The sequence below is a fragment of the Alligator mississippiensis genome, chromosome 6, assembly GCF_030867095.1.
Source record: "Alligator mississippiensis isolate rAllMis1 chromosome 6, rAllMis1, whole genome shotgun sequence".
In the NCBI taxonomy this organism is placed as follows: domain Eukaryota; kingdom Metazoa; phylum Chordata; order Crocodylia; family Alligatoridae; genus Alligator; species Alligator mississippiensis.
Genome location: NC_081829.1, coordinates 65,349,830 through 65,471,148, shown reverse-complemented (window position 1 = coordinate 65,471,148; position 121,319 = coordinate 65,349,830). Strand labels below are relative to the sequence as shown.

General features: G+C 42.4%; 1 protein-coding gene across 3 annotated transcripts; it reads right to left on the bottom strand.

The window, feature by feature from the left end:
• Positions 1-27,907: 27,907 nt before the first annotated feature.
• A1CF (APOBEC1 complementation factor) lies at positions 27,908-106,111 on the bottom strand. Of its 3 annotated transcripts, none has more exons than XM_006275910.4 (12): positions 106,040-106,111; positions 86,569-86,712; positions 77,680-77,814; positions 74,808-74,938; positions 65,955-66,193; positions 56,190-56,354; positions 52,081-52,178; positions 50,879-51,152; positions 47,720-47,928; positions 42,562-42,698; positions 38,162-38,295; positions 27,908-34,040 (listed from the first exon to the last, which is right to left on the bottom strand). In XM_006275910.4, exons 2-12 carry the CDS (start codon positions 86,665-86,667, stop codon positions 33,889-33,891), a joined length of 1,773 nt encoding a protein of 590 aa, XP_006275972.3. In that variant the 5' UTR covers positions 86,668-86,712; positions 106,040-106,111; the 3' UTR covers positions 27,908-33,888. The 3 variants fall into 3 exon arrangements, with proteins under 3 accessions (XP_006275972.3, XP_006275973.3, XP_014463332.2); XM_006275911.4 differs by having other exon boundaries at positions 47,720-47,904; XM_014607846.2 differs by lacking the exon at positions 86,569-86,712 and adding an exon at positions 105,523-105,613 and having other exon boundaries at positions 106,040-106,086.
• Positions 106,112-121,319: the final 15,208 nt, after the last annotated feature.

Below are 121,319 nucleotides of genomic sequence, written 5' to 3'. Positions count from 1 at the left end.
TCCCTCTGCACCCCACCATTACTTCCCTAGAGTGGTGGGGGGTAGGAAAGGACTGTGCTGTAGAAAGGCCAGTGTAGAATAAGTTTTGGTTTGGAACCCTCCCTTGATGAAGCTTGTGCTTGCACAGCTATGTATTCTTCAGAAAATTTGTTGGAGCTTACTGGAACCACTGAACTTTCAATCTGCTGACCTGATTGGAGTGAGTGAGCATACAAGGTAGCAAATGTCAGAGTGGCGGGAAGTTCAGGTACCTCTCCTGAGGTTAAATGACACACGTGCTTTGACAGGCAGCTGTGTGACAACATGTGTGGTAAAGATGATTGGTGGAAGGAATGATTGGCAGATGGCAACCTTGTATGATTGGAGAGATGAATGTGGGGTGACAGCATGAATTAAGGTATTTAAGGTGTCTGTGAACTCCTCAGTGTGTTTGAGTGGATTTGTGTGTGGCATGCATGAGAGAGAGTGAGGACATGTATGCATGTGGGTCCATGTTTGAGTGGGTTTAGAGTAGTTGATCTAATAGGTGTGTGAGAGGAGGGTGAAGTGAAAGTGTGGAAGGCTCCTTGGTGAAAGAGTGAAACCACTGCCACATCCTGTTGACACTTTTGAGTCCTCAGGGCTACGTACAGACAATCAAAAGCCCAAGCCTGAATCAAGTCAGTCTTCGCAGCTTAGTCTAAGCTGCTTAGATTGAACAGATAAGCAAGTGAACAGACATTCCCTTTTGATTCCTGAAATGCAGTCACATGCCTGCAATGGCCCAGGCCAGGAGCACTAGAGTTTTGGTACTGGATTAATGACCCAGATACCTTGTTCCGGGTGGACTCAAGCCCTCAGACCAACCATGACCTCTCCATTCAATAATAGGCAAATGTTATTGATACACAGTGACAGCAGATAAGAATAATGCAAACAATTCTATATCTACCAGTCCTAGAGCTGTCACAGAGAGAAGGTACATTTGGCCAGTACGTGAGCTTCACCCTGAGGTTCTTTCTTGAATGTCAGATGTCAGCCCCCCATGCCCATGGGGTGGGTGAGATGGGCTGGTGGTGTGCCCTCTGTCCATGGTGGCCTCAGGTTCTCTTCTTGGGGCCCCTTTGCTGCTCTGAAATCCCTCCTTTTGTATTCTTTCTCCCCCTCTGATGACCCTTCATCTCCAGGCATCATTGTCTGGTCTCTCTGTGATCATCATACTGTCTGCATTCTGTCCTATCAGCATATTCTTTTGTTTCAATAAACCCATTACATGCATACATCTTAATCTGGTTATTTACCAGGCCTCCTAATTTGATCTGCCTACCAAAACCGGAAATCCTAAGTGCAGTTGGGTACTCTGACCTGGTGCCAGTGCTGCAGAGTCCCTTATCTCTGTTATGGAACAGTGTGGTACCTGTCTGCAATTTCCAAGCCTGTGTATCTGCTGGCTTCAGACACAGTGGGCCTTGAGAGAAACTTTGTCTCACACAGGCTTTTAGAAATTAATTAACCCTTACGGCCCTAATGTCTATGAAATCTATGAACTCCTTGCCATTGCTCTGGACCATTGTTCTAATGCAATATCTACTTCACCTACAAGCCAATTCCCAAAAGCAAACCTCTAAATATAATTTTCTAGCCATCATAGAGCACACGTCCATGCTTCGCTAGAGCAGACAGCTTGGGCCAAGGCTAACCTGCCTACCCTGAGAGGGGGAGGGGTTGTGGGGGAGGTGCAAAGCATCCTGGGATGTTGGGGGACTGCGAGAAATTGAATCAGGAGGGGATCTGGGACAGGAGTTCAATAAACCAGTTTAACCTCAATCAGTTAAGTCTGATAATACATCCATCCAGGTTTATTTTAAACTAGTTTCAGGCATTTTGAAAATGGCTGGTGTGTGCTGAACTTCTGTTGTGTTACAGAAACAGCACCATTTCATTTCAACTTCCATTTCAAGGTTTCGATGGGACAGTGTTTTGTTTAGAGTTTCATTTCATTTCGAAAGTGCTGTTCTGTTCCGTTTTGTCGAAACTTTTGCTGTTTTGACGCTGTTTCAACGTTTTCCCCATAGACTATAATGGAGAACCACAAAACTCCCTATAACTTTGTCAGTTCCTGCCTGATCTGGATAAAGCTTGCATACATGGTAGCCTCTTAGACCATGAAGCCTGCCAAGTTTCAAGGAGATAGGTACAGGTGTTCTGGGAAACTGCACCTCAGATCTTGAAAGCAAAACTCATGTCACGTGTGTGTATTAAGCTACAGCGGCGTGAAAACTGCAGGCATGGTAGCCCCTGCTGAGGCCATGGAGCCTGCCAGGTTTCAAGGATATAGGTGCCAGGGTTTCTGGGAAGCTACACCTCAGGTTGCTGACAAGCAAAGATCATGACATGGGTGACAGAAAGCAGGCCAGTTCAAACAATGCTGTCTTTTATGCTGTTTTTGCATCCCTCCCCCAGAGCACTGGAATTGGAAGGGACCTCAGGGAAGGATGACAGTCACTGGCCAGCTACACACAGTTAATCTCAGAGTAGTCCTTCCCCCCCTCTTTCCCCCTCTTCCCCCTCCCTATCCTGACTTTCTGTTTCCCTGTAGGCAAGCCCAGCTTGAGTTTTGAAGCTCGAAATGTTTCAAAACTTTTGAAATGTTTTGACTGCCCTTGTTTCATTTCAAGGCTGTTTTTAAGCCCTTCATTTTGTTTCAGTTTCTCTGTTTTGAGCTTGAAATGAGTCGAAACAGCATTGAAATGAAACAGCTGGTAAAATTTCACACAGCCCTACAGATTTGAACTGGTTTATGATCACTTATATGTAGTTTCTGTGTAGTTTCTGTCCCTAGCCCAGGGAGGTCCAAAGTGCAGTGTGCTTAGGCCTGAGTGAGCCAGCCTGTATTTAGGACACAGAAGCATCACAGCTGCCCTCTGGCTGGGATGCTGGCTAGAGAGCAGGCCTTGTGGAGTGCTAGCGTCTTGCTCAGGTCACCATTTGGATTGGATTGGACTCATCTTGACTGAATTATTTCCAGTCTTTGTTTTGTTGTTCCTCCCATTGGATTCTGGTTCTTGGTAAACTGTTACCAAGTATCCACTGTGGGGAGCAGCAGGAATTGGGTGAGGCTCTGTTCCCCTGGGCACAACTGGGGGTTACTGGGAATAACAGCCACAAATTGTTAGAGAGAAGGTTCAGGCTGGACATCAGGAGATATTACTTTACAGTTAAGGCTGCCAGGCTCTAGTTAGGGCTGCATGGACCTCCCAAGGGAGGTGGTGCTCTCTCCTACCTTGGGAGTCTTTAAGAGGAGGCTGGACAGATAGTAGGCTGGGGTGTTCATGACCCTGCACTCATTTCTGCCTGGGGCAGGGGGTCAGACCTGATGATCTGTTTAGGTCCCTCTGACCCTAAGCACTATGAAACTATTGTTATAAACCTATTGCTTATTCTTAGTTTTGCAATCCCAGTTCTGTACTATCATGATCCTGTGTGATTTTCTATTATTATAGTTCTTCTTTTCCTTTGTTTGTTATTTTATAAATCCTTGTTCTGTTTATCTTTTATCTTTTCTCCTGACTAATCTTAATCTAGCAAATAAAACTGAGGTGGACACATACTCTAGCGCTGCTGAATGCCACATCGTTGGTCACCTCAACTAGCCTTGCTAGCCCATTGTCTACCCCTTTCCAGACCTGATATTGGGCTTCCAGCCTCTCCCCAAACACAGGTTCAACACTGGAAGCTGGAGCATGGAGCCCCTGGGGTTCAGTACAGCAGGAGCATGGAGCATGGAAAAGTTCATCAAGGAGTCTATCTGCGATAAGCTTGCAGAAGGTAAGATTCTGAATGACAGCCAGCATGGCTTCATTGCAGGCAGGTCTTGCCTTACCAGCCTCATCTCCTTCTACGACCAGGTAATTTGCCACTTGGGTATGAGAGAGCAGGTTGACATTGTATACCTTGACTTCTAAAAGGCCTTTGATCTAGAACCCCACAATGTCTTCATGAGAAAATTGGAGGATTTGGGGCTTAACTCTAAGACAGTCAGGTGGGTGAGAAACTGGCTGCAGGATAGAACCCAGAGTCATAGTGAATGGATCTGTGTCCTGGCAAGAAATGGGCAGTGGTGTCCCACAGGGGTCGGTGCCCGGTCCAGTACTTTTCAACATCTTTATTAATGATTTGCATGTGGGGATGAAGAGCTCACTGGCCAAGTTCACAGATGACACCAAGTTATGGGGGAGCATGGTCACACTTGAAGATAGGCTACAGATACAGGCAGACCTAGACAGTAGACCTGTGAGAATATGGAACTGTCCAATTTGGATTCGGATTTGGCTGATTCGGAGGTCAGCGATTCAATTCAGAGATTTGGATCACTTTTCCAAATTGATTTGGCTGAATCGGCTTCAGAAGATTGGGCACTGATTCAGAGAGATTCGGAGATTCAGCCATAAAGGGGAATCAATTAAATATCTATGACTAATTTTTTGGCTGATTTGGATGAAAATTGCAAGGATGGCAGCCCCTTCTGAGGCCATAAAGCCTGCTAAGTTTTAAGGAGATAGGTGCAGGGGGTTCTGACTTCTGGGGCCCTACACCTCTGGCTGCAGATAGGCAAAACTTGTGACACGGGTGCTTGTGTGACTGACTGTGTCTGTATTAGTGCACAGTGGGGTGAAAACTACTGGAGGCCTGCTCTTAGGCTCTGCTGCAGCCACAAAGCCTGCCAGCTTTCAAGGAGATAGATGCAGAGGGTTCTGGCTTCTGGGGTCCTGCACTTCTGGCTGCTGACAGGCAAAAATTGTGACATGGGCGGGTGACACTGTGCGTGTGTTAAGGTGAGCCCTCGCTGGTGCTGGGGCCTTTACACAACATGGTAGGATGCCCCAGTGAAGTCTCCTCCTCCCCTACAGCCTCAGTCTGGTCCATAACTTTAAACAGCAACAGGTAAAATAACTTAGTGACTGACTGAGCACTAGCACAGTAGCACTAGCAGCATCTCAGGTAGCCAAACTGTTACAGAGCACTTCTTTCCTCACAAATAGGAGCTACTTCTTCTCTAATGTGCCTGTTAAGGTGTGCCCTCACTGTGTGACTCTGTGTGTGTGTGTGTGTGTGTGTGTTAAGGTGCACCCTCATTGGCACTGGGGCCTCTACACAACATGGTAGTGTGCCCCAATGAGGCCTCCTCCTCCCCTACAGCGTCATCTCAGTCCACCACTTTAAATGGCAACAGGTAAGACAATCTGTGTCTTTTTAGTAGGGTGACTGTATAGTTAGAGAAATGTATTTTAGCAAGCTTTTGGTTTGAAAAACCCATTGTCAGGCTGAGGAAACGCCTGCAGTTTGCGTGTCTGCTGGTCCTAGATGGAAGGAATAGTAAAGAAGCCAGAGGCTGGCCTGGCATGGAATGCAAGCAAGAAAGCTAGTTGGTGAAAATGGAAATGGAGGCACCAGGGGGTGACAGGCTGGGGGAAGAGGATGTAGCGGCGCAGGTAAAAGTGCAGAGGTGCCTGGGGAGTCAGATGTCCGGTAGGTTGCAGTGTATCAGAATTCCACTGTCTATATTGAGTCGGTAAGTTTCTATACTGACTACCTAGAAGACTGATGAAGTGCAGTTCATAGGCTCGGCTCTGAAAAGTGGTTTGAAAATTCATACAAGCACCTAATCTCATCACCAGAACTGAAGCCAACTTCCAACAGCTCAAAACACAAAACCTGCCAACAATCTGATACCCCCACAAACTGCACATTAGAATCTATCAAAGCAGTACCCAACTACCTGTGGGGGCACACTCCTCACCAAAAAAAAACACTTTGTCTCCAGTCTCTCAGGCCTGATCCTGAGAGGGAACAATTTACAAACCACTTTTCACAGCTGGGCCTATGAACTGCACTTCATCAGCCTCCTAGGTACAGAAACTCATGGACTCAATATAGATTAGACAGTGGAATTCTGACACGCTGCAACCTGCTGGACATCTCGACTCCCCAGGCGACTCTGCAATTTTACCTGCGCTGCTACATCCCCCTTCCACCCACTGCACCCCAGTCTGTCCCTCATCCCCTGATGCCTCCACTTCCATTTTCACCAACTGGCTTTCTTGCCTACATTGCATGCCAGACTCTGGCTTCTTTACTATTCCTTCCATCCAGGACCAGCAAACACACCATTTGCAGGTGCTTCCTCAGCCTGACAAAGGGTTTTTCAACCTGAAAGCTGGCATCCCAGGGAGCTAAGCTGAGCTCACCTGGAGCCTCACAACTCCACTGCAACCAGCAAGCCTCAGGCCTATCAAAGACGTGACAGGTCTGGGTTTTCCCCAGCTAGAACTGTGTGCGCGTGTATGTTAGCTGGAGGTTATGGCGCCTCCTACCCACCTTTCACCAGGGGAATCCTCAGTCCTGGCATTTATGGTGCTGCCATGCCACCTGCAGTGCCATCAGGCCTCCCTACCCTGGCAGGGTGCAGTTGTATTGGCCATGCCTAGGACCCAGGGCCTCCTCCTTCCCCATAGCCCCTGCTCAGACCTCCAAGTTCATCCTGGCATGGGAGCTCAGCAGGGACATGTTCTTCCCCTGCTGGCTGGTAATGGAGTAAGTGCCCCCTCCAGCTGAGAGCAGGGCATTAACTGTTTTTTAAAAAAGTGAAAAAAGGAAATAGGTGCAGACGGAGTGAGGAGGGTGGCACTCAGTCCATCTGCACATGAAGCTTGGGGAACCCCAGCAACAGGAGGTTCACTTTCAAGAACACCAGAGGCTCCACCAAACCATGATCCAAGCAGGTGTGGTGGGGTGTCACAACATCCCCAGCAATGCTGAACACCCTCTCACTTTGTTGGTGGACAGGACAGGAGTTGCCAGGCAATCATGGCCAGATCCTGCCACATCTGGCTGAGGCTTGCCCGGTAGGCAAAGGGGTCACAGTTCAGCAGCTCCACATTCTCGGCAAGATAGGTAGCCACCAAAGCCTCAGTGCTACCTGGCCGAGGCTAGGGTCTGGTGTGTTTGGACCCCAGCATTGAAGCCATGCCCTTGGTCCACATTGGCAACAGCTGGCATGGAGGAGACTGGCTGGTGCCAGTGCTGGTGCTGGGAGTGCTGTCATGGGAAAATGTATCCCCCTCTTCCATGTCCCCTCACCTTCCCCCCTTCTGCCTCCCTGACTCTGTTGACCAGTACCTGCGTCCAGCGTTTGAGGGTTTTGGTGTTGCCAGTGCACATGCTTCCCTTCACCCTTGGATCACACATGTCTGCCAGCATGTGGACTGTACTGGATTGCAAGGGTTCCAGCCATCTCCTGATGTCCTCCTTCAGCTTGACCTAGCCAGGAACATTGATCCTCTGGAACTTCAACATTTGGTTCTCAAGTTCCCTCACTATGCGGATCACCTGGCTAAAGAGGGCATCGGCAGCACTGAGGGTCTCAGTGGCCTTGAGGAAAGGCTTGAGGACCAACAAGATCTGGGAGATGGTACCCCACTCAGCTTTGTTAAGGGGACCACTGATCCTGATTGCCCCGAGCAAGGCCATCTCATGGATGGTCTTGTATTGCTCCTCCAGCCTTTCCAGCATCAGGTATGTGGATTTCCACCGAGTCTCCACATCCTGCATAATTTTGTGCTGCAGGATGCTCAGCTCTGCCTGTTTGTCCTGCAGCATCTTGCCCTACTTGATGCTGAGGTGGAAGTAGCCCGCTACCCTCCTGCATTTTGAAATGAGCTGGCTTGTAGTGGTGGTAGTGGTGCCATCACTGGCAGCCCTGTCCCCTCCAAGGCATCCCTGACTATGAGGTGTAGTCTGTGTGCCACACAGCGGATGCCAAGAAAGTGGCATCATGGACAACCTTGACCATATTGCCCCCGTTGTAGGTGACCATGAACCTGTGGGTGAGCTCAGCCTGCCCAATGAGTCACCCGTGCACCATGTGGTTCATGGCTATCCTGATCTCCCTGGCCGTCTGGGACTCACCTAGCACCTCGGCTTGGAGGAGAGCCCACCAATGGCCTGACTGATCACACCAGTGCTCTGTGAGGGAGAGGTGCGTGTGATCACCACCCCAGCTGCTCTAGATGTTGGAGGTGAAGTTCAAGGCTACCTGCAGCCCTGCCTTGCGCAGCTCCTCCCTCAAGTACTTCCTGCATGCCTCATACAGGGAGGGCACCACCATCCTGCTAAAGATGGTGCATATGGGCACTTGGTAAGATGGGGCCATTAGCACCATGAGCTGCCTGATCCCTGGCTGCTCAACTAAGGAGAAGGGCTGGCTATCCAGAGCAAGCATCTCCCCAATGCTCTGGGTAATTCCACTTGTCTTGGGAATGCACCCCCCCCCCCCCGTCTGCAGCTTTCCCTCACCACTCCAAGGTGGCCTGCCTCTGCTTTGGGGGAATGGGGGCTTTGGAGTGAGTGAGGCACATCCCTTTAGCTATGCTTGCACTGGTGCCAGGATGAGCAGGAAGAAGGGCAAGGGGATGCTGCCTCCTGAGATGCAGCAGCATCGCCGTGGTGGTGAAGTGTTTCACCTCCTTGCCCTGGATCATCTGCCTTCAGCAGTGCTGGCAGATAGCAAACCGGGGTCATCTGCCACCTCAGAATGATCCCATACTACACTATTCCCCCACTTCTGGGTTGGGGGTGGGGATTCTGCCTTATCCCCCTTCTCAGCAGGCTGAAGCACAACAGCAGGAGGAGCTGACTCAGCTGAGCCACTTGCCTGAGCCTCCACAATCTCAACCTCAACCTCCTTCAAGGTGCTTTCCTGGATCTAGGGGAATCTTGAAGGGTGTGGAGCACAAACTCAGATTCCTCCTCGGTCCCCAGAATTTTGAACCTGATGAAGTTCAATGTTGAGAAATGTAAAGTGCTCCACCTCAGTATGAGCAACCCCCTACACACCTGCAAACTTGGTGGCACCAAACTAACTAGCACCACAAATGAAAGGGAACTGGGGGTAATAATAGACCACAGTATGACTATGAGCCAGCAATGCAATGCTGTAGCCAGTAGGGCAAATAATGCTCTGGCATGCATCAATCAATGCATCTCCAGCAAAACCAAGGAGGTCATTCTTCCACACTACTCAGCAGTGGTGAGACTGCAGCTGGAGTACTGCATCCAGTTCTGGGCATGACACTTTAACAATGACATGGACAAGCTTTAGAGAGTCCAAAGAAGAGTCTTACATGGCAAGCCATACAGGAAAGGCTGAGGGATCTGGGACTCTTCAGCCTGAGGAAAAGAAGGCTGAGAGGGGACCTGGTAGCAGTTTACCACTGCATTAGGGGAGTACATCAAGGGTGAACAACTATTCACCAGGGCTCCCAAGGGGAAAACCAGGATTAATGGCCACAAACTCCTGGAAGATTGATTCAGGGTCAACATTAGGAAAAACTTCTTCACAGTCAGGGTATCCAGATTGTGGAATAAGCTCCCTCCAGAGGTGGTGCAATTGCCTACCCTGGAAATCTTCAAGAGGAGACTATAGAGTGACCTTGCTGGGATCACCTGACCACCAGTTATCTTTTCTGCTTGGGGCAGGGGGCTGGACCCAATGATCTTCCCAGGTCCCTTCCAGCCTTACAATCTATGAATCTATGAGAAGTGGGGAAACATGCTTCCCTGCAGCTTTGCACTCCTTCCCTGCTAAACTCTGGTGACTTTGCACTCTGGCTTCTCCTTCCAGCATGGCGCTGCTGTGTTTTAGCTTGAAAGGAGCATCAAATCATAGGGAGGCTTGTGTGGATTATTCTACTTGACAGCTTTCACATTGGTAATGTAAAAGGATCCTGGGAACATGGCCAGGGAGATGTGAAGTGAGCTGGTTAGTCTCACTGGCCTAAGACTCTGTGCATGTTGGACTGAGAAATATTGCACAACTGCAATGAGTAAATATTTTCAATCAATTATTGAATATAAGATACCTGCTAAAAAAAGAAGCTGCATACATGTGTTGGACAATAGGCTTAATAGACACAGTGATACTGATTTTGGTAAAAGTGCAATTGAAATGTGCTTATTACCTGTAAAACAGGCAAATCTATTGCCTGTTTTGTATAAATGATACTGAAATAGGAAGCAGCCTATCTTTTGTTTTGTAAAATATCCAGTCTTTCTTCCTATGGAATTGCACAAAAATTCTCATTATGCATGAGGAATACTTATCATCTTAAGGATAGCAATAACCAGTTGCTTATTCTGAATCAGCAGGAAGTCAACTTGAAGTAGACTGAAAACAATTGGTTGAATTTCAGTAAGGGCAAATGTAAATTCTGCACTTGAGATGGAGCAGTCAGATGCACAAATACAGATTGGGGAATGACTGGCTAAACAGCAATACTGCAAAAAAGCATTGGCGGGAAGGGGGAGGTGGGCATTGTGGTAGGCCAACAGTGTGCTCTTGTTGCAAAAAAGCCCAATAGCACACTGGCTGTATTAATAGGAGGATCCCTTGCAAATCAAAGGAAACAAGTCTTCTGCTCTGCTCTGTTTGGCACTGTTGAGAGCTCACTTGGAGTCCTGTGTTGAGTTGTGGGCTCTGAACTCAAGGAAGATTTGGGCAAATTAGAAAGAATCTAACAGAAAGTGACCAGCATAATTGGCAGTTTGGGAATAATGAATTACAAGTAACAAGTAAAAGAACTAGGATTGTTTAGAGAAGAGAAGACTGAGGGGGGATTTGATAACAGACTTCAAACACCATTCTCTGTGGTCCCAGGGCACAAGCTCCGGAAGGCGAGGCAGGGGCACCTTTAATTAGAGCGGCTTGGAGAGCTATTTGAAAGTGCCCGGAGTGTCACGTGTATCAGCTTCCCACACTGAAAAAATAGTGGTCAGGGCACTTTAACTGAGCAACCCCGCCACCATTTTTCTGCTCAGGGACACTGATGCATGTGATGCTGGAGTTTGTTGGAGCGTGATAATTACCAGGCTCCAGCAGACTCACTTAATCGAGTCTGCTCCAACGCACTGTAATTACAGCACATCGGAGCAGCTTCAGTGTATGTGTATAGGCTCCCAGTGTTCTTTAGTTGCAGCAAGGGAAATTTAGGTTGCGCATTTGAAAGAGCTGTGGTTTGGATTAGATGACCTTCTAAGATCCTTTCCAAACCTACTTTTCAATGAGTCTGTGATTCTAAATTATTTACTATGCAAAAACAAGTCTTGCAAACCAGCTATAATGTGTCAAGGCATATGATTGGTAACTGGAGAGTATATTTGTTTATTTAGAAATGTATTGGCATCTATGTGTCTTATCTATCAAAGCAGTTGATTACAACTTGGCAGAAATTAAGATATTTTTAAAATACATTTCTATGTTCTAGACATTGCCACAGTTCCTTCTGATATTTAAGTTTTCTTTATAGGCTAATTCAATTTTATTTAATGGGGGTACTGGGAAGTGTTTATTTAAAATGCAGGAAAATAAATAGTAACAGGCAGAAGTTATACACTGAAAACTAGGAATTTTATTTGTGCCTTGCTAAAATGCAGAACACTAGGATTTGAAGCTTGAAATTGCCCCTCAAAAAAATATAATGTGATTTTTTTCCCCCCCAAATCACATCTGTAGCAACATCTAGTGGTGAAGAAAGAAAACAAACTAAGCATTGTTTTCTCACTGTACATTATATTTGCATTAATTAGATGTGCCAAATATGGACAAAATATTTGTTATCCCTCAAATTAGCTTGAATTTTTCCTAGCTGTTAGGAAATTTTAGCTATATTATTCCTATAGCTATTAAACAAACCCAACATTTGAAGTTTTTATTTAATCCAATTATTAAAAACCCTATTGATGTAACACTGGAACAGCACGAGGGAGGGGAACATGCGTATCTATAAGGTGATTGCTTTATTTGATCTTGAAAGAGTTTTTAATAATTTAAAATAAAGATGAAAAATATTCATGAAAGACTTGCTGCTTAAAGTAGATATAGTGCTGAGTGAAGGCAGCAGTTTGCCCTCACTAAAATCGAAACTGCCAGCACTAAAGCACATTATTTATCCATCCAGAGTGGAAACTGGCAGAGCAGGCTGCACAGAGCAGTGGGAGTTTCCTCTACAATTCTTTGACATTTTTTTCTAGCCAGGTACAGACCTTACATTTTTACCAGTATAAGTGATTGGAAACTGTTACTCCTAACGGAACAGAAGTTTAGCACGTAAAACCAGTCTACATCTGTAACAGAAAAGAAGTTCAGCGCACAGACTGATTTCAAAGTGGCAGAACCCAGTATAAGATTCCTCCCCCTCTCCCTGCCCAAGGGCAAATGTGTGTTCTGTTTGTTTCCAGCATAAACTACCCTGATTACAGAAACCCATGTAATTTAGATCAATACTGCCTTGGGCTTCTTAAATGTCTGTACCTAGCTGCTTTGTCCTGACAGAGAAGTTGTCTCTCTAAAAAGGCCTGATTGAAAACACTGAAATTCATGCGTGTTTTTTTACTGAACTATAGTGAAGTGAGACTCTTTGCTTTCTATCACAGACATAGCAATAACAGTATTTGTTTACCTGCTGTTTTGGTATAGACACCTGACCCCTATGCATGACACTACCCCTGAAAAATCCTTTCATGCTGAACAACTGCTAGATAGCTGGCTTCAGTCCTAATCAATCAGTGTCACATTCACACCAGTAGTGGTAATAATAATACTGCTGGTTATTCATCCATATGCAGCAATGCTTTACAATGGAAGGGAAGTATCATTAATCCCATTTTACGTATGAGGAACCTGAAGCACAAAGATGCAATATGACTTGTCCTGGATCACACAGCAGGTGAATGAGAGTCAGGAAGAAATAACAAGGCACTGCATCTCCCATGCTAGGTTCCAGTTTCTTTAAACTATTGTTAAAGCTGGTTGCAATGAATGCTGTCTCCCTTGTACCATGCAATTGGAAATGACAGGCCCTCTTCACGCTGGAGAAGATATCAGTCATTTAGAGTTTGAGTACATTTTTCATAATACTTACTTACCCAACATTCTATGCACCAATACTTTAACAGAGATGGTCATAAATATTGGGCTAGTATAAGCTGCAGAGTTAGTAGATTTAAAGGGATGGAACTCTCTAGTTCCTCCACAGAGAGGTGAGAGGAATGTTATATTGTAACTTCACTCCAGGGTATTTCTAGCTAGTGCTTTATGTTCTATGGCTTGGAGTTAGACTGTGTTCCTTTTTTTAGGAAACCATATTAAATGCTGCATATACGTATTTCCTGGAACTAACACAGAAGATTCCAGATGCAGAGCCTAAAACTCAGAGGCACAGAGAGTTTATGATGGATTCTGTCTGAAAAGCCTGTTGTTCCAGAGGTAGGCCTCTGTCTGGGTTTCTGCCATATTCTGAGATTTCCACCTGGAGACTTGGAACCCTGTGAGAAGCAGACATTGCAAGATGGATGGTTAGATTTTGACTTAGTCTCTGTGGGTGCCTATAGATGTGCAGGGATGCTGCCCCAACACACTGTAATTATAGTGCATCAGACCCACTTGATTAATTGAGTCTTCTGGAGCATGCTAATTAGTGCGGTCCAGCAAACTGCGTCTCATGTATTCAGCATCCTCACATTTCAAAATGGTGAGGGGGCGGGGGGCGTGCTTTAAAGCTCATTGAACGAGCTTTAGTTACAGTGCTCCTGCCATCATTTTTGAAGCACGGGGCACTGAATACGAGAGATGCTGCAGGTGCTTTAATTAGAGAGGCTCTCACTGGTTCATACCATACTATGACTGGCTTTAGAAATGAAAGGTCAGCAAGACGAGCAGTGGGAATAGTGTATTCATAGTTTACAAGAAACTGAGCAGAAAGCCCACTCTGGTTAGACTGGAAAATCTTGATAAGCACTTGTAAAAGATGCTATTGTAATATAGCTAAAGGTCTTTGAAATCAGGATGAAATTCTATAACCTATGTTATACAGGAAATCAGACTAGATGAATATAATGATCCCTTCCGGGCTTAACATCTACAAAGTCAATGAAATGGATTTTCCAATTAGATGCTTTGTCGTGCTTGGGGTTTGAAATGTGAAGATATCCTGGGGGTTGCCTTATCTGCGCGTATGTTGAATTTGAAATAAATCTTTGTTGGATTTATATTTAATGAGGCCCTAGAGTTACCTATTCTTTGTATACATCACTTGCTTTGCTATCACTTGCTTAGGGTAAAGCCCCATTGGCTTTTCCTTTTTTATTTCTGTGGTTTCGTATGGCCAACAACACAGCAAAAGTGATTTGACTTCCAGTGTCTGATGTAACTGCCCAGAGCAGTGCAGAGAATTAGATTTACTTTTAACCATTACTATTAATGCTTTGTACTTATTTACAGTAGCAGTTTTGTATAAATACCTCAAAGTGCTTTACAAAGGTGGTAGTAATTATCTAATTATTTGCAGTACACAAATAAATATTGGAACTCTGGATACCAACATTTGTACTGTAGCTAACTGGGAACCAGAATTGCTTTTCAGTGGGTGTGTTTACATATTCACTTATTCCAGCCTAGATTTACTGTGCAGTAAGATACTGCACAATAAAGGTTTTTGGGTAGGTGTCTACACATACAAGGGTTAGGGGAACCGATTTGCACCCAGTTCCCTGCAGTCCTGCAATGAATCCACCACCTCCACCACAATGTCCTCCTGCCCCAGCAGCTGGGAGCTCTTGGCCCTGGCTCCCGAATCAGGGGCACAGGACTTGAGTTTCAGGGGAGGGGCAGGTCCCAGCCCCCTGCCCCTATCCACTGGTGGGGCAGCTGGCAGCAAGCTAGCTGCCAGCTGCCCCACCAGTAGATTGGGACAGGGGGCTGGGACCTACCCCACCCCTGCAGCTCTTTCCAAGCCTGATGCTTCCATCACCCTATCAGGGCACAGGGCTGGGACCTGTCTCTGACCAGGACAGTTTCCAGCCAGCCCTGGGCTGCATGTAGAAGTCTGCATGTGCAGCCAAAGATGGCTGGGGATTGCTCAAAACAGGACAGTCCCCAGCTACCTCCAGGTTGCATGTACTTACCTGTGTAGCCTGGGGCTGGCTGGGAGGGAAACTGCCCCGATGCAAAGAGCTCCCAACCCCTGCTCTGTAATCACCATTGCAATCATGGAGCAGGGGCTGGGGAGCTTGTTTCCAGCCCTCACTCTGCAATTGCATGTAGGACAGGGGGAGCTTGTTCCCTGCCCAGCTCCATGAGCACAGAGCTGGGGGGAGGAACAAGTTGGGAGTTAACAGGGTCTTCCAGCCTGAACCCCCAACTGCAGAGCTCAGGCTGGGAGATGAGGGTCTCTCAGCACTGGCACTGTGACTGCAGAGCAGTGGCTGGGAGATAAGGGTCTTCCAGTGCTGGCCTCTGGTTTGGAGCTGGTGCTGGGAGCTCCCTGCTGGTGGGGGCTGGGGAGCCTGCTCCTCACACAGCTCCATGCTTGTGAAGCTGAGCAGGAGCAGGTTCCCCAGCCTTCGCCCTGCATGTGGGGCAGGCCAGGGAATTGTTCTGATTGGGGCAGGTCCCAGCCCCATGTCTCGATTGGGTGATCGAAGCAAAGGAAAGAGCTGCAAGGATGGGGTGGATCCCAGCCCCTTACCCTGATCTGTCAGTGGGACAGCTAGTCACCGAGTTGCTGCTGGGAGATAAAGGTCTCTCAGTCCCCTACTCCCTGATCACAATGGCGGAGAAGGGGCTGGGAGATGAGGATCTCCCAGCCCCTGTCCCCTGATCTTGATCTCAAAGTTGGGAGGGTGCTTGGAGCTCCCTGCTGCTGGGGCAGGTGGACATAGCCTTCACCTGGGCTCCTGTGGCAGAGGCTGCCCTGGCAGCAATCTTTTGTCCCCTGGTGGACAGCTGACCAGGATCAGATTTTAATCCTGGTCAGGTGTCTACACAAGCGCTACAGCACCATTACTAATGCTGAGTAAATTTGCTACTTGTATTTGCCGGTAGCAAATTTACTTGGTATTAGGGAGGTTTACTGAAAAGTAACCATGTGCTTACTTCTCAGTAAACTATGCTAATGCCAAGTTAAGCATCTTGTGTAGATGAGCCCAGTGAGAGTTTTAAGTATTTAAAAATGTGTTCTGAATTAAAATAAAAAAATATTTTTTAAGTTGTTGAAAAATTCCATTTCTATAGTGCAATTTAGGTGAATTTTGCTATGTGCATACATAGCACATACACAGCAATAACTGAAAAATCATTTATTTTCTAGCCACTAGGTGGCACTGTTATTCTGCACAAAAACAAGGCTGTGACTAAATAAATAAATGTGGGTAAAATTCAAGGAAACTGGTAGCTAATGTTAGATTGCTTGATTTGAATTAATAGTTATGGCTACTTCTCTTACTGTAAATCAGCTGCCCTTTTACCTCCAACGCATGTATAGACAGCAATCTAGAGCTCCATTTTTCATATGTATGTATCTATGTATATGGTGTGTGCGTGTGTATTTATGTGTATGTGTGTGTATCTGTATATGTACACCCACAAACACACATGGTATATGAATTGACCGAGATATTTATATTGCATTACATTTCTTCTGATAATGTTTTTGCAATTCAGCACTTATGTAGTGTTATTATTTTTTTAATCTGGTACAGGAAGTTGTTTCTTCAAGATTATCATTAATCTTTGCTATTTACAGAAGTGTTGCTAAATCAGGGCCTGATCCTAGCTGTTGGAAGAAGATGGAAAGACTTTAATAGACTTGTCTTTAATAGACGTTGGATCAGATTTGTAGTTGCTGTTCAAGGAACTCATAGAGAACTCTGCCCTGTGATGTTCTGAATTGTACTTGAATGCATTCACATCATAGGTCAGTTGTGTGATGGAACTTTGCACCTTACACAGACACATTATAACTAATTTGACCCAAATTACTATATTATTGTTCTATCTTGTCAAGCACATACCCATGATTCAACATGCTGTGTATCTCTGTGCAAGTTGCTGCTTCTTGTCCATTTGTATACTACCACTTTCCTGAGCATCAGATTATATGCAGAATAGATATCTGGGTAAATATACACAGGTCAGATCATAAAGTGATGGTGGGTCATGTCCACCACTGCTTTTGTTTCCTTGAAAAAAACTTTTCCAATTTTCTTCTTGATACCTTAACTTGCAGCATAGCTCAGGCTCGGGCTGAAGAAAGAGGAATAGGTGGAAGAATGGTAGGGTAGGGTCTGTGCTAGTCCTTTCCATGCAATCTAAAAGAAAGGAGCTGGCAATGTCTAGTAAAACAAATACAGCTACAACACCATGGAGTTCAGTCCAGGAAAGGAGACAACAGTGATTTCCAGCTTACCAGCTCCTGAAAAAATGAAGCCTTTCCTAGGTTGTTCTGCTAGTTGAAATGGAGGTGGTCTGTAGATCTGAAGGTAGTTTGTTTAAACGACAGCTGGTCAAAATATAGCCTGTGGAGGCCATATCCAGCCTGCTAATTGACTCTATCTGGCGTATGGGTGGGTGGCACCTCCGCCTCTAGCTCCAGCCTCTACTGGCACCACAGGTGATGCTGGGCAAAAGCAGCCCCATGCACCCACCTGGTACTGCGTGGTAGGCCCTGGGTGAGCTGTGCTCAGGCCCCAGCACCCCAGTTTGGACTGGGCTGATGGTGCCTGGCCTGTCTGTGACTCGGAGCTGGTGGGAGTGGCTTTGGGCACTAGGACCATGTTGTGGGCACTTCACACTTGTGCCCAGAGGTGGGTGCCTCCTGGCAGGTGAAGCCCCAGTCCTGCCTCTCATCTTGACCTGTGCAGTGCCATGACCTGGCCCAGCCACCTGCTGCCTCCTGGTGGCAGCCAGCATGGCTCCAATCCTGTCCACTCAGGTGAGGCTGCCCTGAGTGCCCTGGGGCTGGGCCTCCTCCTGAGGGAAGTGGGACCCTTCGGCTGTGAGTGGGTATAGCCCTGGCGGGGTATTGGGGCAGGCTTGAGGGAGCTGCTGGGTTTCCCCACACTTTGTAGGTCCAGTGTGGAGAGGAATGGATGGGAGCAGGTGGGGTTGGAGTGCAAGTGACTCCTAAGGGGCATGTCAGGGTGCAGGCTGAGGCAGGAGCACCCTTCTAATTTGGGGGCTGGCTGGCTGGTATCAGGGCTCTGCTGGGGGGTGAGGGCATCCTCCCTTGGCCAAGTATCCTGCTGGCTGGTTTTGGTTCCCTCGGGAGAGAGATTTTATTTTGAGCTATTAGGCAATTGCTTCTATATACGCTACTCATAAAACATAAATCAGTACAAAAATATTTTTTTAATAAAATTAAAATATTTTATAGTAGATATTTTAATTTTAGCATATTATTTGTTTTTTATCTATAGTTTGTTAAAATTATATCTTTACCATTAATTTTGTGTGCAGCCCTCAACAGCTCACTAAAACTCATTAAGTGGTCCCTCAACCAAAATAACTGCCCACCCCTACTTTAAACCATGATGATTACTCTTGGGAATGAAGAAATACATATGCATTTGCAAATTAGCGTAAGGATGCTGGAGCAATAGTTGGAGCAATTTTATGTTACAAAACATATATAGAAGTGACTTTAGCTATTGTGCTAAAATGGATTCTATTGTTGCATTTTGCAATCTTTGCTGGGTTAACAGAAATTGTCCCTTTCAGAGCAGGGTAAGACAAATGGAGTAAGCTTTTGTTTGTGCTTCCAGTGTGTGGGAGACGCTGCCTTTGTAAATTCCAAAATGGTCGGGAACTGGTTTAATAAACTTCTCTCTCCAGATAGCTGGCCTCCTTTTTCAAGGATGGAGCTTATGAACTATGGGTATTTTCTGCTTTTGGTCACCAGTTCAAACTTATTTAATGCCCCTCAGCAGATAAAAAATTGTTCCCATCTAATGAGCATCTGGAGCCTAGTGAGTTCCAGTGCAAATTCTGATGTCAAAAATTCATCATTAATTGTGAGCCTTTCAAGTAGGGAACAAGATGGCACTTCAAGAGGGATGTGGATAACCTGGAGAGGGTCCAGAGAAGGGCCACTCATATGGTTAAGGGCTTGCAGGCCAAGCCCTATGAAGAGAGACTGGGGCACCTGGACCTCTTCAGCCTCCACAAGAGAAGGTTGAGAGGCGACCTTGTGGCTGCCTATAAATTCATCACGGGGGCACAGAAGGGAATTGGTGAGGTTTTACTCACCAAGGCACCCCTGGGTGTTACAAGAAATAATGGCCATAAGCTAGCCGAGAGCAGATTTAGACTGGACATTAGGAAGAAATTCTTCACAGTTCGAGTGGCCAAGGTCTGGAACGGGCTCCCAAGGGAGGTGGTGCTCTCCCCTACCTTGGGGGTCTTCAAGAGGAGGTTGGATATGCATCTAGCTGGGGTCACCTAAACCCAGCACTCTTTCCTGCCTATGCAGGGGGTCGGACTCGATGATCTATTGAAGTCCCTTCCGACCCTAACATCTATGAATCTATGGCATTTGTACAGTGCCAATGAGGACCTTGCCGTTGGTTGGGCTCTTTAGCTGCAGGTCCTGTAGTGACAGCTTCAATGACTGCCTTGCCATACTGTTGACAATACTATAATCTCATACCTAGACTGCAGATGTTCAAAGTCAGAAGACAGAACAAGCAACATGATTTAGTCTCTTTGGAAAAAAAGTAAAACTTGCCTGTAGATGTGCAGGACTCCTGCTGTAATTATAGCATGTCAGAGCAGACTTGATTAATCTAAACCAATTAGCACGGTCTAGCAGCCACGGCATCTTGTGTATTCAGCATCTCCATGCTTTAAAATGGTGGTCGGGGAACTTTAATTAACCTTATTGAACAAGCTTTCATTAAAGTGCCCCCGCCACCGTTTTGAAGCATGAGACACTGAATACATAAGACGCTGCAGACACTTTAATTAGAGTGGCTCCTGAGAGCCGCTCTAATTAAAATGCCTTTCCCTCCCACCCCCAGAGTACGTGTAAAGACACCATTTGGGGCCAAATCATGACTGTTAAACTTTTGGAGTTAGGAATATTGGGACTGTGAAGTTTAGGGGTGGGAGGGCCTGCCTCGGGGGAGGTCTGATGGAAACATTACAGATTAGATCCTATTCCACCTACTAGACACTTAAGTGTATTTAGGCAGACACCCAAGTCAGTGCCAATGTACCTATTTTTGTAATGTGCCTATGCTTATGTGCCTATTTATGTAACCTATATAACATTGTAATAACGTGCTTATTCTAGGCTGCCATCTTTGCCTGAAGACTAAGTCACAGAAATCACTGAGGAGATGGATGCATCTACTTTATACTACTCATCTTTTTCATTAACTGCTTTTCAGGGACTTGAGCATAGGAATAGGATTTTGCTATTTATTTGATTAGTTGTACTGCTATGAACATCTGCCTAGCTTCCAACATAGGAATAATCTATGACCCACAGGCAAATGTTATCTTTGTTTAACAATCACCGAGGTGAGACATTTGCCCTGGATACTTAAGAGGGCATCAGACGGTGAGCGCAGTATCAGAGGGTGAGGGCAGCCCCAACATAGTGGAAACTTTTTGGCACAAGAATAGTAGGTGGCTACCTAGAAATTTTCCATGTTATCAATTGTATTATCATGAATGACCTTGAATACTCCTTTGAGTATCAGCTTCATTCTTGTTGCCCAGTGCAGGCCTATCATCTTAAATAATTTCTTAGGTTTGAGTTTGGTTTTTAGATTTCATCCCCTGGAATTTATGAATAAAATCTCATTGGTGTCTGATGTTATCATCTAGTCATTTGTGAGAAAAACTGAACCTCAGCATCTTGGTTTTCCAAGAAATCTTAAGGGTCATTTTTAAGGAAAAAGAAACATTGAAGTTTGTGCTTCTCTTGATTTAAAAAGAAATAAAAGCAGGAAGTAAGGTTAAATGAGGTAGATTTAAATCAATGCATTTAAATTAAGTAGAATAGATCTGGCAGAATTTTTTTTTTTCTGATGGAGAAAAGTTTAGAATATCCTTAATTCTTCAAGAATTCTTTCAGGGTATTTTAGCGTATTCTTCAATTTTTCCTCCATGTAAGTAAGTCTTTCCTGGTATTAGAAATCTGTAATGTCAATAGAATACTGAAATCTTCCTTACCTTTAAATTTCATTAGTTCATTGATAGACTGAGGAATGCAGAAACAGAGCTAATCATAATGCTGTCTATTACAAACAGTGAAAGCCAGCATTACTATAGTTTATTCATTGGAGTGGGTAGAACACAGAATTTATAGTAAAATAGAAGAAAAAATAATGTTTGCTTATTTTAAAGAATAAGTTCCCTAACCTTCTGTCTACTCTTAGGCAAGATCAATGGTAACAAGATATAGCTCCTGATCAGACCTGTCCCAGGGCTGGCAGTTCTAGCAAGCTACTAATAATAGCATAATTAAATGTCACCTTCTCTGAACATCTTCCACACTGCTCCAAAGTGAACCTACTAGTATAGTACATATAACTAAGGGCCTTGGGTAGAATTTTGTTTGAAGACTTGATTAGATTAAACTTAGTTATTGTAATTTAATTGTGTAGTCAGCAACTTTTCCCTTCCAAATACATATTTTGGCTATGGAAATATGCCACATTCTTCTAAGTAAATATTTAACATGTGTTCTCCTTTAGCTTGTTAATGCCACTCGTCCTTGTCCCCTTGAAAAGAACTGAAACTTCCAAAAGGATGTTCTCAGAATATTTTTCATTGAATAGGAGCTGATTTAGATTGTCATTACTCAGCTAGCTGGTGATGGGACCTTTTCCTCCTGACCTGTAGGTACCCTGTATCCCATATTGCTATCTTCTAGCTGATCATTTTGCTTGTTACCTTGAATTTTCTTATTTTGCTGGATGCATGCCCTGTGCAGCCCCTCCCTTTTCCAACACTTCTGATTGAAATTATGTAAGAGAAAAAATTTCTCCTTTGTTTTATACTCCACAGACCATTTTTGTCAGGCAATGGATTCTGCACTTGACTGGGAACTTGAGCTTCAGCCCAGATGGGGCTGTGTATACAACCCAAAAACCCAAATTCTGAGTCCCTTTTTGGCTTGAATCAGCTTTCCCTTTAAGTCATGAGTTGTCTCTCTGTGTTGCATGTATCTCCATATCACAGCGTAATACATTAATGTAACAAGGACACAGGGATATGGTGTTTTTTTAATAGAAGGCTAACGGATGGCTGGTTTGGGATAGGATGAAGTTCTTTTCAATTGTTTTGTAACTTGGTAACTTTCTGACATGCTGGCTTTCTCTTTCTCTTTGTTGATATTGTCATCAATGTATTTCCATTCCACTTTCTGGCAGTACATGAATAAAAATATTCATATATATAGTAATATATCATCCAAATGTTTTCCTTTGTCACATTCAACAAATGCTTATCTACATAAGTCCCTTACTGAGCATAATGTCCATCTGAGTCTTCAGTTTGCTGGTCTGCTAGCACTTTTCCATTGTTGCTTCCTCCTGGAAAGGGCTAGGTCTAAACCTATGGTAAATATGTTGAGTGTACCTGTCATGTCTGTGCCTGTAGTTGGTGCCTGAGGCAATTCAGGAAATTCTCCAATATGCTGGTGCCCTGATAGTAAATTACTGAGCACATCAAGACACTTTAAGAATGAGGTCTGGGATGTTTCACTACTACCCCAAATGTTGAGGTTTCTGGGCTCCTGCATTAGGGGAGCCTTGATTGTCCACTGCAGCCAGCTGGGCACTGTCTGATTAATAATGATGGGTAGGGACTGAAGGAACCTTTTCCAACTGGTAACTTGGGATGATGGTAAAATTCCCAGCCCTCTCTCTCTCAGGTACTGTGACTAAGGGCCTTGTTACACTTTATGCTGAAAGCCTCACAAACATTAATTGGCTTAGTGTTGTTTGCCTCAGTGGTGCAGGTGCACTTTAAGGTGAAAAACCACCTCTGACTCTCCCACATCTGCACAGCTGTGCCTTCTCACTAGAGGCCTGGTGAGTAGGGGCAGGACAAGGAGCTAGGGGCAGGACTGACTTGCTGCTCTCGCTGGGGAGAGTGGTCTGAGTGGCAAGAGGCACTAAAGCTGCCAGGTGCTTTGGGGCTGCAGCACTTGCTCTGCCCAATGTGCCTGGAGGGGTGGGGCCGCATCCTGGCATCTCCACTTGCCCTGACTCAGGAGGGGCCACTGCATCCTGGGATGCTGTAGGACTTCAATCTGGGCAAAATAACTGTGGAAAGTGGCCACACCTTAAGGGAAGAGGATCAAAATTAGGTGGATTAGAGATAATCCTGCCCTGGAACAGATTAATTTTAAGACTAATAATGAGTGCTTAAAGCCACTTAAAATATATTAATGTGTAGCCAATCTGGGGGTTACAACCTCCAGAAGCTGCCTAAAATTACCATGTAACAAGGCCCTAAGAATGTCATACCTAAGTATCTGGCACCTCCTGACTGTGATGCAACTTCCAGTACATCAGGAACTGTGATCAGTTTACATCTTGCCAATATTTGCCTAGCAATTTAGGCAGAGATCCAGGGAAGGAGACACTGGGATGTTGCTGCACTGATGCCAGGGGGTGAGGAGGTAGGGGGAGGACTGACAAATGTTGTCCTCTCTGAAGGCACCATATCTACTATATTAGGAGGGGAGGGAGAGGGTTGTTTTGCATTGTTTTTCTTAAGACCTATATAAAAACACCAATCCATTATTGGGCCTGAATCCTTACATCCCTTCTGCAATCAGTCCTATTATCTGATTCTCACTGTAACTAATGATAAGCAGCACCACCCATTCTATCCAGTTGAAACAGCTGCTGGTGAAAAGCTTTTTAACATGTTGCATCAAATACATTAACATCCTGATGTTACCTTTAGCCAGCAATATTTTTACTGTGTGTCAGCAATGACATTTCCATTTGGTGTAATGTTACTTAAGACAGTCAACACATCAGTAGAAAGATGTACAGAAATCTGAACTTTTGTAAATACATTTTCAGTAAACAGCAGCTTTTCAGTTGTTAGCGAACAAGTTTGTACTTAGAGAACCAAGCTTTGTCCTGGTCTAAAGGAATGCAGCTCCACTGGCTTCCAGGAGGTTTCACTTATTTTTACCATCTGAGAGTTTGGCCCTTTAACTTTTCCATAAGTGCAATTTCAATTGTCCTCTGTGCTAGCTGTTCCAGCCAAGTGTTTGTATTTACCTCATCTGGCCTCTTTCTGATGTGTTGCTTGCCAGCAACTGACATGTTAAACTTATTTTCTTTTTTTAGACAGTGCCTGAAGAGTATTTTGCCAAACAAATAAAATGCATGGTTCTCGCAACGAGGAGTTTATTATCCAATTGAAGAAATCATTCAACTGTGGTTAAAATACAAGGAAAGAAGAGAAATGCCTGAGATTACAAATTATGGTTTTACTTAGATTCATTATGTGAATGCCTTAGTGGTGTTGCAATATGTTCCTTTAAAAATACTCACATGGAATGTTATTAAACCTAACCCCATAATCTCATCCAGACCTACATTAACATTCTAAAAGGAGCGGTGCACCTGCCAGCACCTGGAATACCACATGAAAATCACTTTTTGCAATCAGTTTTTTAGTGGAGTTTTGCAGAGCTAAAAAATTCAGGTGGCGCATCCACACATGCAAGCATATGCGCTTGCAGCAACTCAAATAGGAGCAGCACAAATTTGAACCAGGGATTTTTGCCTCAGCACATATGCCCATACATGCACTTTGGTGTGGGGCAAGTTGTGCCACTTGGGGTAAAATAACCCTGGCCAGCTCCTCCTGAATCTACAGCCAGGGGGAGCTAGAGCCTGGGGCCAGCAACTGTGCTGGCCTTAGCAGTATAAAAAGCAGCCTTGACCAGCAGCTCAGGTCTACTTGCTCTCAGGAGCTTCTGGGTCCCAGCCAATTGGTACTTGGGGACACTACCCCTTATGCCAGCTGTACTGCTGAAGCAGCCCTGAGAGTTCCCTGTACTCATTGCAGCTGTCTGGCAGTGGGGGCTGCTGCCTGGCTATGACCTGCTGCCACCTGCAAAAGCATGTGGCCCCAAGGCTGTGTGCCTGCCAGACCTGGATGGGGACTGCATGGCTGCAGCAGAGGCATCTGCACCTCTGGGTCAGCTGCCAGCAGGCTGTGGCTGCACAGTTTGCCTTGTGTGGCACTACTGCCATGTATGCTGCCACCCTGCCACCTGGGCAATTATTGCCCAACAGATGTTCCCAGTATGTTGGCCTGCTTTGAACTGTCAAAGCATATCCTCCTGGCCACCTCCAGCTGGATCCTGGCTGCCAGCCCTGAGCAGGTTCCTCTGCCTCAGTCCTGCCACCTGTCCTATTAGCCAGAATCCTGGTGTTCCCTATTTAAAAACTGTAAAATCTCTGATAAAAATTCCCAAATTCAGTCTTTAAAGTACCCCAAAAATCCATGTTCTTCCACAATTAAAACAACGGACGGAGACAGAGACAGAGATGGAGACCAGTTGGGCAATGTTTTATTGATATGTTTACAAGTTAAAGCAATTTGGAAGCCTACCAGTGTCTCTATCATCATAATAAAATAAATTATAAATATCTATATGTTTTGATGTTTGCTTTTGGTTTTGTTATCATAAAACAGTTAGAGCTCCCCCTGACCCGTTCACTAACTAGGATGTGGGGACAGCTGCCCCAGCAGGCGCAGTTCCTGCCAGCAGGTCTCATCCTGTCTGGCAACTAGGCATGCGGGGTTTGTGATGGAGAGATGTAGGGTTTGCAGGAGGGGGGTGGGAAGGAGTGTGGTGGGTGGGATGTGGGTGGGTGTGGAGGGATGTGGGGGGCATGGGGTGTGTGGGTAAGTTTTGGGGATTGTGGGGGTAATTGTGGGTGTGGGAGGCTGCTCAGGAGAGGTCTCCTGCCCCCCCACAGGACACAGCCCCCACACAGCTCATGGACTGCCCCCCCTATAGAGCCACTGCCCTACCTGCAGGGCTCTAGCCCCCCTACAAGGTCCACATGCCCCCACACAGGGCCCCAGCCCCTCTGCATGGACCACATCCCCCCACAGTCCTAGCCCATCACCTCCACATGGCCCACATGCCCCCCCCGCACAGCCCCAGCCCCCCCTGCATGGCCCACAGCTCATCTGCAGCAGCAGTGGCCATTGGGGCATTTGGGGCCTCCTAGCACAGCCCCCCCATGTGGTGCAGGGAAGCGTGGCTTGGCCTCAGCTGCCTGGCACCCAGTGCTGCCTCTGCCATATCACGTGGGCCCTGCCCAGTTTGGCATGGCATTGTGCACTTTTGGGCAGCTCCAGGCCACTTGGGCTGTTACCCAGGGCCTGGTGCCATTTGCGGAGACCACTTGTCATGCCGGGTTGGGTCTTGTATGCACGGGCTCCATGCACTGTTGAGCTGGGCCGCTTCCATGCACACAGGACCTGGCCCAGCACAACAGGTGGTCCCCGTGAGTGGTGCCGGGCCCTGGGTGACAGCTTGAATTGCCCAGGGCAGCCCGAAAGCACACGGTGCTGTGCTGAACTGGGCTGGGCCTGTATGATATGATAGAGGCTGCGCTGCCCTGTGCCATGTGGAGGGGCTGTGCCAGGAGGCCCTGAGTGCCCGGATGGCTGCTGTTGCTGTGGGTGAGCTGTGGGCTGTGCGGGGGGGTTGGGGCCATGTGGGTGGGCGCATGTGGGCCCTGCGGGGGGTGGGTGGGGGACCCACCCTTCCTGAGCTTCCCCCCTACGGTCCCCTGCATCCTTACAGCCCCTCCCCAGCCTCTTCCACCTTCTAGTTACCTGGAATGGAGTCCTGGTCCAGGTCACTGCAGCCTGCACTGCTGTTTGCCTTGCATGGGTAGACAGCATGCTGAAGCATTGGCGCAAGGGGCAGGCAGGTACCTGGTATCAGGTATCAAACCTCCCCTTCCCCACTTTTTTCTGGGTTTGTTTGTTTGTTTTTGTTACCTGGATATCCAGATATCAAATGTTAAGCCCACACTGCCAATATGCAGTGTGGGGAACATTTTTTTTGCTCCGCTTTGAGATGCGGCAAAAGGCACATGCAGGCTCAGCTGGACGTGCCCAGGGAGTCTGGTATCCCAAATTCTATATGCTTCTTGACTAAAACATCCTTCCCTATTCCTATTATGATTCAGGTGCATTATTTTCCATAAAAATCACAACTTCCTACTTTTAATGTCATTTATAACTTTTTCTTTACATATTTTACTAACAGAAGTTAGTAATGTTAGTAACAGTAGTTAGCATTCTCAAACCAGATCTTTATTTGAAGCTTGAATTTGGATCTTTGTGACATTCCATGAAGAAAAAATGCAGTGAGCTATTGAGAAATTGTTGTTTTAGTAATCATTCAGGGCTGGCCAGCTTTCAAACAAATGCTGTTATCTGAACCACTAGATTGACCTTGCCTGTACAAAGCAATTTAGTACTCTCTGCTCTGATGAACTGCAGCTGCGCAGAAGACACAAGATTGCTCTGAAAATGCTTCAGTTCTCTAACTGTAGGTTGCCTATGCCATGTCCATTGTAGCTCAGTCTAAAGAAGAAAATCCAGACAAATATTTTTGAGATTTGCAAGCTGCATTTGGCTTGCGCTTAGTATGAACTCTAGGCTTGGTTTCCACACATGGACCTACCTTGGTTTCAATCATCTTGTACCTGTTTTATTTGTGGTTAGAAGTTGGATGATTACAAGAGTTTGGTCCTTAATACTGCCTTTTTCTGAGTCTTAAGGGATACAGAATTGTTAAATACAACTATTCCTACTGTAAAAAATAGTAAACTTTTTCTTTCTTCCAGTAGGTGGCAGAGATAATGTTTAGTTTAATTTTAGTGAATCCTTATGTGAGACAAAAATAAAGTCCTCTTGATCTTTAGGTTAAAGATACAACTCAGTTCTATTTTTTTTACATAGTTATTGTATGCAGCATGACTCAGTACACAGCAGAAAGAGAATACTATCAGACACTTTCAGTGTATCAAAGCAATGTGCATTTATTAAATCTTGGCATATATAAAACGCTTTCTGACTGTTTGAGAAATGAATTCTATAATGATCTCAACAGAACCTGAACTGTATTCTTACCACCAATACAGAGGATGCCCTTTCTAGATAAAACTCAGGGCAACTAACAAAAAAGACTGAAACTTTCATATTAGTTTGAAAGGTTTAATAGTACTTCAAAATATACTTAATGCCATTTGATTAACCAAGAATTATAAGCTTGCTGTACAATATTTAATCCAATTCAAAATTTCCCTGAATTAATGATTGAGATGCCAATTTTACTTCATTTTTTCAAAACAAATTATTTCTTTTCCAGTAAATGGATCATGTGATTTTACTACACTTCACAGTGTTAGAACTCTATACAAATATTGTACTAAAAGTACAAAAATAAGTGCTTTATGCACACAAGTTTTAATACTGTTCCTGTCTCTCTGCCTTGGCACCTTTTCTAACTTACCTTATATAAATAGCTGGAAAAAAGCCATATATAGTTACTTAAACAAAAGTGGGAAACATTTTCTACCAACAACAGTCTCTTTCACAATAGGTGTGGATACATTATTCATTGGCAGCCTTCACTAGGATATCATTACCAAAAATGACTTAAAATGGATATGTATAAGAGAAAATTGAGCTAAAGCACCAATAATACTATTAATTATTTAAAGCTCTGAATACAATGGCTTTGGTTTAAATGGTTTCCTGTCATGCTCTGCTAGCATAAGAGTGCAGTGTAGCATTTGCAGAGGAAAATACATTTTCTTTCTTCCTTTTTTTAAACATCTTAACAAGACAGTGTATAGATAGAAGTAAACCTCATAAGTTGTAGCAGTTACAGAAGTACAGAACTTTATCAAATATGACCAGAACATTTACTCTTTCTCCAGAAAAACACCTCGTGAGATCAGTGAGATGTTTGGTTGATTAGGAAGAGAAAGAAATATAGTTACTTCATTTCAGTGGTCCTGACATATTAATAAGCTTTTGACAATACAACAACTGTATTACTGTTACATTCTTAGGAACAGGGAACACCAAAGACTTGGTGTTTAGTGTGATTTCTTTACTATTATTTAGTTTTGCAAAGTCCAAAGAGGACACTGTCAAATCAGGTAATCCCAAATGATTCCCTTTTACATTACTTTTGTACATCAGCAATACTCTCCATGAAGGCACTAAGAATCTATACAAATATTAATAAAGTTAACTCCTGAAGGAAGAGAAAGTGCAAGGCATCTATTACAGAAAAAGAAACTAAAGCATTAGCATACTAAGGCATCTCTTTTTGTAGATCTGGACCTAAGTGACTTGTCAAAGGAAGTTTGTGTCAGGACAGGGTTTCTGTCTCTGAATCCTATGCTATAGCTGTAACACTATTATTATTCCTACAAATTTGCAAAGCCTGTGGACCTAGCTGTCCTTTCATGCTTGTCTATATCAAGAGTAAAACTAATGAACTGACTGGATTTATTTGGTGTAAAGATGATGCAAGTGAAAATAGAATCTGGCCTTTTAACTTTTCAAAAGCAAATGCTTAAAAGAACCTAACAAAATCCAAAGCTGGAGAATGAGCAAGCATAAGCAATCTTATGATGTGAAATCAGGGCATGAATTTGATAGGAGGAAAGCAAGTGAGCCTCTTCTTATACTCATGAGCACTAAATATCTATTGAAACTGTAGCAGGCCCCGTATTAAACAAAGTGTTCACTCCAAAGCTTCCAATGGAGAACAGGAAACTATGAACACAGAAGAAAAAGTGAGGATTTTAAAAACAATTAGAAAGGCCTGGAGAGTATCTAAGTAAGCTTTGTATATAAATTTAAGATAGTACATAGATCTATTCCAGAATATTAAGAATCAGCCCTGTCTCTCTCTACCAAAACTGCAAAACTTTAAGAATAATGGTAGTCTAACAATACCAGAAACTGTGGTATACAACTTATACATTTGTTTCGTGACTACTAACATCAAGTTAACTAGAATATTAAAAGAAAACAACACTAGTGTTACTAGTAAACAGTATTTCAGAGACTAACGTGCTTTGCATTTTTAAAAGACCTACTTAAAACAGGAAAACAACTGACATGGTCTCTTATTATTTCACAGAGAATCCTTTAAACATTTTGGGCCTGATCTGTTTCTCACTAAAGTTAAAGAGTGTAGGGAGAACCAGGTAATTTCTTAGCATTGAGCTTATGTTTTATGTGACCTGTGAGTCAGGAGGAGGAGAGCAAGGAATGTGCTTATTTTGCCTTTGATGCAGAAGATGAGGATCTAAAATTTTAAAGGATTTGAGATCTTTAAGAAATGATTGGTGAATATAATATGAAAACATGATGGTCTAAGAACCTCCTTGTAATAATTGCTTATATTCATGGATACAAATAAAAAAAATATTACCTTGTATGTTTTGTACTATTATATTATCTAGGAGAAACCTTAACTATATTTATCCAATATTCACAACATATTGGCACTAATAAGAGAGAGTGAGGAATTAGCTAAACAGAAACTTTTTGCACTTACGCTCTCTTTTTGACAGTACTAGTTCTTAGTTGCTTGTTAGTTTTAATTGTGCAAGAAAATATATGTATGTATACTTTTGATTTCATATAGAAAATTTAGGAAGCCAGAAGCTTAGGTTAGGATTTTTTTATTTTGCTTTCTGGATATATGATCTACAGAAAATTGCAGCACTATTTAAGAGAATGCTGTTAAGATGAGATCAGTTTTCATCAAAGAGCCTTTCATAGGCATTACATGATGTCTCTCAAACTCAAAAAACAAGTTTGTATTGCACTGTATGATTGCCACTGTCAGCACTTTCATAACTATGTCATTTCTGGTGCTTGGTTGTTCATTGTATGAACAATCTACAGTACTGATTTTTCCAGTTTATTTTGAGTATTGCAAACTGCTAATCTTGATTAGGTGAAACTTCTGTAATTTTGCATATGCCACTGTTAGCTCGTGTATTATTTATCAGAGCTGTATCTAAATCAAAACTTCGAATCCAAATATCTCTGAATTTTGGGAAGTTAAGATTTAGATCTGGTGCCTCAGGCTTATTTCAAGGTGACAGATTACAGAACTGAAGATCAATATGTTTACATTATAAAAGTATTATAAAAGTGCAAAGTCTGGCAGTCAATGGACTCCACTGAACTTCTCTCTGAAGAAATTTGACAATTTTCCCATTGTACCGAGTGCACAATTAGATAACTAGCATGGTTTTGCATATTATAGAGGTACAATGGGATACAAGCTGGAGGTCTGTTCACTTCAAAGTGCAAGCCTCCTGGGATGTCTTTTTAAAGAAACCAGCCAGTCATGTGGGTCTTTTCAGAGGTGTGACTTAGGTTTTTAGTCCACATTCTGGTATGAACAGATACTTGTCTAAAGTGTGCATTGCCCAGAATGCCAGGATCATTGGATAAGAAGTAAAATAAGTTATTTTGTTTAGGTTTTTGCATATTTCTGTGGATACTATATGGGGAAAGATAAAATATCAATAACTGCCTATGTACCCACTACTATAAAAATTAGCTCTGAAGCATGCACACACTTGAACACTGGCTTGTAAGCTAATTTATGAAAACTGTCTTTTGCTGTCAGTATTTACTAGCTTTTGATAGGGGCAGAATTTTAAAAGAAATACGTGATAAAAGCTTATTTAGACTACTTAATCTAATACTTATTTTGTAAGATGGCCTCATATGCAATTTTCAAAGCAGGGGAGGTTATAGATATGTGAAGGATCTCTATGCAAAAATGGGTGACTTAACATTCTACATGTTGTTGGTTTGGCCAAAGATATAGTAGTATTTTCCAATTTGGTGGACTTCATCAAGGCACATATAACTGATTAGGTTCAGAGCAATGAACAGGCAGAAAATCAGTGCTCTGTTGGTTGAAGAATGTGAATTGCAGGTACGGACAAGACAAAAATCACTTGCTCTAAATGCACAGAAGAAGAAGGAAGGCAGAAAGAAACTCCAACAGCAGGTGGCTAGTATAATGAGAACTGAACAGCTATACACTGGGGATACAAAGAGGATGCCAAACCTGGGTATAGGGGTATTGTAGGGTACTTTGTTATAGGGAGGAAGGAAACTTTTGTTGTGGAGGAGTAAGGGGTCTCCGGTAGGGCTGTGAGAAGTTTTGATCTCTGATTTGATTCAGAGGAGATTTAGCCCAATTCGACAGCCAAATCTCTTAATCTGAATCAAATCAGGAGACCCATTAATCTCTCTGAATTGAATCGGAAGCCTCTGATTTGATTCGGAGAAATTTAATGATTTGGACATAGACACAGCTTTATACACTTTTTCTACATACCTCAAGGTACCAGGTGGATCATGAATGCTGAGATGGTGGGGCAGATGGAGTGTCCCACGGGAGCACAGGGGGGTTCCCAGCACGCTCGGCAGCGGACCCGGAACTGGACCAGGAGCACTTCTGGTCCACTTTTGGGTTTGCCACAGCATATGCAATGGACCCACCCTGCCCCCCAACTCAGCGACTGGTGCCTCCTGGGTCTGGGGGGGTCACCTGGGGCCCCCCACAGCCAATCACTGAGCCAGGAGGGTGCGGGGGTGGGTCCCCTGCACGCTCAGTGGTGTACCCCCCACAACCCTGTAGGATGCTCCATCTGCCCCACCATCTCAACATTCACAAGCCATGCCTGGTACCTCAAGTTATGTAGAAAAAACATATAAAGCTGTATCTATGGCTGAATTGCTGATTCTCTGAATCAGAATCGAATCTTCATTTTCAGATTCAGCTGAATCAAATTGGGACAGTGATCCAAATCAGAGAATTGAATCACCATCCCCTGAATCGAGCCAAATCCAATTCAAATACAGCCTGCTTTGCACACCCCTAGTCTCCTGAGCTTTCTGAGGGTAAGAGGAGAAGTACCCAACAATTTCTTACATTACTGTCATGGAGTTGCTGGGTGGTAAAGTACAGCCCGTGGAGAAAATCCACTACCATTTAGCATCTCGGAGAGAGGTTTCTATTCCCTTTCATTCACTTTAAGTCCTGCTCACACATTTTTTTTCCCTGCTCAGTCCATTTGCATGATGCACTGATATTCTAGTGAGAGATATTCAGCATCATGGGAAGTGGCAGATGAGCATGCACGTGTTTCCCCAGGAACAAATAGCAGTGGCACATAGTTGTGTCTGGGTGGCCCCAGCAGCCTTACCTGGGGTCCTGGGGGCCTTCTGGGGCTCCAGCAGTGGCATTCCAATGCGCAGAACCTAGCTGGCAGCTGGAATATGGTTCTAGACAGCCAGACTCTGGTTTTGGGTGGCACATGCTGCCACCACATGCACCACCCTGCTTTTTTCAGTACCTCCCAATGTCAAAAAACCCCACTCCACTGCAAATTAGCAGCACAGCTTATGCCTGCATGTGCAGTGCAAGTGGTTTGCAACAGGTGCACACTTGTCTGGATGTGCCCTATGTGTCTTAGAACTGTGCACTAATTGTGCAGTATGAACATGAGTTTGATCATACAGTTAGCCAATCACAAGTCTGATTAAAATCACACGCTTTAAACATGCAGCTCATTGGGAATGTTTCTGTTTTCAGCATGGATGATTACATGTAAACATATGCACAGTGATGTATACTTATAGATCCTTATAGATTTTAAGGATTATTTTCTGGGCAAAAGTGGGTTTTTGTTTCTGTTTTGTTTTCTTCCGTTTTTGCTTGTTTTATTTAAGTGTGAAAATTGATTTAACTGATTTATAATGAAACATATACCAACAATTTAAAAAAACTCTCAGCCTAGAAGTATAAAACTATCACTAAACTAATCCATCTTCTAAAATTAGATTTAAAATTTTGAGATCATAATAATCAACAGACTGAAGTAGTTCCCCCCACTTGATTAACAGAAAGTATTGATTTAAATACAAGTAGACTAAATCTTTTAAAAAGTTCCATAACCATCACTACGAGTGGCCACAGCAAAGGCAGGGTATGCTTCATATGTTGCATAAGTTGCTAGATCTTGTCCCAGTGTCACTGCTTGTTTCAGCTGTGTAGCTGCTACAGTTGCAGCTGCATTGGTGATGGTGTATCCTGTAGTGAAAAACAGACATAAATAAAACATATCTTTTAAGTACACCCACAGAGCGTGATACAGCTGTGATAACCATCCATTTGCATATGAAATAAACATATGGAGACTTCACTGTTAATATAATAGCCTATTTGTGTTAGATTAAACTTATTTACGTCTTCTGACAACATCAATGGGCATGTCTACATGTGCCCCTGACTGCACAGCTGGTACTGTGCAGTCATTTATGACTTCCCTTAGCAAATACTAAATTACTGTGCAGTACCTGCCATTACTGCACAGTCCCAGTGGTGCACAGGTTCCTTTTGATTCTACTGCACAGTAGCTCTTTGCTATTGCACGGTAGCAGCGGCATCACACTTAGTGCCCACCAATGCTGCATTGCCATAGTGTCTTGTGTAGATGCGCCCGGTGTTAAGCAGCTGTTAACCTTCATGACAATCTTCCTCTTCATTATGATCATACCCATAGTAACAATATGTGATTAGCAAAGTTACTTACCTGTTATTTGTTAAACCCATGATTGTCCAAAATGTCCCTATTTTTATAGCATGATGTGTTCCCAGTATTTAGCTGTCTCTGAACTAATAATGGAAGTTACCATAGGCCCATAAGATCCACTTCACATATGGGGAGGGCAGGACAAGAAGGAGATATGTAATAAAAGATATTGACCATGCATCATGGAGGAGATGTCTGCATAAATTATGAAAATTATGTGCCACCAGTCACTACCACACTTCCTACTACAAATATGTCCAGAAGGAATATTACATATTAAGGAGATGAGGAGAGAGGTTTCTCATTTGTAATGCTGGTGAAAGAACATGTTAAGGACTACTTAGAAAAGTTGCACATGTACAAGTCCATAGGGCTAGATGGGATGCACCCAAGGGTGCTAAGGGAGTTGGCTGATGTGATTGCACAGCCATTGGCCATCATCTTTGAAAACTCATGGCAATAAGGAGAGGTCCTGGATGATTGGAAAAGGGCAGACATAGTGCCCATATTTAAGAAAGGGAAGAAGGTGGATCCAGGTAACTATACTCTGGTCAGCCTCTGGAAAACTCATGGAGCAGTTCCTCAAGAAATTAATTTCTAATCATTTAGAGGAGAAAAAGGTGATTAGGAACAGTCAGCATGGATTCACTGGGGGCAAGTTATGCCTGACTGACTTGATTGCCTTCTATGATGAGGTGACTGGCTCTGTGGATGCGGGGAGACGATGGATGTGGTATACCTTGATTTTAGCAAGGCTTTTGATATGGTCTCCCACAGCATTCTCACAGGCAAGCTAAGGAAGTATGGGCTGGATGAATGGACTGTAAGATGGATAGAAAACTGGCTGGAGCATTGGGCTCAGAGAGTAGTAATCAATAGCTCAATGTCTAGTTGGCAGCCGGTATCAAGTGGAGTGCCCCAGGGGTTGGTCCTGGGGCTGGTTTTGTTTAATGTCTTCATCAACAACCTGGAAGATGGCATGGAGTGCACCCTCAGCAAGTTTACAGATGACACAAAGCTACAGGGAGTAGCAGATATGAAGGAGGATAGGGCTAGGGTTCAGAGTGACCTAGACAAATTGGAGAATTGGTCCAAAAGAAATCTTATGAGGTTCAACAAGGAAAAGTGCAAAGTCCTGCACTTAGGATGGAAAAATCCCATGCACCAGTACAGGCTGGGGGCTGACTGGCTGGGCAACAGCTCTGCAGAAAAGGACCTGGGGGTTACAGTGGACAATAAGCTGAATATGAGCCAGCAGTGTGCCCTTGTTGCCAAGAAGGCTAACAGCATACTGGGCTGCATTGATAGGTGTGTTGCCAGTAGGTCAAGGGAAATGATTATTCCCTTTTATTCAGTACTGGTGAGGACTCATCTGGAGTACTGTGTTCAGTTTTGAGCCCCCCACTACAGAAGGGATGTGGACAAATTGCAGAGAGTCCAGCAGAAGATGCCAAAAAATAGTGAGGGGGCTGGGGGACATGACTTATGAGGAAAGACTGTGGGAATTAGGTTTATTTAGTCTAGAGAAGAGAAGACTGAGACCGGACTTAATAGCAGCCTTCAACTACCTGAAGTGGAGGGGGGGCGGGTTCAAAAGAGGATGATGCTAGACTTTTCTCAGTGGTGACAGATGACAAAACAAGGCACAACAGTCTCAGGTTGCAGCAAGGCAGGTTTATGTTAGATATTAGGAAGAATTTTCTCACTAGGAGGGTAGTAAAACACTGGAACAGGTTACTCAGAGAGGTGGTGGAAGCTCCATCCTTGGATGTTTTCAAAACTCAGCTAGATAAAGCTTTGGCTGGGATGATCTAGTTGGGGATAGTCCTGCTTTGAGCAGGGGGTTAGACTAGGTGACCTCCTGAGGTCCCTTCCAACCCTAATTTTCTATGAAAGTTCCACCATATATGACTACGTAGTAGAAGTATTTGGGAATTTCCCATCAAGATATTTTTTGCTTGAAAATGTTATTTCCAAACAAAATGAATTTCCATTGAAAATGTTCAGTTTTGCTGACATTAATTGATCGTTATTTATTGAAAAAAACAAAACTAAATATTTTGCTTTGGGTTGACTTGGCCTAGATCAAAATATTTCTGTTTGTTGAATCAGCCCTAGTTTGTTTTGAAACAAATCAGCATAAACTGCATGGTCTATTGGCCTCTGTTCTGTCCTATAGGCCAAACTACTAAAGTGGCCGACACCTCCCACAACACTTCCCATACAAAATGGTCTATTCTCTGACCAACAATGTGGTGCATTATGGAAGTTGCATGACTTCTGGGGAATAAAGGGAGATGTGGTATAATCAAGGAGTTTGGCCGGTAGATGTGGACATTAGGGAACCCAGACTAGAACTCCCATGATGGATGTGTCATTAAATGCAGTTTAATGTTAATCATACTTGAGGTAGGCATCTCAGGTCAGTTCAACAAATCAAAACAAAGTGCTTTGCCATGATGATGTTTTAACTTTTTTATTCAATTCAGGATGAAAAAAGTTGAAGTATCAGAATTTCCCCTGAGGGAGAGGTTCCTGTTTTTGCTCAGCTTTATTCTGTAGGCCTCTATTCAATATGTTAATATCAGTTTCCACTCCATCCACTGTGAAAATCATTGAATGGGTCAAAATTGAAGAAGCCATCAAGGGCAACAGGGACAGGGAAATCTATAGGCATGCCTAGAGCAGAGCATATAGATATGGCCAGGGATATGCAGAGTTGCAGCCATCATTGACCAAGGATTTCTGCCACTGGCAGTGTGTGTTGTAGGCAGAAACTTTAATGTACATCTATTTGTCAAACTTCCAAGACAAATAAATAAGGGAGGGTGAAAGAATAGGAGAGATTATAATTAAGCAGTAAATGGGGATTAGATTCAATAAAAAGTCCATTTGGCTAACATACTACGGAAGCCTTCACCAACCCAGACAAATTGATTTTTCTGTGGCTTTTGCGGACTTCTGTGGCAGGAAGCTGAATAGATTTTTTTTATTGAATTCATCCTTGAGATGCTCCATACAGTTCAGTAGTTCTGATTAATGCATGCCTTGTGTGCAGTTAGGCACAAGGGGTTCCCAGTACATCAGAAGCACATCCACAGTACATAATATTGTAAATGCAATGCCTGTAAATTGGGTTTATGTTTCTGGCTTGTTCTCTATAATTTTCCCAGGCATTCTGGTTAATTTTAAAACCTGTTTACTAGGGATCTTTACTCAAAATGGAACAATAAATCCTTAGCCTTCTAAATCTGAATAAGTATGAAACAACTTAAATTTTGAGTCTGCCGCCCTTTGTCTAATGGACCAACACAACTGTAGAACTGGACAACCCTCAACCTTGTGAAAGTTCTGAAGTAGATCTAGCCTCTTCTTCAGTTTTCTTTCTATTTTTTTAGGACAAATTTTCTCCTCCAATACCTCTGGCCATAATACGATGTTTCAAAATCCCTATCCTCATCCCAGCAAGCTGTCATTACATAGGCCATTATATCATCTCATATTCGAAGAATATGGACAAGGAAGAATGGAAACATAGGCTTGAGTCAAAAGATCACTGTAATCCTACTATATAGAATCAGTAGTTAACAAGACAGTGTCAGTACAGACCTTCACATACCTGGAAAAGCAGGTGCTGCGGCAGGTGCCTCTGTGCCTTCGATGGGAATGCCTAAGGTCTGAAGGGTATATTCTGCTGCATATGTCTTTGCTTCATCAATATATGCACTGAGCTTGGGAGGTGTGAAAGGATGTCTGTGAATCAGATACAAAACATTAGTTGCTTTTACTGTTGTATGCTTAACTGCTTGACAGTCCATATCTCTTGATCCAGTAGGAACGCATGGTGCATTAAGAATTCAAACAAACAAAACATTTGGAAAAAAATCATAAAAAGCAAAACAATTAGTTAAATGTATAGACTTTTACATATGGGCTATCGGCTTGAGGTTTACTATTCATGCTGAAAAGGTTTCCTGCTTATTTTTTATTAACTCACCCTAACTGAGAGATCAGCTTTAAATAGATAATGGACGTTTGCTAAATATCTCTCATTAATACTTCTGGATTACTTGATATGGTGTAATCCTGTGAAGCAGACCTAAACTAGCATTAATTTCTATTGCTATTATCATTAGCAATAGGAATGTACAGTACTTGATTCCTAATTGGTATCACTATGAAGGGTGGGGTGGTAACACAACCCCCTATTTTGAACTTTGGCTGATATCTCTCATAATAAGTCTCGTTTTAGTTCTTTACAACTTTGCCAAAATGTAATGATTTGCATCCTAATTTTCCTTGAGGAGTGTCTGCCTCTGACTGATTTTTATTTATTCTATTTTTATTTCAACCAAAACTATTCAGTTTCTAATAATGGTGTAAGAGAAAATAGATTAAAAGATGCAGGGGTGTAGGTTTTAGCTGTGTTGGTCTAAGGACATAGGCAGACAAGGTTCCTTGGGTGAATTTGATATCTTATTAGACCAATTAGATTAAAAGATGTCCCTTTTAAAAATAGGAATGACCATTTTGAGGCATTCTAGTCTCTGTGTACAGAGGGGTTGCTTTTTATCATTTGGTTACAATCCATTGACACTTTTAAGTCGCTGAAAAATCAACTTTGCACATACTCAAGTTCATGTTCCAACCAAAGCCTGAGCAGGATTTTCCTTGCAATTGCAGTTCTGGGTTTCTGTGGGCTGTGTTGGTTCTAGACACCAGAAGTAGGAGCAGGGAGGCTATCTTTCAAGTGCTCTCAATATTTTCTCTGGGCTTTTAGGCAGTGCAACCAATCTGATTCAAACACAGAGGGAACAAATGACAAGCAGGGGGAACTGACTTGAATAAAAAAAATACTAATTACAGAAAAATAGTCTATGTTAAAAGAGCACTAAAGCAAACAAAGTCGAGTGCTCAGAGTTAGGAAATGTCAGAGTTACAGCTGCTCAAGTTTAATGCAGTCTTCTTGTGTGTATGCATTATGATTCAACTATTAATTGTACAATGTCATAGCCTGCCTTCTCTCTGGCATGCACCCTCCTTAGTACCAGTGCTTTCAGTGTTCCCATTGTAAGCTTCATCCCAGGATACTTTGCAGATTTTTCAGATTAATTAGATTATTATTCTTGTTCTATTTTATGGCTTCTGCAAAATCACTTAAAAACTCGCACATATTTACTAAGCATCTAACTCCAGGATTGATATTCGAAAAGACCATTAAAATTTTCTTTTAATCAGAGAAAACATGGTGCTAAGCATTGATCACCCATCTTTTTCCCTCTATCTCCTCTTGCTTTTTTCCTTTCAGGACCAATCAACATTTTTACTCTCAACCTCCAGTGTTCCGAATGAGTAGTTTTGGGGAGGAAGGACCAGGATCTATCCAGGGCTAAGGACAGACATTACACATAAACCAGTTTAAATAATCAGAAACTGGTTTAAACCTGTAACAGAACAGATGTTCAGTGCACATAAACCAGTTTGAGATAAACCTGGTTGAATGTAGTGTCAGACTTAACTGATTTGGCTCAAACCGGTTTATGCAATGTCTGTCCCAGACCCTTTGCTGGTTTAAGCTAAACCAGACACCCCCAGCACCCCAGCACGCTCTCTGAGCTGGGCGGGGCTCTCTGCTCCACAGCAGGGCTGATCCCTCCCCTCTGCTCCTTGGTGGGAGCTCGGCAGAGACTTACAGGCACAGCAGGGTCTGCTGGCTTCCCCGTGCCCCGCATCCCACCTCTCACCACTCGCTGCTTAAGCAGAGATCCCTTCCTCGTCTCTCTCACAGGACGGCAGCTAGCTAGCATGTGGTATGCTAGCTAATACTGTGTAAGACAGATAGGACAGTATCCACTTAGGGCTTTTTGGAGGTAATCAACAGCTAAGATGGTAATGTCCCTGCATTCCTTCCTTCGGAAAAAAGCTGTTTAAGAAGAGCTTGTAATGAGCGAGACTTTATTTTCTGATGGGCTGTTAAATGCTGATGGGGGAGGGGTCCCTAATCATAGTGTCCTGCCTGGGCCTGGCCATGCACCCTTCAGCTCATTCCTGTGGAAGGGAAGGGAGGGCTCTTCTAGATCCCCCCAGCTTTTAGCCTGAGCTACTGAAGGCATGAGCCTGCATTTCTGGAATGACAAGGGAATGTCTATCCACCTCCAAATCAGTTCAAGCTTTGCTGGTTAGACTAACCTTCAAAGATTGAATCAATTCAGGCTCAGGCTTTTTGAATGTCTGTCCCTAGCCCAGAAAAATAAGCCTCTGATTTCCTGTCTACTTAGCAGCAAATGATCATGTCTCATTCAATAATGTTCTCCAACATACAATTCACCTAACTACTTTTAAAAATTTCAAAATCTCATAACATCCATTACAAATTAGTGTAGCATGTTCTTCACACATGATCACCTACTATATGTTCAGAAGACTGTAGACTCATTTAGTGCATAGGATGAATGGTGCTCCCTACAGTAGCAGCTATTAAATATTTTATTTTATCCTTATTGTTTGATGTGTGCCTATGCTTTATTCAATGAATACTATTTAAACCCTATTCTGAAGACAAAGTGATTAATTTTCTATAGTCTTCACTAATATGTTTGTTGGGTATGTCACAAATATAAATGATCTCCACAACAATATGGTAAAGTAATGGGGTGTTACTGTCCCTATTTTACAGATGGGAATTGAGTCACACACAATTAAGATCAAAAGCGCTAGCTAATTTTGAGGCTCTTTGCACCTCACATTGTTCCAGTTTGTTTGTTCCTTTTATCAGAATCAAACCATGTTTTTAATACAACATTCTTTCAAATCTTTCAATCATAGATTATCATACCCAAAATTGCATTTTTAGGCCAAGGGGAAACATATCAGAGTTTGGATTATTCAGTGAGGTGCTTAGACAATAATATTCTTGAATGATAAAGATGGTGCATTATAATGAGTAGTATCCAAGTGCGGATGAGGGGGTGTGCACTGGTGCAGTCAGACTCCCCTTTGATTCCTGGTTCCCTCAGAGTTCAAAACCAACTGCCTGGCAGGATTCAGGAAACAATGAGAGAGTCAACTGACTTCATGACTGATTATAATCTACTTAATTCCTTTTAAATTATTCATTCCACAGATGTTAATTACCCTTTCTTTTTGAATGGTCCTGATATTTCATTAATCCAAGCTATCCTTTCTTCTGCAGTTCTACTGTCCGTTAGCTGCTCCTGGTAATGTAGTTTCTATTTCACAGCCCTGCAGACTATTTTCAACTTCAGCTAAAAACATTAACTCAAGCGTGGAAATATTAACTCAAGTGAACATTAACTCAGATATGGAAAGAACTTGCAGTGAAACAATGGATGCACTGTCAAGATGCTGAAGAAGACCAGATTTTGTTCTATGAACCTGGAAAGGAGATCAACATTTAAGTCTAATGACTACAGAATCAAAAACTTTTGATTATTTTTGCCTAGTTTGCTGTGTTTTATGCAAAATATAGCAGATTAATGCACATGCCAATAAAGTTATAATTATTTTTGCTTCGAATTTAAACTGAGTAATTGAGCCCTTGGCTCCTAACATATTAGTGAAACTTCCAGTTTCTTTTTAACTGGAGAAAAATATGTTGTGTTATGTAAGATTATGCTGTCCAGTATTTGCATCCCTCCTTTTCAAAATCTTAAATCTGCCTATGGTAGGATCTATCTTCATATTTTGATCCAAAATCTGGTGACATTCCAACAAATTGTTTTTTTCTTCCTAAAGTTTCTGAAGGAATTGTTATGAGCATATAAGAGATTTAAGGAAAGCCTATGTGGGCTTCATGCAGTTTTTACTTGAGAACAGAGACAGTATAGGTAAAGGCTGGTATTTGTATTTATCCCTTTTAGTCTGTAGGATTTTATTCTGCTTTCCAAAATTTGAAATGACTATAAAAACCAACCTGTATAGTTGCTTTTGAGTAATGATGCTAAATACATTGATTTAAAAATCCCATTAAAAAGCACAGAAGATGATATAGTTACATACATAGTAGGTTGCTGGCTGGCAAGGGCAGGTATAGTGACTTTATACAAGAACAGTTGTCTTTGATCTTGGCCAATTGCGGAATGAAGCTGGTAAACAGGCTGTCCCCAGTTATTTTTCTGGCAGATTTCTTCTAAGATCTATAAAAGAAAAAATGATTTACTACAGTTAGAGCCACACTTTAATGGTCTGGCCCATCTCCAGGCTCATCCACTACAAAGGTCCATTACTTTCCATGAGTTTTCATCTGTAGATGACATGCTTCTTCTTGAATATAATGTAAGAAGAAATAGAAGCTCTGGTGGTTTAATAGGTTGTGAACTCTAAAATTAATAGAAACATCTGAAATTTTCAAACACCAATTAATTCATAAAGATAATTGTCACATGTCTACATCTGATTCATTTCAATTTAGTCCATTAGCTGTTTTATTTTGATGTAGCACTAGATAATTTCCTTTGAATTCTAATTCAGTAATTCTACTTGTGCATTCCTGAGTTCTGCACTTTTAACTCCTGTTAAAGCATTGCAACTTGATTAATCCCCCATTGGATGAAATGGATAAAAAGCAGTGGGATAGTTTCTGTCCAACCAGGACTAGAACATAGAGCCCTTTTCCTTCCAGGCTAGCATCCAGCTACACAACCTACCCTCCCTCTAGCTTGTTCTCTTTTTCCTGCCCTAGAGTCATTTACATTTTGAAAGGTTTGGCCTGTACCAGACTATTGTCCCTTAGAGTAATTTATGCTCACCCCTAAATTTGTCCCTGTACTTTCCTATTGAAGCAACTTTATCAGAAAAAAGTTTAATTTTAAATAAATGTCAATATCAGTTACATTTAAAGTTGTCCCTTGTGAGTTCTCACAATCTTTAAAGGTCCTTTGGCTTTAACTACCAATATTCAGACTTCGGCACAGGAATACTTGCATCCCAGGAGAATTGCAATTTCATGTCAACGGCCTGAGAGACAGAGAAGCTTTCTGTTGTGTTTTAGATGTTGTATACATTGCACTATACCAGGATTTGGCTAAATCTGGCCTGCAGAAATAGAAGGCTTTGCCTCTGTCTTTCTGGGGCTCGGCAGCTGGCAGCTGTGTTTGCATTGCTGCCATTTTTCCTCACTCCTCGCTCCCCAGCTGCAACATGGGAATGACCTCCAACCAGTGGGGAACTGAGTTGGGATGGGGTAGCTTCCAGCTGTGTCTGTGCTGCAGCCAGGTGGGTTGTTGGGGGAGAGGCAGCTGCAGTGCAGACACAACTTCCAGATGCCCAGCCTTGGTGCAGCTCCCCACTGGCTGGAAGCTACTCCCATGCTGTAGTTGGGGGGGAGGAGAAGGAGGGACTGGGGAGAAGCAGTGTAAGCAGTGTTGGGGCAGTTCCCAGTTGCCCAGCTCTGGTGCAGCTCTCCTCCTGCTGCAATCTGTGCTGGTGCCCCCGCTGGGAAAAGGTGGTGCCAGCACTGGTACAGCTCCCAACTGCCTGGCCCCAGCAAGCGTGCAGGGAAACACCTTCACTGGTGACACACTGCTGAAGTCATCCAGCCCACACCATAACGGAGCTGGATTGTTTTGCTCTGCAACTTAAAAAGACTGCCAGCCCCTGTACTATACAATTATTGTGCTAACTCACCGTCTTCTTTTACAATGAGAAATAGCACGTTGAAACCTCACAAGCAACATTTGTGAGAACACCTACAGTACCCAGGAGGTGCTGGTACACTGCTTGCTGTACACTGCTTTTTCTTTCTGTGGTATGGGAGAGACTACCTCTGGACTCAGCGATAGAGTGAATAAGGGTGATGTACTCTAACCAGACACTATAGTTCATAAAGGAGAGTGGGAACAAAAGAAAGCCGGCAGCGCACAGTTATTTTTAGCAGCTACATCGCTGTAGCAACACACTACTGTGTGTCACAGTTTGTGCCCTCCAATGCTATGTTGCCATAATGCGTTGCTATGGTGATGTAGCATTTTGTGTAGATGTGCCCACAGACAAGTATTAATTTAAACTGGATCAGGTACAAAGCAGGGTAATTTATGATTAGGAGAACAGAGAACCTATTTTATAAGAGAAGATTAAAAGAGTTTTTTGCAAAACAAATGTTGAGAGTGGTTTTACTTTGTATAAACCTCTTTGGTAAGTGAATATCAGGGAGGGAGGAAGTTATTTAAATTAAAGAACAATATCAGCATAAATAGGATGCCCACTTGAGACAATGCGAAATCTGGGACACTGCCTGCACCCTCCAATGGCTTCAGGAAGTTAATGGCCTATTAATGACCCATTGTTCTTTCTTTTACCAGGTGTTAACAATCACCTATGAAGTAACAATTAATGTTACTGAGCAATTTTGCTGTCTGCTGGGCTTCCTATTTCATAGCTGCTGCCGCTCTGCTTCTGAGCCTCAAGCCTTGTGCCCTGGATGCTCGTTTTCATTTTCACTGGCTGGCTGGGGCCAAAATCCGGGACTGTCCCAGCCAATCTAGGACATATGGTCACCTTAGACATAAGATCAAATGGCTAAAGACTGACCATGAACAAATTTAGATGGAAATTAGGAGGAGGAATGAAGGTCTGGAATGGTCTTTCAAGCAAACTTGTAAGAGCAAGGAACCTGAATTGTTTTAAGATGGAGCTTGATAACTCTATGGAAGCACTAGTATGATGGGATAGGGTGTTCATGGAGCAATAAATAGTGCATATATGGATATAAACATAACTCATGATCTTCATTTTTGTGTGTCAGATGCCTTTTAATCCTAGGGGTTGGGGCTTCTCTTTGTCACCTGAAGGTGTCAGGAAGAATTTTATTTATTCAAAAATGCTTTATTTGCTTTCCAGTTTGTTTGTTTTTGGGGGGTGGGGGGTTTGCTTTGTTCTGAAACACTTCTTACCCCATCTCAGAGCATTGGGAGCATTCCTGGAAAGCGCTCACCCCCCTGCTAGTCCTTAGAAATCTCTCGGGTACCTGACTGGAGGGTATTACTCATGCGGTCCAAATCAAATATATTGCCAATATTGAGGTCAAGAAGGATTTTTTTCTCCAAGTCAAATTGGCAAGGACTGTGGCATTTTTGCTGTCCTCTGTAGTACATGACATGGTCTTCTCCCCGAGATTGTTCAAGCACGTAGCAGTAAAATAATTCCTGGCTCTTACAGTGGCAGTTCATTGACTGTAACCTTTCCCCCCAGCATATTAAAGGATTTTTTTCTTTAATTTTTTTGGGTGCTTTGAGATTGTAATTTGTGAGATTAATGTGGATCCATTGGACAAGTGAGTGCTTGCAAATACAGGAAAGTGAATTTGGTTGCTTTAGAGATGCCTTGCAGTCCTATGTTTGAATTCAGACTTTTGCTTTACTTAGTTAAAGGAAAAGAGAGGGGAACTACTTGTCATTAAGATCAGAGTCTTAAAATTTCAGGCAATTTTGATCTGAGTTGAGACTTAGGTTGTTATCTGTCTAAACCTCAATCCTGAATACTTTGCACATAAATAACTTTATATGATTTCAGTGTTTCTACATGTAGCAAAGAGTTCATGATTGGTTTAATAGCCCACGTTTCTCTTTCCTAATTTTAAGAGAGGATTGCTGATAACATTTTCAGGTTCTTAGCATTTATCTTTCATGGAAGGTTACACAGCCAAGTTCTTCCCTCAGCTGTCAATCATTCAAATTACAAAAGTCAGAGACCACTGATTTACTGAGCCATAGTAGAACATGTTTAAATTTTGAGGCAGCAAGCTTTGTAAAATGTTATTATGGTACATTACAACAGGCTGTCCAATTGGTGGCCTGTGGTCTGCATGCAGCCCATGAGGGGTTAAGTTGTGGCCCCTGGGCTCCTGCCCAGCCACTGCTCTCCCCATCACTCTGGCTACAACAGCAGCTGGAATCTTTGGGATCCTCCTGCCTGCTCCAGCTTTCAACGTCTGCTCCCACCCCAGGAGAAAGGGCAGTGCAGTACAACATGGCCAGGGGAGCTGAGGGTGAGCCAAAGGCCATTGGGTGCAGCCATAGGGGGCAGAGTGCCCGCAATGGTGTGCAGTAAAGCAGTGGAGAGTGCACAGGTGTGAGTGCAGAGGGAGTCATCTGTGCAGCCCAGTGGGCCCAAGGCTTGCCCTGGTGCAGCCCACTGGCCTGTTGCCCTTCCTGGTGTGACCTGTGGGACATTCAGCCTGTCTGCTTAGAAGTTGGACAGCTCTGCATTACTGACTCATAAAAAATAGGGCTGGAAAGAACCTTGATGTGCCATCTTGTCCAGTTTGCCGCACAAGGTAGTATCATCCTGGTTTAAACCATCACAGGCATATGTTAATGTAATCTGCACTTAAAAACTTCTGAAGACAGAGTGCCCACAATCTCTCTTGCTAATGTGCTCCAGTGTTTAACAATCCACACTGTTAGAAATGTCATCCAAATCTGATTTAAATTTCCCTTGTTGCAATTTATGCCCTATCCTGTGTCCATAGAACAATTGATCACCATCCTCTTTATAACTAACTTTTTCGTATTTTAATTAAATCATCCTTAAGTCTTTTAATCTGTAAACTAAATAATCCCAGTTCTTCAAGCTTTTCATTATATGTCATGTTTTCTAGATATCTACTTTTTTGGGGGGGGGGGGAAGGGAGGGGGGGGCTCTTCAGGAATCTCTCCAATTTGTCCACATCTTTCTTATGCTTTGAAAAGCAGAAACTCTTTTTTAGCACAATGCCATTCTTATTTTTCTCAGTTTAAATATTCTTTATTGTCTCCCAAAATTAATTATTTTTCTTTTAAAAAAGAAAACTAGTATCAATAATTTATTATTCCTAAGATTCTTAGACTCTTTTTTATTCATGTACCACCTCAAAGTATGTTGAGGGAGAAATAAAAGTAAAAGTAACCAGAGGACACTGTCCAACTTTGCATCGTCTTACATGTAGGTGGAGTATCCCCTAAAACAGCCTTTAGAATGACTAGTATTAATAAAAGTAACTTTTAGTAGTTTTCTATATATCAACATCACAGGTGAGGAGATGAGTAACAATTCAGAGACTATTCTATTATTTCCTTCTGTTCTTCTGTTTTTCCAAAAACTTAGGGAAAATGTAAAAGACTAATATTGATCTGGCTAGAGCTGTCCACCCTTGCCCCTCCCCATTTTTCACTGTACATACCTGAGGAGCAAGTTTAATTCCTTGGGGTTTTAATGTGACATGATTCATTGGGGTCAGCTCCATCCCAGGCAAGAGATCGTAGAGTTTGTCTTCTCCTCTCTTTTCTCCTTTGACCTGGAATCCACGACCCAGACCAGTGTATGCCAAGTAGCCACGTCCTCCTAGTCCTCTAACTCCCGCAGCCCCTACAGGTACATTCATGTAAATTTCTAGGAATGTAAGAAGGCATTGAACTGAATCAAATCACCGGAAAATTACCCTGATTCTTACTGCATTGGAAAAGTTAGCCTCACTCACTGGTCCTACTAAGATGATGGGTATGACTGCAGTCTTGCTAAGAGCTGATGCAAGTTCACACCGTACTTTTACCATGAAGTAGAACTCACAATAGGAATTCTCTTTATTACTGTACTTTTGTTAAAAAGGACAATAGTGCTATAGAGATATAACTATTATCTAAAGGACAATTTTATTTTTATTTTTATAAGACTTTGTAGGTTTCTTTTAATTTATATTTACTGTTTGCAATTTCAGCCAGAAAGATTTGAGCCGGCCAGTTTCCTTGGAAAACTCACCACAGATTAGAAGATGGTGAACAAGGGAATATCAACATATTACAGTGTACATCTGTAAGATTATCTTTACCTCTGCAGTATCCCTTCTGCATTAAATTCTAGTAGTAATGTCATCATTATACCCTTGATTTTTAGCCCATCTTGTCTTATTTTTTTTTCTTAAAAGTCTTGAGACATTTTATTTGGAAGGAAAAATCTAGTTACTTATGCCTAAATTCCCATCTTCTCTGTTTTGTTCAGTCACCGTGAGGCTTAATTTTCCATTGAATTCATGCACAGATTACATTTGATTTTTTTTTGCAGCTTTTCTAACCTAATTTGCAGTTGCACAGTAACAAGGACAGCTAAGTTTTAAACTGATTACTATCCATCAGCACCCATCAGTATAATTTAAGCATTTTAATGAATTTAGAATATAAAGATCCTCTCCTCTTTGAACTAGGGAGTCTTTTTCACATTACACCTGATTCCTTTCAGAATGATTGGTGATTAGGGAATTGAGAAGTGAGAGCACATTAAGGAAGAGGTAGCAGGGATTTGGAAGTTTTGATATTTTATAAAGAAATTTCAGTGCCTGCTAGATGTATGTATCCACAGAAAACATAAAGCAATGCAGATTTTCCATATCATAATCCTAATTTTTCTTAATCCTTTTGTAGAGGGATCAGTTCTAAAGGTGAAAGGGTATTCTGAAAAGGTATTTAGGTGCCTAATTTACAATCTTACTGATCACAACAGAAGTTTAGGCCTTTTTGGATCTGGTCCTTAGTGAATTCAATCCTCCTCAACTCTCCTGAGGTTCCAAACAAGTTCTGACATTATTCTGGAACATCTTTCCATTTGGAAATAGGCTGTGAACTCCAATTGATTTCAAGTTCGTTACTACTAGAAATTAACTTCAGACAATGTCTGGACATGGATTTTGAAAAGCCCATAATTCATTTCAGTCTATTATAAATATATTAGCATTTGTAAATGTAAACATATTAGGGGATATCTGAGCCTGAAGGTTCAATTTGGGACCTGTGTTGGCAAGCTATGGAACCACTGGATCTGTCAGTATGGGGCTTCACAGGCACTCAGTAGTGGGGGGTTCAGCTGCTGGCATTCTCCCCAAGCTGCCATGGGGACAAGTGGAAGCAGTGGCTGAGTCGTAGCTTCTGCAGACCTGCTTCTGACTTGGGATGGGTAATTCCAGCCTGCAGCTGGCACCCTGCTCTATTTATCCTCCTCTATTGTTTTTGTTTGATGTATTGAAGGACACCAACATGGAAACAAAGAAACTATGCAAAGGAGCTTTCATTTTAAATCATTAAAGTTTTGTTTACCTTGAAGGGGGCCAAAATCAAACTTGTGTATCCATATTTGTGGAGACAAGAGGATACCACAAATACCAGCCATAACAAAACACACACACACCAAGGTATTGCTAAAACTACCCAATTTTCATTCTTTCTTGTCTAAATAACTCAAAGGATCCATAATTTCATCAGCAGCCCCTGGCCATCTTCTGAAGTACTTTCCTGTTTTTCTCTCTGTTTGGAGGTTGATTTGTCACTTCTTGTGATGGGATCTAGTGCTGCTCAGGTCCTGGGATAGCTAAGAAAACTCAGGGCACCAGCCTTTGGAGGTAGGAGTCCACAAACAGAGCTCAGAAGCTTACTGGGGACTGGCTGTGCTGAAACCCATCCTGAGGCCATGAAAAGGAGGAGGAAATCAATTGCTTGGGCTGCTGGGACTGAATCCACTACCAACTAAGAGCAGTAAATTCTGGTGTGAGTGGAAAAAATCTTGTTCTGTTTGTTTTCCCTCATGGGACAAAAATGGTGGATTTCTGGTTTGTTTATTTTGGAGGAAGATTAATTCAAAAGCCACTCAAGCCTTTGCTTTTGCTTGCTCCTCAGGGTATGAGAGTTTATTTTTTTGCTTGCTGTGTCTGCCTAAGGGTTCTCATCATTTTTACAAGGCAGGTTCTCAAGGCTGTGGGGTTTTTTCCAGCCTGGGAAAGCTTTTGTTGCATCTCTTAGAAACAGATCCAGGAACTCAGGCTGTGTTGAATGGTAGAAAGCTGATGATCTGTTGATATTTTCTAAATTGAGCAGAGATCATATAGTGAGGGGGGAAAGGAAATGGCGCATAAGAGCAGGAAGTTTGGGAAGACAGTCAGGACTATTCTGTGCTAGAAATTAGGACTCCAAGGCACAGTTTCAGGTGGTGTTCCTTGGTAGTGAGGAACAATTAAATGATAAACTCAGGATATTCCCAAATCATTAGGGACACAGAAGGAGCCCCAACTTTCAGACACTCTGAAGTGAGTGCTACATGAGGGTGTCATCTGAGATACTTCATACTAGTTTCTTCCTTTTGGTTAAACCTGATACATGCCTTGTATTTTTTTTTTTAATTTTTTAGTGGTAGTAGATTTCATGTGATGCATAGATAAAGTGATAAATATGATGGATATTAGATTTCATAAATGTGGTCCATAATCTAGCTATGAAGCTGTTTCAAGGAAAATCTCCTACAGGCATTTTATCTTGATAGATTTCAATGATAGACATAGTCATAGCTAGCTGAAATTTACCTCTTATTGATGGAGGTCGGATAATGCCTTTGCTGCTGAGATGCCCTTTGGTGGCAGGGAAATGCAGGTTAGGAATAGCTGCATAGGCCTGAGGTGCATAGAAGACTGGAGCTCCAAGGTAAGCTGTGGCAGGGTCATATACATGTCCAAATGTGTATGTGTATTCTCCTTGCAACATGGTACCTCTTCCCCCTGTGCCTCTGGTATACCTAATGTAACTGTCTTTGTCTACTGGCTTGGCTAATGTCACTTCGATAGGAGACCCATCCAACACCTTTAAAAAAGAGGGATACTTTAAAAAATGCAGCAGAAACATACACAGCACAATATACCAAATTATTGGAGATAATTCTACACAAAAGCATTCAGATTCTATGCTTTGCTAACACAGATGACAAGATAGGGGTAGCTGGAAAAGAAAAAGAGCCTTCTGGAATGAAGCCAAATCTCTGTGGTAGCAGAAAGGAAGAGAAACAGTGTGTAGATTTCTGCAGCAGAGATTTGGAGCATTGATACCTTTAAGGAAGGCCAGAATCAACCACTCTTTGTACCCAGACCCATGGCATGCAGGGGCTGCGAGACCTATACTTGCTGGTGTTGGAAAATATGAAATACACTCTTTTATTTTCTCTCTAGAATGCTGTAAAGTCAGGAGATTTTATATAAGCTCAGAATTGTTCACCCTTCGCCTGCTTATTTTAAAATTACAGTGTTAGGGTTAAATTTTAGGTAAAACCTGTATGTCTACTACCTAATCCAAATGATAAAATAACAACAAGCACACAAATTGGAACCCAGTTCTCATTGTGAGGCTAATGGTAAGTACCACATCTTCAAGGCTAATTCCAAAATGGAATAAATCATGCAAAATCTGTATCACTAGGCTTGGTACAATTTATCAGTGAAATACAGTGCATCATCTCTCCAAGAAAAGATAACTGTCTTATCCAAATTCCTAAGGATGAATGATATAGTGTTATGGTGAGGTGCCTCTATTCATATAGAGTTTGGCTGTATAAAATGTTTGCAAATAAATCCTAAAAGCAAATAATCTTGTTGAAATCTGAAAGTTACAAACAACTTTTGAATAGAAAGTAGGGATAGTTTCACTAGATTTATTAGCTATTAATAATCTGATCAATGTTGCTAATTACTACGCTACTAATCATAAACCTAGCCAGTGACCTCTACACAAATTTTACCTTTCCATTTAAGGCTTTCATAGCTTCAATAGCATCTTCTCTGTTATTAAAGTGCACAAATGCATAATCTCTTATTTTCTTTACTCTTTCAACTGCACCTACAGAAAAAAGTTGAAATATCAGTTATGCAATTGCCTTTTCAAAGGAATTCAGATTCAAATTAACTTTCTGGATTATGCTTTTAGCATTTAGTTTTACAAACCAAATCCTGATAACATAGATATTTATGTAACGCATATGAGTGTCTCTTTAATCTAATAATTATTTATGTGTAAAGCTGTGTTTGTGCTTAAATAAAGTAAAATCAGGATAAAATGTATGATTACTGTACATGCCATGCTGCATTTCTTAAACTTTTGTTTGATTACCAACTCATAGTATGACACATCTTGATTTATACATCTGAATGGGCATTCTGGAGACCTAGTATTATCCAGTTACTTTTTTTTATACCTTGCATGAATGTTACAGGGTTGTTTTCTTTTTTACTTAGTTTTTATATATGATTTCATATATGGTTACAGATGCATATAAAGATTTCAACAATATTATAGTTACAGATGCTATATATGATTATAGCTACAAGAACCATCTTGCACTGTTGTTTTCAGATATGAAACAAATGTAGCTACATCAAACTGTCAGAGTCAGGATTGAGGAGGAAAGCATATGAAGTCATCAGAACAAGAACAACAACAACTTTTAGAGACTATGATAGAGCCATGACCTTGGTTTCTGAGTGATCTTGTATTCCAGAATTCCAGAACTACATACATGTAAAATACAATTTTTGATTGTAACTTTAAAAAAAAAAGCTTCAAGTTCAACTTGGAAGAATTTAAGTTTTATATGTTAGTCTTCACTGTGAAGGGTGAGTGCTACTGTCAGTTGGTTATGTTACTTTAGAGTCAGTGTCAACAGAATGCTCACATTCAGTTTGCTTAAAAATCCCTTGGGGTTGTACGTTTGCACAATGGATTCAGAGTTCTTCATGCGACATCTGATTCACTTCTACTTTGGCTTTTTTTACATCTTGCAGATTGTCTGGACTTTTACATTCGTGTTGCCTCAGCACATCCAGCAGCCTTAAAAGCAGTAGTTTCCTTTTATGCACATTTGATTTTGCCTATGATGAATCAGTGCTTTTTTTGCTTTGTCTCTCACCGGTGGCTATATAAGCCATGAGGTGTGCATCAGGACCTGCATCCAAGTAGTTTATAATTGATAATGCATAAGAATATGCACAAATTGATAGTGAAAATGTAGGATTTTTGTGATAAATATAGAAGGCCTTGTTGAGTCTGCTGTAAGGTGCACTAAGGAAAAAGACTAATTGGCACGACTGCCTATGAGGTTCTCTCAAGAAAATGACAACTTTCTTGAGAGAACCTTCATTGTGATTCTGTCCCAGAACAAAGCAGGTTGGGTTTGTAAAGTATATGTAACAGGCATAAGCATGTGGTGGGAATGGGAGCTAAAAGACGATGCACAGAAGGAAAGATGCTGGTGGGCACACAAGCACGACCAGTACTGATGAGGATCTGGTCCCTATTGTATCATGTTGTGTTGCCAACAGCATACAGCAAAACTGGAGAAAAGTATTAGAATTCCCAAATATGTGCTGAGTTCTGCTTTCCTCCTTAAAGTGTATGTGCATGTCTATGCACATGAATGCTCATTCCCTCCCTTCAGTTGGAAAGGAACATTTCTCCCATTTCTGCCCATCTGATTTACCTGCTGCCATAGGGAACCTGTCTTCTGAAGGCTTGTGGTCAACCTCTACTTCTAGGATTTTAGATACTATAACAGGTCTGTCCAACTGGTGGCTCACATGAAGACCCTGAGGGGTTAGTTTGTGACCCTTGAGCATGGGCGACTGGTGCCTCCCGAATCTGGGGGGGGGAGGGGCACCAGTTTGCCGACAAGGGGGGAGGGTCCCCCAGAGGCTGATTGCTGATTGCGCCGGGGGGGGGGCAGCAGCCAATCACCAACCCCAGAAGCACCAGTGGCGAAACTGGTGAAGCCAGAAATGCACTTCCGCTGCCACTTCCAGTTTCACGGTGCTTCCAGGGGGTGCCTGGCCAATCTCAGGGGGTTTACTTGCACCCACATGCACCCCCTACGCATCGCCTGTGCCCTTGAGATTCTGGTCTGTGTGCTGCTAGAGTCTCTGCATTCCTCCTTCCTTCTCCAGTTTCCGCTTCCTGCCCCTGCCTCAGGGGGTCAGGCAGGGCAGGATAGCACAGACCACAAGGCTGAGGGAAGCCCACAGCCAGGCTGCTCAGGGGGACCTGAAGGGGACACGGAGACCCTAAATGGCATGGCATGGCATGGCATGGCACAGTGTGGGGTAAACTGTCATGGTACTGTGGAAGGATGTTGGCTATGTGGCGTAGCAGAGGCACCTGCCATGCAGCACAGCATGGCAAGCAGCCCAGGAGGTATGTGCCCCATCCAGCATGTGGCTAGGGAACCTGCAGCCCCTGGCCACTCAGAACTTGGACTGGCCTGCACTACAAGAAAACAGTGTAAAAAACCTCTTTGCTGTAATGTTTCAGTCTGAACCCATGGTAAAAAAAAATTGTTTTGGGGCCACTTGCCAGCCAATTTCTGTGAACTCAGTATGTTTTTTCCCCCCTCCCAAAGGCCCTCTGCTTTTGGAAGGGCTCTATCTACCTTTAATGATACAATTATTATTTGAGGTCTCATTACACAGTGATATATTTAGGAACCATGCCAGAAATATCATACAGAGCTTGTTATTTTTCTTTAGTCTGTGGATACATGAAGTCAAGTAATTACTAGCTTAGTGCTAAATACCACAAATAATGTTGTAAAAATGACTTATCACCATTTTTGAAAATTGGGGCTATTATATTTCATTGCAATGCTTTGGATAAATGCCTTCTAAAATGATTATATTAAAAATTTTGGTCAAATTGGACACCACCAGTGAATGAATCCTTGAAGATTTCTGGGTGAGGAAAAACAAGGGCTCTACATTTCTCAGTGAAGATGTTTATGATTTTACTTGAGATTCAGATGTGAGATCATGATCTACTTGTAGCTTAATAAGTTAAATTTATTTCAGCACGAAGCCTTTTCCTATACCATCCATGAGTAAGTTGTTAAACTTGTTTTTAAAAAACAGGACCTGTGTATCTTCAAGAATTTATGTATCAGGAATTAGACTAATTTTTTTGGCCTATTAGTTATAATTTTCCCCAAAAGTCAATAAATGTTATTTTCTCCTGTGGCCACCATTTCTTCCGATAGCCTCATTTGATATTGTTTCTTCTTTCTATTCTTTTTTTATAGTCTAGATATATCTAGATATATCTAGACTATTAGATATAGATATATCTATCTATCTACGTATGGGATTTAGTTTACAGGATTTCAAGCCTTTTTTGTATGTGAATTCTACAGTGTAGCACACCACTGAACTGAATAAAATTTAAATATGTGTTTAAAATGCAAATAGAAGTCTTGTGATTCTTTGGCCTACAGGTTTTATAGTAAGTGTTATTAGAAAGAATCACTTTTGAAAATCAAACAGTTCCTATGGGCAACCAGGGAGAGAACCACTGTTTAAAATTATCCTTTTCCATAGATGAAGAATACAGAAAACAAGCATCAGTCTTATTAGTATATTCTTATTCCTTTTGTAACTAAAACTAAACAATGCCTAAAACATATATAAAAAAAGGCCAAAATAAAAATATCTTTGCAAAAATAAGTCATGTAGAACTTATATGCAAAATATCTCATACTAGAAATCATTTTTACTAAAATAGAATACTTTCTAGGCATTGTTTTGAATAGCAACTGGATGGTTTGATTTACTACCTTGCTTTAAAAATGTTAATAATCATGTCAGTTAAAAAATTAACAGTTTATTAATGATCTAATCTCAGCAGGACATGTCTAAGACCTTTATTGGGTAAACATTGTTTCAACATTTCCAGACCTTATTTTTATTCATGTTCCACAAATTAAGAAATATTTTGATGAAATGGACCAACCACATTAAGATAACTGTAAAGGTCTTCCAGTTTAATGGTTTTAAAACCTTAATGGTTGAAAATCTGCTTTATGGCATTTCTTACCTGGTTTAATATTGTTGAATTCTTTTTCAATTGTCTCTTCTGTAGTTGATAGCATCAAATTTCGCACATAAAGGATTTTAACTGATGACATTGTATCTTCATCAACTTCAACTTCTGGTTCTGCCCAGTCTACAGCAATATTATGTCCCCATAATTGTATCCTTCCTGTAAGAGGGAAATAATTAAAAAAAACCCTGAAATTACCAGCATTCACTTCTAGCCATGTGACATTTTGTAACAGTTATATTGTGGTATTGCAAGAAGTAGAATGCATTGATTATACATAAGGATCTAAAACTTTTCAAACTCACAGCAGTAGTATAAGGAACATCTGTATCCAGAGATGAATAGACAGATTGTTCAGACTTTATTACACTACAACCTAGAAATTCTGCATTTGTGTGACATCCAACAGTGAAGGAGAGAAAACCTGGTACAGCCCATCATATATTTATTTAGTGAAGTATTTTATAAAGACAGTACTTCCAGTGAACCCACTTCTAATTCTGAAAATTCCTGTTGCTTGCAAAATGTTGCCTTCTACTTCTGACTGGAAAAGGCTCCAGGGACCATAATGTGACAGGGGCTGTGGTACAATAAATTTAAATAAGATGTTTTGGATTTGTGTACAGTTGTTTGGCTCCCATAGCACAGTTACAAGAGGCAAAATGATTGTTAATAATTTAATATAAGTAGACCCTTATGTGAAGGAAATAATTATACTGGTTTCAATATGTATTAGATCAGGTGTCTGAGGGATAATTATAACTGGTGTGGGCAACTATAAAGGGAAACAAAGAGTTAAATAAAAACAAAGCTAAAAATCAGTGCAATGGTAGCATTATGAATCTTATGTCTATGGTAATAATTAAAATGTGTTTAATTAATCTGTTATTTTAAATATAGCCAGAGCTGGGGCAGGATGGGCAAGTGCTGGCAGCTCTGCAGGCAAAGGTGAGGGTGAAGTAGCATGGTGCAGCTCTGGGATTACTGTTTAGGCAGCTAAGGGATCTAAGGGAGATGATAGTTAACACCTGTGAAGTAAATAACAATGGGTCATTAACAGGCCATTAACTCCCTTAACTGCCTGAATAGTAATATATATCAGAGCTGTACTACCCAGGGGAGGGGGGCGCCTACTTATTGGTGGCAGCAGCAAGAGTGGGGACACTTGTTTTAGTTTTCACCAGTCATGACCTGACCTTTGTAGGTGTGTGCCAGGGTGGTGTGCAAACATATGCCAGGGTGTGCAAGTGTGTGGCAGGGTATGCTGGGATGCTTTGTTTTAATTTTTACTGGCCATGAAACTTGGAAGCAAACAAAATGTTGCAAGTACCTAAGAAGAGGATGTCAGGGGCACAGAACAGGAAATGAAAAGCGCAATTAATCATTGTAATGAAAAAAGATGCAGACGTGATGAAAAAAATACTTGAAATCTGTTAATGACAACCCAGTAGTAGTAGTAGTGAGTGAGCTGTAGTGAGCGAGTAGTAGAGCAGTAGTAGTGAGTCACAGTCGAGACAAAATTTGAGATCTGCTAGTGAACAATGGTCCACCAAAAGTAAGGATGTGGGTTTTCCTCTGGATGAGCAGAATCACCATTTTTCTATGATGTTTTTATACAGAAATCTTGAAAAAAGCGAAGATCTGAAGTAGTGCTGTCTGCTTTTCTTGGAGCCCACTCATGAGATTTTCTGTTTCTGCTGCAGGCCCTTTGACTTGAATCCAAAATCATTCTTAGCATTTGAGGGGTTGAATGATTGGAAGCACACATCTCAGATTCTCGTGCATCATGAAAAGTTGCCTAGTCATTTCGATTCCTTCCAAACATGAGTCGAAGCAGAGCAAAGGATAAAACAGGATAATTGCATTGACGTGGAGCTTCAATGTGTGAATAAACAAGAGAAAAAACTCTGGGAGAACGTTCTAGAGAGGCGCATGACAATAATACTGTATCTTTCTAAACATAACATGGCTTTCTGAAACTCCTTTGACAGGTTCTTCACAGTGAACAATCGGAACTTCTTGGGTTTGGTGGAGTTACTAGGAAAGTCCAATGAAATAATGAAGGAACATTTGTGATGCATACTTTCCAGGAAGGTGACAGATCACTGCTGTGGAAAAACAATCCAAAATGAGATAACTGAATTATTAGCAAAGAAAGTGCAGCAAGATATTCTTAAAAGGTAGAGGAATGACAAATACTACTCCATGATATTGGACTGCACTCCAGATGTAAGTAATTCTGAAAAGTTGACTTTCACTGTTAGGTTCCTTGACACTTTGGATTGCAAACTGACCATTCAGGAGCACTTTATTTGTTTTAAAACAATGATGAATCCACAGGGGAAGGACTAACTGATACTATACTTACTACTCTGAAGGAATATGATATAAATATCTGCGACTGCTGGGACCAGGGTTATGACAATGGTACAAATATGAAGGGGAAAAATAAGGGTGTACAGATAAGAATCCTTAATCAAAACCAAGATCATTTTTTGTTCCATGTGAACGCCATTTGCTTAGTCTCATCATATGGAGGTGGATGCTGCAACATCTTCAACAGAGTCTAAGTCCCTCTTCAGCATTCTGCAAAGGATCTACATTCTGTTGTCTGCCTCTGCTTATTGTTGGAAAATTATCACAGATCATGTCAATGTTACTGCTAAGCCAGTATGTGAAACATGCAGGGAGTGCAGAATTCAAAGCATTAAAGTTGGTTTGATACCAAACAGCCAAAGTCCAAGATGCCCTCATTTCACTGGCTAAATCAAAGTAAGCAGATGCTGGTACCCATCATGAAGCACTCACCCTGGCATATCAACTGTCCAAATTCAAGTTTCTTGTCTCCATTGTGGCGTGGCGCAATATCCTTTTTCAAGTCATTGTGGTGAGCAAAAATATGCAAAACAAGAAAAACTTTGACTTGTTGCAGCCACAAACTTGATAAATGCTTGCACCTCTTAGCCTGACGAAGGGTTTTTGAACTCGGAAGCTTGCTTAATAACTATTCTCCAACCATTTGGGTTGGTCTAATAAAAGATATCAAATTTGCCCAAGGAACCTGTCACAACCCAAAGTTGTGATTTGTTGTGTGTGTGTGCTTCGGCATTGCTAAATTATATTCCCGTTAAAATTACAGTTTCCTTGCACGGTAGAGTTCTCTGCTGTGGGAGAGAACTCCGGTGCAACGGGGGATTTCCCGCCAATTTGCAGCTTCTTTGCATGGTGCATGTCTTTTGCATCTCAGAGATGCACGGTGCAAAGGAGTTCCCGCCATTTGTATTTGGATTCGTGCCACATTATTGGCCGGTTCTAAATGTAGGCATATGTGGCGGCTAGCTGTTGGCTTGCTAGCCGTACAAAAGGCTTGGGTAGTTTCCGCCCAAGTTGGAGAGAGAGGAAAACTGGAGAGAAACAGAACTCGCCAGGAGGAGGAGACTTCGCGCTGTGTGAAGATCTCTAAGCGATGTGGACCCTTGCGGACCCAACGTGCCTTTCTTAAGCAGGCAACAGAGGTCTAAACAGCCTCTAGCCTCTCCCCGTCGCCAAGCGCAATCCTAGACGTATCCCTATCCTATATGCCCAATTTTCGAGCCCACGGAGTCTTAACAGCTCCGGGGGACCTGGGAATCGAACAAAGCCCACAGAGATTCAGCTACTCTGTGAGGAAAGAATTGCCGAACCTGCAGAGCCTAAACCACTCTGGGGACAAAGAATCGAGTTTGTCAGAGTCCTCCAACGAGGTCTCAAGCGGAGCTGCACCTGGAAGACTGTCCAGCCTACACCGCGACCATCTTGGGTGTAAGTAAATAATCTTTTCAATCAACCACTACGCCTCCGTGCCTAATTCTAGCTCGTGCGTACCTAACTGCCCCGCGGTTTTCTCCAACCCCGTGTGCCCGGGCTGCTGGCCACAGCCCGCATGCACAAAGATGGGCCCGGCTCGCCCCCGGCCCGCACAGAACCTTGTCTGCCTATGCACCTCTATGAAGTATTTTTCCCATCTGGCAGATAGGAAAAGTTGAAGCAGTGGGATTTAGACGAAATCACAGAGTAAGTTTGTTGGTTAGCCTTAGTCCGTGCTTTTGACATCATTTTACATTTGTATCCCACATGTAAAGTTCAATAGATGCGCTAAAGAGTGTTAGTCCTGAGATCTACTTGTCTTTTCTGGTATTCATGACACATATTTGAAGATCTAATATACATTTTCAGTAACACTTTGTAACCTTTGCATGATATTTATATAATGACAACTATTCTTCTTGGCTATGGACAGACATTACACATAAACTGGTTTAAGTGATCAGAAACTGGTTTAAACTGTAACAGAACAGATGTTCAGTGTACATAAACCAGTTTGAAAATGGCTGAAATAGGTTTGAGATAAAACATGTGAATGTAGTATCAGACTTAACTGATTTGGCTCAAACTGGTTTATGCCAAATAAACAGACTGGGTCTGTCCTGGACCCTTTCCTGGCTTAAGTTAAACCAGAGTCCCCCAGCATCCTGGCAGGGCTCTCTGCTCCACAGCAGAGCTGGCCTCTCCCCTCTGCTCATTGGCTACAGCTCTGGCAGAGACTGCAGGTGTTTGCCTGGCTTCCCCCTGCTCCTGCTCTCCCCTCCCCACTTCCTGCTAAGCAGGGATTCCCCATCCCCTCTGCCTTACAAAGATACCTCTCCACATTAGCTAGCAGACTACATGCTGGCTACAGTCCATGCCGTGGCATACAGGACAAAGGCAGAATCAACAGGTAGCTGGTAATGTCCTGCTGTTGTTTTCTTAATGGGGTGATAAACACTGTGTTATCAATTCCCTACTTGGCTCATCAGAAGTGGGGGGAAATCTCTCCCTAATCAGAGCATCCTGCTGGGGCCTGGCCATGCCCCTCTCAGTTCAGAACTGCCCTCTGGCTTCTAGCTTGAGCCACTGCAGGCATGTGTCTGCATGTCTGGGATGTCTGTGCAGTTACAAATGGATTCTGCCTAGCCAGGTGAGACTAACCTGCAAAGATTGAATCAATTCAGGCTCAGACTTTTTGAATGTCTGTCCCTAGCCCTCATGGACAGTCTTCTACCCTTACACTCTGACAATCAAGTTGGATTTGTTTTACAAAAATGTTTATAAAAGTGCAAAGCAAATCTACGAATAGAAGATGGCATAGACATTGATGTAGTGCATAGATGTTAGCAGTAGAAAGTCCAGTCACAATTTCCCCTTTCAAGGAGCCTTATTCATGAGTGGGTGTGATAGTGCTGGGAACTGTCAGACCATAGCAACACCCCTGTCAATAGAGTTCCTTAAAAGATTAATGCATTATAAGTTCCTCTTGTAATGATTGCCACTATCAGAAATTGCCTTGGGATGAAAAAGGAAAGGGCCTCATTGTGGTGGCCCTGTACAAGCACACAACAGTAGACGGTTCCCAGCTGTGAAGAATTTATGATCCAAGTAGACAGGACAGACACAGCATAGATGCAACAGGTTTGGAATACTAGCATAATTAATAGTGTTACAATGGCAAATGTCATAAAAAGTTTTGCATTTCAGAGTGGTTTGGATTAAATAGTGATTTTAAGTTGTGGGGGGGTTGGTATCTGTTGAAGAAGGAAACAACGAGCTTATAAAATATAGGAGTGATGTCGTAGCTGTGATGGTCCAGGAAATATGCAAGAGGGAAGGATATTTTAGGGGTGATTTCTTTTATTGGGCCAACAGCATGGTTGGGGGAGATTTTAGAGAAGGTTTTGGGCAGAAAGTACCCTTCTTTAGGTTATTTGTGGAATACAGGCACGTGTGAGGTACTTCATGTAACGGTGGTGAGAAAAGCACGAGACTTCCTTTAACTTCTGATTCCAGTATTTTATGGTTTGGGTGAGTGAAATGTATGTCACCTTCACTGCCAAGAAATGTAGTTTTAGTGTCCATTCCCTAACTTTTTTCTAGAGAACTGGAGTGCCCTAGCAAACTTCTAGATTTGGGAAGGAGTGAGAGGAAGCAGACTCAGAGTGGGGAACTACATTATCAAAGCCAGACTGTATTTAACCCTCTGACAAACATAAAAAAGCTGTTATTTCCCTGTAATGGGGCCCCCTACCCCATTATAAGAGAGGGAAAGGGTCTAGGGATGCCTGGGCCTCTCTCTATCAGTTTGTCACTTTTCTTTGTGGTTTTCTTTTTTATCTTTCTCTCCCCTTCTGCCTCCCACTTTTTCTTCCATTTTACTTGCTCTTCCTTTGGGTAGCTGGAACCAAACTAGCAGGTAGGAAAGCCTGAGACAAGAACACTGTGAGCCCAAGTGTAGGCAGTGTCTGATGGCCCAGGGGTAGAAGTGGAGGGCCAGATGACCCACAAGAGACTATATAGGCCCAAGCCTCAGGCCAGAAAGGCAGACTGGCTATAGGAGCTACAGGGAGCCAGGCTCCAGATGGAAGATCCCAGGGCTGAACCAAGTCTATGAAGGAAGGACTCAGAAGGACAGCCAGGGTCAGTGGTGATGCATAGGGGGTGCATGGAGGTGCATGTGCACCCCCTGAGAGTGCTGGTGCACCCCCTGACAGCCAGCGTTCCCCACTTAGGTTGGGCAGGCAGGAGCACTGGTGCCCCCCCTGAGAGCCCAGGCTGGGGAGTGGGAGCACCAGGAGAAGTGCCACTGGCACTTCCGGGTGCGCCTCTGGCCCTTCTGGGCACACCGCTGGCACTTCTGGGTCAGCACGATCAGCCATGGGGAGATCCTTCCCCCCAGTCGTTGACTGGCTACTAACTCAGGAAGTACCAGTCACCCATGGCCAGGGTGAAAGGAGCCTAAGAACCCTTGTAACAACTGCTGCTGGACTTGCAGCAGGGCTAAAGATCCCTGCAAAGGCAGAGCAGGAAAGTTTGCAGCCACAGCTGTTTTGTAAAAATATATGCATGTAACAGCCAGGCTCAGAGAGGGGTCTGAAGAAGAGGGGTCCTGGGGCCAGGGAGTTCAGGCAAGAACCACGCTGCAGCCTGCGGTTGCTGTGGCAGTGAATAAAAGCTGCGATCGGTGATGGGGAGAAGACAGATTTGGTATCCTTGTCTCTCTGTGAGGCAGAGAGAGACTCACAGAGAGGGAAAGAGTTGTAAGGGAGACTTGCCTAGAAGGGCAGGATGTCAGTCTGGAAAGGCTCTGGAGACAGAGTTAACTGAGAAAACAGCCTAGGGCTGGGTGGGTAATAAATCAAGGGTTGTTTCAGTTATCAGCACAAGGGGCTGTGTCTGGGAATTGGAGAAAGGTGTTTGGGGGGCGGGGGGAGGGAACAGTGTGTGTTTCTTTTGCAGGTACAACAAACAGCTGGACCAGAGGAAAGCTCCTCTGCAGGCTCTAACAGAGAGCAGAAAGGCACCTTCTCTCTGTAGCAAGTAGTGCTGCATCATCCAATGCTATTGTGTTGCTAATGTTAAGGAGAGCTGATGTTTTGTTAACCCTCTGTGCTCTTGCTGAAATTCACTTGAGTCTCAAGGTTCAAACTGAGGAGTTGTACTGAGGGTGTTTTTAATTCAATTGGCATAAAGTGTTCTTAGTTCATTGATACCCTGGCTTTGACAATTAGATTATTGATATCATGTTTTGATATTAACCTCATTCATATGTTGACTGTTTTGTAATAAACTGTAAATAGTTAGACTCTATGTACTCCAGTGAGTGGGGAAACCACAAGAAAGCACTCCACGGAGAGGTTACCCCAGTCTTAGGGGCAGGGAGGTTGACTGAGACTATTTGACACCCTAGGACCCTGAATCTGGATGTGGCCACAGGTAGCACTATGGCTAGGGTTACACCTTATTGGGTGTGAGAAAAGTACTCTGAGTCTTTTTCTGTTTTGCTTTGCAAGCACTGCTGAAGGGTGAGGTTAACCCAGGAACGGCAGTTGTTTGAGCCAGGGCAGGCACCCATGTTTTGTGGTTTTTGTTTCTTCCAGTGCACTGGATTGTGGCTGTAGGGGAGGTAGAGGCCACTGAAAGGGATGCCAGGGACACTCCGGATCTTACACTTGGTGTTAAGGGCTAGGGACAGAAGTTGCATATAAACTGGTTTAAGTGATTAGAAACTGGTTTAAATCTGTAACAGAACAGAAGTTCAGTGCACAAAAAAGTTTCAAAATGGCTGAAACTGGTTTAATGTGGTATCAGACTTAAATGATTTGGGTCAAACCTGTTTATGAAACTTCTGTCCCAGACCCCTTCCTGGTTCAAGTTAAATCACAGTCCCCCAGCATGCTTTGCAGCCCCGGCTGTGCTGTGCTGTCTGTTCCAGACAGCAGGGCTGGCCCTGCCCCTCTGCTTCCTAGCTGGAGCAGTGAGGGCTGGCTGATGGGAGTGGGGTGGGGGAGAGGAGGAAGGCAAGCCTGGCTGGGATGCAGCCCAATCTACAAGCGGGGGGGGGAGGGGGCTTCCCCTTCCCCTTCCCCAGGCAAACCCCAGATGGGGTCTGGGACCAGGAAGTGCGTGTGTGTGTGTGTGGGGGGGGGTGTTAAACAGCCCTTCCCCCACTCAAACTTAATACTGGCTGCAACTGTGGACTACAAATCTCAGAGGCACCTGGAAGTAGGAAGAAGTGATGAGCAATCCTGAAGAGTCCTGCTGCTTTATTCCTGGACTGCAAATCCCAGAAACCTCAGGGACAGCAGGAAGAGGAAGTGAACACAGCCAGAGAACTGTGCTGTGCTCTAGCACTCCCTAGCTTTTGGCCTGAACCACTGCACGCATGTGACTGCATTTCCTGAATCAAAGGTAAATGTCTGTTCACTTTTGTTTCAATTTAATCTGTGCATCTTAGACTAATCTGCAAAGACTGAATCAATTCAGCCTTGGGCTTTTTGACTGTCTGTACTGAGCCAAGAGGACAGAAGATAGAGACTGGGGATAAGGACTGAGCCTCTGAAGGGCAAATCCTGCCAGAGCCTGAAAGGCAGGGTTGGAATAACCTATGGGACCTGTGGCCCTGGGGCCTGTGTAAGGGCCTCACAGGCCCTAGAACTCGAAATCATGAGTGCGTGAGTCAAGCGGAGCCAGAAGCTGTGGCCCTGGGTGGTCGGCTCCAAGCTAGAGGGTGCAACCAGAGTAAAAGTGGGATGAGGCCAGAGGAGCCATGGTCTAGACAAGGGACCACTACCCAAAGCTCTCATCACCTTTAAGGCCAATTTGTCAATTTGTTATATCAAGGCATGGCAGATAAGAATACAAAGGGGCGGGAAGAGAACCTGAGGAAATTAGGGACGCTAGCAGGGAGAGGCCTCTAAAAGTGGTTGCACCCTGCTGACACCAGTAGTTACACTGTAGTCCCTCATGAATTGTGTCCCTTTGTCAATATGACATTGTTACTAGTAAGTTAGCAAATGATACTAGGTTCTCCAGTGTACTCTTGGACAGAAATCATACAGCAGAATTGAAATCTATACATTCAAATTTAAGTAGTAGAGCTAAGAATTAGGTTTAAAACCTCTGAAAGATGAGAATTAAGGAAAGCGGTTGGTTGGTGAAAAAATGTGGGCTTGGGCTATCCTGTCAGCCTACTGAGGCTTCTATTTTAGAACAAGGGGAGATTCACGGATGCAGCTGGGTGCAGCCAGGTTCCTAGAATTTAAAACGATGCTAAAGCATGTAAGTAGAAATGCTTGTGCTGGCATGCCAAACATAATGAAAATGAAGTTTGCTTTGGTTTATTTAATACTAAATAGTGTAGTGAAGTGTTGCAGCAAAGCAGCCATGAACCCTTTTCTGTGTACAAACCTGGTAGCAGTTTTCTTCTTGCCATTGCTGCTGCTCGATGACTTTCATATTCCACAAAAGCAAAGCCCCGGTTTTTTGTCTTGTCTGCTGCACTGGGATACACAATGACATCAACAACTCCATCTGTGACTTTCCTCATCTCTGCTAAAATTTCTTCTCTTTTCTTAGTTTTTGGGATTCCTCCTACAAATAAACGGCAGTTGTCTACACTGGCACAAACACCTAGGAGTCGTCCATTCCTGCACACAAACAACAGTTTCAGTTCATTATAAAGCAGACTCATTTCTTTGTGCACTCACAAAATAATTTCTCTAGACACAAGATTCAAATTCTGAATTCATTTTGAACATTTCTCTGCACAATAGCTTGAAGGGGAAGCTAGTGGCAAAACAGTGCAAATGGTTTTGAGAAGATATTGTTTTAAAGGTTTTAAGATTTGGGAGAAATAAGCTGCAAACTTTACTTCATACTTCTATGTTTTTATTTTCTCAGGCTGCCAGTTAGAACTCATATTAACACATAATTTTACCTCTGATGAACTCAAGTATGAAGACTTGCAGACTGACAGGCTGACTGTGATGTCACAAGTTGCTGACATACTGCTGAACAAGATTTATTCTGGGCAATATTAAACTGCAAGGTCATAGCCAGTAGGCCTGTGTAAAGTGGCTAGTATTCACCCTGGATTTGGATCTGGCCGATCTGGGGGACAGTGATTGCATTCGGTGATTCAAATCCTTGTCTCAAATTGATTCAGCCAAATCTGATTCAGAGATTTGGCTGAATCTCTGAATCAAACAGGCCCCATCTCCTGCCTGCTCTCCCAGTCCCATCAATGGCTGCCCTGCCTGGATCCAGGATCCCAGCAATTAAAAAAAAAAAAAAAAAAGCCTTGCACTCATTGGCTCCTGCCAGGTGTGGGGGAGATCCCTGCTCCCCCTCACTGCCCCGCGCTGCATGGGGGGGCTCTACCATGAGCCCCTGGAAATCCCAATGGCCATTGCAGAAGCCAGTGAGTGCAGGGCTTTTTTTTTTTTTAAAGTGCTGGGACACTGGGGCTAGGTGGGGCAGATATTGATGGGGCTGGGAGAGTGGGCAGGGATCAGGAGGCACTCAGGGGGGCTGGGGGAGCAGGTAGGGGATGGGGCCTGGTGGGGGTCCCCCCATTGCCCCTCCCAGCACCATACTTACCGGCATGGAGCCTGGGTCCAGTTCCCTGTGGTGGTGAGTGGGGACTGCTCGAATCTCCAAATCTTTTCCGAATATTTTCTGAATCAATTCACAGGTTTCAAATTGATTCAGATCTTTTAACTGGTCTCCCGATTCGATTCAGATTCGGAGATTTGGCCACCAAATCAGGCCAAATCTCCTCCAAATCAAATCGGCAACCAAAGCTTTGTACAGTCCTAATAGTCAGTCCACAAGTTTGAGGGTACATGGAAACAATGTTCTTTTAACTCTTACTGTTCCTTAGCTTCCTGCTGGTGATGGCAGGGTGGGCTTATCTCTGCTGTCTTCCTGGTTATCAACTCTCATTGTGTGTCTCCTCCACAGAGTCCCAAGGACCAAAGACACCCTCATCCAGTTCCACACTTGCATCCTGTTTCAAAGCCCCCCTAAAGTGGTCTAGATGATTTCAGCCTTCTTTTAAAAGGAGGAGTTTGGGAACAGGAGGAGCATATGGGAGAGTGAATTGAGGTAATTTTGTTAAGAGGTACTGACTTCATGCATTAGAACACTGTTTCTTGGCAGGCTTGTCGTATGGCCTGCTCATCCTCTGAGAGCTTTACAAAGGCCTCCCTACTATCCAACTCCCGCAAAGCCTAGAAGAGAATGCTCAACGATTCCTTCAGTTTCCACATAGCCAAATAGGCACGTCAGTAAAACTGGTTTGGAATTTTTTGACACAAATTTTTCCAGAAAGGGCAAGTTTGGAGTTGACTTGAAACACATTTTGAAATTGCCAATGTTTTGTATTCATGTTTGTTTAAGTCAGAAATCTGATTCTTTTTTAAACTGCTTTTACTGTATTTGCTTGTGCACCACATACTCCCAAATATCTTGTTTTGGGAAGGCAGGATGAAGAAAAAAAGATTATTTTAGAGCCATGATTGAATTTTGACTGCAAGGGATCCTGACTACATAGCTGAATCCAAACTAGTGTTGCTTAGGCAAAAGCTAAAGTGTTAACACTCTTACAGCCAGCAGCGAGCTGGCAGCAGGGATTTGCTATGTAGACAAAAACTTTGCCAATTTAGCAGAAGATGTGAAAGGGTTAACACTAGCTCTGATGCTAAAGGGTGCAATCTTCCCCCTCCCTCCCTCTCTGAGGCTGAGAAGTAAGGCAACCATTTTACAGTATCCCCATGGTTTCATTTTCCATTTCAGCATAGAAAATCAGCTTTCCAACTTAAGACATACATCTCAATTTTGAAAAGCTAGTTTGGCTGGAGGAGGCATGTGTGGTGTAAAAGTAACTATGGCAATTTGAAATTTAAACAAAGAAATAGTAAAAGAATAATTTTAAATGAGCAAAGCGAAATATGTTGAAATGATCTAAATGGAGCATTTTTGCTTGACAACTCTATGTTATTTTTACGCACATTTTTGTTCATAAAATTGTCATCCCAATTTGAGACAAGAAAACCCAAATCAATGTAGTTGTCAGCCTCTGAACCAGACTGGGTATTTAAAGCTACTTAGCAAGTCTTTGGAGAGTGGAGGATTATAGAGGGTTGGTCTCCAGTAAACATTTTAAGGCTCATGAGAGGGACTAACAAGTTTCCACCGGCTTCTGCCTCTACTGCATGTACAGTTTATAGGAAGAAGCACGATCCCCACGATATTATACCAGCCAATTCTCCTTCCGTCTGATAGTTGCAAAACTGTGGCCCACATTGTCTTAGTTCTATGTATGAATATAGGCCTTCAGGCTACAGTGCTGTCTATGCAACCTTCAACACTAAATTAATGTTCAATGCTATAACCTTGACTCACTTGTAACTGCCTATTTGTGATAGAACACACGATAAACCATGTCATACAGTGCTTTTCCTTTAAAGAAGCTTATGAAAGTTTTCCTGCACTGCTGATGTTATTTATCAGAGTTGGTAGAAAATCAGAATTTATCACTTGGAACATTTTAATATTTTGCATGGTATTTTCAATCTGAATCAGATTTTGGCTTTGCTTGCAGTTAACCTGTGACCACCCTGAGATGCTATGCATCTCATCAAGTTGTGTTTTTGAGTGCCACATACTCTCATTCAATTAGATTTCTTGCTCAGACTACATCTCCCATGATGCAGAATGTTGATTTTATTTGACGAAAGATTGTAGAACATCAAGAGGCTGACAGCCACTGGACTCTTCAGCCTGGAGAAGTGCAGGCTCAGGGGGGGACCTGGTGGCTGCCTATAAGTACATTAGGGGTATATATCAGGATCTGGGGGAATGTCACCAGAGTGCCCCGAGGGATAACAAGGACTAATGGTCATAAACTCCTCCAAGACCATTTTAGGTTGGACATCAGGAAAAATTTCTTTACTGTCCTAGCCCCCAAGGCCTGGAGTAGACTCCCTCCAAAAGTGATGCAGGCACCTATTCTGGACTCATTCAAGGTAAATTTAGATGCTTATCTAGCTGGGTTCCTTTGACCCTAGCTGACTTCCTGCCCCTGGGGCAGAGGGCTGGACTTGATCTTTGAGGTCCCTTCCAGCGCTAATGTCTATGACTGGGAAGGAGGCTCTTCTAAGCCAGACTGGCTGACCTGCTCCACTGGGCTTTAAACTAAGCCCACCAGGGAACCAGGGGAATACCGCCACCACTGGCTCACTAAGCAACCCTTGCAAAGCCAGGAGGCCGAGGCACTTAAGGGAGCCCACGCCTGCCCCAGCCCTGAAACAACCGGTAGGCAAGGCAAGGGCCCCTAAGGGGGCCCTTGCCTGCCTATACAGAAATGCTAGGAGCTTGGGGAATAAACAAGAGGAACTTGTCCTTCTGCTTAACGCAAATAATTATGATGTCATAGGGATAACGGAGACCTGGTGGGACTCCACCCATGACTGGACCATGGGTATAAATGGCTATAACCTATACAGGAGGGATTGAGTAGACAAAATGGGTGGGGGCATAGCTCTCTATGTCAAGGAGAGCTATGCGTCCCTGCTAGCTGACATTGGCGACCATGGTGGATGGCTGGAGACCCTCTGGGTTAAAATCTGTGGAGAACACGGCACAGGGAACATAATAGTGGGAGTCTATTACAGACCTCCCACCCAAAGTCAAGAGCTTGACCAGGAGTTCGCCAGGGAATTGGCTGAATCCGCATGCTCCAGGTCCATGGTTGTCATGGGAGACTTCAACTACCCAGACATCTCGTGGGAAGAGAGCTCAGTTAAATCTGAGTGGTTACAAAGCTTCCTCTCATGCATGGATGACCTCTTCTGACATGAGGTCTATGGGCCAATGAGAGATAAAGCACTGCTTGAACTGGTACTGGCAACCAGGGACAACCTAATCAGTGACCTAATAATCAATGGGAAGCTGGGTGACAGTGACCACGAGCTGATCACCTTCACCATCTGCCATAAAGCTGGCAGGACAGTCAGCAGTACAGAAGTCCTTGACTTCAGGAAAGCTGACTTTGACAAGCTCAGGAGGCTTGTTGGTGAGGCCCTAAGGGACCATGACCCAAAGGGGAGAGGAGTTCAGGAACAGTGGTTGCTCCTCAAGGGGGTGATCCTTGTTGCACAAGCTAATGCCATTCTGTTTCAGAGGGAAGGCAGCAAAAGGGTACAGCAGCCCCGGTGGCTCTCCAGGGAACTAGAGGACCTCCTGCAGCAAAAAAGTAAGACCTACAAAGAATGGAGGATGGGATCCACCTCCAAGGAGGAATATTCCACAATGGTCCGGACCTGCAGGGAGCGAACAAGAAAAGCCAAAGCTGTGACTGAACTCCAACTAGTTACAAGTATCAAGGATAATAAAAAGTCCTTTTTTAGATACATGGGGAACCAGAGGAAAAGCAAGGGCAACATTGGACCCCTGCTAAACCAGAAGGGACAACTGACACCCAGGAAAAAGCCAACCTACTAAATGGGTACTTTGTGTTAGTTTTCCATCAGTCCCACGAGTTGCCCCTGCCCATTATGGGACAGTGAGGCCCAGGTGATGGAGATCCCTTGCCCTCCATCAATGCTGACCTTGCGAAGGAAAACCTTGAGAGGCTGGACACCTTCAAGTCAGCCGGCCCTGACAGTTTACACCACGTAGTACTCAAGGAGCTGGCTAGCATCATAGCTCAGCTCCTGGCATGGATTTTGAAGAGTTCGTGGCGCTCTGGTGAAGTGCCCAAAGATTGGAAGAAGGCCAATGTGGTACCTATCTTCCAGAAAGGGAGGAAAGTGGATCCGGCAAACTACAGGCCCAGCAGCCTGACCTCTATCCTGGGAAAGATCTTAGAAAAAATCATCAAAGAGGCCACCCTCAATGGACTGGCCAATGGCAACATCCTGAGGGATAGCCAGCATGGATTTGTTGCAGGTAGGTCTTGCTTGACCAATCTCATTTCCTTCTACGACCAGGTGACCTATCACCTGGACAAGGGAGAGGAGATTGATGTTGTATATCTTGACTTCAAAAAAGCCTTTGATCTGGTATCCCATGAGCACCTCTTGGCAAAACTGGCCAACTGCGGCCTCGGGTCCACCACAATCTGCTGACTGAGGAATTGGCTTGTGCTTGGACCCAGAGGGTGGTGGTTGATGGAAGTCAATTGTCGTGGTGCCCTGTGACCAGTGGGGTCCCTCAAGGCTCTATCCTTGGGCCTATATTGTTCAACCTCTTCATTAATGCTGTGGACATTGGAGTCAGAAGTGGACTGGCCAAGTTCGCCGATGATACTAAACTCTGGGGTAAAGCATCCACACCTGAGGACAGGAGGGCGATCCAGGCTGACCTTGACAGGCTCAGGAAATGGGTGGATGACAACCTGATGGTGTTTAACACTGAAAAATGCAAGGTTCTCCACCTTGGGAAGAAAAACCTGCAGCATCTGTATAGACTCGGCAGTGCTACGCTGGCTAGCACTACGGATCATAGAATCATAGAAGTAGGGTTGGGAGGGACCTCGTAGATCTTCAAGTCCAACCCCCCTGCCTGGGCAGGAGGAAAACTGGGCTCAAATGACCCCAGCCAGGTAGGCATCAAGCCGCTTCTTAAAGACCCCCAGGGTAGGAGCCAGCACCACTTTCCTTGGAAGTTGGCTCCAGATCCTAGCCGCCCTAACTGTGAAGTAGTTCTTACGGATGTCTAATCTAAACCTACTCTCCAACAACTTGTGGCCGTTATTCCTTGTTATCCCGGGGGGCGCTAGGGGAAACAAGGTCTCCCCCAAACCCTTCTGGTCCCCCCTAGTGAGTTTATAGACGGTCACTAGGTCCCCCCTCAGCCTTCTCTTGTGAAGGCTGAACAGGTTCAGGTCCTGTAGCCTCTCATTGTAGGGTCTGCCCTGCTGTCCCCGGGTCATGCAGGTGGCCCTCCTCTGGACCCTCTCAATGTTGTCCACATCCCTCTTGAAGTGGGGTGCCCAGAACTGGACACAGTACTCCAGCTGCGGCCTGACCAGTGTCATGTAGAGGAGGAGGATCACCTCCTTGGCCCTACTTGAGATGCACCTGTGGATGCACGGTTAGCCCTGCCGACCGTGACCTTGCATTGTTGGCCCATGTTCATCTTGGAGTCAATAATGACTCCAAGATCCCTTTCTGCCCCCGTGCTCTCAAGAAGGGAGTTTCCCATCTTATAAGTGTGCTGCCGGTTACTACTGCCCAAGTGCAGCACCCTGCATTTGTCCGAATTGAAACACATCCTGTTTTTGTTAGCCCACCCCTGCAACCTATCCAGGTCTTGCTGCAGTCTTTCCCTCCCTGCTAACGTGCCCACCTCACCCCAAATTTTGGTATCATCAGCAAATTTGAACAGGTTGCTTTTCACCCCATCGTCCAAATCGCTGATAAAGAAATTGAAAAGTATGGGCCCAAGGACCAAGCCCTGGGGGACTCAGCTGCCCACTTCCCCCCAGGTCGAATATGACCCGTCCACCACCACCCTCTGAGTATGACCCTTCAGGCAATTTGCAATCCTTCTGACTGTGTAGGCATCAATGCCACAGTTGCCTAGTTTTTTTAATGAGGATGGGGTGGTCGACAGTGTCAAAGGCCTTGCTGAAATCCAGAAAGACTACATCCACAGCGACACCTGCATCCAATGCTTTTGTGACCTGATCATAAAAGGCAATCAGGTTGGTTTGACATGACCTGCCCCTAATGAGACCATGCTGGTTGCCCTTAAGCATCATCCCCGATGCCGGCCCATCACAGATGTGCTCCTTGATCTTCTCAAAGAGTTTCCCCAGGATTGAGGTAAGACTGACAGGCCTATAGTTGCCTGGGTCCTCCCTCCTCCCTTTTTTAAAGATGGGGACCACATTGGCTATCTTCTAATCATCTGGCACCTGGCCCGAGCACCATGAGCGCTTGTAAAGCCATGCCAAGGGCCCTGCAATAACCCCTGCTAGCTCCCTCAACACCCTGGGGTGGAGAGCATCTGGACCTGCTGATTTGAACACGTCCAGCCCCTCCAGAAGCACTCTAACCCGGTCCTCCTCAACCTTAGGATGAAAGGGACTTGGAGGTCATGACTGACCACAAGATGACCGTGAGCCTTTAATGTGATGCTGTGGCTAGTAAAGCGAGCAAAACGCTGGCTTGCATCCATAGATGCTTCTTAAGCAAATCCCAGGACATCATTCTCCCGTTGTACTCAGCCTTAGTGAGGCCACGTGGAGCTGGAGTACTGCACCCAGTTTTAGGCTCCCCAATTCAAAAAGGATGTGGAGAATCTTGAGAGAGTCCAGAGAAGAGCCACGCGCACGATCAGAGTCAGGAAAACAGACCTTATGATGACAGGCTGAGAGCTATGGGACTCTTCAGCCTGGAAAAGTGCAGGCTCAGGGGCAACCTGATGGCCACCTATAAGTTTATCAGGGGTGTACACCAGGATCCGGGGGAACAATTGTTCACCACAGCACCCCAAGGGATGACAAGGTCAAACAGTTATAAACTCCTGCAAGCCCATTTCAGGCTGGACATAAGGAAGAATTTCTTTACTGTCTGAGCCCCAAAGGTCTGGAATAGCCTGCCATCGGAGGTGGTTTAAGCACCTACTCTGAACGCCTTCAAGAAAAAAATTGGATGTTTATCTTGCTGGGATCCTGTAATCCCAGCTGACTTCCTGCCCCTGGGGCAGGGGGCTGGACTCGATGATCTTCCGAGGTCCCTTTCAGCCCTAATGCCTGTGAAATCTGTGAAATCTATGAAGAGAAATGTAGTTCAGCCTGGCCCATAAAATAGGGCATGGGGTGTTAGAACTTCAGCTCATGTCAGGCACCAAGACAACTCAGGCAAAAATAGATTAAAGGGAAACTGACCTGAAATACCATTTCAGGTTTTTTGTTTAACAAACCAAAAGAGGTTCATTAGCTCATATTTAAACATTTATTTTCAATTTTTCCAATGGAAAAACTCTTGGCAGAATTTCCTGTAGAAAATTTTGATTTGGGGGAAGCTGTAGTTCCTGCTTAGCATGTATAAAGTAAATATCTAAATTTATGTACTAATTAGGTCTTTTCAGCAAGTGGAAAAGTGAGTGACCGTATAAAGGAACAATGAATAGTATTCTTTTTCAGGTTTAGATAATTATATAAATCTTTTGCAGCTCATAGGAACAAATATACAGTGAATAATAAAATATTTAATATCAGATTTGTGTAAACTTACTAGTTTTGCTTACCTAATTTCATAATTATTAAGTTGCTTGATTGCATTCTTAGCCTCCTGTTTATTAGAGAATGTTACAAAGGCATATCCTCTATTGTTTCCATTAAAGTCCATCATCATTCTCATTTCATAGATTTTGCCAATCTGTAAATGAAAATGAAAACTGATAAAATTTCTAAAAGGGTACTTTGGTAATAGCACAATGCTGATTATTTCCCTCACTTGCTCATCTCAAAGCTGTTTGGATATTTCCATTTATGATCATCAACCAGAGTCTATTTTACTTTAGGACTGTTTTCTGACCCGTGAACAAAGTCAAAATAAATAAAAGGAACATATGTTTAAGTGACAAGCCAGGCTGAGTTATCACTACAGATCTCTTTAGCAAGGTTAATGACCTCTATTAACACCCTCTGATAATGTGTTGCCAGAACTCAACATGTGTCTCAGAAACCTTAAAGTGGATTTACCACTGTAAGCAATGATTTTCTTGCATTGATTTGACCTTTCTTTTTAAATATTTAATTTGTCTGTGTTAGAAAAAGAGAACAGGAGGCTCCAAAGTCTAATAGAATCAGCCTGTTCTCATGTGAAAGAAAAAGGAAACCAAGTCAATATGTGCATGTCATTTGACTGAAATTACTTCTGTGTCACTGTTAGTGGAGTTTTACTCTATTTCTAGATAGAATTGAGGCTGGTAGTAAAGACTATTGAGAAGGCAGGAATACTGTCTGAGAAAACCAAGAGATTTTGGCAAGGTTTCCACATTTGGAAACTTGATTACCATTAGCAGTAGGAGGGTAGCTATACCTGTGATTCTCAACCAGGGTGCAGTGGTGCCTTGAGAATCCTTTCCAAAGGCGCCATGGGGTGCCTTACAATGTTAGCATTGTTAGGTGTGTAGCCATAATTTACAAGGTAAATCCAGGCATTTCAATATGATTTCATAGTGTTAAAAACACTCTGACCTATTGTATTATGAGTTCTTGGCAACAGAAGAATTGCTTTATTGTTTTTCTGCAGTCAAAAAACAAGTGAAAACTCAGAGCTAGCATTTTTGAGGGGTGACTTGAATCAAAGGAGGAATGCTTTGAATCTGAAAAGGCTGCAAACCTTTGAACTATACAAATCCATAGTACAGCTATGATATGCTACTTAACTAATATCCAAAGAAGGCTTAACATTTCATGTAAGAGTGGTAGAGAAATCATGGCTCTATTGACGCTAGTAGGAGTCTGACCATTGGCTTCCATGGAGCCAGGATTTTCACCCATGTATCACTGCCTCAAAGAGCTCACAACTTTGGAGATGATGTTACAAACACAGGGGCAGACCCAGGATCGGGAGGAGCAGTGGTGCAGTTACATCCAGCTTTGATTCCTGCTCCACCCAAACTTTAAAACCAATTGCCATAGAGAGACAGCAGAATTTCTATCAGGCACGGCCAAAGGACTCAATTTACTTCATGACCCACTAAAACATATCTGATTCTTGCTAATATCCCTTCACTCCTTTCCTTAGTGGTCTTGATGTTCAATTAATTAAGCTATACTTTCTTCTGCAATTCTGCTTCCTGTTAGCTATTTCTTGTAATATCTCTCTTCCATTTCACAACCCTGCTGACTGCTTTTAGTTCTAGCTAAGAAAAATTAACTCAGGTATGGTAATAGTAATTTAGGTGAACATTAACTCAGATGCACAACTGACTGACAGTGAAGTATTGGATGCACTGTCAGGATACTCAAGAAGGCTAGATTTTGTTTATGAATCTGAATAAAAGATGTACGTTTAACTATAATGATTACAGGGCTAATAAAACAATATCTTTGGACTACTTTTGCTTAGTTTGTTGTATTTTTTAAACTTAATATATAAGCTAGAAAATTAATACACTTTCCAATAAGGTTTTATTTGTTTTTCTTTGATCTTAAACTGAATAATATAGGACTGGCCCCTTGGATATTAGTACTTCTTCTAGCTTCTCTTTAATTTGATAAAAATATGTTTTATATTTATTTGATGATATACCAAGCTATCTGCATCTCACTTTTCAAAATCTTAGATCCGCCCATGAACAAACAGCAAGAATAGTGACATTTCAGGGGTGGCACAGATTTCTGTGCTGATGGCAGGGTAAGGGGTGCAGGGCTGGGCTCAGTAGCAGCAGCATGATTGCAGTGCCAGTGTTGGGACATGGGCTACAGGGCTGCAGGCTGGCTAGACCCAGTGCCTAGCAGCAGCGGGAGCAGCAGCATGGAGTTGTGCCCCCTCCCCTCCACCCTGACAACACTTATGTGACATGTATAACAGTAAGGATGACAAAAAGTAGAGGAAGAACAAGAAGATTTACAATTAGATACTCATTCACTTAGGTTATTCCTCTGAATGTATTTATGGTTTCAGTGTTCCTTTTTTTTAAAGATCTATTAAGATCTGGTAGGAGCCAATGGAATAGCACTCAGCTCTTCCCAAAGGTAGGGAATAAATGCTATATAGCTCTTTCCCCTTCCACTGTAACCCTGGAGGCAGCAGCCCTGTGTAGGCAGAATGACTAGGAACAGATGTTGCATTTGTTCCTGGACAAGTTGTGCCTGTGTTTGTCCTCAAACAGAAATATCCCAGGACTGGCATGCACATACATTGCCCTTCTAATCAGGGTTTAGTGACCAGCTGAATACACTACAGCTTTTTTGCTATCGATTCAATGAGCGAATTCCAGGATACTATATTGACTTGCTAGCCATTCCTTTAGGTTAAAATTTTGTTTTTAATTGTTTGTTTCTTCATACATTGTAAATAAATTCAGCCTTTGCTGAGCACAGCTTTTATCTTGAGCACATAGTATAATACAAGAGAAGAAAAAATTGCTAAATACAAAAGCTTACTTTTTCACATAATGGTATCAGCTCATCTTCAAAAAGGTCTCGCGGTAGTTTCCCAATGAAAATCTCACAGCCTCTCTCCGGTGGTGGGCCATCCCAGCCAGGTGGTGGACCACCAAACTTTCTTTGTCCATTTTCCTGCATGAAGAAAAACAATCAGAAATTCTAAAGTATGTGGGATCAACAGAAGCATGTCACAATTGCCTTTCTTGTTTATATGGGACTCCATGCATCTTATCCATAACTGTCTCTTTCCAACACCCCTGCTTATCTAATACTGGCACCCTCCACACAATTCTGATAAAAACAAAATCCTTTTCTCACCCTCACTATATCTCTGTATATATCTCTGTATTTCTGCCTCATTAATGGCTGGAGTCAATACCTACTGAAATAGCCAATAATTACTGAAACGTTACCTGTCTTTGTTGATTTGAAGCTAAACCATATAGATAAACTCTAAACAAAAACAGGTTTTAAAATCTGTAGTGTTTATTTAATATTCTCTGTTGTTCAAGGATGGATGACTGCTAAAATATAGACCTTTCAGAACCATGAAACACCCTTTACAGAGTCAAAACTTACAATTTAATTGTATTTTATACACTTCAGAAAACAAGGTTGTTATGATACTATTCTGAATGGATACTGAAAGCAATAGAAATATTTCCACAGTCCTGTAGGAGTAACTAGATCAATCCCTGTCACTTTCATGGTAGGTTCTTGCTGATCAGAGATGAGCTTCACTGAGGGTCATGGGATACATTAAAGAATAATACAGATGAGTGTCTTGACCTTGGCTATTTTAAGCAACACACTTGTTGCAAATGTATGACATGAATAAAAGGAATCAATTGCAAGAAGCTTTTCTACAGCTGAACTCTTCACAGTACAACAGGTAAGCCCAAGCAGAGCATAAGTTAGTTTTGGTTCTAGGCAATGTCCTTATCAAAAGTACAAATTTCCAGTGTTCTCCATAAAGACCTTTTGGAAGCACAATGTAAGTGTCTTACTACACTGAATGTAGATAAGTTTACTGTATTTTCACAAGTTATTTGGAAGAGGAAGGGGTAAATGACTGACATACCTAAAGAGAAAGGGAATTCCAGACATGAGGACTACATTGAAGAAGGAGCTATGAAGCATGTTAAGGGAGGAGTTAGAAGTGAGAGTTAACCAGAATTAAAGGGAACATGAGGCAAACTAAGAATGGATGAGAACATAATTCTGCTGTCTTGCAGAATAGGGAAAAGATCTTAAACTTGATTCTGAAGGTGAGACAATCCGATTAAGGTACATAGTGAGAGAGGTGAAGAAGCTGGTGAAGAAATTTAGTTTTTCAGTTGCATTGGAAGCTGAGTCAATGGAAATGAAGATACCAGCAAGGGCAAGGTTGCAACAGTTGAGATGAGACCTGACTGTGACAAGGAAATAGATATAAAGATAGGAAGGAAAAGTGTATTTTAGGGTAGATGTAGAGGAAAATGTGACAGGATTTAGTGATAGCCTAAGGTAGCAGGAGAAAGAAAGATGAGTCTCCCATAGTGTTTCCCAAACTTTTGCTCCCTGGGGTGTGCTTTTTTCTGGATTAAAATGGACAGAGACATCACTCTTACACTAAAAGGTGTGTGTGTGTAAGTGTGTGTATTTTCAAAACATAACATTTTCCATTCCCCTGCCAGAGTAAAATCAGTGCTGAGATGTACTGGCAAAAAAATAACTCTATAACTTTTCTGAATATCGCAGCATCCCAGATGAAAAATCACTGAGGTAGATCTAAATTCAGAAAAGGTATGAAGGGCACCTTAAGGCTAAAAAAGTTGAGAATCACTGATTTTGCTGGTGCCACATAAGGGTGTTGGGGCCTGACCTCACCCTGATGTGCCCTGTTCTTTTCACTGTCTGCCCCCTCCCAACCTCTGGTCCGTACCTCAGGGGGCAAAGGCAGCCCCTGTTGCTGGGGCTGATACTGCAGGGTCTCACATGCTACTGACTATGCCCACAGCCCCTTCTGTCAGCTATGGGAGTGTAGAAGGACTGGAAGGGACAAGCTGGGCTGCTTCATGAAGCTCCTTCTGGTGTCTGCCTGCCTGCAGTAGAGTGTACTCCTGGAGCATAAGGTGAGGGGGAAGGAGAGGGTAGGATAGGGACTTCTTGGGAATTGGGAAGGATAGAGGAAGGCAGCAGTAGGAGCCACAGTCCCCAAAAGAGCAGCTGCTGGTACCACTGGAGTAGCTGGGGCAGGTGCAGAGTGTCAAATGGGCAGGAGAGAATTTACCTTCTTACACAGAGGGTTCTTGTGGTACACTTCCACCACTCTTGTGGTATGCTAGTGTGCTGTGAATATCCTTTGAGAATCACTGTTATATCATAACACCAAGCTTTTGAAACTGAAGACTACTGGAATTGTGGTGGTAAGAGGAGGGAAATGGATTGGAGTAAGGATTCCAATGTTCCTCCTGAGTTGCCAGCTACATAGTCAGAACCAAATGTTGTATGGGGAAAGCCCCAGACATTTGATAGAATGGATAGGATGAGGACAAGGATGGAAAGATGGATTTCTGATTGATCAGATATAGGGATGGTGAGTCAAACCATGAGAAGTTGTCAGAATGAATTAGAGAGGAAGCGAAGAAGAAGGCTGGGAGGAGAGACTTGTGGTCAGTAGCTACCTTTTGCTTGTTAACCACAGAAGCAATGTCAATCCCTTGTCTGGGTTACTGTGAGTAGGATGAGTGAAAGCATCAGGGGGAGGGGGGGCATTTCCTTCATCACAGTCCATGTTCACTAGAGGTACACTGATACATCAGTCCCATATTGTATTGGTACCGAAAATTGGTGAAGATAAGGAAAATTGACATTATCGGCCATCAGCGCTTTTTTGGCTGATGTGGCCAATAATATCACTGATAAATGCTCTGTGCATGACCTCAGCCGCAGTGCAGCACAGCACACAGGCAGCCAGGAGTGCAGCCCAGCAACATGGAGAGCATTGTCTGGCTGGTAAGTCTGTTGCAGGGGAAGGGGCATGGGGGGAGCAGACTGAGGTCCCTGCATTGAAGGAGGGAGTGGGGCCGGGGCAGGGACAAGTGCTGCACAGCCAGGGTGGGGCAGAACATGGGATGGAGCTGCAAGCAGCTCATCTGGGGCAAGCGGGGAGGGGGTTGTTCCTGCCCCTACACGCACCCTGGGAGGGGATGTGCCCCCCAGATTTGTGCATGGGGTGAATGTGGGCTGCTGCTGCAGGCTGGGGCCAGGGGCAATGCCAGGCTCATCCTGGTGGGGGGGGTTTGGCCTGGTCTGTGATTGGGATGGGTGGTGGTGGTGCTGCAAGGAGGAGCTGGGTGTGGGGGGAGGGCTGCAGTCAACCCCAAATTTGCCATAGGCCCCACTCCCAGCGCTGCTGCTGCCTACTCTGAGCACAGCCCAGCCCAGCCTCCCTGCTGGGAAGAGCCCAGCACTGGCTGCAGCCTGCAGCAGCAGCCCGCCCTTGTCCCACGCACAGATCTGGGGTGCACACGCCCCCCATGCCTCCCCCAGAGTTGCATGTCCTCCCCTCCCCGTGCCCTCTGGATGAGTCATGGCTCCATCCTGTACCCTGCCCCACCCTGGCTGGACGGTGCCTGCCCCAGCCTCAGCAGCACTCCATCCTTCACCGAGGAGGCCTCAATCTGTCCCCCCGCCCCTTCCCCCCCTGCCTCTTCCCCTTCCCTTCTTGCCCCTTCCCACCAGCACTTACCAGCTGGACGCAGCTCTCCAAGTTGCTGGGCCACATACTGGCAACCAGATTGGTATCAGCTGATATGGCTCATTAAAAATCAACCATCAGTACCGGCACAAAAAATCTGTATTGCTGCATCCCTAATGTTCACTAGTCCCAGAAACTAGCTAAAGAAGGAGGTGAAAGACATGATCAATTTTAGATGAGAAGGGGAGCTAGAGAAGGAGAGAATCAATGTGAAGGAGAAAGGACCATTAGGGGAGGTAGAATAAGAGAACTTATATTTTTAAATCAGGGATTCACTGAGGGAAATATTAGGTTGCCAGACACCTGAGGCAGTTACAGATACAATGGTTACTCCTTGGGTAGAAAGTACTTAGGAGATGTATGTGGAGTTTTCTTTTGGTTCAAATTTCACCTGAGCTCTGAGTAGCTGGTTCTGACTTCCACCCACAACATTTTTTATAGAGCATGGGATAAATACTTATTTGCCCACATTAGTACTGGGTCCAGCTGAGGAAGAAGGAGTCCGGCAATAATAATTTCAGTATTAGTATTCCTCATCTGTAATGATATCTTTTGATTTTGGATCTTTTCCTCCATTCTGGCATTTATGCCTCTTCCCTGTTTCTACATTTCTCCTTCAATGCCCCTTTAGATGTGGACACACAAGACATTTACACCACTATAACCTGTGTTTACATTACTGTAAACGTGGAATACCTGTGCAGGTGCACAGCCCTATACTGGTATAAGTCCATCCACTCTGGGGTCCAGTTACTTCTCAGAAAGTCAGGAGTAGACATATACTAGTATATGGGTGTCCAAATCTCCAGTCAATTTCATTCAATGAAAATAAGCAACTACTGGTAAAGCACTACAACAGTGCCCATTAGGCCTGTGTGAAGAGGGAAGTATTTGATCCAGATTCAGATTCAGCCAATTCAGGAGGAGAGTGATTCGATTCGGAGATTGCTTCCACCTCAGGCTTTCTGAACATCTGTACTTAGCCCTGTAGTTATAGGAGCTGAGAGGTTAGTCAGCTCACTTTCTGTAAAGCTCCCAACTAGTTTGGAAATAATTTTTCCTTGTGGAATAATTTCAACCCTAAACTAAAGGGAAGCAGACTTACACAACCCATAGCAAAATGAAATTGATTAGGATATTAGAGGAAAACTGACTAGGAACATAAGTGAAGACAGCCCAAGGGCTTTTCCTCAGCTTGTTATTTATGGATCATCACTTGAGTAGATATAGTAGGAATTATTCATTATTATGTTTCATACTGTAAATACTTCTAGCATAACAGTAGAGTCATAGAAATACTTTCATTCATGGGTGGATTCCTGCAGCATAAGAACTTTGCACATAAATCTGACAATTTCCTTCTGCCCCAGAAGAATGTACAGACGTTTTCTGAAAGATTAATATAGTTAGTACAATACTCTCTTGATGCACAAGAAATTGGATGAGATTCCTATTGATCCATTTTTAAAGCTGAACCTGAAGTGTAACTATTCTGTTCAGTTTTGTCACACTCTTAACTGTGATTATTATGTAACATATCCCTATTTTTATGTAATCACATAAACCACATTCATGTGTTGCTAACTGAAAGGAATTGAAAAACATGATGAATTGGCTGAATATACGTGCCACATGTATTCAGCTGAGACCATTTTGAGATTTACTATAGGATTTGTAAACAATACTAAAGATTCAAACACTTTCTTTGGTAAAGTTAAAGTGCATGGGGGATGACCCAGCAGGAAATAAAAACCTGTTTCAACCAGACAGGTCTTCTCCTTATGATTTGGAAAAAATAAATTACCCAGCTTCTTTCTTTCCACAGAGTGGTTGGATGGGATTAAAAATTGTCTTTATGTGCCATTTGCCAGGTAAGAGAGTGTGGGATAAACCAAGAGATCACAAGCTTGGACGCTGTGAGGATGTTTGGAATAAAAAAACAACAGATTACTGGTAGATGGGGAGGGGTGAAAGGAGACATATGGTAATTTAAGAAAATGGAAAAGAGTGAAGGGAGAAAGTGGAACAACACAGAAGAAGTAGAGATGAAATAACTGATAACAGAGGGAAATCAGATATAGAAAAATACTGGTAAAGGTAGGAAAGAAAAGGGAAGGTCACAATAAAGAAATATATATACAGATGAGATGTTATTTTTAATCACATTTAGCATTGAGTGGATGACAGATGATTTAGGTTTCATAAATGCAAATGTTTGCTTATGCAAGCACACAGATTTATATGTTATAAAACACACACAGTTTGCTATGTTAATTATATATGGTATAGTTTTGGTAGTTCTGGGTTTCTTTTAATCTTAATATGCCTTGTTCAGTAGTATATCACTTAGTGTTGTAGAAAGAAGAAGGGATGGGATTTGAGGCTTAGCAAACTTCACAAGATCCACTATTGTTACCATTTTCAATTATATTTCCTTAGAGAATGCAACATTAGTCTTAATATTGCTTAATGCTTTTGAAAGTGAAAGATGCTTGTGCCATATTTGGCTTGAGGAAGAGTCCAAAATCCAGTAAATCCTTGGACATTTTGAATTTGAAAGAACATTTTAACTCCCAAATGATACCTGGATGTTATAATACACCATAAGCTTGAATGTGAGGCAATAGTATGTTTGTGTTGAAAAAAACAAACAACCCCTCCAACTCTCCCCCCGCCCTCTCCTCCAAACCAGCAGCACACTTGGTGGTATTAACAGAAGTGTCTCTTGCAAATCAAGGGAAGTGATTGTACTCTGACCCTAACATCTATGAATCCTCTGTGCAGCACTCTGTTGGACACTTGGAGTGTCCAATTGTGGGCCCCACACTTCAAGAAAGATATGGACAAATTAGGAAGAATCTGTCAGGCTATGGCCAGACATTCAAAAAGCCTGAGCCTGAATCGTTTCACTCTTCACAATTTAGTCTAAGCTGTGCAGCTTAAACTGGTTAATAACTGGACAGACGTTCTCTGTTAAATCAGGAAATGCAGGCACATGCCTGCAGTGGCTTAAGTCAGAATCTGGGGGCACTAGATCATGCCCGCCAGCAACTGCCAAAGAGGAGGGAAGAGAAGCCTTCCAAAGTTCTCACCCCTCCCTGCTGGAGTGGAGGGGGCATGGCCAGGTACCAGCCCAAGGCTAGTAGGACACACAGGATGCCAGCCATTGGGTGGAGCTGCTGCCAGATTGAGTGGGGATGGGGAAAAAAGTCCTTTCTCTGAAGCAAGCTTGTATTAAACACAATAATTTGCAAAGCAGACAATAGGGAACTACCAAAAATCTTCACCTAAGCTAAGATACAGCCCAGTAAAACACACCATACACAACTTAGTCTAACTTAAAATGTAAAGCAGGAAGACAAGAGAAAGCCTGGCATAAGTCTTATTATCCAGAGGGCAGAGTGTCTCCTTACAGCCAGGCATTCAGAAAGGCTTTGTTTAGGTTTTACAAGTTCAGCTTTATAATGTAAATGTAGCTCTCTGCATTCTTTGATCTGCAACTTTCAGCCAGAAGCTGTCTGCAACTTCCCTCAATTCCATCTCTGGCACATATGTATGATGATTGTCAGGTCTTTGCCAACACTTCCCACCTCTCAGTCTGGTCCTGCAGGTCTTAGCTCTGGGATCACAGGTTCAGGTCTTGTCTCTCTCCCCTCTGGGACTGCTGTGGAATTAATCCCCTCCCTGGCTGCAGGCAAGCTGGACAGAAGGAGGAATTAACCCCATCTCTGCCAAGCTGCAGGAAAGCTGTGAAGGTGTGGCTGCTGCTTGCAAACTCCAGCTGCAGTCTGCATGGTTTGCCAGTGGTGGGGAAAGGGGATGAAGGGAAGAATTTGCCTCGGGTGCCATGGCAGGCAAGCATCTGGCCATGCCCCACCCCTGCTCAAGCTACAGAACAGGGGGGAGGGGCCAGCCCAGCTCTCTGGAGCAGAGCCCAGCCCAGAGAGCATGCCTGGATGCTGGGGGCCTCTGGTTTAATGTAAACCAGCAAGGGGTCTGGGACAGACATTGCATAAACTGGTTTGAGCCAAATCAGTTAAGTCTGATGCTACATTCAACCACGTTTATCTCAAACCAGTTTCAGCCATTTTCAAATTGGTTTATGTGCACTGAATGTCTGTTCTGTTACAGGTTTAAACCAGTTTCTGATCACTTAAACCAGTTTATGTGTAATGTCTGTCCCTAGCCTCAGAGAATGGAAAAAGTCGAAATGTGATTTATAAGGAAAAGCTGAAAGAACTAGGATTATTTAATCTGGAGAAGAAAAGATTGAGGAGGGATTTAATAAATTCTGGAATCTTCAAAACAGTCTTCAAGAGAGATTACAAAGAGGATGGTGATAGCCTTTTCTCTGTGGCTGTAGGGGACATTGACTAGGAGCAATGACCTCAAACTGCAATTGAAGAAATTTCAATTGGAGATTAGAAAGAATTTTCAGACTATGAAGATAGTGAAGCATTGGAACAGGCTATCTAGAGGTATGAAATCTCCATTCTTGCAAGTTTTCAAGAGCAGGTTAGAACGACACTTGGCTAGGATGGTTTAGCTAGGAATGATTCTGCCTTGAGCAGGGAGCTGGACTAGCTAACCTTGTGAGGTTCCTTCCACCTCTACTTTCCCATAATTCTATGGAGTAACAAAAAATAAACAATATCATTCCTCTCCTGCTTTGAGACTTACTAGAACTGTTTTTAAACAGAACTCTGATTATAAAAGATAACAAAAACCTCTCTCCTTTGTCATGTTAGATACATCAGATTCTTAATAAGTTAAGATTAAAGGTAGGCACAAGGTGGCAAATTCAGACCTTGATCTAGACACTTGTTTAAAATAAAGGATTTCTGATTTAATAGGTTGGTTCCATTTGCAATTTAAACTACTACAAGATTCAGAAGAGTTCAGCTTTAGGTTTTGGCTATAAGTTTATTACAGTGTAACCGAGAACAGATGGAAGACTACAGTCCCATACTTAAATGATCTCTTATACAAATATCTGAACAAAACTTATGTTAAAGGCAAGAAGAAAGAGAAAAATTGCATTGTTAAATATTTTCTTGTCAAGTCCTTGATAAAGACTATTCATTTAAGTGAAAGTTTGACACTATGCAAAAAACAGTATCAGGCACGTGACTGTGAGTTCCTACCTGGATCAAATTATATCCTGTGCGCTGAATTAGTGCACGGAGGGCTGCTTCTTTCTGTGTGCCGGTCAATCCATCCCCGGATTTTTGATTTGATTCCATTGTGAGTGATTATCAGCAAAAAATCAGGTTAATTAGGGGTGCTCACTGCAATCAAATTTAAGATAAATTAAATAAATTAATTCTTCTAAAAGGAGAAGGTCCATTTCATTGAGGATATTTACCTGGATCATTCTCCCTAAATCAGTAATTTGAGGTAATCTTGCCAGAAGAACAACAGATCTTGGTCAGGAAACAACCTCTCCATTCACATTTTATGCAGAGAAGAGACAGGAAACAACATCCAAAGGCATTGCTACATTTGGAACAGGGTGTATGCATGTGGGATTTAGACCCTAAACCCTGCAAGCAATTCTATGGTGCCAGACCCTTGTATTTAACCTTGAGCCCTCTCAAAACCAGCGGACCATTTCCCAGGCTCTGCAGAGCATTGTATGGGAACTGGGCTTAGATTTGGCCCCTTGGGGAAAAATATCTGCTATTCTCTATTCAAATTCAGATTTTGAACAACCTCAATTATGTGATAGCTGGGTTCAGGATTTTAGTTCTGGGCCGGTTCTAAATTTTTAATTTAAAATTGTTTTAAAATTCAACTTTTTTTTCTGGTTGAAGTATTGGTTAAGCTTCCTTTCAAAAAGGTTTGAATTAGGCCATGGACTGTTAAAAGAACATTTCTTAAGAATGGCTTTTCTGGATGAAATGTTAATGATAACATTTACTGTGCACAAAGTCTTGAATTTGTACGTGCAGATAGTATTTTCACATATAAAAAGAATCTGAAGATGAAAGGCTGAATTTGGAGGCCAGCAAAAATATAGCTGTCCAATAATGAATATGCTACAGTCCAAAGGTTTTACAACTTTTTCTAGGTCCTTATGATCCTCCAATCACTTACTTGTATACTTAGCTTTATCTATGTGAAGAGCCCCTTTGAACAAAATGAGACTAAAGCTAAGCGTGTGTTTAAGTTTTTGTAGAATCAGGGCATAAATTATGATCTAGTCATTTAATTATAGTTGCATATTATTTCCTCTTTCATACATACAGTATGGATAGTGCTTACTTAAAAAGCAACTATTCAACATAATGTTCTTTCTTTGTTGTTCATTGTGTATCCCCCTACATCATCTACTGCATGCTATTTAAACCCCACTTTGAAGACAAATGATTAATTTTCTTCATAGGCTTTTCTATAGCACTCATCACCTGAGTGCTTCACAAAAGTTTAATACGTGTATTTTCACAATACCCCTATGAGATGAGCGACAAAGATGTGAACAGCAAGGTTAAGGTTAATTGTGCACTAATTCTGAGTGCACACTTTTAGACATAGGCCTGAATTTTTAGAGTAGTTTAGAATTATACAGCACTTCATCTGTTCAAAATACAGCTTCATTTAATTTCATTTGTGCCCATAAGACCTCAACACTTCTGTAAATTAGGCCCTAGGATGTCATTTTGGGCTTCCAGAAAATGAAGAGCAGCCAGTTAGTTACCATGTTTGGCCAGTTTGGTTTAAGTGTCTTACGTTACTCAGGAATGTAGTGGCAGAAGCAGAAAAGAATAGTATAATCCAGTTATCTGGGAAAGCTTTTAAGTGCTTTAACCTTCTTTTTACAGAGGTATAGGTTGTAGCCATGTTGGTCTAATGACATAGGCAGACAGTGGCAAAACATAGCAGGTGTACTTGCACCCCCCGAGAGGACCAGCACACCCCCTCGCAGGCAGTGCTCCCCACTTAAGCGACAGCTGTGGGGGGCAGGCAGGAGTGCTGGTGCCCCGTGAGTGCTGGCTGGGGACTGGGGGCACCAGGTGAAGCGCTGCTGGCACTTACGGGAGCGCAGCTGCGCTTCCTGGTCAGCGCAATCAGCTGCAAGGGGACCCCCCTGGGCGGTGAGATTGGCTGTAGGGGGACTTCCCCCCCAGTCACTGACTGGCTGCTGGAGGGGCATGTGCCCTCCCTGACTCAGGCTTTCTTGCATGCATACCAGCCTCTGGCTTCTTTACTATTCATTCCATCCAGGAAGAGCACACACACCAACTGCAGATGCTTCCTCAGCCTGACAAAGGGTATTTATATCCGAAAGCTTGCTAAGAAGAATTTTTCCAACTATCTGAAGTTGGTCTAATAAAAGATATCAGATTTACTCAAAGAACCTTGTTAACCTCCTTTTGTCTTTTTGCAGTTGCCTGGACTTGTTCACTTTATATCATCTGACTTATATCAGTTGCCTGGACTTATATCAGTTGCCTGGACTTGTTCACTTTATATCATCTGACTTCTGTGATATATGAAACATATATTCTAAGGGCAGTGCCTTCCTTAATGTACAGCCCTGAGCAGTTAAATTCTTTGTGCTTCATGAGGCAGAAATAAATAGTGAAAAATAGTGTGTAATTATTTAATTAAATACCATATATCATAAGCCAAATTAAGTCACACATGCAACCTTAACTGTGGCACTTTCTAACTTCAGAGTGCTTGATTTTGAAAGCTGGTGTGTGCGATTTCCTAGTTTTTTATAAAAAAGCAAACAAAGCCCAGAAATGTTATTCTTTAGCATACTAGAACTCACATTGGTCATGAAGAGTATTGGAAGCTGTAGCTCTAAAGCATAGCTCTTTCCTACTTGAGCTCACGTATAAGTGAAAGCAGTAAGACGTCATTCTGTAGAGATAAGCAGTAGAAGAAGATAGGGCACTTTGCAGGTGAGTTTCACAGATGTTTGCTGACAGATGACTGGTGAGATTTGGAGATATTGAATTCCATACTGGAAGAGACTGTTATCTAGGCATTACAGGTGATTCTTTTACTACTATACTCAATCCTTTCTGCTTTATCTTCATAAACCTATCCCTGTATTGCCTCTACTGCATTTGGCTCCTTGTCACAGTCTTGTCTTCCTCACTAAGTTGATCTCAGGCTCCAGTTCTGAGATTTCTAATTCCAGTACCAGTCTTTGTCCAGTAACTCTAGCCTAATTTTTTTAGATTGCCTGTCCCAGTGCTCCCTACATCCAGTCTCCTTGCTCACTAATTCATAGTGACCTATGATCCCTGGTTCCCACTCCCCTGTTCAGCCATTCCCAATTTCCTATACTGCTCCGTAGTTAGTTGCCTTCATCTTCCCTGTCTTCCCTAGCTGCCAGTCCCAGTCTTTGCCCTTGAGCTTCAAATCTATTTTGAGTATCCTCATCTCCTCTGACTCTATCTTGATCTTTGTTTAGATAGTACCAGTTTTCCCTCTGAATCCCATACTACTACCCAGATTTGTTTCCTGTCCCCTTAGGCCCCACTGCTTCTGAATCTCCTTGCCCTACCAGTTACAATTCATACTTTGGCTTCTGGTCTTGTCTCACTTCCAACCAGTCTCTCTTTATAGCTTCTAGTCCTATCTCCTTGATCTGGCAATCTTTGCCCTCTGTCAGCCTGCAGACTCAGTGTCTACACATGACCTCCTTGTTTCCTGTTATTATCCTGTCCTTCTCTCAGTAGCATAAGTAAGGTGGGGTGACTGGGGCAGCATCCCTGGGCATCAATTTGGTGGGGGAAGGAAAGTGGTGCAGAAAAATTACAACAGCTGCCACAGCTGCATAACTGTGCCTGCTGCAGGGTGGCAAACAGAAGTTGCTTCTGCCTCTCTTTGTCATCATTGCCCCAGGAGCCTAGCTAGTTTGCCCTTGCCCCTCCTTCCTCATCACATCCTAGTTTAGGCTCTTGAATCTCTGAATCAAAAATTTCCCCCTTATGTTGCCAGGGTCCTTGACAGTACTTGGAAAACAGGTGTCCTGCTCAAGGTACACCTGGTACAGGGAAGTGGCCAATATGACCCCTTATAGGCCTAGGTTAGAGGATAGTCTATCAGTTTGTGGGAATAGGAGATACATGGTGTGGTCAGCAACAAATGCTGTGATATTCTTGAGCGTACTCAGAGTAATCTGGAGATTTTATTTGTTAAGATCCAGCTAGTGTCTACTGGGCATATGCAAAGTTTTTGCAAACTTATAACTTATAACCAGACATCTCGTGGGAGGATCGCTCAGCAAAATCTGAGCGGTCGCAGAGATTCCTCTCGTGCGTGGATGACCTCTACCTGACTCAAGAAGTCTATGGGCCAACGAGAGGCAAAGCGCTGCTCGACCTGGTGCTGGCTACTGGGGATGACCTAGTTGGCGACCTAGTGATCGATGGGAAGCTGGGTGACAGCGACCACGAGCTGATCACCTTCACCATCCGCCGAAAAGCTGGCAAGTCAGTCAGCAACACGGAAGTCCTTGACTTTCAGAAAGCCGACTTTGACAAGCTCAGGAGGCTTGTCAGTGAGGCCCTAAGGGACCATGACCCCAGGGAGAGGGGAGTTCAAGAAGAGTGGTTGCTCCTCAAGGGAGCGATCCTCAATGTACAAACTAAGTCTATTCCATCTCGGAGGAAAGGCAGCAAGAGGGCACAGCAGCCCCCCTGGCTCTCCAGGGACCTAGCAGACCTCCTGAGGCTAAAAAGAAAGGCCTACAAAGGATGGAGGATGGGAGTCACCTCCAAGGAGGATTATTCTGCACTGGTCCGGTCCTGCAGGGAGCATACCAGGAAAGCCGAGGCTGCAACTGAACTCCAACTAGCTTTGAGCATCAAGGACAATAAAAAGTCCTTTTTGAGATATGTGGGGAGCCAGAAGAAAAGCAGGGGCAACATTGGACCCCTGCTGAACCAGATGGGGCAACTGACGCCCAGGAAAAAGCCAACCTATTAAATAGGTACTTTGCGTCGGTCTTTCATCAGCCCCATGGGACGCCCATGCCCGCTACTGGGCCGGGAAGTCCGGGTGAGGGTGATCCCCTGCCCTCCATTAATGCTGACTTCGTGAAGGAACATCTTGAGAAGCTGGATACCTTCAAGTCAGCCGGCCCTGACAATCTTCACCCCATGGTACTCAAGGAGCTGGCAAGCATCATAGCCCAGCCTCTAGCGCGGATCTTTGAAAACTCTTGGCGCTCTGGTGTAGTGCCCGAAGACTGGAAGAAGGCCAACGTGGTGCCTATCTTGAAGAAAGGGAGGAAAGTGGATCCGGCTAACTATAGGCCCATCAGCCTGACTTCTATCCCGGGGAAGATCTTAGAAAAGTTTATTAAGGAGGCCATCCTTAATGGACTGGCCGATGCCAACATCTTAAGGGATAGCCAGCACGGTTTGTTGCGGGTAGGTCTTGCTTGACCAATCTCATTTCCTTCTACAACCAGGTGACCTATCACCTGGACAAGGGAGATGAGATTGATGTCATATATCTTGACTTCAAAAAAGCCTTCGATCTGGTGTCCCATGATCGTCTCTTGGAGAAACTGGCCAATTGTTGCCTTGGGTCCTCCACGATCCACTGGCTGGAAAATTGGCTCCGGGGTCGGACCCAGAGGGTAGTAATTGATGGAAGTCACTCATCGTGGTGTCCTGTGACCAGTGGGGTCCCCCAAGGCTCTGTCCTTGGACCCATACTGTTCAACATCTTCATTAATCATGTGGACACTGGAGTCAGAAGCGGACTGGCCAAGTTCGCCGATGACACCAAACTTTGGGGCAAAGCATCCACACCAGAAGACAGGCAGATGATCCAGGCTGACCTGGACAGGCTCAGCAAGTGGGCGGATGAGAATCTGATGGTGTTCAACGCCGATAAATGCAAGGTTCTCCACCTTGGGAAGAAAAACCCGCAGCATCCTTATAGGCTCGGCAGTGCTATGCTGGCTAGCACTATGCAAGAAAGAGACTTGGGGGTCATCATTGACCACAAGATGAACATGAGCCTGCAGTGCGATGCTGCGGCTAGTAAAGCGACCAAAACGCTGGCTTGCATCCATAGATGCTTCTCAAGCAAATCCCGGGACGTCATTCTCCCCCTGTACTCGGCCTTAGTGAGGCCGCAGCTGGAGTACTGTGTCCAGGTTTGGGCTCCACAATTCAAAAAGGATGTGGAGAAGCTTGAGAAAGTCCAGAGAAGAGCCACGCGCATGATCAGAGGTCAGGGAAGCAGACCCTACAATGACAGGCTGAGAGCCCTGGGGCTCTTTAGCCTGGAAAAGCGCAGGCTCAGGGGTGATCTGATGGCCACCTACAAGTTTATCAGGGGTGACCACCAGTATCTGGGGGAACGTTTGTTCACCAGAGCACCCCAAGGGATGACGAGGACGAATGGTCACAAACTACTACAAGATCGTTTCAGGCTGGACATAAGGAAGAATTTCTTTACTGTCCGAGCCCCCAAGGTCTGGAACAGCCTGCCACCGGAGGTTGTTCAAGCGCCTTCATTGAACACCTCCAAGAGCAAACTGGACGCTTATCTTGCTGGGATCCTATGACCCCAGCTGACTTCCTGCCCTTTGGGCGGGGGGCTGGACTCGATGATCTTCCGAGGTCCCTTCCAGCCCTAATGTCTATGAAATCTATGAAACTTGATGAAATTGAGTCATATTATTGTAGGGACAACAAAAACACACATGCCTGACAGAGAAGGCATACTTCCCAGCCACATGTTAGGTTCCTGCTCCAAAGAAAAGATTACCATAATTCTAACATTGAAAAACAATGTATTTCCCCCCAGCCTTTATCAGGGAAATAGATGAACTATTTAATTAAAAAAAAACATTTAGGTTAAGATAGACAACTGGCATGGAACATTTCAGCTCAAGCAGTTAGTCTGGCAAAGTTACAAACCTAAAAATGTTTGTTGCAAAGAACCATCAGGCAATTTCAATAGGCAGGACTACCTTTAACATAACTGAAAGCAAAGCAGGGACAAAACAACAGATTTCTGTTCTAGAGGAAGTAAATTTATTTGATGGGAGGGTACAGAGTAAGTGAGACTAGGTAAACTGTGTAAGTGTGGGAGAAAGTGGGTACCGCTGTGTGGGTGCAGGGGCTGGCTGCACCTGAGTGTGAGCATTCTGCAGGCACAGAAGGAAGGGCTATGGGGGAAGAGGTAAGAGATAAGGAAAAACAAGGGTAGGAAAAAGGAAGGGATGTTGTGTTGTCCCTGATGTAATCAAAAGAAAGCCTGAAGGAATGGAAAGATGCAAAGGGAAAGGCTGCTGTGTAAGTCTGTTGCTTTAATTATGACTTGGTACCATTCTGCTGTAGGTATGTGTGCTCAATTTTTGATTGGCCTACAAAATTGTTCTGTAGTTTCCTTCAGTTAATAGTCTAGTAGAACTGCGTATGTCTAAAATGTGGCTCATTAAGCTTTTCTTCTTCAGAGACAAAGGAAGAATGAAGACTTTTGTAGGACTAACCAAAAAGATAAAAGAAAAAACTGCCCTTTTGACTTTCTGGAATACTTTGTAATCATATAAATAATACTGCATAGCTTTAATGTTAATCTGTTCTGTTTGCTGTAGTGCATCTTTTGTGGTTCATTGTAGAGAACTAGCTTTTTGAAGTAGGGAACAGCTACCTTACTGCTATGCCACTTAATGTGGCACTAGTCACCAGCACCTAGAGAGAACAAAGAGTGAATGCTAGAAGCTGCTTCTTGCAAAGAGTGAAGCAGTGAACTGTTTCTGTTTTTTCACAATAACATGTGCTTTCCTTAATTTAAGCTAAAATTGAACCATACCCTTCATACTTCACAGTGAAGGCCTTTGAAGTGCTGTGGAACTTTTAATCCAGCTTTCTCAGAATTAATTTGAAAGCCATATATTGTGTAAAAGTAGTTTATATTTCTTGAGCTTCTGCCTGGTTGCAATTATATTTGGATACTACCATATAAGGACCCTGCTAAAGCCTCTTAAACTTTAAATTCAGTGAAGACCTATGCTTAACTTGAAGTGGGGACTACTCTTGTGAATAAAAAAAACACACGTATAAAGCCTTTGAAGGATTAAGACAGTGGTTTTCAACCTTTTCTTTGGCATTTGGGGAATGCTGAACTTTTACTTTCACTTGTTTCACTTTGTTTTTGTTTTTACTACAAAAAACATAGTAGGGCAGTTCTTTTGTTGCAAAAAAACTCGGAAACCCCACAACAGGTTAGAACGTTTTTTACACTGGATTCCTATGTGAGTTTGGGTTTATCTTGTGAATTCTGTTTGCACACCTGTGGCACCCTGGTTGAAAAGCATTGGAGTAAAAATCCTTTGCTGCAGTGTGTCTTGGAGTGTGAAAATTAACTGCATGTTGAACTACAGCTATGACTACTCTATTTCTTTCTTAAAGGGGGAAAACACTCTTTTCATTCAGAAAATGGTATTTTTGGTCATTTGCTGTCTGGTTTGACTCTCCCTATAATTATAACCCTCACTTATTCTATTTGATACCCTGCTAAATTATGAGGCATTTAGATAGTGGTGTCTGCTTTTAATGTATTCTACATTTAGCTTATTGCACAAATCTCAAAGTTATGAGGTTTTTTCCTGAAGTAAATGTATCGGCTAGATGTTGCTATCAGATACACATGTGAAATATCCATTGATATAACTGAAATAAAAAGGCTACTTGACCACAACTTATGTCAGACTTTGGCCTTGAGGATTTTTCAGTAGAAACTGGGCCACCCAACTGTAATGAACTGAGCTCTAAAGATTTTATGAGTAAGTCCCCAAATTACCCAGCTTTCAAAATCTTCTACTAACATTTTGGTCTTCTTTTCAGCTAATTTGGGTCATATTATTTTGGCCTTTTAATCTGCTTCCTTACTAGATTTTTATATACTTTTCACTGTCTACAATAAATATCAATAGTTTTTATACAATTGTATACCTGAATTATTTGTTGCATACTTTAGAGCTAGTTGAGGAATCCATTCTGTTCCCCTGTTTCTTGGGTGATTTCTCTCTTTCTATCTCTATTTTTTTGGATGTGCTTCATTTGGTTGTGCTTTCCAGGAAATGTGGTAATTCAGTAATTAAGACTAATGTGCCCTGGCTGGTGGATGGACTATGTGATTTAACAGGACTTTTGAAAACATTCATTCTTTTATTAAAGATTGAAAAAATAAACCAAAGCCTAATAATAGGGTTGGTCTATAAGCATAACACAGGTCAGTCACATCATACGTGCATTTAACTTGAGCAAATTCAACTATACATGGGATAGGAGGGCGGGGTGGGACTTGAGTCTGCACGCAGTGCTGCCGCTTACCTGGAGGCCCGGCCACCACCACGCTGCCAGTGGTGACTGCCTCTGCCTCCAAAACCTCCTGCTGCTGCCATTGAGCTGTGCCCAGAGCTGTGTGGCCGGCCGCCGGGTGGCAGCCGCAGCATGGTGGTGGCCGGGTGGCACGCAGCCATCCCCACCACCACCCCGTGCTGCGCTACTGCCGCCGGCTGCACAGCTCTAAGCATGGCTCCGTGGTGGCGGGAGGTTTTGGAGGCAGAGGCAGTCACCTCTAGTCAAATCGCTGGCATAGTAATCGCGATTTGACTATACGCAATTTTCGCCTTACGTACTGACTTCAGAACGTAACCCCTGCATAAGATGCGACTGACCTGTACTACTTTTATAGAATCTGGGAGCTTTGTAAGTATGTGTTCAGGCTCTTTGCTTTTTTAAATAGTTTTAAAATTAGAATTCAGTTTTCTGAGAGGATTTATTATAACTGTTAAGAAGTTCAGAGTGAAGCTGTGAGATGTATTTTATAGCTGAGGCTTGGAGGTTGCTTAATGGGACCAGGTACAGACATTACACTTTTACTGGTATAAGTGATCAGAAACCAGTCTATACCCAAAACAGAAAAGAAGTTTGACACACACAACTGGTTTATAACTGTAACAGAACAGAAGTTCAGCACACATACACTGGCTTAAAAATAGCAGATCCTGGTCTAAGATGTTCTCCCACCACCAAAGGGTGGATGTGTGTTCTGTTTGCAGTCTTCAAACTACATTGCTTGCTGAAAGCCATACAACTTAGATCAATTCTGCCTTGGACTTTTTGCATGTCTGTACCCAGCCTGGTTTCCAGTCTAGCTGATGCCTGATCTCAGTGATCTGACATGATAATTCTCTTATGTGCTGCTACCTTAGGCTGTTTTCCTGTTCCCAATGAAGTCAATGAAAAATTCCTTCTAGAGACCAATGGCACAGGGCAGAAATGTTAGTTGGAATTAACATCTGATGCTTCTTGGCATTTATAACTGAAGTTGCCCATTGCAATGATAATTTTTTCATGGTCATTACATTTCTGACCCTGCCTACCAATACAAGTCAGGATTAGTTGAAATGCGTTTGGCTAATTTTTTATCTAAAAATGAAGTGCCTAAAGTAGCAGGTGATGAGCTATTGTTTCAGAAATCAACTGATTGACGACTACTCAAAGGAATTTAAACAACACCCTCTCCTTCACCCTTCAGTCCAGCTGCCACTTGTCATGGTTTTATAAGCAAAGCTTCCTTTCTAAAAATACTTCTTGCCATCCATAATCATCTGTGTGAATGGCAGAAACTCAAACTCCTCACATGAGTTGTTCTGCATCTGCAGTTCCCACTGAACTTAACTGAAGTTGAAACTGAACAGCCAACTACAGGACTGGGGCCTACTAACCAGGTACAAAGCCATCCTATATTTGAAAACTATCTTCAAGTTGCTCTTAGAGAATATTGGCATTTTATCTATGCATAGTCTTAATTTCTTCTGGTGCTACCAAGTCATTTGGGTCTTCCCATAACTATACATTAAGTATAGTTTGTAGGTGGGAATTGCAAATCTCATTTGCTTTTAATCCATTTCTGACTTCAAGTAATCTAGGGTGGGCCCTAAAGTATCTGGTCCCAATTTGCAGTTTAATTCTGTTTATTTACGATATAAGGGGATTTGATTTGCTTACCACTGAAAAATCCAAATAGAAGTGTAATCTTCATTAAAGGCATTGAAAGGTTATCGACAGGTGTCCATCTGTAATGCTAAAACATTCCAAAAAAATATAGCACTATATGGAGGCATACAGGTGTTCCAGCTCCCTGGCTGTACAGCTACAAAGTCACCTCAATGGAGCTCTCTAACTGATGGGTGATAGGGAATTGCTTCTTGAGTCTGACCCCAGGGCAGCATGATCACTGATGGCTATCTTCCAGAAGGGGAGAGGACAGGTCATAATCTGCATAACCATAATACTGATTCCCAAAACTCCGGATGACAAGGGCATAAAAAGGGAAGAGCAACAGAGACCAAGCCTATGCTTGGGCAGCATATCTGGTTTCCCAGTGATAATTCATTTGGGCCAGTGAATATTGATGTCACCAATGCATGTTGAGTAACATTCCTAAAAGTTTTCAGTGGCAGAATCTTAAATCTGAATAGCTAATTTTATACCACTGTGTGCTTTAAAGAATCTTTGTCTTCAAAATACTTCATATATAAAGAAAAAGATAATCAGCTCTCCCTCTGCCTGAAGAAGGATTTTTGTATTCAAAAGCTTGCAAAGAACAATATTCCCAACTATTTACTTGTTCTAATAAAAGATATCACATTTATGCAAAGAACCTTGTCTGCCAAAGAAAAAGGTAAGGCATTCTGCTTACCCTGCTTCTGATACAGGCAGTCCTCGACTTACAACATTTTGAGTTACAATGTTTCGCACTTGCAGTGTTTATAGATTGACACCCTGTTTCAACTTTACAACACCAGTTTTGACTTTACAACGCTTGAACCGATGCAATGCCATGCCAGCAAACAAGTTTGCTGTGTCACTCATCTCCCTGGAGAACATCTGTCCAAACTTTCTTGGACACTTTCTTTAAGAAAGCAGACAAGACTCCAGAAAAACCTGCAGCCAAGATTCCTGAGAAGATTCCAGCTAAGAACCCTTCAAAAAGTCCATCCAAGAGCCTTTCAAAAAGTCAAGCAAAGTCACCTCAAAGAAGTCCTTCCAAATCAATATAATTGCTATTTACAATATAAATATGTTAATGTAGCTATATTACTCATTTATAATTGATCGAGTACAAAATACTAGGGTATTTTTGGTGAAAATAGGGTATTGGGCATTGGTTCAGGAACCAATCCCCTATTTATAACATTGTTTCTTATGAGAAAATTGGTACCAATTAACAACGTTTTGACTTAAGACGTGGTTTTCAGGAACCAATTGTATCATAAGTCTGAGGACTGCCTGTACTTGATTTAGTTTGTTCAGAACTAGCTTGGGTATATCTGCAGAGCGCTGCACTAAGCCAAGTAGACATAAATATGACTCCTTCAACAAAATAATGTAAGAATGTTGGAAAGAAAGCAATGCTTGAACAATTTGTACCACAGGGTTTTTTTTCCTCCAAGTTACTAATAAATGCCTAAGACTAGTGTTGGTTTAGATTGTATGCTGGCTGCTTGAGATACTGAACTTGGCATATGGCTTCATTAAAGGAAAAGGCTGGAGTAGAAGTGGGGGAGGAAAAGTGGCAGCAGACCTCTGCTATCTTGAGGAATAACACCTCTGGAAAGAAACCAGTAGAGATTAAAAAAGTGGGAGGTTGGACTGATGGAGGATGCTTACTTAGAAGTGAGGACGGGACCTATGTAAATTGGCTTTGACCAAAGAGAACTCCCAGAACAGACTGATCTCTTGCTACCACTAATGCTTCCTCATAATAACCATATGTGGAATAGTGTACTATGAAATTTAACTTGTGTTCTCCTTGCACCAGCAAGAGAAATCTTGACCCCCTATTTTTGCTATGACTACTTTGTGATTTCACCAGTAATTCAGGGCATGATCATACACCGTTTAAATCCAATGAAAACTTGTTATTGACTTCAGGGGTCCATAGAGCAGGCCATTATTTTACCATATGTTGCAGTTTCCTTTAAATATCTGAAGATTAATGTAACAGTACAAATTAAAGGGGCAATTACACTGCAATAATGTATCATGTGTTACCAGGGACGAATGGCCTTAAAGCCAGTTTAATGACCCCATGATAACCTCTTCAGAGCCTGGGAGTTCTCCAGGGGCAGTGGAGAACCCATGAATTCTTTACCAGCTGACAATGTGAAGGATAATGACACTGCAGTCCTTCTAGGAAAACTGGCTAACGCTGATCACTGCTGCAGTGACTACAACGTTACTGGAACTTGGGCTAACTTGTTCAAAGTTAGTTTGGGTATATTTATAGCACATTAGTTTCTTCTGATGTTGGCCCTTTGAAGCCATTAGCAATTGAAACTCCCAGGGCAGGAAGCAGTGTAATTTATGTTAGGAAACCAACTTGGAATGAAGGTCAAATACTCCCGGCCACCTTGCCAGGAAACTTCTCTGTATGCTTCTGTGTATAGATGAGCATTTGGACCATCTTTTTTACTATGTATTGCAAGCATTTTTTTGTGTCCATCCAGTTTATAGTCCAAATCTCACTTGTTTTACATGCATAAATAGGCCTTTTGGAATCGATGTCTAATCGTGTGAGCAATGCGAGAAGTATTTGGCATTGTATGATGCTGAATTGTTGCATTCTATTGCATAAATGAGTTTCCACAGCAACAGACCTTTTCAAGTTACTTTTATCTGTCCTTGCCATGACGTAGAAAAAAACCTACTGTTACAGTTTCTTCTGATTGCTGCTGTCATTAAATAAAACATTTCCTGATAATCTATAAAGTTTAATAAACTCCTGAATGAGTTGGTGTTTGTCTACTTAAATATCACAAGTTTTGGGGTGGGCCTCTGTTCAGAGAATGAGTTTTGTGGACACAATGCATCCTAGGTTCCAATAAGCTAAAGCATGCTGTACAGTATGCATCCTTTTCTAATAAGTCTTTGCAACTAACATTATCACTTCATGGTAAGGCCACAGTGCATGAGTGATGTGATTAGAAGGGCTAATCTAATTCTGGAGTATATAAACAGGGATATAATGTAGGTATGAGGAGAGATGGGCATACCTCTGCAGGCAGCACTTGAGACAGTTACTGAAATATTGGGTCTAGTTATAGTGTCCTTCAGTCAACAAACAGAATTTGGAAAAGGCTCAAAAATGAAACAAAAATAAGAACCGCTATAAGAACTGAGTTCTAAACAATCTGCTTTATATTGAAGGACTTAAACCTAGTAAATTTAGCTTACTAAATTAGAAAACAAAGGGGTTACTACTTCATGGTCTGGACATATTTGCATGAGAAGCAGTTTTCTGGCAAAAAAAAAGGGCGGGGTGTGCTTTTTAATTTAGTAGACAAAGGCATAACATTGTCCAGTGAGAGAAATTTAACTTAAACAGCAACATCTCTTGTTATCTATCACTTAGACTTTAACTCATTATTAATTTTTTTCCCCAGGAAAAATCAAGTAGCTCAATCATAAAATAAGGACATGAGGCAGGAATTTATCAAGAACAGATTAATGATCTATGATCATTGTGAAAACTTTGTTGGATGTATTGGTATTAGATTTAATATACTTCCTTCCCCTGGTCACAACTTGTTTAATATTTTAAGTTTAAGTCTTGTAAGAAATGATAGGATCCATCTTCAGAGCTTGTAGGAATCAGTCATTTCTGTGCCTCATACTTACTGCATGTTTTCATAGCATTTGTTTCTTTGCTGATACGCACTTTTGTTACTCTGAGGACCCGGATTATTTGCAATTTTATTATTTGATGTAAATTTTAAATAGATAAAATAAATAGCAAGTTTTGTGTTGTATTACTTGTCCAAAGTTAGCAGAAGAAAGCCAGCTATGTTGTAACTGTTTTTTTGATGATTTGTAATAGCTAAAGGTAAATGATTTACTGAAGGTCCAGTTATTTCAACATCCTTTTGGAATCACTTGATTAGCTCAAAAACCCAGGTTTGTGGCATAATATCTTGAGCTAATTTATATAGTACCTGATGATCTAGGACTAACATCCATTTGAACAAATTATACATGTACTCATGCCTTATGTGATACATAGGCTTTGTATTGACCATTACACAATATAATTAAATGTTACCAATGCATATTAAGAGTCTGATGCACTAGATGCAACTGAAAAACTTGGCTGTATACAGCTGTACATAACCACTAGCAAGACAATTTTTGTTATTACAAATGATCTTCAAAATGGATGGTAGCAATTATTGACTGTAAATGTCTCTAAGAGATGCCTGTTTTTCCCCTTATCCTTTGAAGGTTCTAGAGCCTTAGTCTACTATTATTAACTAGTGTTTTATAATAGTGTGTGTTGTTTTTTTTCATAAGCAGATATTATAGTTGGACTATACTAATGCTAGATTAATATGACTAAAGTTAACAATATCTTATTCAGTTCGATAACTTACCAAAAGTACAACATTTGACAGCTGAATGAACGAGCGTCTTAAAACTCTCTAAAGCAGAAGGAACAAAGAGGCTTAACAGATGGTCAAAATCTATGTAACTTTGTACCTCTGAGATACTACTGACTCAATGGAGTTTCAGTAATAGAAATTCTTTAGTGTTTGGAAAATTGTCTTATGACTTAGACCATAGGAAAATTAATACCTTTCATGAATGCTATCAAAGGTAGGCATTAGGCAACAGGGCATGGTTGTAGTATCTTCATGGCTGCTTTTGTTATGGTATAATGACAGTTGTTTTTGAATGGCAGACAAGATTGGAGGATACCAGGCAGATATTAAGGACAGAGTACTCCTACCTTTCTATCTCCACCTTGGCTTCTATTGTGATTCTTCACAAGCTCTCATAAAAACAACTAATCATCCATGCATAGATTTTGCTGTTGCCCTTCCTTTTCCATCCATTTAGGGGGACATCTTCCAAGCTGAAACTCCCACTAAATGCATTTTAAACATCTCCACAGTTGAATTTATAACTCAAAATTAGCATGTGATTTTAGAGCAGATTATTATTATCATTGTATTCTACAATACTAAGGGTACAGATTTAAGACTAGAAGGGCACCTTGTGGTTTCTCAGCTCCTTCTTCTGAGAGCCACCATATCATAAGATTCATGAATTGATCAAGAGCACTCTTAAATTTAGGTTTTTGCTACTGCTACTCCTCTCTTCTTCAAGACCCTCACTCCTTTGGTTAGGATGCTTCTTCTAACCTATGTTCTAAATTTATACATAACTAGTTTTATGCCCATTTCTTCTTGTGCCAGTATGGTCCTTTACCTTAAATAGCTTTTCCTTCTTGCTATTTAAATCCCTGATCTATTTACACAGGACAATTCTATTCCCCGTCCAGCTTTTGTTTTGCAAGACTAAATACAAGAAGTTTTCCTAGTCTTTTCCTAAAGAAAGTGCTCTATTTTTACAATCATCTAAGTAGACTCCTCTGAACCCATTCTAGTTTAAATTAATCTTTCTGGAACCTGGGTATCATCTTATGTTTGCAATTTTTTGATGGCCACATCTATTGATGGCTTGAAGTCATTCTGTGATCAGCTATGTTTGAGTCTTCCTCCTCCTCTGTTAGCTTTTATGTGACACCCAATTTGTAGTAGAAATTCTATTTGTTAGCCCCTAAGTACATTTTATAATACAAGATACTACCTACCCTATTCCTCTTTCTCTTTCCAGATTTTTAGCATTATAGCTAGCCTGAGCATGGTTGGGGTAGCATGACAGCACCAAGAAAGCAGCTGCCAGAGGAATCAAGGGGAGCTGTTACTTTCCTAGTAACAAATTTGAAAAGTTACAGTGCCCAAAAGGAAAAACTAATATTTCAATGCATATCATTGGAAAGCTGTTAATGACTGCAGTAAATTTCTGAGGGTGGATATTATGAATACACTTTTTTAAAAGCTGCTCAAGTGACCAAACTCTAATGTGAAAGATTTTCATAGACCCTGATCCTAAATATTCTGGTTATTATGCAAGAGTGGAAACCAAGCTTTTAGTTGTTTATGTTAATCACTTTTAAATGAAAGTTTGGGTTTAAATGACACCATGTTGTTAGCACCAAAAATTGATATCTCCCCCTGCAACACTGAACCTCTGGCTACTGCTCCTGCACCGTACATTACCACCTCTGTTCTCTTTCCTGCTGCTGGAGCCAGTCACTGCAGGGTGAGGGGCAGGTAGGGGTGGAGGGCAGGGAAACTGGGTCAGGAGGATGAGACCTCCCTTCCCCACAAACTCCATTCCAGCAACCCTGTCCTGCCCTGAGGCAGAGCGGGGTGCTCGTGCCTCACTCACCACCTATCATGCTACTGTTGATAAGAAATAATTTTAATACTGACAGTCATATTTTTTATTCTTGCTTTCCTAAACTGTTGTTCAGCTCTTCTTGTGTTGTGCCACAGAAATGCCTGTTTTGGTGGATGAAGTCATTAATTTAGAGAATGAGAAAAGGGAGTGTACTACAGGATGAACGGTGCTACATAATTCTTACTGAGCCCAGGTAATAGGCATTTGAATGTCCCTGAAAATACTGAACAAGACCTGGAATTTAGCCCATCATCTGGCTTTTGAGTGCCTGAACAGGGAGAAAGACTGTAAGATCTTCCTATCATATGCTGTGTATTATTAGGGTCTCAATATCCAAATACTCATGTAGCAACATATGCTTTATGCTAAGATCAGTAATGCAGTTAACTGATATCTGCAAATGATTTTTCTACTTCAGTGAAAACATAGGTTTTTGATGCTACTCTTCCCAGCTGCTTTTTTCATTCAGGCTTGCATGTTAGCAATGTTCTTCTGAGAAACCTAGTTACTGTTTCCATGAATAGGATAACAAAATGGTGTTTATCCTATGTAGATCAATATAATTTCTTGTTTGAATACATTGAGTCACTGATGTTTAATTAAAGTTCTTTTGTAATTGTCCCCAGAGCAAAAACACTTATGAAATTAACATCTTGAGTGAGTACTAGTCACTAAATGTTTACCTCTTAATGAAGCAAACATGCAATTCTTTTAGTACTTATTTGTTTTTTATAGTATCAACTAGAATTTTAAGCATATGTTTCCCACTTAATGCCTTGGTAATGTTTTCTATTTCTTTCTAAAACTAATGTTTCCCAATTCTTTTGAAGAAAATAAATGTATCTGTTTTTTTTAGGTTCATTGAGATCAGTCCTGAGAAAATGTTAGGATAACTTAGTGTACTTACACTTTGGCTGTACATGTTTGGGTCCAGAACTGGGTCCTGTACTAGCAGTGCAACAGTAGGGTCCAATTATGCCACTTCTACATTCCCTTGTTTTACTTTGAACAGTCCCACTAGAAATGGTTACTGCTTGGTATGTGTGGAGGGTAGTAAAGCTTAGACCTAAACCACATCTAGACTCTTCAAAAGAGCAGTAAATCCTCATGGTGGTTCCACTATACTGATTTCATTGTATTAATACTTCTCTTGTAAACAGCGTGTACAAAAATGTTTAGCTTGCTTACTTATCTTATTTACTTTTTTAAAAGACTTGTGCCTAGAGCTTTTAATAATGAGTTTCTTAGGCCATACAGTTAAACATTTATTCATCTCCAATTGTTTCAGCTTTTTGAGTTTCTTTGCCTTGAATCCAGAATTCAAATATCCTCCTAAGAATGAACTACAACAGTTTCTGAATATAAACCCATTTCTCTTGGTTTTTAAACTCAAAAAATGCTTTTAAATTAAATTGACTTTTAAAGTCATCCACAGCCCCATATATGTAGCCATTCAAGCTGTGTGTATTTGGAAGTGGGAAGGCGGGGAGGAATGGAACAAACTATTTGGATCATAATATATTAAACACTCAAAGTATTGCTGTTTTGACTAGGTATTGTATATGAAACAGATGTCTAAGAGAAGTGACTGCCTCAAACAGATTAACTCTTTCTACAGGGAAGAAGGAATATTGAGAAAACAACAGGAGGTGTACACAGGCTGATACGAGATATCATCATGTATCTAATGATTAGCTATGGAAAGTTGTGTTTTAACAAATCAAAAGCAAATTGTCTGAAGTCCCCTTTCCTCTGTCAATCTCATTTCTCAATAAAGCGTGGTTGGTCACTTACATTCATTTAAGAGGCATCCACTCGCCACTGTCCATACAGAAATGTTAGGCAAGCTGTTGCTTGAATGTCGTATCGTGCCTTCTGAAGGTTGCTAAAATTGAGGACATCATCTTTGTGCTTTTAGGAAGGAGAGTTTGCATGAAATCCAATCAACAGTTAAAAGCTGTGTCTAGCTGTTGTCTGCTGTAGCAATTTGCTGTTAGCTATGTTAGACAGAAATCTACCATAGCTTGGCATGTCCAGTACTTAGGACCTTTCCAGAATGCTCATCTCTAACTCAGACATTTTTAGAAATTAAGCAAAAAAACCTGAGAATTGTGGAAGTTGGGATCACAATTTACGTCCATACTGCTGTGCACAAACTAAGTTGTTTTTTTGCAGCAAGAGCTGTATTTCAGGCAATCCCTACAAATCCTATGAGAACACAGAATGATGAAAGCATCCTTTAACAAAGCATCAAAAAATACTATTGCCTCATTTATAAACTTAGAGTGGAAAAAACAAATGTGTACTCTACCTGAGCAATTTCAGAGATCGTCACCCGGAAAAGTTCTTCTTGATTATGGGGAGTTTGCAACGTGTCACTCTGGTTATTCTCTAATCATCATATCAAACTCCAAAGGTTCAGCAGCCTCAGGTTGGTTTACAGTCCCTGCAGGTTAAACTTTAACTCAGTCTATCTTTCAGCTCTATGCAGCCCTTTGACCAGATAACTAGGTCACTGCAGCTCAGACACTATCTACACAAACTACATTTGTTTACAAGTTTCAAAGGACTCAAGTCCAGAATATGGCTTAGAATATGACTTACCTATTTTTTTATCTAGACCTATCTGGATAATTCTTTTTGACTTCAACAACAGCTAAACTTTACTTAAAACTTACACTGGGCCTCTTTTAAAAAAAATAGAGAGCCTTGTTTTTCTGTTTCATAGAGGGTACCTATCCTATCATAAATACTACTATTTTGTTCAGGTATGCAATTATTTTGTTGTACTGGACTATAATGTCCAGCATGTAGCTGAAGTAAGAATTTGGCCGTATTATATAATATAAAATCTGATGTCCCATAAATTAATGACATGGTCAAAAAAAAGTCTGTATATTTGGTAAATTTTCTTTGTTTGAATTCCCTGTAAACAGAAAGCTGCAGGGGGAAATAGAACAAAAGCATATTATCATTGCAAAGAAATCGTGGGGACAACTATAGTACTGGAGAAAATGAATCTGTCCTGTATAGAAGCAAAGTGCAAGAATGCCAAGTGGTGCTCTCTGTAGGTTCAGCTCGCACAAAAAATTCATTTGTGGGTGTTAAAAGAATGATTTGTTTCCACCTTCCATTCTTCTAGCATTTTAATCTATATAGCTCAAGGTGGAAATTGCTTTGTGTGTCTAGTAAAGAAAAAACATGCAAAATACACAAAGCATGCAAAATGCAGAGTGTTTGGTAAAAATGATGTTTTGGGTTATATGCTCCTTTTAATTAATGGATTAGCTTGAATTGGACAATCTGCTTCAGAGCCCTGTTGGTTCCTCTCTATCCCAAACTGCAGTCTTTTTGATATAGAGAGAAAGAAAAGTTTGCTTTTTCAGGAGCAAATCCCTTCTCTTAATTATACTCTCAAACAATTATTTGGAGTAGGACTGGTGTTCTCTTATTGATGAGCCATAACTACTATTAGTACTTATAACAGAAAGTTTTCAATTATCTTTTTTTTATTCTTTAGGCTTCCATACACTTTAAATTTCAAGAATCCTACCACCTCAGGAAAGGGAATCTAAACAAGGGCAACTCCTTCCATCCTCCAGAAACTGGACCTCTGGACATATTAAGTTCCTCTTATAAGCCTTGATGCAAGCACTATGGCATAAGCATCCATGGACTTGTTAGGAGGAAGGCTATTTGTTGTTTTTATAAGCTGGTTACAACCACTTAATGCTTTCAATGTCCAGCACACCAAGTCATCCCTGGCATATTATTTTCAAACTTTTCTGAGATGTAGCAGTAATTCTGACACCAGCTCAAGGATGAACTAACTGTAAAGCAGTGGGGCTTGCTATTCAACAGAGAAGCATCAGGCTAATGCAGCTGCCAAATACAATATTCTCAGTACAGCACATGTAAAGAACTTCAGATTTATAAGTAGTCACATGGTTTTCCTAGCTCTCCAAGAAAGCCAGTATACAGAAAAGATGAGTACTATCAGTTTTCCACACTTCCTCTGACAAATGGGTGAAATAAAAATTAATTGTGGGTTTGCCAAAGACACTTGCCATCATAGTTCCTCACTATGGAACACAGTTTTAGTCACTATGAAAGAAACATTTGCTCCACCATTTGTAGGTGAAAGTTGTTAGGCTCCTTTCGCACAAAGCCCAAATGCCTCAGTGACAAAAGTTTAGACAATACAACCATCATCACACGTTTAAACTGGCCAGAAGAAACTAGTACTGTAAAGGCTGGAAACACCCATCCTGAATTGGCAGTGGGCGCAAACATTTTGTAAGTAACCCTTTCTCTGGTGATATTGGCCCAAATGTGGGTCCTTATTAAAAATTGATGCAGATTAAGGAGATAAAAGACAAGGAGACGCTCCCTTGCAGCTCACATCAAAGAATATCCATCAGGAAAATGTTTTGCTTTTCCTTTGTCTTCAAGGATGGTAAATTTTGCTTTATCATAACAAGGAAAGACTTTGTATAACATTCACATTAGTCTGATCAGGCAGACGGCAGGGTAGATTTGCACCTTTGTCTCTGATTTAGTCTATAGAATTGAGCTTTTATAAGCAGAGGGCTTACTGTGTCAGGACTGCAGGAAGCATTGCTGCTAAATAGAAAGCTGTGATTTGAATACAAAGGGTAGGGAAAGGAGAGGGACTCTTGGGATAGGTAAGGTGGGTTAGGAGAGAGAGGAAAAACAAAACAGTTTATTCATCCAGGAACATAGGGCTCATAAAAATGAATCCAGGTAATGGGATAAAAATCTGTAGTCTGTAGTTTAAACCACACTTAACACAAACCCATCCATGTATGAATTTCTGTTCTGCAATTTCCCATTCAAGTTTATTTTTTCAAGGGTTTTTTTGTGTGCGCTAAGAACAGCCCCTCTGAGGTCAGCAGTGGAATGTCCAGAGGAGGTTACAGTGTCCTGCCACAGGCTTGTCTCTTTCTGGTATTAACATGAGATTTCTGTTCATTCATTATTACATCTAGGGGGGTCTCCTATCTGCCCAATATAGACAGCAGAGGGGCATTGTAAGCAGGTGATGGTATGTATGACATTGGTAGAGTTGCAGGTAATTTAATCTTGAATATTATGATATTTGTTATTTAGTTCAGTGATGATGTGGTTGATGAGGGCACAGCTGGCATTTGGGTATAGAGCAAGGTCTGGTGCCCTGGTGAGAATAGGAGTTAGGTTGTCCATTGATGGAAAGATATTGTTTGGGATTGTGGGGCTGCATGTAAGTTTGGAAAGATTTATCCCCCATGGCTACCTTCAGATGATCATTTTTGGTCCTTAAAAATGTAACTGAGACCAGGGGTTGCAGGTGACAACCAAAGGAGCTCTGTTGCCCTCGTCTTAGGGTTGGTGTTGGGGAGGTGTCTGAATCTGGCTTTCTTCATTTGAATGTATTTTAGATATACCAGGAGGATGAGAGGGCAGTCACAGAGAAAGCAAACTTCAAGGTCAGTCAAAAATATCTTGGCTTGCTGGGGGCCCATATATGTGCTAATGGCAGCGCTGTTCTTATGTAGGTATAAGAAGTCCCCAAATCTGAAATAGTTATGTGCAAGGACAAAATGGGACAGTGTGATAGAAATGGAAACAGTGTCCTCATCAGGGATAATGTTCTTCATGACTCAATCTGCCCTTGTGGGGGATGTTGGTGTACAGACATGTAATATTCATGGTAGCGCTAACTAGAAGCTTGTCAGTGGAAGCTAGTTTCTTTAGGAAATCTATGGCATCTTTCAAAAACCCAGTAGCTCCCATAGCATATGGAAATTGGATAGAGGCAATGTAGCCAGAAATTCCCTCTGTGATGATGCCAATGCCAGAAACAATAGGACATCCTGGATTGCCAAGTTTCTGGATCTTGAGCAATAAGTAAAAGTTGTCTGCCTGGGCTTCTGGGAAGTGGAAGATTGAATCCTTTGACAGTTCCAGAAGTAGCTTCTTTAAGAGTTTATCCGATTCCTTCGCTATTGTACCATGGAGTTGTCTGGCATTGGCATCATCACAGAGGGAGTTTCTGGCTCTTTGGTAAGCCCATTATTTATGAAAGCTTATGCTGATTTAGTCAGTCTATAAAGGTGCAAATTTACCCTGTCTTTGTCTAACAGTGCCATCTGCTGTTTTCTGCCCCAGCAGTAATATAATAATGAAAAACTAGCTTTTGATATAGACAAGGTTTGTGAGATGGACAAAGAGTATCCATTTTATTTAACTGGTTGGAGAATACAACAGACTCTTTGAACTGATCCCAAATATGCTTGGGAGAAGGGAAAAACAATACAGTACTTTAGTACAAATTGCTCACAATTGGAGAAGGGTCCATTTATATGCAATGTCCATGAAGTCTAAGTGGAAAGTCTCCAAATACTATTCATTTTCTGGTGGGAGTTCCCTTTTGAGTATCCAGGCTGGCCTCAAATGTCTCTAGGTAAGCATAAGCAAAGGGAAAAATCCATTGAATCTACTGAAACAAATGTTCTAGTGTTAAACAAGTATCTAGAAGTTCTATTTTTTTTAAGCATCTTATATAAACTTTTATGATTTTGGTTTTGCTGACATGCTCAAACTGGAAAAGTATCATATTGTTTATTTAGCTTTACAAGTCCTCTCTGCTTCTGCAGGAAGGTTAGATAACAGGTTTTGCTCAGGATAAGCAGAATCCTTCCTTCCTCCCCCCACCCCCAACATTACTATTATGTTAACAAGAGATATGGCATTGACACTGTATTCACCATTTGTTGGTGTTGCAAGGGTATATAAGTCGCCAGTTTAAGTAAAAGAATTTAAAATTTAGATCAAAACTGGAATGTATTTAACAGAGAAGCCCATAAAATTGATGTTAAAATTAAGACTGGAGGACCAAATCTTGCACTTCCAAAGAAATTAAGACCCTATACAAGGGTAAATTGTTTGTTTTGGTGACTATTGAGCCTTATGATATTTTACTTCTTATAGATAGGCATCTGCATGTAAGAGTCCCATGGAATAAGTTCCGGAAAGTATAACACCATCATAAAGAATGCACTTAATGTTTATTCATATATGTTTTGAACATGATAGAAAGTGTATGTGTGTGCATGCATTCAAAAGTAGACTTTGCAGATAAGCATTAAAAAACCCCCACAAATAAAAAACTTGGAGCATTTTGTATAGTGAAGCATCCCTCCCCCCTGGCTGGAATACTAGACAGAATGTACACTGTAATGACTTGTATCATAGCACATGCTACAAGGCAAATTCAGTCCACTTTCTGAATACTCTTAGGTTCAAATGAAAATTCTCCTTTTGAAAAAGGGAAAACTTATATTGGCAGAGCAGTGCAGGAAAACAAAGAATCATTTACCTTGCATCTATTAATAAAATTAAGTCATGCCAAGTATGGGGATGCTGAAAGGAATAAACTGTTTTCTCAAATATAAGTTGCTAGAAATGTTACAAACAAATATTAATTCTGTTACTGGTGCTAACAGATTGCAGGTGACTTCTTTGATTGAAAAGAATGTTCCATTGTGTACTATCTTATCTCTCCTGCTAGAGATAAAAGAAAGATGATGAGAATGATATCTGCCAATTTTGAGGGGCAGTGGGGGAGAGACCTTTAGAATCTTAGTTGGAAGAATATTTCCCTAACAGCATTTCACTGAAAACAAATGTTATCAAAAAGCATGTTGTGAGCAAGCAATTGAACCTTTGTGGAAAGATTACATGTGAGCACCATCATTCAGCAGTGCAAAGTTGTAATATACTCATTGACTTATTCTGCTTACTGAGAGATCAGTTGATCTTTCTCGGGGCTTGCCCTACTGTGGCAATTCTTCGAAGCCCCTCTGTAGGAAGGACTCATTACTCGGTGGGAAAAGCTGCAGATGCTAACACAGCCAGGGCTGTGATCATTTGTGTTGTTTCCTCTGGGAATACAGCAGAAGCCTGGGAACCTAGCTTGTCGTGTTACTATTGGTTCCTTTATTTTGTTTGAGTCATGCTCTTAAAATGGGAGAGAAGGGAAATCGCTTGATGGGGACATAGATGTCCAAAGGTTTCTTGTTTCAAACCTGATTTCCTGTGGCTATTCAGCCTGTTCTGGGAGTAGCAGGCTAGAGCACTTTATCTACTCAGAAGGCAGGGTAAATTTGCACCTTATAGACTAAATAAATTCATATTGCGTGAGCTTTTGTGAGCTGGAGCTCAATTCATCAGCCAAAAAACCTCCTCTTTTTCAGGAGAGAACAAAACTGGTTATCCATAACCTTTCTTTGTGTCTTGAGGGCTTTTTTGCTTGTTTGTTTGGTTTGGGGATTTTTGAGGTTGGGGTGGGTGGGGAGTGAGGTGGCAGAAAGAAAGAATGGACTTGTATTTCTCTCTTTCTAAAGACAATTCCAGTTTTTATTTCTTTTTGAAGGTCATATTTAGGAAGAAAATGTAAACAATATAGTATATAGTAATACTTTAGTAATACTCCTTAATGATCATATTACAGGCAAAGCTGTGCTGCTTGATTGGGTTTGTGTCTCATCTCTTTCTGACTTGAAAATGAAATACTTCCCTCTGTAATTTTTCCCCCTAAAAGTTTGAATGAATATGCTCCCTTGACATGTTCATTTTTGTATACCATTGTGCTTTTCTTAAAGTCATAATGAAGGCAAGAAAAGACTCAAATAATTGAATTAAGTGATTCAAAGTATCTGTGAACTACACAGTAAAGGGGTTAATTACAAAGCCACAATGGTCAATAATTACTACTGGTAGCTGCAATCAGTAGTAAATTGCAACCAGCACAGTAACAAAATATTTTTAAATTGAAACTTGATTTCTCAGCCTGTTTGTATATTTATTTGAAGTCAACAGTTCATAAACAACCCTGAGTTAGCTGGTCATAAAGTACTTACTGGTTTCATGATGCTTGGTTTTTCTTGTATCCAGTTATTTTGCCAGACATGCAGATGTTCTGTTGCAAAGAAGGTAAAAAGAATTGCCCATTCTTATCAAGCTTTAACAGCTGTAAAAGCAGCAAACTAGTCACAAGATACAAAAACATGGCTATATTTTAAATAAGATCTGATTTACAAAAAAGTTAATTGTAGCTTGCTGTAAATAACTTTTCTTCAGATAAAGTCCTGGATCTAAGTAATTTTTGCTAACATTTAGGGTTTTTTTTAATGGATAAGTATAAATGTCCCCAAAGCCATGTTCTTTGAGGCAGTTCCAAAAGAATTGTGCAACTGCACAGTTTGTCAAAGTTCCAGGACCAGGGCTATGGTGCCACATGTAAGATAGGGGTTACAATAAGAAAGCAAGAGATGGCAGGGTTGGGAGTGGCAGAGATGGACAAAGAGATGTAACAAAAAAAAGTAAGGACTGGAGAAAGAGACTCTTTTTATTCCTTGGAGGAGTCCAACAGTTTTTATCCAAATGGGTCTAGAAATGGAGTCCAGTTTTCTTTAAATTCATGCAGTTTACTTTTGTCATAGTGTTTCCCCAGGGAGGTGTTTACTCTGGAACACTGAGGCCTTGTCTGGCTTGTGAGAGTGCTCCTTTATGGAGCCCAGCCCAGGTGTGGCTTCTAGGGTCGGGTAGGGCCCTTCCTGCTCTGAGAACCTGGCCTTTTGGTCCCTGCCCCTTCCTGGTTGTTTCATGACCTTGGCTCAAGGAGCTAGCTTCCAGTTCAGCTCTTGAGAGAGGGACTTTGCATTTTCTATCCCCAATGAGCGATAATGACCTGAAATTTCAGGCATAAACGCAGAGAGCTCGATAAAAAGCAATTATTGAAACAAAGGCCACTCAGCCAGAGATTTTGTCCCCAGTCAGCCTTCAGAGACTTGAGCACGCCAGCATTACTCAGTTTCCCACCCAGCAGCCCTCAATAATGCTCTGTTTTCTGGTACTCCATCCAGGAGTTGACACCCCCACTGCCTAGCTTGCTCTCCTATTATCGGTTTAGCTCAATCAGCTTTCCTGGAGTCACCAATAATCCCACATTCATTGATATTTCAATGAAGTTATTCATTCAGTGGATGTTAGGGATCCATCACGTCTCCTCCTGAGTGTCAGTGGCTCTGGGACTTAACTCTTCATTCCCTGTGTGCAGGCTAATGAGATAAACTGAGGCACACACTATAACAACATGGACACATTTAAAATAGATGTATTAAAACCCATAGTCCGTTATAGTTTTGTACTGTGCTAACTTATTTCTTTGGTTACTGATTTGCTGCTTTATTCTGAGCATAACCCTATGCATCTGTTATGCTAGTACTGTTTGGCTTACCTTGGTTCTCTGGAATCTCCCAAAGACTGATTCTCAAGTTTGTAACTAGTTTAGCAGGTAAGTATTCTAGGACAGGGATTCTCAATCCCCAGCCCACAGCAGGTCGGCTGCTGGTCTGCAGCACGTTTGGCTGCCAGACTGGAAGTGGCTGTGGACCAGCAAACCGCGGCCCCCCCCCACAGCTGGGCAGAGAGGCCGCTCTTCTTTCCGCAGGGCCCATGGCAGCACAGGGTTTGGCCCACCCACCCACCTGGGGCGTGGGAGTATCCATACCTGTCTTTCAGCTGGAAATTCCAGCCGCAGTCACCAGTCACTGCTAGGCCATGGTTTGGCGGGCCATGGCCACCTCCAGGCCACGGTTTGCCAGGCCACAGCATAAAAACTTTGGGAACCCCTGTTCTAGGGTATAACTTCATGGCAAGGAATCATCTGTTGACACTGAATCACAGAAAGGTAGGGCTGGAAGGAACCTCAGGAGGTCATTTATTCCAACCGCCTGCTCCTGGCAGGATTGTAACTGTCAAAACCAACTTGCAGGTGTTTGTCTGATCTATTCAAATTGCATGAACTCTCTTGTTTGGGGGCACTATGCCTGGTATTTACCAGGCATAGTGCCCCCAAACACCAGGAACACCTAAACCCAGGTAAGTAGGATGAGGGCACTGTTGCTGTCCTGCTGCTGCAAGGGCAGTAAGCAGTACATTTAAAATACACTTGAGAGATCCAAGGATGAGAGCCAAGCTTCCAACTCCTCTGCAGCAGAGGAAAGCATAAACACCTACAGTTCATGTCAGTCTGACCATGGGGTAAAAATTCTTCCTGATCCTAAACATGGCAATTGGTCTGCCTCTAGGCAGAGGAGCAAGGCCTCTAACTAGGAACCTTCAGGTTTTATTTTAGTCCTAGAAAGAGTGTTTGCACACTGCAGTCTAAATCCCCAGCCTTGGCTGCAGCCAACACCTAGTGCTTCTGAGAAAGGTGAAAAAAGACCCCTCTATCTGTATCAATAGGAGGTGGGGAAATTCCTTTGAAGTCCCATGTGGAAACCAGGATCACTCTGCATTGCAATTTGGAGACTGTAAACACAACTTCATATTTCATGTACATTAGGGTGTCAAAATTTTTGGGCTGGTTGCGTGGGGTTGGGCTGGTCCTCAGGCTGCATCAGGCCAATGGACCAGCTCTGCATACTTGTTCCAGCATGCAGGGCTGGTTCAGCATGAGTGCTGTGTGCAGCATGTGCCCCAGCTTGGCTCCAAGGTCAGTTGGCAGCACACCTTGTCCTGGCCCTGCCTTCCCTGTGGGCAGTATGCAGCAGACCAGCCCCACATGGCACATGAGGTGTGTGTGTCCAATCATACCCACAGGCAGCGCTGTGGGCCATGTGATAGGGCTTCATGGTATATATCTTTGCAATCTTGACATATGCCAAGGACAGTTAGATCTCCCCCTTCTGTCATACTGCATTCTATCCCAGCTACTTTTATCTTCCCTCATAACCAAGCTGGTTGTAGAACTCTGCTTCATTTTCCTTCTGTTGAGCTTGGTCCTCACCCATTTCCAGTGCTCAGGACTACTGAGGTCCTGTTCAGCTTCTCCTTGTATGGCTTGCCTTCCAAGCCTCTTTATCTTTTTTTTTTTGTGACTCACATTTTGGACTCATGGTTTTTAAAAAGGACGTGGAGAAGAACTAAAAACAACACTCTAGATGTGGCCTAACTAGCACCAAGTAAAGTGTCACTATCACCTCCTGTGTCTTTCACCTAATGGTCCTCTTGAGAAAGCATAAAATTGCATTCACCTATCTTACAGTTGCATGGCACTGCAGACTCATATTGAACCTGTGGTGTATCCAGACCTTAAGTTTTCTCTGAAGTGGTGCCTTCTAGCCAGATGTCACCCATTTTGTATTATGTGTTGGGTTAGTCTTCCTGAGGTATAGCATATCACATTAGTCAGCACAGAACTTTATCCTGTTGGTTCTAGTCTAGCTTTCCAATCTATCAAGATCCTTCTGAATTGTGAACCAGTGTGTTTGCAGTCCTTCTAAGTTTCATGTTGTCTACGAAGTTGCTCTGGAAACTCTAATCCAGTATCCAAATATTTTATTATATACATTGAACAGCATCAGACTCTGGGCAGACCCCTGTGGGGTTCCACTCACAACCTCCTGCCATTTATAAATACCCTTTGTTTGCAGCTATTGAGCCAGTTGTCTATTTGCCTTTCTCCAATTTGTTTATGAAAAGGTTGTGTAGGATTTGCCTTACTTAAGTCTAAGTACTCTGTCCCACTGAAGTCCAAGTCCACTGCATTCCCTTCAATCATCCTCTTTGGATTTATTGAAGAAACCAATCAAATTTACTTGGCATAATTTATTTTTAGCAAATCCATGATGACTGCTCATGATCAGCCTTTCCTCCTCCAGATGGTTGTACTTTGACTTATAATATGCACCAGTGACTTCTTGGGTATTAAAGTAAGGCTAATCACTCTGTAATTTTCAGGGTCCTGCTTTTAGCCATTTTTTAAAGAAGGGTGCCACTTCCAGTTTCCTGGGCTAGGGACAAACATTCAAAAAGCCTGAATTGATTTAACCTTTGCAGGTTAGTCTAACCTGGGTTGGCTGAACCTGCTGGTAACTGGATAGACATTCTCTCTGGACTGAGGAAATTTAGGCATGTGCCTGCAGTGCCTCAGGCTAGAAGCCAAGGGGTGCTAGAGCAGCCTTCCCTTCCCTTGCATAGTGCTGAGCTGAGGGGGGCTGTGGCCAGGCCCCGCAGGATGCTTTGATTAGGAGGTCTGCCTGCATGGTCCCAAGCTTTTCCCTGCTAGCTTATCAAGGGGTGGGAATGTTTTCAGACCCTAGCCCCCTGCTAGCACTCTGAGGCATGGGTGGCAGGGGGAAGGGGGTGCAGTGCATGCATCTGTTGATGATATGGAGGTTTTCAATCTCCCCCACTGCTTCTTTATACTGCCTGTCATTTTGCTGCAGACAAGCAAGCCAGGAGGGGGCTGATAACAGTGTTTATCACCCCATCAGCAAAACAATAGGCTCTCTCCACTAGTTCAAACTCTTCTTAAATAGCTTACCAGATGACCTGTTGATTAGCTCCAAAAAGCCCTAAGCGGTTACTGTTTCGTCTGCCTGTCTTGTCCCAATGAAATTGGAGAGAGACGTACACAGACACCTCTCAGCATTAGCCAGTATACCACATGCCTAGTCTGTGCTGTGGGAGATTGGGGGGGGGGGGATTCCTGCTTGAGCAGCAAGGTGGGGGGGAGGGCAGGGGGAAACCAGGCAGACCCTGCTATGCCTGCAGTCTCTGTCAGAGCTCAAGTGAAGGAGCAGAGGGGAGAGGCCAGCTCTGCTGTGGAGCAGAGTGCCCCACCCAGCCCAGAGAGCATGCCAGGATGCTGGGGGGGGGGGGAGTCTGGTTTAACTTAAACCAGCAAGGGGTTTAGGACAGACATTGCATAAACTGGTTTGACCCAAATCAGTTAAGTCTGATATTACATTCAACCAAGTTTATCATAAACCGGTTTCAGCCATATTCAAACTGGTTTATGAGCAGTGTACTTCTATTTTGTTACAGGTTTAAACCAGTTTGTGTAATGTCTGTCCCTATCCCTGGTGCTTGCTGTTTCCTACAACTTGGCAAATATTATTGTTGAGATCTCTGAGATCTCCTCTGCCAGTTCCCTTTGTATGCTGGGATGAAGTTGATCAGGCCCTCTGACTTGATTTCATTCAAACCAATCAGAAGTTCTGACATCCTTATTTGTTATCTCAACCCTCAGCCTGTCCCCTTCCTTGTACAAATAATCATTATTAGCTGTCTGGTTTCATTTTGATTTTTTGTGAAGTCCAGGACAAAATCACTGTTACATAGCTCCACCTTCTTAGCCATCTATATTTCTGAAATGTTTTTTTCAGATGTACTGTCTCCAGAATGCCCCATGCCTTGCTCAAATGCTATTCACTTGTACAATTGCAATATTTTTTAGGAAAATCATTACATTATGATTAATAGCTCCTTGGGGATCGATTTTTGTTGAAACTAAAGGAAGTTTATAAGGACTTCCCATTATTTTAATTCTTCTTAAGCACTGGAAATATAAATAATAATCCCAATGTTTAACCTGAAATAACTCCCTTAGTTTGTGTTTTGACACTTCAAAAAGTATGAAGGTGATTGAATGATTTGATTTTTAGGAAAAGTCAATTAGTATTTCAGAAAGTATTTAATCAATTCTTGTTCCTCTTTTTCCAGGTGACTTCAAGAGAAAGTCTTTAGAAGGTTTTTAGAAAAAAAATGTAAGTTGACTCTCTTGACCATTCCTGTGACCCAAGTACCACTTAAAGACAAAATTCCAGAGGCAACTTACAATCCAATAACATTTATTTTTTAATAATTTCATTTGTGACTTCTGAACACTCTGGGACTGATGATATTGAATTGAGTAACAACAGTACAGATGTTCAGGGATAGTCTTTACTGTAATCTAGTTTTAGCTCCTGGGAAATCTCTTTGGTATTCAGAAGCTTCCCTCTACTGGTCAACCACTGAATTATTCTGGAGAATACAGCGTCATGACCATGATGAGAGTGAGGGAGAGGGTCAAGTGAATATCAAGAAACATTGAACTGGATTCTGCATTTGTTGGGAAGCTAATGTAGATTAGGTAGAGCCACATATTTGTCCTGATGCTGACTTGTGCTGTTGAGAAGTAAGAGTTAGATACCTAAATTATGCCCTCTGCTTTTCCCATAAATGATACATTTGCACTAACTCTGAAAATGCTAAGACATAAAGGGGAACATGGCTATGTTCTTTAATTAAAGTATGTAACACTGCTATCAGATGTAATCAAAAGTATATAAAAAAACGAAGAAATAGCCAGGTCAGATTATCTTTGATGTAGCAAAGTACTTTATTAGATGTGGATGTTTAAGTTATTGGTGCATACACTTCAGAAACAATTTTAACAGGGTTGAGAGGAGGATTGGCTGCAGAAGAAGAACTCTATCCCATGTTTGTTTTTAAAAAAAATAAGGTTTTTATATTTGTTTCTTTTCCAATACAACACCAAAGACTGTATGTGTGTGTGTGTACTGAAGCGACAGCAGGGTGGGGATGAAAGGAGGGAAATGAGAAGGGGATATACACACCTTAGAACAGTTAAAATGTTGGAAACCTCAAGTTCAAGTCAGTTCTCTGATTCTGTCATATTCCAAAAAAAAAAGGCTCTCACATCCATGTTCAACATGAATGTTCTAACCAACAGGCTACAGAGGATATGCAGTGATGTAGAACTGTCTTGCTGGCAAAGAGAATAGAACAAGCTCTAAGAATATTTTGTGTATGTGGCTTTGCAGTTTATGGTATTCTTGTTATGAGATGCTTGACTGTTGATGATGCAAATTTGCCCCTAGTTTATTTCATAATAGGACATTCCCTAAGATTTTAGTAGATGAGGAGCTTATCATTCAAAGCTGACTCAAACTTGCAAATTTCATCTTTCCAGCCTGAAGTATTGCTACCTTGGCAATACCACTGAAGTTTGATTGTGTTGACTAACTTTAGGCCAGAAGAAAACTATTTAACATCGTTAAAATTAGCAACAAAATTTCAAAATGAGTTCACTGGCCACTTTAAGTGAATAATTAATTGCACTGTGTTTGTTGTGAAAGCCATGGAGAACAATAATAAAAAAGGAATAAAAACTAACCAAGATTATAACAAGTTTCTGTTCTTCTTTACTCTATTTTTTACCCCACAAATTCTGCAAGACTAAATAGTTTGACCAGTTCTAGATATTTGTAACAAATAGATTCATTCTGTTCTATTTAGGTACTTTTAATGGTAATGAGTGCAGTATATCCATGTGCCTTACAGAGAAGCATTAAATAATGCCACTAGCATTTGTCACATTTGTTTTCTTTCTTTCTCCCACTCCAGAGGGAAATTGCTAGAGCGTTAGTGAATGCTGTATGTAGGGGGTACAAACATTGGACGTTTAAGAAAATCTATAAAACTGGTACCATAAAAAGGCAAAATGCTACTTCAATGCATTGTTCTATTTAGTATCTGGCAGGGCAAGTATACCACGAGATCCTAGTAAAAGGAGGCACTACAGAAGAGAAAATGTGTAGAGTCTGAACCATAAACCTCCTCTACAACGTGCTGAATGAATACAATGCTGTACATAGCATCTTGGACCCCCCCTCGAGAATAATAATTGGTTTAATGTTTTTATCTTATCCAACATGTGCGCAAACCCATCCCCATACTTACACAAAGCAATTGCCAATACTTTCTAGTCTTCTCTCAGCCTTAGGTCAAATTCTTAGCTCCATGACCTACATTTTGAGCCAGATGTAGATGTGTGGTCAGTTCTCTTTATCACTACTTTAAAAAAAAAATTAGTGACATCAGTAATTTTGGCACTTGAAATAGAAAGATACTTTAAAAGTATACATAAAAGGAATTTGAAATATTAGAATAGTTATATTCATTTTAATAAAATGAAAAGTTGAAAACTGGGTATTTTAGTGAATCATTTTACTATTAAACCAATCTAACTAGAAGACAGAAATTGGTGCCAATTTTATGAAATCATAGAATGATCAAATAAATAGAAAGACCTTCCTCCGGTGAGGGGGAAGATTTTCAAGAACTGGAAGAACTGAATTTCAATGTATATAGTAGCTATAAGTGGACCCCTGAGTTATAGGAGTCATGTCAGCACATCTTCCTTTTGCCTTTTCTTTCCATCAGTCTCTGGAAGCTTATCTGAGAGCAAACCACATCAACCAAGATTTAGTTTCTCTTTCTTTCTCTAGAAGTGCCTAATATTTTTTGTCATAAAGGTTTTAAAAAGTTATTAAAGAGTGAAAGTGCAAACATGGTGTGGCCCTCCCAGTGGTCTAGCATGAAACGCTTGTCAGTAATGAAGACACTCATTTCCCCACACAATGGACTTTATGGGAATACTCCTTTAGAACTAGCTGTCCATCTTCCACCTTGTAGTGTGCCCTCTCAATAGCCCAGTGTGACACAAACTGGTCCACGTTTTGCTGCAAGGTAAAGCATCCAACCTCAAATGTGATGCACACCCAGACCAAGAAGTGGAAGAGTTGAAGGGTGTCATCAAAGCCTGCCCTGTAAGTTGGTTTCTAAGGCTTTCTAGAGTTGCTGTTTTGGCCCAGGCCAGCCAGAAATTGGCCAGTCAGATCACAATCCCTTAAGCTGCTTGGTAGAGGATAGAGAAAAAGTACACAGTATCG

Coding starts and splice junctions, on each gene's coding strand:
- A1CF (XM_006275910.4), bottom strand. CDS start 86,667: ATGGAATCAAATCAAAAATCCGGGGATGGATTGACCGGCACACAGAAA. Junction 77,815..86,568: donor CAGGATATAATTTGATCCAG/GTAGGAACTCAC, acceptor TTCTTCATGCAG/GAAAATGGACAAAGAAAGTT. Junction 47,929..50,878: donor CCGACCTCCATCAATAAGAG/GTAAATTTCAGC, acceptor TTACATTCCTAG/AAATTTACATGAATGTACCT.